The sequence below is a fragment of the Taudactylus pleione genome, unplaced genomic scaffold, assembly GCF_031769625.1.
Source record: "Taudactylus pleione unplaced genomic scaffold, aTauple2 ptg000274l, whole genome shotgun sequence".
NCBI classification, from domain to species: Eukaryota; Metazoa; Chordata; class Amphibia; order Anura; family Myobatrachidae; genus Taudactylus; species Taudactylus pleione.
This window is the reverse complement of record NW_028284676.1, coordinates 101,148-223,043: the sequence shown is the minus strand read 5'-3', so window position 1 is coordinate 223,043 and position 121,896 is coordinate 101,148. Positions and strand designations below refer to the sequence as shown.

At 46.4% G+C, this 121,896-nt stretch overlaps 2 protein-coding genes across 6 annotated transcripts; both read right to left on the bottom strand.

Annotated features, from left to right (window-relative positions):
* Positions 1–8,544: 8,544 nt before the first annotated feature.
* On the bottom strand, positions 8,545–24,589 carry CUNH6orf136 (chromosome unknown C6orf136 homolog). 2 transcript variants are annotated; one of them, XM_088481543.1, is made up of 6 exons: positions 24,260–24,589; positions 20,995–21,483; positions 14,315–14,403; positions 11,980–12,180; positions 10,708–10,777; positions 8,545–9,176 (listed from the first exon to the last, which is right to left on the bottom strand). In XM_088481543.1, exons 1-6 carry the CDS (start codon positions 24,359–24,361, stop codon positions 9,045–9,047), a joined length of 1,083 nt encoding a protein of 360 aa, XP_088337669.1. In that variant the 5' UTR covers positions 24,362–24,589; the 3' UTR covers positions 8,545–9,044. The 2 variants fall into 2 exon arrangements, with proteins under 2 accessions (XP_088337669.1, XP_088337668.1); XM_088481542.1 differs by having other exon boundaries at positions 8,551–9,176; positions 24,158–24,588.
* Positions 24,590–32,815: 8,226 nt separating this feature from the next.
* On the bottom strand, positions 32,816–80,910 carry ATAT1 (alpha tubulin acetyltransferase 1). 4 transcript variants are annotated; one of them, XM_088481474.1, is made up of 15 exons: positions 79,719–80,064; positions 79,477–79,503; positions 79,286–79,386; positions 72,882–72,942; positions 67,274–67,365; positions 66,998–67,058; positions 58,412–58,525; positions 58,120–58,221; positions 56,231–56,276; positions 52,034–52,105; positions 50,715–50,931; positions 40,684–40,781; positions 38,200–38,236; positions 33,606–33,893; positions 32,816–33,495 (listed from the first exon to the last, which is right to left on the bottom strand). In XM_088481474.1, exons 3-15 carry the CDS (start codon positions 79,378–79,380, stop codon positions 33,459–33,461), a joined length of 1,320 nt encoding a protein of 439 aa, XP_088337600.1. In that variant the 5' UTR covers positions 79,381–79,386; positions 79,477–79,503; positions 79,719–80,064; the 3' UTR covers positions 32,816–33,458. The 4 variants fall into 4 exon arrangements, with proteins under 4 accessions (XP_088337600.1, XP_088337599.1, XP_088337598.1 ...); XM_088481473.1 differs by lacking the exon at positions 79,719–80,064 and adding an exon at positions 80,860–80,910 and having other exon boundaries at positions 79,286–79,503; XM_088481472.1 differs by having other exon boundaries at positions 79,286–79,503.
* Positions 80,911–121,896: the final 40,986 nt, after the last annotated feature.

The window sequence follows — 121,896 nt, the reverse complement described above, 5'->3', positions numbered from 1 at the left end:
CGGATCTTTGAGGATTTAGTTGACTTGGAGTACAGCCATGGCCAAAAGTTTTGAGAATGATAAGTATTGGTTTTCACAAAGTTTGCTGCTTCAGTGTTTTTAGATCTTTTTGTCAGATGTTACTATGGTATACTGAAGTAAAATTACAAACATTTCATAAGTGTCACAGGCTGTTATTGACAAATTAAGTTTATGCAGAGTCAATATTTGCAGCGTTGACCCTTCTTTTTCAATGTGCCCTGATATGCTGTCAATCAACTTCTGGGCCACATACTGACTGATGGTCGCCTATTCTTGCCCAATCAATGATTGGAGTTTGTGGGTTTTTATTGCCCACCCACCGCTTGAGGATTGACCACAAGGTCTCAATGGGATTAATGTCTGGGGAGTTTCCTGGCCATGGACCCAAAATTTGTTTTGTTCCCCGAGCCACATAGTTATCACTTTTGCCTTATGGCGAGGTGCTCCATCATGCTAGAAAAGGCAGTGTTCGTCATCAAACTGTTCTTGGATGGTTGGGAGAAGTTGCTCTTGGAGGATGGTTTGGTACCATTCTTTATTCATGGCTGTGTTTTTAGGGAAAATTGTGAGTGAGCCCACTCTCTTGGCTGAGAAGCAACCCCACACATGAATGGTCGCAGGATGCTTTACTGTTGGCATGACTCAGGACTGATGGTAGTGTTCACCTTTCCTTCTCTGGACAAGTGTTTTTCCAGATGCCCTAAACAATTTGAAAGGGTATTCATCAGAGAAAATAACTTTACCCAGTCCTGAGCAGTCCAATCCCTGTACCTTTTGCAGAATATCAGTCTGTCCCTGATGTTTTTCCTGGAGCGAAGTGGCTTCTTTGCTGCCCTTCTTGACACCAGGCCATCCTCCAAAAGTCTTCGCCTCTCTGTGTGTGAAGATGCACTCACACCTGCCTGCTGCCATTCCTGAGCAAGCGCTGCACTGGTGGTGCCCCGATCCCGCAGCTGAATCAACTTTAGGAGATGGTCCTGGCGCTTGCTGGACTTTCTTGGGCGCCCTGAAGCCTTCTTCACAACTATTGAACCTGTCTACTTTGCAGTTCTTGATGATCCGATAAATGGTTGATTTAGGTGCAGTCTTACTAGCAGTAATATCCTTACCTAAGAAGCCCTTTTTTTGCAAAGCAATGATGACTGCATGTTTCCTTGCAGGTAACCATGATTCTCAGAGGAAGAACAATGATTTCAAGCTCCACCCTCCTTTTAAAGCTTCCAGTCTGTTATTCTAACTCAATAAGCATGACAGAGTGATCTCCAGCCTTGTCCTCGTCAACACTCACCTGTGTTAACGAGAGAATCACTGACATGATGACAGCTGGTCCTTTTGTGGCAGGGCTGAAATGCAGTGGAATGGTTTTTGGGATTATGTTCATTGTCATGGCAAAGAGGGACTTTGCAATTCATCTGATCACTCTTCATGACATTCTGGAGTATATGCAAATTGCCATCATGAAAACTGAAGCAGCAGACTTTGTGAAAACAAATACTTGTCTCATTCTCAAAACTTTTGGCCATGGCTGTATGTGAGGCTGATCCTACACTGAATTGTGTTATTTCTCATATTTCTTGTTAGGACTTTTTCAGTAACACTGTGTTTCACATTTCTCTTCTATTGTTCTTCCTGTAACCCCCACTGTATGCTATACTTCTATTGTTTGTACACCCTGCCAGCAGTAACCTACGCAGTGCACCCCAGATGGCTGTCTTAGATGGTTTCTACATGGGCATGATGTACTACACATTGATCTATTCATACAGGCTATATTATGCTACACACGTGTCAGCTGTTCCCGTATATGCCTTGGGTCCTTGTATGGCTGATCTCACACAGTGTAACCTTTGTAGTGTGCCCAACATGGTTGCCTGGTATGCTCATGGATGTCAAGAAAAATACACCTGACTTATGTTGGGACCCTACTCCTAGTATTACCTATTCCACCCTGGGTAATCCTACGTAGTGCACCCAAGATGGCTGCCTTGCCTGGTATCTTTCGTGGGTGGATTATGTAATCCCTGGAATTTCTTACTCAAAATTTCTGCTCCCACCCTGCAATATACTTGCGCCCGAGTTTTTGACATTTTTTATTTTTTTTTTGGGTGGTTTTTCTACTTGCTGTAATACTAAATCCTTTGTACCATATGCTTTTTTTGATATCTATAAAGCACCTTGAGTCCTATGGGAGAAAGCGAGCTATACAAATAAAATTATTAGTATAGGGCGAAGTGAATAATATCAGGTTCTGGAGGCTTATTTCTAGGGCAGCGTCTCTAAAGGATGGCCCAAATTGGTGGGCCTCAAGTCAATTTTTATCATTGCTGGCGCATGGGTCATTAAGGCTGTCGAAAAATGGCTGGTAGAGCTCTCTGATGGCTTACAGGTAATAGACCAAGAACAATATTTCTCACATTGGTGGAAAATTCTAGGAATGCCGTAGAATTTAGGTGAAGCAGCAATGGATACCAGTCATGTAGGGGCAAAATTTTTAGCTTTAATGGCATCACTACTCCAAGCTCTTCGGCTTAAGCAGATGTGGGATCTAAGTAGGATCTGAAATTGCTTGCTTTCACAAGTGTGTCTTATTCAGTCCAGAAATGGAGAACATCATTTTGACAAATAATGCTCCTAACCCTAGAGGTCCCAGGGATTTGTTCTATTTGCTTCGGGTACCAGAGTGGGATGAGTCAGACCGGGGGCAGGTAGGTAGGTTTGGACTGCCCATGGACCAGCTTCCAAAGAAGATAAGCATTTGCCATAATGGGCTCCTGTTCCGACTAGGGTCTCGTCTGGTGGGAGCCTGCCTGTTTCACGGCCGAGACCAGTGGTTCGTAGTCCTGTGGACACTTTATAAATAAGGTAATGACGGATGTATAGAATTACATGTTGGTCGTTGAGGACCTATGTTGATAGGACCTGTGATATGCGCAGAATGGATTACCTTTTTGTACTCTATAACGCTGATTAGAGGCTGGATGTGTTGAAGTAGACCATTGCTAAAAGGATTATATAGTTAGTAATCAGACTTACACTGGAGCTGGACAGCACATTCCACCAGGCGAATGCCTCTTTGGTGGTACATGGCTTTGGCTGGGTAGGGTTGTATGGAATGGGCTGAGCAATTTCAGAGTGTACCCTCCCATAGAGGCTGCTTTATATTCCCCATAAAGATAATAAGTTTTTTTTTTTTTTTTTTAAATAGGCTACATCCATTAAATCCTTTTCTCTGAGTCCATTGGGGAACACTGAACACCCACTCTTTATACTACTGTGTTCGTTATAGAATTTTGTTTCACTGAAACAGAGACTATATATCCCAGTAGGCCGAGAAATGAGGGGGAAGACTGACAGTTAAAGTGCCCAAACTCCAGCTAAGCCTCTATACCCCAGTGTTCTAGTGTCCCCCGCCAATAGATTCATCGAAAACATTACTAAAAAAAAAAATCCTGTTTTATTTTTAGCTAGGTACCCTAATGTCAGTGTGCCATAGAGATTATACCTATGACTAGTGGCAGGCAGATTGCGCACAGAGGATGGGCCACTAAATTGGTCACATCCAATTCCATTATGGACTGATCCTACTGGCTGACAGGGCGTATATTGAGAGATATGGTAAGAACTTACCCTAGTTATCTCTCTTTCTTCGAAGTCCACAAGGTTGACCTTGGGGTATAGGTTGGGAACCAAATCCGGGCACCACGCAGTTAAAGCTTTTAGCTCCCAGGATGCACTGGGTTCACTTTCCCTATAACCTCGCCCCCAAGCCAGAGGCACCTCAGTTTGTAAGTAGCCAAAGGCCGGAGGAGGAAGAAAGAGAGAGAAGACTGGAACACTCAATAACCATACTCACAGAGAAGGAGACGGGAAACCGGGGACCAGTAACACAGCCCATATGAAGCCAGGTGCATCAGGGCAGGTTCCCTGTGGACTTTGAAGAAAATTAGAGATATCGTAATAACTTACCCTTGTTATCTCTCTTTCTTCGGAGTCCATAGGGGGTCCACAGGGTTGACCTTGGGGATGTCCTAAAGCAGTTCTTATAAGGGTGGGGACACTCCTGTGACGAGAGAAGAATCCGTTGCCCAAAGAAGGCATCCTGAGAGGCAAAGGAATCCAAAGTATAGAACCTTAGAAAGATGTGGACAGAAGACCACGTGGCCAACTTGCAAGGCAGAGCAGCCAATGCGCCACAGCGAGGGGCCCACAGCCCGAGTAGAAGAAGCATCAACAGAAAGGCCTTTCTATGTGTAGGCCCCCGAGATAGACATACGAAGCCATCTAGCCAATGTCTGTTTATCGGCCAGCCCTTGTTTCGTGTGAAATTCATAGACTACAAATAAGGAGTCTGATTTCCTGAAGAAACTTGAACAGACCAGGAAAACTCGGAGAGGCCGGACCACAGTCAATGAGCCCACCCCTGCCGAGTGGACTGGAGCCTGAAATGTAGGTACAATAAGTTCCTGAATAATATGGAACTTAAAAAACACTTTAAGAAGAAGGAAACACAGGGCAAGTGCGACCCACAACCCTGTCTTGGTGAAATATCCAGATGAGGGAGCCAGATGAAAACTCTCCCAATTCCGACACTCTCCTGGCAGATGTAAACACCATAAAGACAGAGTCTAAGCCATAAACCATGTAAGGGCTGTTAAAACTAGTGGTTCAAATGGAAGCCACAGGACGACACGAAGAACCACTGCCAAATCCCAAGGAGCCCCTAGGGGGGATAAAGGGAGGCAGAATTTAGAAAACCCCTGGAAGGAGGGTATGGATACCCGATAGTGGAGCAATTCCACATCCAAACCAGACTGACAGTGCAGAGACCCGCACTGACAGGAAGGCCAGGCGGAGGGCAAGACCCAAGCCAGCTGGAAGGAATGCTAGAATTTCTGGAAATACTAAACACCTGAGGATCGTAACTACAGGTACGATACCATAAGAATTAAGTATGCCACATTTTGTGGTAGAGCCCAGCAAAAGCTGGCCTACACGCTCTAAGCATCCCAATGAAGGCAGAGCCAGCAAAGCCTTAGGACCACAGTAGGGACGCAGTCAAAGACTAACGATCCAGGTACAGGGAAAGGCAAAGACCCGTAGACAACACGTTCGGATATTGAAGCAGCAGGAACAGAGTGTCGATGGGGAGACTCCAAAAATCTAAGTACCAGTGACATCTGCGGCAATCTGGAGCCACCCGCAGGAAAGTACCTCCGTCTCGATTGAAACTTCCGAAGACCTCGAGAAAGAAGGGAGACCGGAGGAAACAGGTACCCAAAGTGGAAAGTCCCCTTTACGGACAACGCATCACTGAAGGTTGCTTCAGTACCTCTAGTTCCGGACCCTAACACCGGCAGTGTGCGATAGTCAGAAGGCCATGAGGACCACCTCTGGGAGGCCGCCTCTGGTCACTAGTTGAAACCTCACTTGGAGAGGAGACGAGTCCCACGGAATGCACGTCATGACGGTTGAGGAAGTTCGCTTACCACTGAGAACTCCCGGAATGAACAGTGCAGAGAAGGCCGGACGGAGACCCTTGGACTATGTCAGAATGTGTGACATTCCTGTCACTGCTGCCAAACTACGAGTGTCTACTAGATGTAACCCACCGTTGTGACGTTATCAGACTTAACCTTCACAGGTTTACTATGAAGTATGTGTTAGGCCAGAACAAGGGCCCAAGACAGCTTAACGTGCCAATAAACTCATTGGCAGGGCGGAATCGCCAGACATCCAACTGCCACGGAAAGGAGAGCGGACCGGTCACTGCACCCCAGAGACTGGCGTCCGTTGTAAGGATTACCCTAGTTGAGATGGCCATAGCCACCCAGACAGAGACAGACACACCTCCGGAGAGAGCATTATTGTCTGAACTGTGATCCGATGGAGAAACTCGTTCCATCTGGAGAGGATTAGTTTGTGCAAAGGCCTGGAATGGAATTGAGCATATTCCACCTTACTGAAGATAGACACCCTGGATTCCAGAAACCGCATTACAGACTGTAAAGACACTTTTCGATTGCGGAGACATCCGCGCACTCGTAGATGACGAGTGGAGATTTCGTCTGACATCAGAAGGATTCTCTCATTCTGAAAATCCAGCAGGGCTCCCCGATGAATCATACCCTGGGAGGGATTCAGGGTGACTTTTTCCCAATTGATTAACCATTTGTGCTTGTGAAGGAAAGTAATGGTTAATTTGAAATGGCTTCAAAGTACCTTGGTGATCCTGCTAAGAGCAGGAGGCCGTTCAGATACTGGAGCAGTCTGATACATTGAACAGGTGAGCTGTTCTGGTAAACCACGGTGGGGCTGTGAACAGTCCAAAGGGCAGAGCTCTAAAATTGTAAGTGTTGCTGTGGCACAGCAAACTTGAGCTAACGCTGATGAGAGGGCTCTATAGGTACGTGACCTGAATATTCAGCGATACCATAAAGGCCCCAGGTTCCAAATCTCGGAAGATGGAGCGTAGGGGTTTCCTCCTGAGCCCAGGCACCTTTAGGAACTGGTTCAGGGATTTGAGACAGAGGATAGGCCAATGAGGACCATTCGGCCACTGCACCAGAAAGAAAGTAGAATAACCAGTCCTTCGCTGAGCTAGTGGGGCTGGCATAAAGAGCTCTGCTTACCACAAGGACTGTATAGCTTTTTGGATTTGTAAGGCCCTGCTCGGGTCCGAAGAAGGGCCTGTGTAACAAAACACGAGGAGGCCATCCGAGCAATGAGAGTGCATACGCGTGAGAGACTACCACTCTTACCCAAGCATCCGTGGTGACTTGACACCAGCACTGGGCGAACTGAAAAAGTCAGTACCGCACTCTGGAATCCCCCAGATGAAGACCTGTCCCCTGAGGCTGAAGGTTTATCCTTAGGTTAAGAAGCAGGGTGTGTGGATGTATAGGTCTGCTCGGTACCAGGTATGGCGGCCCTTGTGGAGGCCGACAGCCTAGGGAAAAAACATGCCTTTAGGCTGACTGAGGACAAAAATACTGAACAGATTTAGTCCGAGGCCTCATATAACTGAAGGCGGAAATTTTGCCGTTAGTGATACTGCCAATGTTGCTACAATCTTGTCAAGGTCAGGACTAAATAAGATATTCCCAATATATGGTATCTACAGTGCAGTATCGCGCTCTATCTCCTGGTCAGACCTATCTGACTAACCATCTTCACGGAAATATTAAGCAGCGCTATACTGGCCCTGACTAATGCTAAGATTAGCTGCAGGGACCCATTTTCAGCATATGCAACACACAGTTCCACCTGAAATATGGAACGTGCAGCACGCAACAGTATGTGACATGCCTCAAAAATATTGACAAATATATATATGTGAGGTCTGAGAACCACCTTAAGTACACCTGTATTAGGGCAGATTGTAAAGAAAAGGGATAGATATACACTAAAGCACAGACAGTCAGCACTAGCATAAGTCACATACAATGCAGAAATATATATACATAAACATTCCATATAATATACTGCAAATGGCACTACATTCAACTGCCCAGATTCAGTTTCTGGGAAGGCTGTGTACACATACCGAAACTGTGCGGTACGCAGGAGAACTGGACCAGCTGCTGTCCTAGGAGTTCTTCTGCACCATAGCATTAAAATGGCCGCCTGGAGACCTCAGAGGAAGCGTGGCCCGCGGAGGAAGCAGCTCAGCGACCCCAGACTATAGCACTGAAAGGCACGCTGAGCTGAAGGGAGGACTGCCTCCCCTGGCCGGCTATTGACCCCCGGGAAGCCGGCTCCCTGCGCTGATCTTGAAGTCCCGGGTGGTCTAGTGGACACACAGGGTAGGGGGGGGGGGGTCCGCCGCCACTGCCAGCGCCTCCGGTCTGTCCCCAGAGACCGGAGGCATCGGACTGCATTGGGATAGCGCAGATCACCGCAAGCGGTGACCCGCGACCTTACCTGTTCCCTGTCGATCCGGCAACAGCCCTGGGCGCCCGCAGAGTCCGGCTAGTACAGACGCTGGGGTCTCGCTGGATCCCAGATCTGTACTGGCGTCTAATGCCGGCGGGGTGACGGAGCGGCAGCTTGGACATCCTACGGACAGTCCGACGCTGCCGCTCTGAAGAATCAGAGAGTAATTAAATAAACTTAAAACATAAAATAAAGCTTAGGGGCTGCTTATCAGCCCCCCTGCGATAACGGTGACCCGACTCCGGCCAGGCACCAACTTAAAACTGAGGTGCCTCTGGCTTGGGGGCGGGGTTATAGGGAGAGTGGACCCAGTGCATCCTGGGAGCTAAAAGCTTTAACTGCGTGGTGCCCGGATTTGGTTCCCAACCTATACCCCAAGGTCAACCCTTTGGACCTCCTATGGACTCTGAAGAAGAAAATACATTTCTTTACCCACCATCACTGTTAGATAATTGACACACAGATAATCCCTTTCATTCACTCCAGCAACATTAAGCAATCTATAAAGAGCTGAATTTAGACACCTGCACTGTTAGCTGATTATTCACTAGAACATGTATAGTACATCAGGAGATGAAAACGGATTTATAATGTAGGATTACAGCACCATGCTCTTGAGACTCTCGCACACCAGAAGCAGCAATTCTATGGACTGGACCAACAATTCGCCTAACTGGCAACAAAAACACTTTGTTATAATTTAATTATATACAGTATATGTTACACATCCACAGGCATGTTCCATGTTGCGCATGCAGACACATCAGTGCAAAGTATCTCAGGGTGGAAAAACCTAGCTCTTGTTGGGCTGAGATACAGTAGCAACAAGACTCCCTACAACTTGAGGATGGCATTAATAGACAGAGCACAGACTGGATCAATATAAAAGAATAGCTGGTGTTAACGTGCTATAACTCCTAATAGTGCAGGTAGCTCTAGTACTGGCCGCTGTTTGGTTAATGTAGAGGACTCCTCCAGTATAATCTCTCTGGGCAATAGGGAACCAGTTCCTGCCACAGTCTCTCTCATGTAGGACTTGGTATGGGGGCAGCAGCAGTGCGAGAGGAGCACAGACTCCTAATGAACAGAGACTACAGTTCATGGGGTATTTTAATGGAAGAAAGCATGGTTAGAATAGGCCGATCTTCCCCCATGCCCAAAGCGAGCAGTGCCGCAGCCAGAATCGTTCTCTTGGTTACGGTCAGTGGTTGTGATGGCATCACCTGAAACATACAGAATGTATATGAAACAAACTGGAGAAGCATTTATAGTAGAGATACAGGATTTAATTAGGGAAGCCAATCCCGGATGTTTTTGAGTCCCCAAACTACCTGTGATTATAATCATTAAATCCCAGGTATTACGGGATTCAAAACACAATGTAGATTGGGTCGGGCACAGTGGGACAATACTTACCTTCTCTGTCCCAGTTGCATCATTTAGTCCTCTCAGGCTCTCCCAGCTGCCAGTAGAATAGATGGAGTTCCATGATGCAGCTACTCTCGGTCACTGATAATCTGGGAGCGCACTGTGTGGTGACATCACTGTGTGGCGCGCTCCCAGCCAATCAGAGACTGAGAGCAGCCACATCACAGGTCTCCCAACATGATTGTGCAGAGCTGAGCAAGGCTTCCCTGTGAGCCTGCAGCCTTTTCTAGCACCTAGGAGGCCCGTGACCAGCAGAGCTTGCACTCTATCTACAACAAGCATGATGCAGTTGGATCTCTTTGTACAATTCAATCCCAGGATTGCAATTTATTTTTCAATCCCAAATTGCCGGATTACAAAAGTGGTGTGGGATTTGCTTCCCTACATTTATTTATGGTTACACAGAATAGAAATGTACACAGTTTGCAAATATGAATATAGAATAATACAGGAGGCTGGATTTCCTTCATTTAGTTCAGTGGTTCTCAACTCCAGCCCTCAAATACCCCCAACAGCTTAGGTTTGCTGGATATCTTTAATCAGACACAGGAGAGTAATCTATTTTGCAGGGTCTGTAATGATCCCACCTGCTTCCAGAGACAGAAATCCTCAAAATATGACCTGTTGGGAAAACTTGAAGGTTGAGGAACCACGGATTTAGCGCACTAAAGAGGGACAGATCTTGTGACACATAAATACATCATATTACTGAGCTAACTAAATACTGTACATGAAACATTGGAGATTTATTATTGGCATTAAATCCCTTTCATGTAGGTCTATATGGTCACTGCCAAATGGTGTTTTACCTCTAGGTGGCACCAGCTGGAGAAATGGAAGTTTAAAAATAAAGTTGGTCTCCTCCACTGTCTATATAATAAAAGCTTCTGCATTTAGTTTCCCATTGAACAGAGCTTTTAGCGGTGCTAAATGATAGAAATTAGCCAGAGAAACCAAGGAGCGGACAACGTGAAGGAGCGATGCCCTCCATGCCCGAGACTAGGCTGGAGCTAAGTGCACTGACCATCCAGGAAAGGGATATAGGGGCAGATGTATGACGCAGTGAAAAGAGTGGAGGAGTATGCCAGTAGAAAGTTACCCATGGCAACCAATCAGCTTCTACCTATCATTTTATAGAATGTACTTGAGAAATGCAACCTCAAAGCTGATTGGTTGCCAGGGGCAACCACTAGCACACTTCTCCACTTTTTTCACTGCTTCGTACATCTACCCCATAATCAGCAGAGTAATTGTATATTTCTCCATTGGTGTAATGGGTCTGGACACAGCACTGTGCGGTCAAATTTTATATTGTAATTAACTTACCCGTTCAACTTTATGAAGACATATTAAGCCATCAGGAGCCAGCTGGAAGGTGGAGAAAGCATCATAGGTGCTACAAAACAAAACAGTCAGTATTCAATAAGTGTGAATGTTTAGGATATGAAAGTGAAGTGCCCTGTATTGCAGAGGAAGCAGCCATATTGCTAGGAATGAGCTCAGCGAATTGATTGATTACTAGCTCACATTATAAAAGTAATATATATAGGACTGTCTCCACTGTGCTGGATCACAATGACCCCTTACAGGGATGCCAACTCCTGGATATTTCCCGCTATTGCAGTCAGCCCTCCTGCTTAGTATTACAGCAGGGTTCTCGCTTACCCGGCCAGGTTTGCCTCTATGCACACTGCTGCCAGAACACTGTGCATGAATGTACAAACCACACACGGAATTGGTATGAAATACCGCTGGCCGCATGGCCGGCGGTTCGATTCCCGTCAGCGGCAGCCCGACAGGAGCAGAGTGCGATGCAGCGGAAGGCCGACAGCGCTGGAAATCCCGATCGTGGATAGGTAAGTATCCACTAACCTAACCCCCCTAACCCTCCTTAGGGGTGCCTAACCCTAACCTCCCCCCTAAGTGCCTAACCCTAACCACCCCCTTCCCCGCTGCCTAGACCTAAGTCCCCCGGGGGGGTGCCTAACCCTAAGTCCCCCCCGGGGGTGCCTAACCCTAACCCTCCCTCCCCCTAGCCTAACCCAAACCCTAAGTCCCCCCCCGGGATGCCTAAACCTAACCCTCCCCCCCCCACAGCTGTCCGCTCGCGGCGCCCGGCATCCCTCCGATCGGGATGCCGGGCGCCGGTCTCCCGGCGTCGGGGAAATGCGGGCGTCTACATCTAGACGCCCGGCATTTCACCCTTGCCGGGATAAGACAGTCGGGAAGCCGGCTGCCGGTATATAGGCAGTTGGCTTCCCGATTGCCTCTCCCACACACAATATAAAAGACGAGTGATATCAAAATCAGACTTCCATATATGCAGATAAAAGGCGCAGCACTCTCAAGAGTAGTTGTGTTAGAATTATATCACAAAAGTTTATTCGTCACATACGTACTATGTAGTACTGAAACGCTGACCTACATGAATGAATGAAACGCTTTGACACTGTAGGTCCTTAGTGTACTGTAGAATAGATAAATTGGTATAAAGATACTATCATCATGAACTACCATTCAGATCTTTCAGTCATCTGTGACCAATGCAAACATACACAGGGCTTACCTGTACAGCTCACTAACATACGCAGGGCTTACCTGTACAGCTCACTCTTGTCACTACGGAAAGGGTACAGCAGGAGACAGTGTAATGGGATGCCAGAGAACGACCAGCGGGCCTGGATACTGTTGGTCTCGGGATGAGAGGTCAGTTTCAGTACCGTTAAACGTGTATTGGTGTAATAACACAATAGCAGCAGCCGGACGCACGTCAGAAAGAGCTGGTACTTTACCAGTCCACTGTGGGAGAGGAACAGGAGTCAGACCACAGAGCGCCACTCACAGACAGCACGTTTAATAAAGTACTATAATTAGAGCGTTAGAAAACACTACGGGGCACATTTAATAATCATGGTGTAGGTGGTATAATCCCTGCCAATCACACGCTGTCATTTGCCTAGTATTGCTCAGAACTGTAACTCAAACATCAGTTCCTGTCTGTTACAGCGAGGTTTGCCACTTAGTACTACCGGAAACTGGTGCAGAGGAAAGAGATGGTTTTCCCTATAGCATCAAGATTATGTCATATTTCACCAGCAGTTTATTTAGATAATGCAAACAAACATGTTACTAAGGGTAACCACCTCCCTCTCTCTGCACCAATTTCATAACTACGCTGCATTAAACTTCCGCAATGCACACAAGAAACCTCAATACAAATATTGTGTGACAGATGGAGTCAATAGTGTGATTAGTAATGACCCCCTCCCCCCATAAACTTAAGAACTTTAAATAACTGGGCTGATATTGGCTATAACAGCCCCAAAACAACCGAGAAGCCAGGTGATCATTGAAGAAAGTGTGGATGGAGGATGTTAGGAGTGTGCAGTCTATGGGCCACTCTAACAGGCTGTAATTAAGCTGGAGAAGATCTGGCTAATCGGCTCTAGAGAAAAACAATCAGATCTGGTCAGATTAATGCTGCATACACACGGTCACATTTTGTTAAAGATATGAACGATAACGATTGTAAAAATCGTTCAAATCGTTGACATGTTTGGCATGCATCGACCAACGATGTGCGTAGTGTTCACTCTAGCTTCGCTGCGCGCTCCTGAAAATGGGGCGTGGCCATTGAAAAGGGGACGTGTCTATAAGACACGTCCCCTTTTCGTCACTCTTGGGGGCGTGCACGGCACTTACGAACACGCCGGGCAGCCCCCAAGCGCTGCTGAAAGGAAGAACAGATGGCGTCTATTCACAGGTGGCGACCGGGTCACAGCACATTTAACCACCCGCTGGACACTGCGACCCGCGGGTCGAGACGGCTGTTTTCGCGGGGCGCTGCGCGGTAAGGGCAGGGCGCTTGGGTGCTCCAGAAGGAGGGCTTGGGCGCTCCTGAAGGAGGGCAGGGCGCCGTGCCCCGCTAAAACAGCCTAGCGGGACCGCTAATGCGCGTTCACGAAAGTCAGATAATGATATCTGTCATCGACTGTTTGCAGACAGATTTGGACGATTTCATTCATTTTTAATGCTGTCAAAAATCGTTCAAATCGTTGATGAAATTGTTATCGTTTAACGGTAACGATGATCTGACAAGTCGGACCGTGTGTATGCACCATAAGTCGCGCACGTGAGGCCAATTAACCCCTTCACTGCAGGTGACAAGCAGGGGCCCTTTTTCAAACTAGGTGCCCCATCAGAAGTTATTCTGTGGTTACCATTGTGTGCCCCCTCTTTCAAATGTGACCCCCTTAGTAGCTATTGTCTGGTGACCAGCAGACAATATTACCCTGCACTACGTTTCCCATAGATGGCGGAGGGCACTAAAGGTGCCCAATCTCCCTATACTGGCAAAAACACGTGGTGGGACACTCGTTAGATAGAATGAAGTCCTCTCTTCAAACCATATACCCTTTAGATTTTATACTGCGTGGTGATTGCATGTAATCATATGTTCCACAGGTCAGCCCCAACCTGGGTCAAACAAACAGGAAAAAAATACAGGTTAATCTCATTTAATACAGTAGGTTTTCTCTAGTTTTTTTTTTTTTTTTTAAAAGATAAATGTTAACTATTCGGTGCCCAGACTCTCAGCTCTCCAGACTAAACCCAGAGTGATCCCTGTGCCCCCTAGTGGATGAAGAAGAAATCTTGTTAGGCTACCATATTATCCATACACATTTGTTTGCATTTAGTTTTAAATGGCAAAAAAAATACAAAAAACAAATATGCCTTATTTTCCCGTGCAGAGTTTATTAGTAGCCTAGACTATAGAAGTGATGTTACAGCAGCCGTTTGTCCAATCAGAATGCTGCATTTTATTCGCATCACCTAACAGGTCGTACGCCCAAGTCAAACTTTGCATTTGCAACATTGCCAAATAATCAAGATGCTATTGTGATAGAATTTAATAATGGGCGAGAGCTCTTACCGTAGGTGCATGTGCAGCATATTACTGACAAACTCCATGTCCTTCCTGTATAACGTATAGTTTCCAGACTTCCACAAGAAATTTGGCAACTGCAATAGTAGCGGAAACGATTAGTGAGAGACTACAGTGCTGGGAGGCAACACAAAGTGGGAACCCTAAGCAGGGGAAGGGCAAGACCACTAGTAGGAAAACATCGGTACTTCATGGGGAGGATGGGAGTAACTGCTTATGTTTCCACAAAATAAACACAATCAGTATAAAGTCATAAAAATACATTTAATCTTAAGACGACTTAAAACTAAATTCCATTAAAACAAGTAGATTGTCCCTGTGCAGTTACCAGATTTGGAATATTCAGAACAAAGTCATTATGTTTATAAATATTCAGGGTACCAAGAAGGGCATGTGCTCTTTGCCTTCACACTTTGCATTTATAACAACGGGCACTCAATGTATTGACGTGACAGAAAATTTATTTCACAAACCTTAACATCAGTGCAGATGACTGGGGTAAATAGGTAGAAAACCGATGCCATTAGTAGACAAGGAGATGTTACCTTACAGCTGTTACATCCATTCAGGTCACTGTGATTCACCACAACAAGCAATATCAATTCTATAGGGTTTTCAGCAGTGTTTGGGACTGGGTAAGGTCAATAAAATAACCAAGTCTCAGCTGCCTGCTCTCCCGCAATCCAACGTGTCCTGCAATGTCTCCAACGATCTGAGCTCAGGGTCCTCGCCCCTGCTCGGGGTGGGCTTTGCTCTCACCCTGCTGAATTATAAATCTCTGAGACAGAGATGCAGCTTTTTAAAGGCCCTCCCTTAAGTAGGGGAAAGGATCTCATGCCTTGGAGACATTAAGGGACCAGCTAGGTCAGTGACAATAAGTAAGATTTCGGTCATTTCACTAATCTTGCCTATCTTCAACCGCAACTAAATATTTAGTTTTGGCTGCATTATCCTTTAATTAAACAGAACAGGCAAACAGATTGGGAACACCAGACTTGCAAGAGCACAATCCCTTGTAAAAAGCACAATTTATAAAAAGAAGAGGAGAATCGCTGGAAGGGTGACAAATGAACAGATACCTGGGACAAAGACCGTATTCTGAACCACGTACCAGAACTTCAATCCTGAAAACCTTTAAGGAGCATACACACTAGACGATATGCTCCCTGAGCGATATCGTCTAGTGTGTCCCTGGCAGGGTGTGCTCAATGTCGTTCATGACATTGAGCACACCTGCTGAACGATATCATTAACGATATCGTTCAGCGCCGGGCTCTCTCCCCCATTCCCCAACAATATCGTCAGGTTGACCTGCATGTTTACCCGATGAACAATAACGACCTGCGGGAACGCGCATCATACGTCGTTCATCATTTAGGTAAAAAAATGGACGATAAAGTGAACGACTGAACGATAACGAGATCGTTCAGTTGTCCACTTTAATTGCCCAGTGTGTGCACACCAGTAGACTATTTTCACACCACATAGCTGGCTGAATGTGCCCCATAATCACCCACTATACCTGCTCTGTATTACACGTACAAGAGACCTCGGAACCGAACGGGCTGTTTTGTCTTCATGTTAAATCTCAGCAGACTGTGGACTGACCATTCAGGTTACACCTATTACACAGTAACACTAAGGTCTGCAGTGTTCTCCCCAGGCTTTTTTTTTTGGCCGGTCCAACCAGCAAGAAACCCCCTGCCGTCTGGCAGCCCTCATCCGGCGCTCTCACCACCAATGTGCCCCTGCCGCCCTGCACCCTCACCAACGTGTCCTTGTTGCCGACGGACACTGTACGGATGCCAGACGAAGCCCCCGATGGGAAGATCGTGTGACTCTGACATCAGCGCAGCTCGACCGCGTCACAGTGCAGGGCGGTGTCAAGCTGGAGGGCAGAGATCCCTCCCCCACAATAAAAGAAAGGGCGCACTGTCCGGGTGGGAACAGTCCCCTGAGCACATTGAAGAGAGTGGTCCTTCTGCGTCCACTCTCTGTTCTGTGTATCTTCTGGGAGCTGTAAAAAAAAAAAAAATCTGTGGAGCCAGCAATTGGGGGACAGTATCTGGGAGCTGTTAAAATAAATATTAAATCAATATAAGGTCAGTATTTCAACATTTCATTATTGCGAAGGCCCCCACCCGACTACTTCTTGATGCCTCGCGGCTGGAACCATTTTCTGGGGAGAACACTGGTCTGTACTAAGCGGCACATATTCAGAGCAGGCCATTTTTTTCAGTTTTGTTTGCGGGATTAATATTGATGGCAGAACCATTGCATGTACCATTATTTAGGTCTTAAAGCTCCGCTGAAAAGACAAACCACAGTCATCTGAGACAGAGGCAGTTTAAGAAAGGGGCCTGTTTGCAGCCTCCGTGCTGTTACCCTCCTCTCCAGCAACGCAGTAGACTCTGGCTTAGTGCAAGAGTCTACTGCGCATGCGCAGGTATCCGGGAACATGGCACCCATGCTATGTTCCTGGAGACATCTCTACTGCGCATAAGCAAATCACTGGAAAAATGGCCGCTGCACCATTTTCCCGGAGATTACAGTCTGCAGCACCGGCCCATATGGGGCTCTGCAGAGGTCAGTTTAATTATATAGGTGCAGGGTGTGTGCTTCCCTGGATCCAGGGCCCATGTGCACAGCACACTCTGAACCCATTATAGATACCAGACACATGGAGGACGCTGCTCACTTTGAACACTTTCCAGGCTTAATGTAGTAGTAGACTCGTACGGGAATGTCAACCAAATAAGGGGGTCAAAGAGATACCAATTTCCCTTTGTAAAAGACCTGTGGTGCCATGCTGAGCTGGAAAAGACGTGTAGGCAGCACACCATCATGTAGTGGCAGAGTTGCCACTGCATGCTTCCTATAGACAAAAGTGGTAAACATGAAGCTTTGCTGTATATCAAAAATCCAAAAGGTAATACTAAGTTCAGTTAGGGGAGGCTGGGCACAGACGTACACAGGGAATTGGGTGTAATGAAGCCACTTCCAGTGAAAAACATGCAAGGAACTGGGGCCATAATTTAGACTGGGACAAATCCAAGGAGTTGATAAGCCTAAACAAATAATACTGGCATCTAAGTTTTGGGACTTGTCTTTGGTGCCAATGGATGCACCTCTACTCGGCAAGGTATCAGCCACAATCAAATCCTCATTCTTTCTTCTGAGGAACATAGCCAGAATCAAGCACTTAGTTCCCTCAGAAGATCTGCCTAAAGTCATACATGCATTTATATCATTACGCCTAGACTACTGCAATGCCCTCTACCTCGGTCTCCCAGCAAAAGAATTACACCGCTTGCAGATGGTACAAAATGCAGCTGCCAGGCTATTAACCAACCAGCCCCGTTCCAGCCACATAACACCCATTCTCTACTCCCTTCACTGGCTGCCTGTCAGATGGCGAATTGCTCTACATGACCATGGCCCACGGTACCTGAAGCAGCTTCTGATTCCCTACTGTCCCACTCGATTACTGCGATCCGTTGATGAAGGACTATTAACAGTACCTAGAATCTCAAGGAATTCGTCTGGGGGTCGAGCTTTCAGTTTTGTGGCTCCAGCCTTATGGAACTCACTTCCCCGCACAGTTCGAGAGGCCTCCACTGAAGAATCCTTCAAAAATAGACTCAAGACTCACCTTTTCACCCAAGCATCTCACTAATGTCCCTTGTTTAAGCTTATTTTGTACTGTAAATGTAAAGCACTTAGAGTCCTTTAGGAGAAAAGCGCTATATAACTAAAATTGTTATTATGATCATCATCATCATCTTAAAACATCCTGCTGAATCCTAGATTTGGCTGATTGGTTTGTGAAATCTACAATATTTTGTCCCCCACCTGCTATAAATGTATAACCTTAGTCACATATGACTAATTCGGGAATAGTTTTCTGAATTACAAACCCTTAATCAGGTTTGGATTTCCCCGAAAGAAAAGTACCTCTGAGGAAGTTGCCCAGGAGCCACGAAATGCGACAGGTTATTGCCACATTTGATGCCACTTGGATCTTTCAACACTAGGGTCACCATCTTACATTACAAGCTTTGCGGGTATGCAGTTCCCAGATAGGAGTCATCTCCCACATGCACTGAGGCATCCAGATCACGTTACATAAAAATGCGACTTGCCGGATAAGAACCATCACTGGCCGGTTAGGGAGCAGATACCATTAACCCTTGATGTTATCAGGACTTACGTTGCTTACAGCATTGAACTTCGTTGTCTCCCTGCTAATGCCGTTTCCCTTCAGATCTTTGTGGATAATGACCCAGTATAAATGACTTGACCAATTGCTGTATTGGAACTGTATGATATCCCTTTATATACATAAAGGGGGTGATTCAACTGTTAGCGCCGGTGGCTGTCAGTGCTGAGCGCCTGACGGAGCAATTCAATTGTTGCTCTGTTCGGGCACGATAGCCGCTGGCATTTCTGCTTTCTCCCTCCTGAGAAGCGACCAGATATGCGCGATAAGTCCTGCTTTTGGGCCTAACCAGGACTTTACACGGGTTTAGCTGGTTTACGCGTCTGAACCCGGTCTAATTAGGCGCGATACAAAATGGGCACCCAAAAACAATTGAAATGCAACTTTGGGCGCCCATGAATTGCCCCCTATGTGAGCCATTGTGACATCTATATTATGAATTCCAAGTGTTTGTCTTATTAATTTAGTATACATGAGCGACCATTTACATTTTATTTATTTCCATTCAAATAAATTTCATACTGTATTCTAATATATACACTTCATCCAGGTTTTTTTTATTTTTTTATTTATTAATTCTCCCTCTTTAGTGCTTCTATCCATTTTCCTTATCAATCCTCGCCCTTGTGGCCTTCATTGATTACATGCTAACAATACAGTGTATGAATCACCTGCACCTTAGATTATCTGCATATACTCTGGCTGATGTTTGGGTCATGTCCTGACGATAGAGCAGGTTCTCAGGACCCCACACAATTTACGTGTTCCAGACCACCCAGCAGGTGCACAGGTGTAGTTATTACTAAAGGAGCCTATCCATTTAACGACATGAAAGTCTGAACGTCCAGACTTTAATGTCGCTGAGGCGCAAGCACGGCACTGAAAGATGGCCACTCAACTCAGTGCAAGAGCCAAACCTCCCTGTCTATTAACATGCCGAACCTGACGACCGTCGTCAGGTTGACGGGCATGTTCGATAGATAGTCGGGGTCGGCAAGGACCCAGCGTGCACGCGCATCGCTGGTCCTTGCCGGCTATCCACTTGCAGACTTTCTGGACGTTATGACCAAAACCTCCTGGTTTTGGTCGCATTGTGCAGAAAGTCAGCAAATGAATAGGCTCCTTAAGTATCACATTTGAAAAGATCCACAGGTGGAGCCAATTATTTCACTTGTGATTCTGTGAGGAGACCTGGAAAACATGCACTGTTTGGGGTACTGAGGACCGAGTTTGAGAAGCTAGGTACACAATAGATGATTTTTTACACAATTTGTCATTTTCCAACGGATGAGAACAACAGATCGTTAAATTGTCCAGTGTGCGCACACTATGGGCTTGATTCAGACCAGCTCGCTAAATGCGTTCGCACGCAACAAAAGTTTGCATAACCCACGATCGCTCTTCAAGGCATTAGCACTCCCACTATGTCTTGGCGTGCGATCGCACTGTGTATGCAGACGCCCACCAGCCTGTTTTAAGACGCCCACTTATGCACGTCATCTCCAGGAAATGTATGCAACCATCATTAACATCGAGTACCATCGGAAGCGAGCGCAGCGCTTGTGGGTAACCATACCCTACCGCAAGCACTGCGGGTGCTTCAGTGTAAAATTCAGCCAAGCGACGTGTACTATGAAGCTGCATCATTATGCACGCCTCTGAAACGGTGTTGAGACGCTCGGGCACGCCTGCGTCCGCACCTCCACTCCCTCGTTTTCAAAGACTAACCAGTCACCACCCACAAACGGCTCGTCCTGTCACTCATTCTGCCGGGCTGTCTATGTGCAGCGAGTAAATGTTTCCCGATCGCCTGGACTAGTTCGCGCACGCGTATTGCGATGCATACACACAATGCAAACATCAGCAGTCTGAGTGCGAACGCTTCCACGCGTGCGGGCCTGAATCGGGCGTCTTCCGTCGCATCTTCAATCTGCCGTACATGCTGCTCAATCTGAGGATATAGTCATCGATTTTTCGCAAATCGGGCAGTGTGTACGCACTACCGGATGACCAGGCAATACGTTACGTTATAAAGTTAACAATTAAACGGCCGAACGACGCACAATCTATAGTTCGGAAGATTGCAGTGTGTATGCGCACTACATTGTTTGTCTGGGAGTTCAAGGGAAATCGGGATGACCATTGCATCGTTTGCACATTGTCCAATATGTACCCATCTTAGTGATAGAGGAATATACAGTAGCTCCAAAATGCTGAAGAACTGTGAACAGATTACAAGTAGAACACGTGACACCATGCAATTAGTCTGGCAGGAATCTGAGCTCCTGCACGCTGCTACTTTTGCCTAAAACCACCTCCCCCTTCTTCAGCACCATGGCCCAGATCACAAAGCACAACTCTAGGGGAGCCACAAAACAATATTTTTCCCCCTGATGCAAGAGATACATTAACATGTGTTATCATCACTGGAATTCTGTCCTTCACTCACCTCTTCCCTCAGTTTCTCATGCATCAACGCCAGGTGCTGTTCCATATCAGGTTTGTTATCTCCAGGAACTCGGCTCGCTCCAACCTTCTTCCCTGGAGTAAAGACTAATAAACCGTTGTGGGCTGTAGGTGTGGGAAAAGCTAGAGCCTGATAAGGAGTCCTGCAGACTCCCGGTTCAAACAGGCTTCTAAAACAGTCTAACTGAGTACTACTTAGATGCCAGCACTCCCTGTCGACAGGGTACACATTGCCGGGCTGGATGTTGGGTAGTAATCCTCTACATGGCTTTGGTGGTAACTTCTTCTGCATTAGAAAGTCCTGCAGCCTTTGCCGAGCTTTGCCCTGCTCGGTCGCTGGTAAACACATTCTAAGGCCCACGGGCCTGGCGTGTGGGGAGAGCGTGGTAGTTGTCGATGGTAGAGGTCTTCTATGAGGAGTGGTGATACGGGTACATGGCCTCACTTCTCGGTACAAGATGGCATCTCGAGCCTAGTACACAACAAGATATAACCAGACGTCACCAAACTAAAGTGTAAGACGGTACAAGCAAATATACAGCTCTCCTATTAAGGAGTCTAAAGTAGGAGCATTCTTAAAGCCTACGAAACCAAGCTTGAGGAAGAGATCTCCAAGTTTTTCACTTGTAAAAAGGACCATGATCCAGTGTCCAAGGTCCCTTTGAAGAATATAAATGGCATTTTGCCCAAGAACTTCTGTGAATATCAGTGACAACTTTATCCCCTCAACCCACCATAATAGCAATTAAAGAGTTATGACTGAGATACAGCCAGTGCAAACTATAGAAGCGGATAACCTTGTGTCTCCATTTATATTAGACGTTCAATAACATTTGCGACTTTATGCCCGTGCAGAGGTACTTCCGCTGGAATTGTTAGAGCCACATATTGCAATATAAGCTTCTATTCACCAATCATTACTATATATACCATGTAGGATTCATAGGTTTAGATTGATCAAACACCTCCAATATTTCAAATGGACGAAGGACACTTTAAATCACAATAAATGACATAGTTTGTAGCAATTGTTTCTGACATCAGATTTGTTATTGCATATTTTGGTTTTACCTACCTTGTGATGGGACTATACTAATTCCAAAACCTATATGAAGAATTTATAGAAATTTTATTTAACAAAAAAAAATAAAATAAAAAAAATAACATTAAAACTAAAGCCCACTAGTGTGCGCTCATACAAGCAACTTTTACCACGATCAGGAGAATTGAGATGCTAGCATCAGCTTTGCTACAGTAAAATAGTACATTTTTCATCTGGGTCAATACTTAATCAAATAGAAATATATACAGTAAATACAAATAAGCCTGCGAGAAATACTCTCAGCATACAGCTAGAAGTACTTCTACTAACAGTATACCTGTGCAATTTTATACAATACAATACAAGACTACCAAACCCCCTAATGAAATATATATATAACACACACACACAGAGTATAATAATGAAACATTCCATCAGAACAAGAGTTAGTGAGAACATGCATTTCTCTATGGCAGTGATTTTCAACTGGAGGCACATTACAAAAGATTTTAAAATTGCCAAGGTGTACTATATGGCGATGCTATGTGTGTTACCAGTGAAAAAATATATACACATTGCCTCCACCATTAAAAAAAAACAAAAAAAACAAAAAAAACACACACACACATAGGTCTCCACAGGAATAAAACACACTACGGTCCATATTCAATTAAACGCGAAAAGATGACGTCATTTCGCCAGGTGGAAAAGTATCGCCGTATTTAATTCCAAATACGTTTTGCGGACGCGAAAACGCAATCCAATGTAATAGGCGAAATGAATAGGTGGTGAAAAAAAAAAAGTGCAGAATTGCGGTTTTGGGGTGCAAACGTCAGGAAACCACTCAGCACCCTTGGGACAGACACCCAAAGCATAACGGAGTCAAAAAAATACTTAAAAAAAAAAAAAATGAAGAACAACCCAAAAAATAACTTTGCAAAAGGGGGCAAAAACTAAATAAATCAAAGTCAGGGTACAAACTTAGAAACTAGTGAAATAAGCTTTTGGGGGGCCTGCAAGTATGGGGAAGGTGTTTTTTGATTGCAGGTGCTTGCTGAAGGTGCGTTTTAAAAAACTTAATTTTTGCAAATTTTAACCATGCTAGCACCCATTTTCATGTACCCCAAATTTGCTGGGACTAGTTATTTTCTGCAAAAAACCCTGCAAAATGCTATTCTTCACCACTTGTGCAAATACGCTAATTAGCAGCTATTGAAAGCATTTAAGTACCCCAAATACCTTCAGCAGGGCTATTCGGGGGCATCTAGATTGAACCCCAATGTTAGTGCATCTTTTAGTGGGGGTGTCAGGCTGATTTCCCCAAATCTGACAGCACTTTTCGCCTGTTTGCGCTTCGTTGGGTCCCATTATCGTGTCCTTTGGAATTGAATAGGACGAAAAGCGGGGCCACGCACGAAAAGCTTTCGCCTCCAAAACACGCGAAAAGTACATTCTGCCGACGTCTGCGAAATTATCGCGGCTAATTGAATACAGCCCTACATTGGCATCCTCAGGACACACTGCAGTACAAGTCCGCTGAGCTGACCACCGCGGCACACTTGGCAACTGCTCGCAAAACCGCTGCTCTATGGGGGTCGATTAAATTGCGGGCGATGCCCGCTGAGTGATGTTTGGAACGCCAGTAACAGCACGCCAGATCGCCCCAATATCACATATTTTTGTTTGCAGCCCCATAGGGGGGGGGGGGGGGGCACAGTTTTGGGGGCTACATTAAATGTGGCATACGTGCGCACTATATCGCGGTCATCGGCCACAATTGATTCGCTCCATTTGTGTCCATCCATAGGATACATGAGATGAGATACTATACAGCTATGATTCCACCAATACAACAAATATAGGGAAACTTGTATATACTAGTATATCCAAACACACTAAGAACATGTACAGGGAAAGACCTAAAAAGCTGATGTGGCAGAACATGCAGTCACTAATACATACAGGAGAAAAGTGGCGGTCTCCATATATGTATGGCGGTGGAGATATGTATATATATATATATATACACACATACACACACAGAGAGAGATAGAATCACGCAGAAAGGGGGGTGACAGCTCCCTGTATAAGTCAGAGTAATTACCTGGAGCTGCCAGTCCTCTATATGACTGTATCTGTATGGCCCGGGCCGGCGGGAACAGGGTAACCTATAGGATATGGAGCTATAACTGTGTACTGCACTCACCCTGCCGCCCTCCCGTAGCCTCCCGGCCGCCCCACCCGCTCCGCTCTTCCACCGGCCACCCAGCCCGGGGGCCCCGCGGATCTTCCTCACACACAGCGCCATCTCCCCCCCCCACCGGCACAGCACCCCGCAACGATGACCGGTACCGAGCGTGACGTCAGAGCAGCACAGAGAGCGCTGACAGGGAGCCAATAGAGAGGGGAGAGACAGATCCTCCAGCGGCCACTCTGGTAACCGAACACCCGCCCGGAAAATCTCGACGGACCAATCACAGATCAGAGGTGTGAGTCTGCCGTCCAATCATGTGACCGGCAGCTGCCAGGGAGCCCGCCTTTCGGAGCTCTGGAGCAATGGAGAGCCAGGGCTCGCGTGCACTTCCTCGTTATGCGCTCCCTCTGTAACCAGAACGTTCATACTAATAGGCGCTTTCCTATTGGTTAATGTCACACCCTGTTGCCCAGCTAGAGATTTCATTGGTTCTGGAAGTATATAGGATGTGATGCAAAGGCAGCCATCTTGGAAGAGGAAACATACTCATGTCCTTCAATGACATGTAGGGGAGAGGACAATTGTGGACTGTAGTCAGTGACAGTGTGTAGAGAAGGAATAGGACTGCTAGCAGCGCTGTAGTATTATTAGTTACACGGGAAGGGTAATAAGGGCATATACTGCTGCTACACGTGTTTGCAGAAAAGCAAGTTATTGTGTGTGCATGTATAATATATATATATATATATATATATATATATATATGTCACATAACCGCTAACATTTTAGTATATGCTGCTAAAAGTTTGTAGCATATTGTATGAAAATTTATATATTTATCGTGTATTGATTTCCCATGTGTGTAAACATTGAACATTATTCACGTGGATTTTACTGGTTTCGTTTGCTTAATTTGTAGCAGAGCCCTTTAGGGACAGATATGTAACGTGAGTCACATGTCAAAATTGATTTTACGTATAGTTAGGTTAACATTCAGTTTTTAGTTTGTGTGTCAATCATAAGTTTAGGGTCTTATAAGTGTGTATAGTATAACAATCAATGTAAAAACTAATTAGGAGAGCAGGTTTAAATAAATGTACAAGTCCCCTCAGTTCCTCTGTCCATTCTTTTGTAACATGAGTCACGCATATAAACAAAATTTAATAAAGAGTGCACATTTTTTTCTGCCTCTTAGCATTAAATATGACTACCTACCCCATATATTATTGTCATAATTTTAAAATGTTGAATCACAGCTTCATTTTTGTGTGTGGTGCATTTAAACTTCTAAAAAATTAACATGAAATACAATGGGAGTCACGTGGAATGACACATTATATATATATATATATATAAAACCAACTGAATGGCGGCACTCACGGCGACTGTTCACAAACAACAAAAGACTCTCATGGATGGATCAACGTCACAAAATGAAGTAAAGCTTCATGACACGTTGATCCATCCATGAGAGTCTTTTGCCGTTTGTGAACAGTCGCCGTGAGTGCCGCCATTCAGTTGATTATATTGGTCCTGACAGTAGTTCCACGGAGGGCACCGGCGCATTACAGACATTTTAAATGAGAGTGCCAGCATGATTGTCTCATATATATAACCATTACCTCTGGTGTATTTATTTAGCAATGAAGTTGGGTTAGTGTTGATGTCACTTTCTCCTAGTTACTGGTGCAGGCTACATGCAGGCTACATGCACTGGTCCAGCCCACAAAATGGCGGTATCCAGTGGACATACACAATGGCTACACTTTAATCTGCCCCGTGTCATTGCTTGGAGCCACTGTTTTTAAACAACGTCATTCTGGGGCATTTCTATAATGGGTGCAGGGTGTGACTCCACTGTAATCAATCTTTTTTTTTTTGTGCAATATACAGTTGACCTTTAGAACGTTTCCGTAATATGATCTGTAAAGCACTCAGAGCCATTTCCACCTTCACCCCCTTTACAGGGGTGCAAGGGCCATGTGATCTTTGTGGCAGCTGTTTAGTAAACCTATTATTGCCTTGTATGATTTTATTAGCTAGGGAAGAGATTAGAAGCTACCCTCTGCCAATTATACAAGACCTTGAAAATTGGCCTAGAGACGGTCTGGAATGCAAGAATAAATCAACAGCCTTGTGTGGGAAATTACCAGGAATAGTAACAGATCATGAGAATGATCTTTAGACTTCAGTTCCATGTAACAGAAATACTGCTATACTTCACCGGAAGTTTTAAACAAAACGTGCTACTGAACAACATACATGCGATAATATATACTAATATTAGAAGAACGTTGCGTCCATCTGTTTGTTCCAAGTTGGTGCAAAAACTGCCCTCAAAATGTAAAAGGTTAATAAGAGAAGTAAAAAGAAAAACTGAAAAAGGTCCCCATCTTCACAGCTCACCAAAATTGTCATATATTCACCGTGACAATGAATTGAGAGCAAAGAACTGGAGAAAATATGAGATATGGTAAGAACTTACCCTTGTTATCTCTATTTCTACGAAGTCCATAGGGTTCCACAGGATACCTTGGGGTATAGGTGTGACGTCAGTCGCTGGGCACCATAGAGTTAAGCTTTTCAGCTTCCCAGGATGCACTAGGGTCCCCCTCCTATACCCCGCCCCCTAGCCAAGGCACCTCAGTTAGTTATCAAGCCATAGGCCGGAGGAGGAGAAGGAAGAGAGAGAAAAAAAGATCTGGACACATACAAGAATCACATTCTCACCAGAGGGAGACGGAAAACCGGTGACCAGAGCAAAGCCCATCTGCCCACGAAGGACCCACAGACCTAGTAGAATGAGCCTTCAGAGAAGGAGGGACCGGTAGGCCTTCATGAAGATAAGCTTCAGAAATAGCCATACGGATCCAGGCTGCCAAAGTTTGCTTTGAAGCAGGCCAACCCTTTTTATGGAAGCCATAGAGGACAAACAAAGCGTCCGACTTCCTAAACGAAGAAGTGCGGTCAACATAAGTCCTTAAGGCCCGCACAACATCCAAAGAGGCCTCACCCACGGAAAGACCCGGTGAGTTAAAGGCCGGAACAACTATTTCCTCGTTAACATGAAACTGGGAAACAACTTTGGGAAGAAACTCGGGCCGAGTGCGGAGCACTGCCCTGTTCCCATGAAAAACCAAGAAAGGGGGTCTACAACAAAGAGCCCCTAACTCAGAAACACGTCTGGCCGAAGCAATGGCCAGAAGGAAAACAGTCTTAGCTGTTAGCCATTTAAGATCCACTGAGCCCAGTGGTTCAAACGGCGGTCCTTGGAGAGCCCTCAGGACCACAGCCAAATCCCAAGGCGCCACAGGTGGAACAAAGGGCGGCTGAATGCGGAGAACACCTTGCATAAAGGTGCGCACATCCGGGATTGTAGCAATCCTACGGTGAAACCAGACAGATAGGGCTGAAACCTGTACCTTCAAAGAAGCAAGGCGAAGCCCATGATCTAGTCCCGCTTGCAGGAAGGCGAGAATCCGAGACAGACGAAACTCCCGCGGTGCATAACCTCTCGGTCGACACCACTGGAAGAACTTATGCCACACGCGATGGTATATCCTCGCGGAAGACGGTTTCCGAGCTTGTAACATGGTACGCACCACAGAGCTGGAAAACCCCCGGGACCTCAGCATGGCCGTCTCAACAGCCACGCCGTCAAAGACAGCCGAGTCAGATCCGGGTGAAGACAAGGACCCTGAGACAGAAGGTCCGGTCGTAGCGGCAACCGCAGAGGACTGTCCACGGACAGACCCTGAAGGTCTGAGAACCAGTGCCGTCTGGGCCACGCGGGAGCTATCAACAGGAGTGTCCCTCCTTCCTGTTTGAATTTCCGGATTACCCGTGGAAGAAGGGAGACCGGAGGGAACAGGTATGCGAGCCGGAACGTCCACCGGACGGACAGAGCATCCACCAGAGACGCCCCTTCGTCTCTTGTGCGAGACCCGTACACCGGCAACTTGTTGTTGTGCCGGGACGCCATGAGGTCGATTTCTGGAAGACCCCACCTGTCCACCAGTAGTTGAAAAACGTCCGGGTGCAGGGATCATTCCCCTGGATGAACGTCCTGGCGACTTAGAAAGTCCGCCTCCCAATTTAGCACTCCCGGGATGAAGACCGCTGATATGGCCGGAAGATTGCGCTCCGCCCAAACCAGGATCCGAGAGACCTCTACGAGAGCCGCCCGACTGCGAGTTCCTCCTTGCCTGTTTATGTAGGCCATGGTGGTAGCGTTGTCCGACTGGACCTGCACCGGGTGACCCTGGAGAAACCGCTGTGCCTGCTGGAGAGCATTGAAGACCGCACGGAGTTCCAAGATATTTATTGGAAGCTCCGCTTCTGTCGGCGTCCACCTTCCCTGGAACAAGTGTGGACCCGAAACTGCTCCCCAGCCCCGAAGACTGGCGTCCGTTGTCAACAGGACCCAAGTTGGAACCCAGAATGGACGTCCCTTGTTGAGGTGGGTCGTCTGTAACCACCACGCAAGGGACAGGCGAACCTCCGGGGTGAGCACAATCGTCTGGGACTTCAGAGACTGAGGCAGCCCGTTCCACTTGGACAGGATCAGGTGCTGCAGAGGTCTGGAGTGAAACTGGGCGTATTCCACCATGTCGAACACCGACACCATGGAGCCCAGTAACCTCATCGCCGAGTGTAAGGACACCCGGCGGCTGTGCAGACAACTGCGCACCCTTGACTGTAAAGCAGAGATCTTGTCCTCCGTCACGAAGATCCTTTGCTGTCCCGAGTCCAATAAGGCTCCAAGATGCAGAATCCTCCGAGACGGGATTAGAGTGGACTTCTGCCAGTTGATTAACCAGCCATGCCGTTGCAGCAGTGCAATGGTCAGGTCCAAGTGGCGTAACAGGAGCTCTGGAGATCCTGCCACCAATAACAGGTCGTCCAAGTACGGCAACATGCGGACTCCTTGCAGCCGCAGAGAAGCCGCCATGACCGCCATCACCTTGGTGAAAACACGTGGTGCTGTCGCCAGGCCAAAAGGTAACGCCCGAAACTGGAAGTGGTCGCTGCGGATTGCAAACCTGAGGAACTGGTGATGGCGCAAAAGAATAGGGACATGCAGGTAAGCGTCCTGTATGTCCAATGACACCATGTAGTCCCCAGGTTCCAGCGCCAGAATGATGGACCGTAGGGTCTCCATCCGAAACTTCGGGACCCGCAAAGACTTGTTGAGTGCTTTGAGGTTGAGAATCGGACGATATGACCCATTGGGTTTCTGTACCAAAAATAGATTTGAATAGAAACCATGGCCCCTCTGGGAGAATGGAACAGGCACTATAACTCCAGCCTGGAGCATAGTGTGCAATACCTTCCGCAGCTCCAAGAACCCAAGTGTCTGTCGTAGTGGTCGACCAACACTGGGCGAACTGTAGCAGGCGGCCTCCCACCCTGGGATCCCCCAAAGGGAGGCCCGGACCGTCAGGCCGCAGGCTTGTCATCTGGCTTGGGGGCCGGACGTCTGATACTCCATGCCTGCTTCTGGGGCTTGGCCGATTTCTTAGGACCAGCCTGTCGAGGAAACGACTGTGGTTTGGGCCTGCCCTGGGCCCTAGATGACCGAAAGGATGATGGTCCAGAACCAGAAGGAGCAGCGGCCGACGGGAGACAAGCCGATTTGGCTGCCGCCAGCGTGGCCACAATCTTATCCAGATCCGGACCGAAGAGAACTTCTCCGGTAAACGGCAACGCCTCCAGACCCTTTTTGGAATCTGCGTCCGCCTTCCAGGATCGCAGCCACAAGGTGCGACGAGCAGCTACCGCTGCTGAAGAAATCCTAGACACCAGAGTACTAATGTCTAGGGCTGCCTCGTTGATGTAGGTGGCCGAATCACGGAGATTGCCAATCAACTCCGCCTGTTCGGCCGGACAGTCGGAATCAAAAGAAGCCTCTAATGAATCCGCCCAGCGCTCCATCGCTCTGGCAACCCAGCAAATGGCCATAGCCGGCCGTGCTGCCCCCCCCACAAGGGAATAAGCGGACTTCAGGCAGATTTCCACCTTGCGGTCCGTAGCATCCTTAAGGGAGGACATGGATGGCATCGGCAATGTGGCACTACGGACAAGACGGGTCACGTGAGAATCCACCTGTGGAGGGGATTCCCACTTTGCAAAATAATTATCCGCGAACGGATAAGCCACCACCAGGCGTCTCTGCGGCTGGTATCTTTTGCCAGGCTGTTTGCACGTCTCCTCTAAATGGTCCACCAACTGACCCGAAAGAGGAAAGACTGTGGCATCGCCCTTCACATCCTTGAAAAAGGCATACTTAGATTTAGCCGCTGGGGGAACTTCGTCCTCAATCACCAAGGCTGCGCGGACCGCCCGAATAAGTCCAGGAATATATACTTTGGACTTAGCATCAGCGTCCTTAGTATGGAGAGGTTCCTGATCGTAAGGATCCAGAATCTCCCCATCATCAGACGTCCCCTCGTCATCCTCATAAGGAGCCGACAGAGACGCCACCGGCCGTTTATGCGGCCGCATCACAGACTCCCCTTGCAACACATCCGACAAGTGCTGTACAGAACTCGTCAGGGAGTTAACCCACGCTGGCTCCTGAGAAACCGGGAGCGGGGAAATAGGGAGACTGTGGGGCACCACCAATTGTCGTGGGAAACCCTGCATGGGTGACGACACCACTGACTGCTGGGATAAACCCATCGGTGTAAACGCGGGCTGCGGAGCTAACTGGCCCACTAAGGCTGTAAGCGCCTGAGCGAAACAAGCCCAGGGCGGCTCCTGTACCGGTGCTGTAACCGCAAGAGGCAGCGCCATGGACAAACACTGCCGGCAAAGGCCCTCCGCGCTACCCTCCCCCTCCGCTAACGGTACTTTACACGTAGTACACTGTAGCCGGAGGGGAAAATCACTTTCGGACATGATGGCACCACGTATGTGACCTCTCTCACCAATTATAACTTAAATAGGCGAGAGACCACCCTGCAGCACCGCACCGCAAGGGCTTAGCAGAAAGAACAGGGACAGTAATAAAGCTGACAGTTTAGAGAAAAGTTACAGGTCACATACAATGCAAAGAAAATCAATTCCTGCACTAACAGCGCTGATCACTCAACTACGCAGACACAGGGCCTGGTAGGACACAGCGCTGCATACACAGACCTGACCACAGCGGAGGAGAGGTATGCGGGGGGACCCAGACCACGATGCTTCCGTCCAGCGCTTCCAGCAGCGTTCACCATGCGTTCTGGAGAAGATGGCCGCCGAGGAGCAGAGAGGAGGCTGGCCTGGGGGAGGAGCGCTGCCACAGGACCAGTCGGCAGCATGCAGAGAGGGCTGTGTGCAGCGGGGGAGGCGCCGGCTGTGAGACAGGGAAGGCGCGCTCCCCTGGCATGCATTTAACCCCTGAGACGCCGCAGCGCTACCGCTCTGCTGCGGTCCGCTGTCCCAGGGGGTAGTGGAAAGCGCAGGTTGGTCGCCTGGCTCCACGCTGCAGCCAGTCCCCAGGGAGCCCCCTGCCTGGGGACTTAGGACCATGTGACCAGCGGGGACCCACCGCGGGACCCCGCTGCTTACCTTTGTCCCCCTTGGATCCGGCCATGGTCCGGAACATCTGGGGTCACCGCTAGCTGTGACCCCAGATGCTCACCAGCATCCCCGGATCGGTACCGGCGTTCTGGTACCGGCGGGGGTGTAGGGAAGACAGCATGGACGTCAGGACTGACTGTCCATGCTGTCCATCCAGATGTGCAGCCACAGCTGCACTGAAGAAAGCTTCAGGGGCTCTTCTAGCCCCCACTCCGACAGGTGCACCCGACGCCGGCCGGGCACCAAACTAAACTGAGGTGCCTTGGCTAGGGGGCGGGGTATAGGAGGGGGACCCTAGTGCATCCTGGGAGGCTGAAAAGCTTAACTCTATGGTGCCCAGCGACTGACGTCACACCTGTACCCCAAGGTATCCTGTGGATACCCTATGGACCCTGAAGTAGAAAATGTGTTTATAAAATTAGAATGCAATTGCATCAGTAATTGTACAATAGATAGTGGGTACCTCTATGCTTGGGAGATCTAGCCGGGTTTCATTTCAGGTACCGTATATTTCAGTACTTGAACAGTTTCTCAGAAAATAACTTTGGAAAGAATCATGGAAAAATTTATTTTTTATATTTTTCCCAAATGTATTAGGAATGTTCCCAATCTCCATACACACAAAAAATTATAAATAAAACAAAAATATACTTAAATAAGAGTTGGCTTGGATAATGTGAAGGTTAAAAAAAATGTTTCCACCCCTTTATGTTTCACGAATTGCATAAATTACTTAATAACTTGGGATGTTCTCTTCCTTCTTCTGATCTTCCTAAAATTTCTAACAATAATTTCAATGTGACTTTTCTTGTTTATATTACACAGAACATCGATTATATCGCTGTTTTAACTGCAATTTATTGAAATACTTTGATACCCTCCCTCCTTTTTTTTTCTTCTTTTTCTCTACCCTCTTTCTTCAGCTTATTTATTACTATAAAATTAATACAATTCTTGTTCAGAAAAAAAAAAAAATATTTCCAATAAAATAAATCTCCATAAAGTTGCAAAAACCCCCTCAAAAAATGCATAATGAAGGAGACCCGAATCCACCCTGCAGCTGCCTGGAAGATGGTCGTTCAGTGTATATGAACGACCATCACCTACAGATATATCTGCAGATCACTCGACCTGCAGATATATCTGCTAGGTGTGTACCCACCTTTAGATTTGAGAGGGGTGTGTCCAAACAACTCTTAATTGAGGTATAAAGTATGTACCTTGCATGCAGTGCAGCCTGGCTTGTTCCAGGTGCAGAGTTACCTGCTTTTTTCTGCTTTGATCCCAATTCAGAATTAGCTTAGTCCCCTGTGCTCGGCCCGGGGATTTTTTTTATGTTAACAGTCCCTTCAAATTGCTTTAAATTGTTTATGTAATTTATTTAAATAAACTATAAATCAGTGGTTCTCAACACATTTCTCAAGTACTCCCAAAAGGTCAGGTTTTGTGGATATCTTTACGCAGGCACGCGTGAGTTAATCTATGTTGTTGGGTCAGTAATTATCCCACCTTTTTCCATAGATAGAAATCCTGAAAACATGACTTGTTGGTAAAATTTGAGGTTTGCAGTTGGTCGTCCCTGGAATAAATATGATCCAGGCCATTGTTCTGTGTGTGAGCTGTGACCAATACCATTCATTGTGTGTCAGAAGTGGAAGAACTTCTGAAGCAAAAGATTCTCACTATAAAAAAAAACAAAAATAAATGGATGATTTATTTTTTTGTTGTACAAAGTGCTTCAAATAAGAAAGTGTCTGTGCCTCTGCCGCCTCCTGCAATGGCCTCTGCTCACCAGGGACGTGTTCCCCGCAGCTCCTGTTTCCGTTTCACCCATTGTGCATTCATCGCTGTGCCCAGTACCGTCCAAGATGGTTGTTCCAACCAAGGAGACGTGGAAACGTCTGGACTGAAGGTTTTATTATGTCCCTTGTCCCTTAGTGGGCCCTGAAATCCCTCCGGGGTCTGCTGTTTGGACAGTCTCATGGGTTGTTGATGATGCTGCTCCATAATGTCTATTTTATCAGTTCCGGGCTGACCATTCAAAGTAAGAGTTTCTTTGGCTGTTGGCTCTCTGCGCCCTCTGTGGAGACATAATGTATGGTGCAAATTCTGCCAATGACTGGTGAGACAGGAACAGAGGAGAGAGACAGAGAGAGAGACAGCAGCACTCCAAGGGACTTTACAACACAATTATTAAGCCTTAAGTTTATTCTTCCAACGTTTCAGATAACAATATCTTTCTTCAAGGAGAAATATATATATATATATATATTTTTTTTAGAGCCACGCATGAACAGCTATTTACGTCAGAATAATCAATTTCAGATAGATGTGAGGAGCTCGTAGGTAGACAGTAGACAGACAGAGTCAAATGGACGATAGGGTCAAAAAGTCGACTGTTAAATAGTCAACATGGACTAAGGCGACAGGGTCAGATGGTCAACATGGTGAAAAGGTCAACACATTTCATAATTGTAAGACCTCTGCAATTCGCCCTGGCATGCTGTCAATCAAATTCTGAGCCACATACTGACTGATGGCCGCCCATTTTTGCCTAATCAATGCTTGGGGTTTGTCAGAATTTGTGGGTTTTTGTTTGTCCACCCGCCTCTTGAGGATTGACCACAAGTTCTCAAAGGGATGAATGGGAGACCATTCATGTGTAGAGTTGCTTCTCAGCCAAGGGAGTGGGCTCACTCACGATTTTGCCTAAGAACACAGCCATGAATAAAGAATGGCACCAAAACATCCTCCAAGAGCAACTTCTCCCAACCATCCAAGAACAGTTTGGTGATGAACAATGCCTTTTCCAGCATGATGGAGCACCTTGCCATAAGGCAAAAGTTATAACCAAGCGACTCGGGGATCAAAACATCAACATTTTGGGTCCATGGCCAGGAAACTCCCCAGCCCTTAATTCCATTGAGTCCTTGTGGTCAATCCTCAAGAAGCGGGTGGACAAACAAAAACCCACAAATTCTTACAAACTCCAAGCATTGATTAGGGAAGAATGGGCAGCCATCAGTCAGCATGTTGCCCAGAAGTTGATTGACAGCATGCCAGGGGGCGAAACGCAGAGGTCTTGAAAAAGGAGGGTCAACACTGCAAATATTTACTCTTTGCATAAACTTAATGTAATTGTCAATAAAAGCATTTGACACTTATGAAATGCTGTAATGTTACATCAGTATATCATAGTAACATCTGACAAAAAGGTCTAAAAACACTGAAGCAGCAAACTTTGTGAAAACCAATACTTGTCATTCTCAAAACTTTTGGCCATGCATGTATGTATGTATATATATATATATATATATATATTTATTTTCGTAATATCATGATAACCCTTCAGTCTACCCTTCAGTGTGGCACAGAATGTAGCCATTATTTCTGTCCCTCCCCCTACAGGGAGGCACAGTGTGAAACTATACATCGGACCCTCCCCCTGCAGGGAGGCACAGAATGGAGAGATATATAATCGGACCCTTTTACAGACTACCTTAATAGTTTATTTATCTCCCCATGTATGCTCGCATATGGAATCCATATATATCTGTGAAAGGAGGTATAAAGAGACCTTTACAGGCTGGCTACAAAGCATATTTGATGTAAGCATCCAATCCCTAAGACTTGCCTGCACCATCTGTTTATTTCCTGGCTGGTTTGGGTGGCACTACTATTGATCACCTGGCATTAGAAGACTGCACCTCTTTCTCATTCCTCTATGCACTTAGGGTGCTCATGATCATCAGTACTACACTATTTTGCTCTGTTGTTTTGTATATACATATGTGAGAGTCCTTAAAAAGAAGAGGTTTCAAGAAATTATCCTTTGGACCATATGTTGGGGCAGTGTTTAGCAGCCTATTTGTCAAACAATTTTTTGTTCTGTTGGACCTAGAAATCTGACCCTCCCGCTGCAGGGTGACGCAGAATGTAGACATTACCTGACCATCCCCCTGCAGGGTAACACAAAATGGAGCTATACATTTTACCCTCCCCCTGTAGGGTGACATGGAGTGTAGCTATAAATCTGACCCTCCCCTTGGAGGGTGGCACAAAGTGTAGCTATTTATCGGACCCTCCCCCTGCAGGATGGCACAGAGTGGTGCTATATAGCAGACCATCCCCCTGCAGGATGGCACAGAGCGGTGCTATATAGCAGACCCTCCCCCTGCAGGATGGCTCAGAGTGGAGTTATATAGCAGACCCTCCCCCTGCAGGATGGCACAGAGTGGAGCTATATAGCAGACCCTCCCCCTGCAGGATGGCTCAGAGTGGAGCTATATAGCAGACTCTCCCCCTGCAGGATGGCACAGAGTGGAGCTATATAGCAGACCCTCCCCCTGCAGGATGGCTCAGAGTGGAGCTATATAGCAGATCCTCCCCCTGCAGCATGTCTCAGAGTGGAGCTATATAGCAGACCCTCCCGCTGCAGGATGGCTCAGAGTGGAGCTATATAGCAGACCCTCCCCCTGCAGGATAGCTCAGAGTGGAGCTATATAGCAGACCTTCCCCCTGCAGGATGGCACAGAGTGGAGCTATATAGCAGACCCTCCCCCTGCAGGATGGCTCAGAGTGGAGCTATATAGCAGACCCTCCCCCTGCAGGATGGCTCAGAGTGGAGCTATATAGCAGACCCTCCCCCTGCAGGATGGCTCAGAGTGGAGCTATATAGCAGATCCTCCCCCTGCAGGATGTCTCAGAGTGGAGCTATATAGCAGACCCTCCCCCTGCAGGGTGGCTCAGAGTGGAGTTATATAGCAGACCCTCCCCCTGCAGGATGGCACAGAGTGGAGCTATATAGCAGACCCTCCCCCTGCAGGATGGCTCAGAGTGGAGCTATATAGCAGACCCTCCCCCTGCAGGGTGGCTCAGAGTGGAGCTATATAGCAGACCCTCCCCCTGCAGGATGGCACAGAGTGGAGCTATATAGCAGACCCTCCCCCTGCAGGATGGCACAGAGTGGTGCTATATAGCAGACCCTCCCCCTGCAGGATGGCACAGAGTGGTGCTATATAGCAGACCCCCCCCTGCAGGGTGGCTCAGAGTGGAGCTATATAGCAGACCCTCCCCCTGCAGGGTGGCTCAGAGTGGAGCTATATAGCAGACCCTCCCCCTGCAGGATGGCACAGAGTGGAGCTATATAGCAGACCATCCCCCTGCAGGATGGCACAGAGTGGTGCTATATAGCAGACCCCCCCTGCAGGATGGCACAGAGTGGAGCTATATAGCAGACCATCCCCCTGCAGGATGGCACAGAGTGGAGCTATATATAGCAGACCCTCCCCCTGCAGGATGGCTCAGAGTGGAGCTATATAGCAGATCCTCCCCCTGCAGCATGTCTCAGAGTGGAGCTATATAGCAGACCCTCCCGCTGCAGGATGGCTCAGAGTGGAGCTATATAGCAGACCCTCCCCCTGCAGGATAGCTCAGAGTGGAGCTATATAGCAGACCTTCCCCCTGCAGGATGGCACAGAGTGGAGCTATATAGCAGACCCTCCCCCTGCAGGATGGCTCAGAGTGGAGCTATATAGCAGACCCTCCCCCTGCAGGATGGCTCAGAGTGGAGCTATATAGCAGACCCTCCCCCTGCAGGATGGCTCAGAGTGGAGCTATATAGCAGATCCTCCCCCTGCAGGATGTCTCAGAGTGGAGCTATATAGCAGACCCTCCCCCTGCAGGGTGGCTCAGAGTGGAGTTATATAGCAGACCCTCCCCCTGCAGGATGGCACAGAGTGGAGCTATATAGCAGACCCTCCCCCTGCAGGATGGCTCAGAGTGGAGCTATATAGCAGACCCTCCCCCTGCAGGGTGGCTCAGAGTGGAGCTATATAGCAGACCCTCCCCCTGCAGGATGGCACAGAGTGGAGCTATATAGCAGACCCTCCCCCTGCAGGATGGCACAGAGTGGTGCTATATAGCAGACCCTCCCCCTGCAGGATGGCACAGAGTGGTGCTATATAGCAGACCCCCCCTGCAGGGTGGCTCAGAGTGGAGCTATATAGCAGACCCTCCCCCTGCAGGGTGGCTCAGAGTGGAGCTATATAGCAGACCCTCCCCCTGCAGGATGGCACAGAGTGGAGCTATATAGCAGACCATCCCCCTGCAGGATGGCACAGAGTGGTGCTATATAGCAGACCCCCCCTGCAGGATGGCACAGAGTGGAGCTATATAGCAGACCATCCCCCTGCAGGATGGCACAGAGTGGAGCTATATATAGCAGACCCTCCCCCTGCAGGATGGCTCAGAGTGGAGCTATATATTGGACCCTCCCCCTGCAGGATGGCTCAGAGTGGTGCTATATGTTGGACCCTTTTTACAGCACAGACAGGAGGAACATATCGGTCTCTCTCTCTTTTCGGGCTCATAGAGATCATTCTTACCCTTTATTGGATTCATTTTGCTCTTCTGTAAAATCCACTAGAAATAAAATAAATATAAAAAGTGTAAAAAAAAAAAATCTATCATATAAAAAGACATTTGCAGTTATCTTGCACAATTTTATTTTTTTCATGTCATGCGTCAAATGTAACAAATAAAGAAGTGAATAAAAACATAAGCAGACAATAAATGCAATTTGTACACATATATACAAATATAAAATGCAGAAACACTGAATGAAGAGGCCGAGCATGGTGGCCCCTGATAAGTGTCCATTCTACAGCGGGGGAACCGACTACTGCCGGGACAGCAGAAAGACTTAGGGGCTGAACAGACTTGTCGGCGGCAATTGCTCCCGCAATGCGGATATTCACCCAAATGCACCCAAAGGACCGTCCCTCATTGCTCACTTGCTATCACTGCCATACAGGACTCTGGGCCTGATTCAGAGCCGCTCGTAAGCAGCCGTTCGTTCGCTCTGAGCGATGTTCGCACAACTGCGCATGCATATGGGTCATAATGCGCATGCGCAAACCAGTCATTGCGGTCGGAAATCGAGCGCTCGCAAAACAGCGATGGGCTGCTAATTTGATTGACAGAATGTACTGTTTGTGGGTCGTAACAGGGGAAGGTGCTTGAAAACGGGGGAGTGGAGATCCGAACGCAGGCGTGCCTAACGGTAAAAAGGGCGTTTAATGGGTGTGCATAATTAGTAAAGGAGCGCCATCGACCACGTCACTTGGTTGTCTTTTAGCCTGAACTGCTCGCAGTGATTGCGGTAGGATAAACCTACCACAAGCACTGCGAGCAGTTCAGATGCCTTTCGATGTACCCGATTAATCAAATAACTACCGGAGATGACGTGTGATGCGAACGGCAAAGGGGCGTCTTAACAAAATAGCGAGCGCATTTTTCGTTCGCTCGCTCAGACATAGAGGCGTCAACAAACCGCAATGAGCGAGTGCTCAATTTAAATAGCCGGGCCCTTTTTAGAAACGACCGTCCGCAAATAGCGTCCGGCTCTGAATCAGGCCCTCAGAGTGTTCTGGCACCAGCGCTGTCCTCTGGAAACAGCGCATAATTATGGGTATGCTGAACTCTGTACAGCCCAAACGTTCGTCACTGCGTCCTCTCTCAGCCTGCATGCAAATGCCCTGTTACCACCCAGTTACTACACTTCAGCCGCCACCGGACTGCATACGACTCAACATCGCCAGTACTCGCGTACGCTTGGCTCCCGAGGATGCGTCATTTGAAAACCAACTTGCGTTCAACTCTGCACCAGCCTTAGGGGCTCACTCTCAGGGCCGGCTTCAGAGGTGGATGTAGTTGCAGCTGTGAATGGATATTTTAATGCTGCGCGACTGCGTCTTTATGCTAAATGCGGCAGCTGATGGGATTACTACGGAGATGCCCACCAGCCGCAGCACCGATCCGTCGCTGTGCGTATTAAGACGCGACATCGACTGCGGCATCGAACATTGCACCTGCCCTATGGAGGAGCACAATCTGTCGCTATGGAATCAGTATGATTTACCGCCACCGCAAATCCCGACAGCGGCAGCCCGGCAAGGGTGAAAATCCTGATCGTTAATTAAGGTAAGTATCGCTAACCTTTCTCCCCCCCTAACCCTCCCCTTAGGGGTGCCTAAACCTAACCCCCCCCTTCCCCGCAGCCTAACCCTAAGTGTCCCCGGGGGGCGTTGCCAAACCCTAACTTCCCCCCTTCCCCTAGCCTAACCTTAAACCCCAAGTCCCCCCCGGGAGCCCCTAACCTAACCCTCCCCCCCGCGGCTGTCTGCGTACGGCTTACCTTCGATTGGGATGCCAGGCGTCAGGCTCCCGGCGTAGGTAAAATGACAGGCGTCGGGATTTCGACGCCTGTCATTAGACCCTTGCTGGGATTAGACAGTCGGGATGCTGGCGGTCGGCATTCAGACTGTCGGCATCCCGACTGAATACTATATCTACATTATATTTACCTACTATCATTAATGTTCATGTAGCGCTGTACAGAGAATGGTGAATAACTTGCCCGAGTCTCTGCCCCATTCTAGCTTTCAGTCCCGTCCACATTAAACACACACTAGGGTCCATTCTCGTCTGCTGCCAATTTATCTACTTTATTCCTTATAAGCTTCAAGTAAAACCTATAATTTATTTAATAAAAGAACTAGTAATAGCATTAATAAGTTTCAGGAACTCGTTAGCGCTAACAATGTTTGGGGTAAGGCAGTAACTGTGGGGGGAAACTTTTCTTCCTATGCACAGTAGACACATCCGCTTCACTCTCACTAAACTGAGGGCCGAGCTGCAGATGGGCAAGTACCCCTGGAGGAAGTGACCCCATAGGTTTATTACTCTGGGATTCTACTTTAATATTATAACAGTAACAGTTTGAATCAATAAATCACATTAAAATGTGTAATATTATATTTGATAATACATGCATAGGGTGAACAGATACACTGTAAATCTCCACATACCTGTAGGTGGCGCTCTGGAGAGAAGTGGGGGAGAGCGAGACATGTAGCGACTGTAGCAGCTTCTCTGGGCCAGGAGTCCGCGGGAGAGATTCATATCGCTGAGAGACAAAGTGACAGAGACAGGAGGGGAAGGAAGGGTCGGGAAGCAGAGACACATGAATGACACATGAATTCGGAAGAGATGGAGAATGGATGGGAGTTGAGGAAGTTAAAGTTGAGAGATGTGAAATGCGTAGGGCGCAGAAAGCAGGAGAATGAGGAGAGAAATGACAAATGGTGACGTCCACCCTCACAAGTGTCTGAAAGTAATTATTCTATAACAATTCTCTTTATTACAAGTCTTCCATCTGTCCCCCTATGACCGATGTCCTACCTATTATCACTATTTGAGGATTATCAGATCCACAATTACTGGAGCATATTACCATATTTCCAGGAGAGCCTGCCTCGCACGCCAACTCACTGACTTTAATAAATAAAAAAAAATGTCCCTGTGAGCAGCAATTCCATCATCTTTGCAGGTGCACATTACCTCCAGCTTAGATAGATCTCGTGATGACAGCTCCTTGTCAGAGATGGAAGTAATATATATATATATATATATATATATATATATATATATTTATTTATTTATATTAACCCATTTATCACTTTCATGTGAATAAGGAGGTTTCCTGTTATGGGATGTGAAAACTGCTCCCTGTCATTACGTCTCACATTTCTGGGACAGCTTCCTCACCGACCCATGGCTTGTTTTATGCGAATTAATATTGAATATATTTTATTTGATTTATTTTTACAAGAGCTACAAATTACATTTGGAATTGCTATTAAAATGCTGCTACAATATGTTAATGCTGTACTGTTGTATCACTTCGGTATTCCTGAAAACCGAACATACCCAAACTTTGGGGTTCTGAGATTACTAGAGTACTGGTTCAGATCACTTTCGGGGTTCCGAGGGAAAGAGTCTGCTGTAAGTTCGGAACTCGGATTTAAAAAGCGGATGTTGTGTTTTGGATTGCATGTAAACAGGTCCAAATTACATGATTCTAGCTATTTTTATCAATTTTAAAGAAAACCAAAACTGAATCTGAACCAAAACACTCAAGGCTGCAGACCATTATAAAAGGTCACTGAACTCCAAGGTGGCATCTCATGTCCTTGTATTTCACAGTATGGAGTACAATATTCTATAGAATGCAATGTATTCATATATACATTTTCACAAATACTTACAAGCTAATACAAATGAAGACATTCTTCCACTCAATCACATTCATAAGTACATATTGACTTGTGACAGGTGTCCTGTTAATGGCTGGATAGTAATAACTATGGGAACTCTGGAACTACAAACGTACGGGGATGTCTGTAAGAAACAAACAATCTATTGTGCTTGGCTGCTTCTCCCCAACATCACATCACAGGACTCAGCACTGAATACAGCCATTCAGTCTCTAACCTGAGACCGGTGAGGGAGGAGGGCAAGCACTAGTACGGACACTCTCTGTATATTTTGGCGTGTTCGGTAGGCGTGATTCAAGCTCATAAGGCCGCCGTTTAGAAGGCGGCAGTGTGATGTCGACCCCGGTATGCCGACATGCTACTAAAACGATGTGCAGCATTGTAACCCTGTTGGCTTTGCAACGTAAAACATGGTGCTTTACAATCATGGGGGGGTATCCAATTAGCCACGGTAACAATGACTTTTCACCGGAGAAAACTTTTCGGGCTCATTGCACAAATTTGCTGCTTATCGATTGTACGCGCGCTCCCGTTTATCGTGCAATCTTATTGCAAAACCAGCGATAACACATTTGCACGATAATTCTTGTAGGGATGACGGGTGAAATGTACAGGTGAAAATGGGGAAATCAATCTGTATCCCGAAAATTTGGAATATTAGACGTCTGTTCGTGGTCATAATCAAACAATTTGGGGTTCTTAAATTGTGTTTAATGACTGCTATATGCATTTTTCTATAACAATAAAAAAATTATAGAAAACTATTTTTTTTTTTTGGCCAAAGGTAATGCTCTAGTTAAATCAGGGGTACATAAAATGGGGGTATATTTTTGAGTCATTTTAGGGCACTTTTAAAAATACAACTGTCACTGACTCCTGCAATGTTTAAAAGACCTGCCCCATTCATACAGCCCCTCAAAATACCTAACCCACTGCTTTGAACCCATTTTCCTGCACTTTTTACTTTTTCAACCCAAAAATGACATCATTATTGGCCCAAATAAGCGAATTAAAAAAATCAAAAACACTTTTTGCCTAATTAGTCATTGAGGAGAATGTCCCAGGGGTTCTGCACCAAGTCCCGACATATTGAGCCAAAAATGGGGATTTAGCACAACTTTTCACCTACTCAGAGTTGGTGAAAACTAAGGCTTCGGACCTGCGAGAACCGCGGCTAATTGGATAGCCCGATAACCATATTTGGAGAAAAGTTTTTCACAAGTAAAAAGTCTATACTACACGGCTTTCCCTCTGTACGACACTAATGCTTCACGCTGGTGTTCTGGTCAGAGGCCAATGTCAACTCTAATAGTGATTAATTCAGAAATATATAATCAGATGCAGGTACAAATACTGACCAATACACAAAACTGCTTTATCATCCTGTCTTTATTGATTGCGTCAATTCAAATATAATATAAAACTGCACAAATCAGTTCCTTAAAACGTACTCGTCACCTACACACAGTGGACCCAACTTCTGAAGCTTAGTCTTGCACCAATGTAAAGTCCGGAACGGTGGAATTGCACTGTGGAAAATGTAAATGTCAAAGTCCAACCTCCTACTTCATAGTATCAGCCCTTTCACGCAAAAAAACAAAACTTGTCAGTTTAGCCTTTATGGTTTAAATAAATCATTAGAGTGTGGTGACATCGGGGCAGTCTATAATACACGTGCGGATTATGTGCATGTAAAACGGTCATTGCTGAGAGTGCTTCTCCATGATAGGACCATCCTGTTACTGGGATATAGACATGGAATAGAGAGAAGTAGATATACAATAGGGCGCTTGACAAAAATGGATAATTATAGCCTACAGTTAATACAATTGATACATTCCTTTTGTAGTCATAGAAATCTTGTGTTGTAGTTTAAGGGTTCACATATGTATCTTCTCCTCGTTATGGACGATATGGCATATGAAAAAAATGAGAAACCACTATATCAGTCACCAATACTCTTATATATAGAATTTGGAAAGTGGAAACAGGGTGTGTGGAACAGAGTGTGTAGAGCACCCCTCCACATAAACAGTGCGTACCCCACTCACAGAAAAGAGTGACTATTGATTCCTCAAAAGGTATCTTTAATATCTCCAATCACCCAAAAGCGTGGTTCACCAATAGTATAGTCTGCGTACCATGACTCACTTCTAGTGATAAGAACGGAAACTTCAAAAGGTATCTTTGCATGCAAAATTTTTCCAGCAGCAAGACTGTTTGGTTAAAAAAATTTTGGACATCCAATTTAAAAATACATACAAGACTTGAAGGATTCCTGTGACCGTATTTTTATGCATTCAACCTACTTTTGGTATGTGGATGACAGCTTGAACTGTACTTCCCACAAGGCTGAAATAATTTTTTCTTGTATGTATTTTTAAATTGGATGTCCAAAATTTTTTAACCAAACAGTCTTGCTGCTGGAAAAATAGACTGATGCATGTTTGTTCGTTTTTTTGTATTTCTTATGTGATTGGACGCCGTTTGTTCCTTCTTTGAATAAACATATCCTTTTTTGGATTTTTTTTATCCCTGATGTTGAGATATACATTTTTTGGAAACTACATTATGATCTGAGGACAGATAGTGCAAATATTCCACACTAGGAAAAGAAACCTTGATGTGAGGACTCTGCCTGTTGTTAGAGTGAGTTGGGGTACGCCATTGTTGCATGCAAAGATACCTTTTGAAGTTTCCGTTCTTATCACTAGAAGTGAGTCATGGTACGCAGATTATACTATTGGTGAACCACGCTTTTGGGTGATTGGAGAGCTAAAAGATACCTTTTGAGGAATCAATAGTCACTCTTTTCTGTGAGTGGGGTACGCACTGTTTATTTGGAGGGGTGCTCTACACACTCTGTTCCACACACCCTGTTTCCACTTTCCAAATTCTATATATAAGAGTATTGGTGACTGATATAGTGGTTTCTCAGTTTTTTCATATGCCATATCGTCCATAACGAGGAGAAGATACATATGTGAACCCTTCAACTACAACACAAGATTTCTATGACTACAAAAGGAATGTATCAATTGTATTAACTGTAGGCTATAATTATCCATTTTTGTGAAGCGCCCTATTGTATATCTACTTCTCTCTATTCCATGTCTATGTTTGTATTTTTTGAAGTGAGTGATCTTCATATGAGTGTGTAGAAACATTTGGGCAGCTGTGCGCAGTGGTCTGGACATTTTCCAACTTTATTTAAGATGTTACTGGGATATGTTCGTTAGAGAAGGGCATTACAGGAGCATTCGCCACCGGTGATGAAGGCGTACCAATGTACAAGCAAAGCTTAAGACATTGTTTGTTAAAATAATAATAATAATAATAATTAAAAAACGGATATCAGGTCCCCAAATCCTCACTGTGCCCCATTGCTAGATAACCACAAGCTTGTGCTGAGCATGATAACCTATGGGCTGGTAGCATAGATGGTAGAGCACATATGGGCTGGTTTGAGAAAGGTGTAAAAATCGTCAAAGTCCCCGTCCGATGGTTAGCAGCCCCCTGCCAGTTGCATATTTTGAATGAAGGGGACAGGGACAGTTATTTTATAGAACGAAACTCTGCCGCTGCTAACTTTGACATTTTGCAGAGGGGCAATGGCCAGGCCTAGTAGAGAGGGAGAAAGTGAGTTCTCCCTACTTCTTTATCTTAATACGATACTATTGTTTTGCAAAACTAAAGCTGTTCAAATGAGGTATACAAGTGCAGCTCTAATGTATTAGGAGCAACAGAACAGCGGCATTTGACCTGTGTGAGCACTTTGTAAATGACACCCAGCAAAGACAGCCATGTCTTTGTTGTAGTCTATAGATGCATACACACACAACGATTTTTTGGACGATTATCGTTAACGATATAGTTTATCGTTCAAAAAATCGTTCACTTTCTAAGTTAAAACGATGAACGATCATCGTTCATGTGCGTTCACGTTTGTAGTTCAGTCAGACTGACCAACTCAACAATTTTCAATAAGGGAATATGCAAAAATCGTTTGTAGTTCAAAAAACTCGTTCATTACATTCAGTAAATAAACGATTTTAGTAAACGATTTTCGTTCATTTTTCCCTTGAAAAAATTAACGAAAATAGTTTACTAAAATCGTTCATTTACAAAATCGTTGTGTGTGTATGCAGCTTATAAATTCATTAGGTACCATATGACTCAGTGATGTCATCAGCTACAGCCACTGTGTGTAGGTGACAAACCCCAGAGGTTCAAAGTGTGCAAGGGTTTCAGCTGAAATATGCATAAATTAGTACTATTAGAGTATAAAAACTGTTTAAACAGAGAATAAAATTAAAACAAAAGACAGTAAAACATTCTTACGGCTTAGAGGGCAGACGTCATTTGAGCTATTACTTGTCATTGGAAGTGATAGAATTGGCGTAACAAGCAGGCTCCATAATAAAACATACTTTACAGGGCCATTACACTTTGCTGATGAAAGTAAACAGCTGTATTAACAATTAAATGTGCAGTAAAAACAAAATAAATTTTAAGGGACAGCTCACAATTTTCCATGATGTGCTAGTTATATTATACTGCATTAGTGGACTGATTGTCTAGTTCACTTTAAAATCATTATTTTAGGTTTATTTTTGGCAAATGGAGCCAAATAGTAACTTTAGTTAACATTTAGGGGTGGGCAATAAGCAACCCTCCAGCTGATGTTCAACTAATCATCCCAGCATGCCTTGCAATAGTTTCAGCATGGCCAAATAGCAACACGGTGGCAGGGCATGCTGGGCTGTGTAGTTCCACAGCAGCTGGATGGCCGCTTTTTGCCCATCCCTAATTTAGATTCGTTATACAGACACTCTGTATAGCATGCAGCCATAATAGCTTGTGTGTGCCACTTTAACTGAAATATATGTTTTACTGAATTCAAGTGCAACATAGCGGAGCCACGCTGCATTTGGTAGCATGGCATCGTTAACGATATCCCCAGATTGAGCTGCATGTTCAGCCGGCTGGGGTATTGTTAACAACCCGCGGGAGCGCGCATTGTTCGTCGTTCAGTTCATACACACTGGACTATATGAACGATATCGTTATCTAGCCATTAGATGGATGAGATAAACTAGAATTTCTGTAAGGAAGTATTCCTAAAGTGCCAGGATCATGTATAAGTTACAATGAAAGCTGCAGTACCACCCAGTGGCAAAGTAAGTGCATTGCAGGCTATTCCCTTAGTCCTTCCATCTTTAGTGCCCATTAGCTGGCCGAGCATGTTGGGACCTGTAATTCCACAGCAGCTGGGAAGCCACAAACGGATTGCCTCTCCTTTCCCTTGCTATAGTGGTGAATAATCTCACAAAACTATTATAATCAGGCAAAGGGGGTGTAACTGTACCGGAGCTCTATCTGGCAGGTCGCAAACCAGCTCCGTTGGCTCCTACAACACATCACAGTGCCTGGAGACCAGCGGTGAGTAACTGCATTGGAGCTATATGGTGGGTCGCAAACCGGCTCCACTGCTACACTTTGGCTATAGAGTGCTGCTTTACTATATAATTTTCCATAGCTGCGGGGGCTTACGTCTCAGGAGGAGCGGTGAGTGACTTCACCAGGCTATAATAAAAGCTTTTGTACGGGCTCCGTTGGTCCCTGTTCCTATGTGTATATATACATTACAAAATAACAATAGATTATCTCTACAAGTGGCTCTAATTATACTAACTGGCTTGAACTCTTTTTGTGTATACGCATTTTTTATATATTTAAATAGTGATCACTACAGAATAGACCGGTATCCTTGATATCTATTTTACAAAGAGGGTTATCTAGTTATGAGTATGTTATATCAATAAGCTGCTATTAGGTATTTTAATTATTATCCTTTTTTTTTTCTATAAGGATGCTAACCATTATTCTGATGTTTGTGTGAATTGACAAAGGTGTCTTTATTCTCTGCTATATGCATTTTTAATAAATATAAATGTTATTGATTATAATGGTTTTGTTAAGATTATTCACCACTATAGCGCTGTGCATATTATTTCAGTTTTTTTGCTACTGGGCCGGCTACCCATTCACAGCTGCTCTTAGAGGTGATTAGGGAAACATCTACCTCCCAGTGCCGCGTTTTTCAACCACTGTGCTGTGGCACACTAGTTTACCGCGAGCGGTCGTCAAGTGTGCCGCGGCGGTCAGCTCAGCGCACTTGTACTGTAGTGTGTTTTATTCCTGAGGAAGCCAGTGTAGTGGGTTTTATCCGGGATACAGTCAATATACCGATGGATGGGAAGCCGTCCGTTGGAATCCCTCTGTCTAAATCCCGACACGAGACTAAAGACAGACGTCTAAATCCAGACGCCTAACTTTAGCCCGATGACGGAATCCCGACAGGACGGCTTACCGAATGAAGGTAAGCGGGGACACTTATTTGTTAGCCGCTGGTGTGGTACCCCCCACGCGGAGGGTTAGGCTAGGGGAAGGGTTAGGCACCACTGGGGTGAGGTTAGGGTTAGACACCCCCCCTGGGAGGGTTAGGTTTAGGGTGCGGAGGGGAGGGTTAGTTTTAGGCACCCCTGGGGGGGGGGACTTAGGGTTAAGGTGCCCACACACATACCGACTTTTCATCCAATTTGGCCGATTTCGACGAATCGTGACGACAGATCATGTAAAAAATGGCCAAATCGTGAGTTTCTACACTTGATCACGATGCCGATGCGCGTCCCCGCTCGTCGTACATCGCATCTTCAGATCTGCCGTGCTGTAGGGCAGATTAGCCAATCTGGGATACAATGCACTGGCTGCAAGATAGATCTTAAGTCAGATTGGACATTTTTAACTCCAAATCGTGACCAGGACTGCCTGGGGAGAGTTCAGGGGATATCGTGTACATCGGCTGATTGGAAGCAAGTCGGTATGTGTGTGGGCCCCTTTAGGCACCATCCTGGGAATTTTAGGGTTAGACACCCCTAAGGGAGGGTTAGGGTGGGGGAGAAGGATAGGGTTAGGGCCCTTGCCTCCTCGTTTGGGATTATGAAACTTCGGGCTTCCAGCGTCTTACCAGGCGGATATTCAGCCGCCAGGATTTCATACTCAACCCGTTTTATTCCTGTGGGAGCCAATGTGTATGTTTTTTCATTGGTCACGCATGCCGCATCGTGTACCTTGGCAATTTTAAAATCTTGTGTAGTGTGCCTTGAAAAAGGTTGAAAATCACTGGCCTAGTGTATATACTTAGTTGCAATTACATCTGCTTTCCTTTATCTGGCTGTACAGGAAGTTTCCACTGCAAAGAGTCTACCATTATATTACCCCATCAAAGCTCTCTGTAGGACAGAATAAAGAGGTGACAAAGTATTACTACTATTAAACAACAGTAACAGAGCAGAGATTATGGCTCCACTGACCTATAGGCCCGATTCAGAGCCGGACGCACTGACCTGAGCGCTCGCTCTGAATCAGGGCCCTCCTCCCTGAAAATGGAGCGGTCTCTTGGATGCTCGCATAGCTGTGGGTTACCACCCACAGCTTATGCGAGCGTCCATGATGATGGTCGCGAAGGTCTTGACCATTGCGACCATCGGGCTTGCGACGAGACCCTGCGGTAGGGTCTCCCTGCCACAAGCCCTGCAGTGATTTTGGCTCTATCAGAGCCAAAATCACTCCCACTGACATCACTAGTGATGTCAGTGGGGCCGGACCCAGACGGTAGGCGTTCCCATGGGAACGCCTCTGTCTGGCAGGCACGCCCACCAAAGGGGGCGTGCTGTCAATCAACATCGACAGCACGCCCCCTTTGGTGCGAGACCCGGAGCGATGAAGAGCCCGTCGCTCGCCGGGTCTCGCGCATGGCCACGACGGAGCTCCCTCCGTCGTGCGCATGCGCAGTGGGGGAACATCGACCCGCTTGCGAGCGTACTGCCGCTCACGAGCGGGTCTGAATGACCCCCTATGTTCTATCCATTAACTAGTAATAACTCCATGACCTGACCTCAAAACACCCTGGTAACAAACCATTTCTGATTTAGCGGCTCTAATACATATGACTAAGGCAAAAAGCCCAAGTGTCCGTCTGCCCCCTAGTTCCATAATTTACACAAAGTGAAGTAGTTTTCATTTTATTTTATTTTTTTAAATAAAAATAAATAAAAAAAAGTTACATGTGTTAAATAAAGAGAACAGGGGAATTTAGTGACAGAAACTGAGTAATTCTTCTTCCAGGACAGAACTATTGATATAATCCAGCCCCTTGCGATGTGCCGACGCATAGGGTTCTTACTGAAATGACGGTGGGGATACATACAGCTGCGATGACAGAGGGGCGGAGCGTATAAAAGATCGGGTTAATGGTGAATGCTCTGAGGGCGGTTGAGGGAACTGGTGGAGAGGGTAGGTGCGAGGGAGGAGAGGACAGACAGGGACAGAGAAGAGAGATATATGATGACAGACAGAAGGAAACCTGTCCATAATTGCTTAGCACAGAGAGACATTGTATATTTATTATTTCACGATAAACGTTTATCAATTGCCTCGAGAACCGAGAAGACATTCTGGTGGGTTATTGTGAGACAATGTCTGAAAAAATTGCCAAACTATCCAAGTGCATAATTAAGAAAATCCTTAAATCATGGACTGCTAATGGGGTTCTTCAGGAGGGGCTGAGAAACTCTGCTCAAGGTGATGTGGATGAATCTGACCAACCACCTAAGAGTGACACATGTGCCTTGTTTTACCATCTGAGTCAGACTAGAAGACAAAGGGTAGGAGCTAGCATTGTCCTTTGGCCTACCGTGGACGGCAGTAACCTTACTTACCTGGTCCTTCTTCTCTGGGAAGTATCCTCCTGTTCGCCGTTGGCCAATCTATGGAGTGAGTGAGGTCTACAGGCTCTAAGCGACTTCATAAATTCCTCTTCTCCATGAGTTGATCGGGAGCAAGCCCGTGTGGGAGAAGAACCAAGGCTGCCGGCACGATTAAGGGATGACTGTCCCTGGCATAAAGGCCAAGGAAGGCCTTCCTCTTGTTTCAGAACTAAAAGAAACAGGAAAAGAACACCAGTCCAATACTGTAACCAACCAACGTCTACGGTCATTTACCGGCTACTCTTTCTCAGTACACCTGCCAGTACAGTGGTGCCGTAGTCAGCATTGCTGCCTCAAAGCACTGGGGTCTTGAGATTGATTTCCATCTAGCCCCTATTAGTACAGAGTTTGTACGTTCTCCCCATGTTTGCATGGGTTTCCACTGGGTGTCCTGTTTTTCTTTTCCCACAATGTCCAAAAACATAAAGTGTACCCTAGCGTGTTGTATGGATGGTAGAGAACTTAGACTGTAATCTCCGACAGGGCAGAGACTTGTGTGAATGATTACTTAGGATTGTAACTGATAGCAGAGGATGAGGCAGTCATAATCGCACTAAGGCCCTGATTCAGACCCACTCGCGAGCGGCTGTCCGCTCGCAAGTGGGTCAATGTTCTGCACTGAGCATGCGCACGACGGAGGGAGCTCCGTCGTGCGCATGCGCCAGACGCGACGAGCGAAGGAAAGTCCTTCGCTCGTTGTGTCTGATCAAAGGGGGCGTGCTGTCGATGTTGATAGACAGCACGCCCCCTTTGGTGGGCGTGCCTCCCGTCAGAAGCCGGCCCACTGACATCACTAGTGATGTCAGTGGGAGTGATTTTGGCTCTGATAGAGCCAAAATCACTCCGGAGCTTGCGGTTGAAAACCTCAACTGCAGGCTCCGGCTCGCAGTTTCGATGGTCGCGATGGTCAAGACCATCGCGGCCATCAAACTGCACGCTCGTATAGCCTGTGGGTGGTGACCCACAGCTATACGAGCGTCCAGGAGGAAGCTCCATTTTCATGGAGGGCGGCCCTCATTCAGAGCGTGCGCTCTGCTCAGAGCGTACGGCTCTGAATGAGGGCCTAAGTGCTGAGAGTCCTACTGGGAGAAAGGTGCTATATAAACAATTATAATAATACCATCGTTCCCCACTATCCAGGCAATGTAATAGCTCATGTAGTTATCCTTCACATCCCCACTCTTGTTATTTGATCCATACTTTCCTTCTAAACCTCCCTCTGATGTTGCCCTGTACCCTCATACGCAATCACCCAGTTTACCAGCCCTTACAATCTCTCTCAGACAGGGAGTACGGCTTGATCTCTCCCTCTGCTCGCTTGGGTGGTAATTTCCTCCCTGGGGCTAAAAGGAAAAGAAGACAGTACCGTGAGATTCTGGAAATAATGTATTCCCACCTTGTCCATCCCAACATTTTCCCACTCACTACAAATCTTTAGCCCAGGGGTGGGGATCCTTTTATCTGCAGAGGGCCATATTGATATATATATATATATATATATATATATAAATAAAACATTATTCTCTGGCCCGGTTCAGGCCACGCCCCCTCCGTGTGATGTCACACAGGGCGAGGCCACAATCGCCGATGATTACAGCAATTCCCAAGAGCATCCTGAGGATGCTCAGAGGAGCTGTAAGGGCAGCGGTGTGACCGTCGGAAGCATCCTAAGGATGTTCCATGCGGCACTGCTGCATAGATTCTGGCTGCAGGGTGCCATTCTAGGCACCCTGCTAGCCAGATGAGGCTAGCAGAAAAAAGCTCAGAGGGCCAGACCAAATGATCCACGGGCCTTATACGCCCCCCGGGCCGGAGGTTCCCCATCCCTGCTCTAGCTCATCACTTACTTAGATTAAAGAAAAAGAGAGAGATATGCAGATGAGGGAATAAAAAGGAGGATATAGAACTAAATGAAAGGGATTCTGAGAAAAGAGAATAATATACAGACGAAAATGACACAGGGCCTGATTGTGCGACAAAGGCAAGGGCAAATGCGGACAGATCCCTTGGATATCAGCGAACGGCGCAGAAAGCAATAGCATGCTGCGCACGCCCCGTACCATGGACGCACAAAGGAAACTAAAAGTGTGGACGGATCGATCTATCCATTGACAGATCTCTCTTTGCGTGAAACGTGTCCCCCTGAACGGCTTGCCCACGGACGCACGGAGCAGATCCATCTTTCCTGGGAGTGTGATGCCGACTTCCGTGCTCGTTTGGAGACGCAGATGGCAGGCCTGTTTCTGATGGACCTTTTTGCACCCAGCATGGGGCTGGTGTAAGCCACAATACTAATGATTACGGCACCTGCGAACAGAAGAACAGTGGGCGGGGCAGCCTTCCGCAAGAAAGCTTACGGATAATCGGCATAGGCGGGCGGATACTCTCATTAGAATAAAGTAGTAAGCAGGCTGCCGCGGTTGTGCGCACAATTAGCCGCAGAAGCGTCTGGATAAGAATCAGGCGCAAGGTGCGCAGGTAAGGACGAGATTGAAAAGATTCAAAAATGAATAAGAACAGGGTATGAAATAAAAAGTACAAGGAACAGGTTAGGCCATCCTAAAATTTTAGGGATGAGCTTAATCCAGTCTTTAAGGATCCTAGTGAATACCAGAACGAATGAGACCCCTGATCTATATATGTTTTTGAAAAAATTGGATTGTATGAAGATCAGAGCTCTGATGCGGTTGTTTAGAGTAGGATCCTGGGTAATCTGACAGTCAGCAGTGAAACTGTATTAAAGACACTGGGCGAGGAGTCACAAGGGGGGACGCTACCCAAGGTGAGAAAAAGAGTCACTCAAATGACCCTAATGTTCATTGCCGAGGAGGAACAAAAACAAAAAAGTAAAAAGTGATCTTATTCTGTATTTTTACAATAAGGCGTTTTAAAGGCAAACCGATATTTTTCAAAAACAACAAATGCCAGAGGAATCAAAGCCTCTGCAACCTAACCAGGACTGAAAAATACATTTGTTTTAGAATAATAAATAAATGATAACTATAGTAGACATCTTGGTATGGTGCTGACTGCTCTGTCATTTTCCAGCATTGCAGGTCCAGAGTCTGTGATAAGATCCCTACAGACGGGGTACATCAGGGGGGTAAGGGGAAGCCCCAAGCTGACTGATTTGGTTTACTCTGCACCCATATAAAATTTTAAAAAGGTGCAAAAATACTACAACTGCAATTTTGACAACAAAGTATTTTGAACGCAGCGTCGATGTGGAACGTCAAACTACAGCTCGATAAAACAAAATAAGGAGCGAGGTTCAAAATAAAAATATATAAGGACAAAGCTGAACGGAACATTTCATAATTATAATCTACCCTTCACACAAAAAAATCAGCCAATATATCTAACATATACAACCTGAAGGAAAGATAAACCACACTAATGGTGCATACACACGGTCAGATTTTGTGTCAGATCTGAACGATAACGATTTCCAAATTCGTTCATATCTGATGTCAGATAACGATATCTGACATCTGATGTGTTTGTAGTCAGATTTGGATGATTTCATTCATTTTAATACTGTCTGAAATCATTCAAATCGTTTGTCTGACAGATCTGACCGAGTGTATGCACCATAACAGATCACTGGGTGCCGGGCAAATAGGGATAAACAGAATGCAATTAGCTGCATCTGGTAATGCAAGTGGGACACCAATAGGAACAGAGGGTGGGGTGAAAAAAATGCACAAGTTTGGGATATAAGGATTTTGGGGTCAGTGTGTCTCTTACTGTCTATTTAGTAGGACGATCTCCAACCTCTCTCTGCAATGTAACATCAGCTGCATGGGAGGAGGGTTGGGAGGATTATAAAGAGAATGGGTCATTGGGGCACCAGTGAGAAGGACCCTTTAATTAAACATCACATACTTATTCAGTGTCTCAGAGTGATACTACGGGAAAGGATTATACACATTAGAGATTGGATCACTGCCATTAGGAGAAGGAGTCCATTCGCTGTGTCATAAAGTCACTCTGCTGTCGCCTTGTATTAAGGAATGTCTGTATTGTGTACTTACGCTGGTGTTCGGTTTAAGAATTGTGTTCTGTGTTTCAAATTTTTTGGGTTTTTACAAATCAGTGTTATGGAGTGTACACACGATTAGACTTGGAGATGATCAGATAACAATAATGATCGTTATCTGATCGTCCTGCATGTGCTGGATGTTCGATATCGAACATCCAACACATGCATCAACCCCCCATCGTCTATAACGACCCTCGATTAACGATAGCGGGTCCCTATAGTAAACAGGCTAGCCTGGTCGATATTGACCAGGTTGGCCTGCATGCATGGGTGATGGTCGTTATCGACCATCCGTGCCCACACATTGACCATCGTTCGGTCATTTGAAGGGGCCAGAAACTGGTCGATTTGAACAATAACGATATATCGATATCGTTCAAATCGACCATGGAACTCTGACCGTGTGTATGCACCATTAAACTAGAACAGTTATTCTGTATATTATTCTGCAATTTAGTGAATGTCAGTGATCATTTTCATCAAATATTGTTGATATTCCTATGTTCTTCAATGTGACAATCATCCTGTGCCTCGCTATAAGTGATATTATCTCTGTATTATTGTGACAGATCTCTATAGAACCTGTGCCTCGCTATAAGTGATACTGTCTCTGTATTATTAATGTGACAAATCTCTATAGAACCTGTGCCTTGCTATAAGTGATATTATCTCTGTATTATTGTGACAGATCTCTATAGAACCTGTGCCTCGCTATAAGTGATACTGTCTCTGTATTATTAATGTGACAAATCTCTATAGAACCTGTGCCTTGCTATGAAGCATATCCATAAGCAGTGGGGTAACTCATTTTTTATCAGACCTATTTAATAAGATCCTGTATAATCCCCCACGTTAAGCCCCAAGGGTGCACTTTTCCTCGCAGCCTCAGGAGCTCTAAGGAAATGTCTACGTTTAAAAAGCACCCTCCTGGATAGCTTCAGGAGCGAAACCTGGAACTTTAACCCCGTCCCTAATTTCCCCCTATAAGTGATACTGTCTCTGTCTTATTAATGTGACAAATCTAAACAAAATCTGTGCCTCACTATTAGTGATACTGTCTCTGTATTGTTAATGTCACATAGATCAATATAGAACCTGTGCCTCGCTATAAGTGATACGGTCTCTGTATTGTTAATGTCACATAAATCACTATAGAACCTGTGCCTCGCTATTAGTGAGACGGTCTCTGTATTGTTAATGTCACATAAAACACCATAGAACCTGTGCATCAGATATATTATGCTAGAAGTGATTCTAGTCTCGGTACAATAAACATAACAAAAACAGAGTCACTGGGCTCTATATAGCCTGTACGACCAGTAGGTAACGATCATTGTAAAACTAACAATTACATGTATGTCAAGCTTTGTGTTGTAAAGAGGCCTAATGAAACGCGTGGGATGGTTGTAGATGGGACGTCATTTACCTTTCCTGTCCCTGAAGAAACCTTCAAAGATGACAAAATTATTAACCTGAGAAAAGGAAAAAACTAATGAGTCATTATGGTTTCCCAATTATTACACCGACCCTACCTACTTTTTGCTCTTCCAATAACATATTATCCACCACGTGCCATTTCAGAACGTGTCCTTCTCTTTCCCTCCATAACAGATCCCACAGTCTCTTTTTAAAGCTTCTCTACCTGTACTTCTCTAGGCCTAGACCTGCCATGCCCCTAATCATTCCTCTTATCATACATCTTCTCTATACTTGTACTTCTCTAGGGCTAGACCTGCCATGCCCCTAATCATTCCTCTCTTATCACTGCCTTCTCTAGACTTGTACTTCTCTAGGCCTAGACCTGCCATGCCCCTAATCATTCCAATCACACATCTTCTCTATACTTGTACTCCTCTAGGGCTAGACCTGCCATGCCCCTAATCATTCCAATCACACATCTTCTTAATACTTGTACTCCTCTAGGCCTAGACCTGCCATGCCCCTAATCATTCCAATCACACATCTTTTCTATACTTGTACTCCTCTAGGCTTAGATCTAACATGTAACCTGTCATTTCCTCTTGTATTACACATCTTCTCTAGGCCTAGAACTACCATGTAACCACTATTAATTCCTCTCCTTTTGCACGTCTTCTCTATACTTGCCATGCCCCTAATCATTCCTCTCTTATCACCGCCTAATCTAGTACTTCTCTAGGCCTAGACCTGCCATGCCCATAAACATTCTTCTTCTCACCTGCCTTATTTATATTTGTACTATATTTGTGACCTATCATTCCTCTCTTATTGTATGTTTTCTCTATACTTGTACTCCTCTAAGCCTAGAACTACAATGTAACCTGTAATTTCCTCTTGTATTACACATCTTCTCTAGGCCTAGACATGCCATGCCCCTAATTATTCCTCTCGTATCACACGCCTTATCTATACTTGTACTTCTCTAGGCATAGACCTGCCATGCCCCTAATCATTCCAATCACACATCTTCTCTATACTTGTACTCCTCTAGGCTTAGATCGAACATGTAACCTGTCATTTCCTCTTGTATTACACATCTTCTCTAGGCCTAGAACTACCATGTAACCACTATTAATTCCTCTCCTTTTGCACGTCTTCTCTATACTTGCCATGCCCCTAATCATTCCTCTCTTATCACCGCCTAATCTAGTACTTCTCTAGGCCTAGACCTGCCATGCCCATAAACATTCTTCTTCTCACCTGCCTTATTTATATTTGTACTTCTCTAGGGCTAGACCTGCCATGTGACCCATCATTCCTCTCTTATTGTATGTTTTCTCTATACTTGTACTCCTCTAAGCCTAGAACTACAATGTAACCTGTCATTTCCTCTTGTATTACACATCTTCTCTAGGCCTAGACATGCCATGCCCCTAATTATTCCTCTCGTATCACACGCCTTATCTATACTTGTACTTCTCTAGGCATAGACCTGCCATGCCCCTAATCATTCCAATCACACATCTTCTCTATACTTGTACTCCTCTAGGCTTAGATCGAACATGTAACCTGTCATTTCCTCTTGTATTACACATCTTCTCTAGGCATAGACCTGCCATGCCCCTAATCATTCCTCTCTTATCACCGCCTTATCTAGTACTTCTCAAGGCCTAGATCTGGCATGCCCTAATCATTCCTCTTATCACACGTCTTCTCTATACTTGTACTCCTCTAGGCCTAGAACTACCATGTAACCTGTCATTTCCTCTTGTATTACACGTCTTCTCTATACTTTTACTTCTCTAGGCCTAGACCTGCCACGCGACTTCTATGCTTTCCTCTATTATCACACGCCATCTGTGGAACAGTTATGTGACCTCTGTTTTTCACTCTTACCTGCGGGATAGTCGAACAAAGGTTGTAATGTTTCCTCAGGAAGGATAGAAACTTCTCAGAGGGTCGGTCAATGGCAAGATGCCGAGGCTCAACCTGCTCAGACTGGAACAAGACATGTTACATTTTAACAGGAGGACAGGATGTTGAGATAGAAGGGACAGGAATATGGACAGGAACAAAAGTAGAGTGAGAGTTGTGTCCAATGACTAAACCAGTGAGGAAGAGAAAAGTAATGTAACACGCAAAGCCACAAGTCAGGGACAAAACAGAAACACATGAAGACTGATCTTACTCGGAGCATGAAGTTGAAAAGTTCTTTCCCAAACCCGTGACGCTGAAGGGATTCATGAATATAGAAATCGAGAATACATAGAGGCTCAGCTTCTATATGGCATCCTGAGTGGTTCTAAACAAATGAAAACACAAAATAAATAGAACAATAAAAACACAACATACATAAATCAATAAAGGGCTACAATTATAGTTGGGATAAAGTCCAGTTAGAAGATGCCATTTTGAGATTCACCAAAACCATGTTGCACTGCAGGGGAATTTACAATATGCTGACAGATTTAGAGACGGGACAGATTCACATACTAGCTCAAATCTAAATTGCAGCATTGAAATAAAGCAGCATATTTGGGCTGCTGGTAATATTTCCCCTGCAGAACATACAAATAAATTCCCTTTCCCCCACTGCATTGTAGTATTGTTAGTTTGGAATTTAATTTTGCACCTACATCTAAAATCGGACTGGTATAAAAGAAATATGAAATAATGAAAAATACAAAACTGTGGAAAAATTCCCAACATACGAGTTATGGTAAAACTTATTCTTGTTAACTCTCTTTCTTCGAAGTTAATAGGGTCCACAGGGGATAAAACGGGATATAGGCAGGACTTGAGAGGACCGGGCACCAACAGCAGAGCTTTTTCAATCCCAGGATGCTCCGGTCCTTATACTCCGCCCACAGCCTGAGGGCAACTCAGTTTTGTTAACAAGCCCAAGGCAGGAGCAGAATAGGAGAGAAGGAAGACTGGTACACTGAAGAAACACACAGTCACACAGAGAAGGAAACAAGTGACCAAGAGAAGAAACCCAAGGAATCCAGGTGTATCAGGGCGGGGGCCCTGTGGAACCTATGGACTTCGAAGAAAGAGTCAACAAGGGTAAGTTTTACCATAACTCTCCTTTTCTTCTTCAGGGTCCATAGGGCTCCACAAGGGAGACAATGGGGATGTCCCAAAGCAGTTGTTCAAGGGCAGAGACGCTCCTGAGCTCAGAGGAGAACCTGGCGCCCGAAGGGAGCATCCTGAGAGTCATGATGTATCAAAGGCATAGAACCTAAGAAAGGTGTGGACAGAATATCACGTGGCCGCCTTGCATAGCTGTTCAGCAGAGGCGCCACGCCGGGCTGCCCACGAAGGACGCACAGAGCGAGTAGAATGAGCAGAAACTGTAGCCGGCACAGGAAGGCCCGTCTGAGTGTAAGCCTGTGAGATATTCATGCCAAGCCAGTCTGTTTGTTAGCTGGCCATCCCTTCTTATGGAATCCATATAAGATGAAAAGGGAGTCCGATTTCCTGATAGAACAAGTGCAGCCACGTAGATCTTCAGAGCACGGACCACATCCAAAGACGCCTCACCTGTCGAGAAGTCTGGTGATTGAAAGGCCGGAACCACAATTTCCTCATTTAGGTGGAAACGAGAAACCACTTTGGGAAGGAAGCCCGGGCGTGTTCTAAGAACAGCCCTGTCCTGATGAAAGATTAAAAAGGGGGGGAGCGACATGAAAGCACCCCTAAATCCGATACCCTACGGGCAGATGCTATAGCCAGTAGAAACAGAGTCTTTGCAGTGAGCCGCTTGACATCCACTGATTCCAGGAGTTCGAATGGAGGTCCCTGAAGTGCGTGGAAAACCACTGACAAATCCCACGGAGCCACAGGAGGGACAAAGGGAGGTTGTATAAGTAGAACACCTTTTAGGAAGGTGTGAACATCCTGTAGAGGAGCAATTCTGTGCTGGAACCAGATGGACATAGCAGAGACGTACACTTTCAGAGATGCTAGGCGGAGTCCAAGATCCAATCCAGCCTAAAGAAAGGTAAGTATTCTAGAAACCTTAACAACAGTTTCTAGGAGCAAACCACTAGAAAAATTTATGCCATACCCGGTTTACGTGCTCAGAGCATAGTCTGGACCACAGAGTTAGAAAAGCCCTTAGCCCTTTATTGGGATGTCTCAAGAGCCAAGCCGTTAAAGACAGGCGGGCCAGTTTCGGATTTAGACAGGGACCCTGAGACAACAGGTCTGGTCGTAGAGGAAGGTCTATGGAGAGACTTTGAAGATCGGAGTACCAATGACGTCTGGGCCAAGCCAAAGCTACTAAAAGGCCTGTGCCCCCTTACTGTTTGAACTTCCGAAGAATAGAGATTGGAAGGAAGAGGTAAGCCAAATGGAAGGTCTAGCTCACAGATAATGCATCCACGAAGGCCGCGTTGGGGTCCCTTGTTCTGGCTCCATACACTGGAAGTTTGTGGTTGTGTTGTGAGGCCACGAGGTCCACTTCTGGTAGACCCAATTTGTCCACCAGGAGCTGAAAGACTTCTGGATGTAGACACCAGTTCCAGGACACTGATAGGCAAGATCGCCTCGGCTGGAGTCCAGCATCCTTGGAAGGAGTGCTGGCCGGCCACTGCGCCCCACCCACGAAGCCTTGCATTAGGAGTTAGGTTAGGAGTGCCCAGTCCAGGATCCAAAAGGGGCACCCTTGTTTAAGTGGGACGTCTGTAGCCACAAGACTATTGACAGGCGAACCTTCGAGGAGAGGCCCATCGTCTGGGATCTGAGCAGATGGGGCAGCCCGTTCCACCTGGAGAGGATCTGGTGTTGTAGGGGCCTGGAGTGAAACTGAGCGAACTCCACCATGTCGAAGGTGGACAGCATGCATCCCAGGGTCTGCATTGCAAAGTGAATTGACACTCGGCGACTGTGTATGAGTCTGCGCACCTGGTGCTGTAATACCGAGATTTTGTATGCTTTTAGGAAGATTCTCTGAACAGCAATGGTTACCTGCAGATGGCGGTGAAGAATTTCTGGGGAGCTGGCGAACAGCAAGAGATCATCTTAAGTATGGGAGCCTCTTGACGACGAAGATAGGCCGCTATAACTGCCATGATCTTGGTAAAGACCCGAGGAGCCGTAGAAAGGCCAAAAGGCAGAGCCTGAAATTGGTAATGTTGCTATAGTATAGCAAACCGGAGATATTGGTGATGAGAAGGCGCTATAGGTGCATGTAGGTAAGCGTCCTGAATGTCCAGAGACACCATAAAGTCCCCAGGCTCCATAGCAAGGACAATAGAGCTTTAGAATTCCATCCGAAACCTGGGTACCCTGATAAACCTGTTCAGAGACTTGAGATTGAGGATAGGCCGATGATACCCGTTGGGCTTCTGAAGAAAAGGGTAGAATAATAGCCCTTCCCTCACTGTGAGGAGGGTACCGGAATTATAACTCTTGAGAGCATTAAGGACTGAATGGCCTTTTGGAGCAGCAGGGTCTTGCTTGGGTCCGATGGAGGTCCTGTGCAAAAGAACTGCTGAGAGGGTCGCCTCAGGAGAGAGGGCAATACCCGTGGGAGACCACTTGTCTTACCCAGGCGTCTGATGTGGTCTGACGCCAGAACTGGGTGAATTGAAGAAGTTGGCCTCCCACCCTGGGAGCCCCCAGGGAGAGGCCTGCCCTGTCAGGCTGAAGGCTTGTCCTCAGATTTGTTAAGTGGACGTCTAGTAGCCCAAGTCTGTTTGGTCCTAAGCTTGGAGGTCTTAGTTGATGCCGATGCCTTGGAAAGGACGGACCTTTAGCTTTTCTTTGAGGACGAAAGGACCGAAAGGATGATATCCGAGGCTTCGCATTATATGCAGAGGGCAAGAACGCCATTTGGAAGCTGCCAAGGTAGTCACAATTTTATTTACTTCTGGGCCAAACAGGATATCCCCAGAATAAGGCAGAGACTCTAAAGCCTTTTTAGAGTCTGAATATGCCTTCCATGAGCAGAGCCAAACAATACAGCTGGTTACTACAAAAGTGGAAGATGCCTTAGAAGCTAGGAGAGCTGTATCCATAGCTGCTTCACCCAAATAGGAGGCTGCATCTCTAATGTAAGATATGTAGGACAGCTGTTCCCTCCATGCCTCACTCATACGATCAGATAGCTGATCAGAGTGAGGAAATTCTGGTAAAATTATCCTTTGTCGCTTAAATACTGGCTCTTTTGCCTTAGGAGCAGGTTCTGTCTCTTCTATTTGAAGGATAGATTTTACAGCTCTCACAAGTGCAGACACATTCAATTTAGAAGGGGGCTCTTCCTCTCCCGAGGGGGAGTCAAAGTGAGAGAGGTCTGCGTCTTCGGCCTCCCCAGATGATAACTCAGAATCTGATAGCTGGGTGGACTGGGAAGATAACAGCATGCTTAGTATGTTTACAAGGTAAGGGGCTCTCTTTTTGCAGCATTTGCTGAAAGGCTGTGGAGGTATCTGCCAGACTCTGCACTGAGGTAGAAAGTATGTCTACCCATGGGGGAGGCAAAGGATTTGCAGGGACTACCTGTTGTGGCCATCCCGTAGGGGGAGCTACCACAGGGACCGTTATATGGTCCGCAATTTTTGCCCGCATCTGTGAAAAAGTAGCCCAGGGTGGGTCCTGAGGAGAGGACACCGGGGCTGATGGGCCCGGGGCAGTATAATAAGATGCACAAAGACCATCCTGAATTTGGTCCTCTGAAGTTAAGCCTGCTGAGGCAACAAGACACCAGAGTGGGAGCAGTAGGCTGCTTGTTATTCTTGCCTCTGCCAGACATGGCTGCAAGAATAATGTAACACACAATCTGGCACAGTGCAGTGAGCAACCCAGATGTATGTGAAGTATGGCACAGTGTAGTGCGCAACAGCGATATATAGTATGTGATAGCCCTCACAAATATTGGGAGATGTGAGGTACAATGAACCCCCTAAGCCAGGGGTGGCCAACCAGCGGCTCTCGAGCCGCATGAGGCTCTTTTGAGCTTCTAATGCGGCTCCTGGCTCGGCAGACCCCCATTGTTACTTGGAACGCTGGCCTCTAAAGTCATCAGAGGCTAGATTACCCTCTGATCGCTTCAGAGGCCAGCGTTCCCAGTAATGCAGTGCGCGGGTGACATCATGACGTCACCCGTGATGTGAGGAGCCCGCGCGTCTGCTGGATCCAGTTACATCCAGCAGGAGGCGGAAGCAGCAGCAGCAGCAGCGACGGCGCGGCGGGACTCGGGAGCCCTGACGTCGTGGAGAGGTTCCAGCACGAAGGTAAGTTTCTTCACAAGGGGGGGAAGCTAGCTGGGGGCACGACTACAGGGAGCATTGCAGAAGGGGAACAGCTACATGGGGCATTGCTTAATGGGCACAGCTACAGGGGGCATTGCATAAGGGCCACAACTAATGGGGGCATTGCTTAATGGGCACAGCTACAGGGGGCATTACAGAAGGGGCACAATTACTGGGGCATTGCGTAATGGACACAGCTACAGGGGGCATTGCATAAGGGCCACAACTACTCGGAGCATTGCTTGATGGGCACAACTACAGGAGGGCACAGCATAATGGGCACTGGCATTCTCAATGTATTTTATGTGGTTCTGGATTTCAATATGTATTTTATGTGAACGTGGCTATTTCAATGTTTTCTATGTTGCCCTGGGTTCTTCTTTCACTTCAACAGTGAAAAATGTATATTGGGAAGATTATTATTTTATTTATTAACAGTTTCTTATATAGCGCAGCATATTCCGTTGCGCTTTACAATTGTAAACATTAATAGAACAAAACTGGGTAATAACAGACAGATATATAGGTAGGAAGGCCCTGCTCGCAAGCTTACAATCTATTATGTAAAATGTTTATTTTCAATGTCCTGGGCTCGGCCCCAGCGTGACTAACGGGGGTGTGTGACACAAGGTCATGCTCCTGCTAATGTCATACCAAAGGCGTGCGCACAAAAATATGTGACAGCTAGGCCACGCCCTATTTTTGCCCGCGCGCCTATCGGCTCTTTCGATTGACTACATATATTTTTTGGCTCTTTGCCTCCAACTGGTTGGCCACCCCTGCCCTATACCTTAGTATGCCAGGGGGGTGTAGTAGGTATTACCAGTCTCCTTGTAATCCCGACAGCGGAAGCCCAGCAGAGGTGAAGATCCCGACTGCTAATTAGGTAAGTATCGCTAACCTAATTCCCTACCCTAACCCTCCCTTAGGGGTGCCTAACCCTAACCTCCCCTCCAAGTGTCTAACCCTAAACCCCCCTTCCCCGCAGCCTAAACCTAAGTCTCCCGGGGGGGTGCCTATCCCTAACCTTGCCCCGGGGGTGCCTAACCCTAACCCTCCCCTTCCACTAGCCTAACCCTAAGTCCCCCCGGGAGCCCTAAAACCTAACCCTCCCGCCCAGCCCCCCCCCCTTCCCCCGCGGCTATCCGCGCCCGGCTTACCTTTGTTCGGTATGCCGGGTGTCGGGCTCCCGGCGTAGGTCTAATGACAGGCGTCGGGATTTCGACGCCCGTCATTAGTACTTTGCCAGGATTAGACAGTCGGGAAGCCGGCGGTCGGCATTTAGACCGTCGGCTTCCTGACTACATCCCTGCCATGGTTATAGTGGAATAAAGAGAAAGGTATAAGCCGACAGTAATAGGAAAAAAGAAAAAACAGTGACATACAATGCAGAATATGCAATATAACTGCAATGGGCACTAAAATTAACTACACAGATCACAGTGGCTGGTAGGATATAGCGCTATATAAACCTGGCCCTTGGGAGAGGTATACAAGGAGACTGGACCCAGCCTTCCTGGAGACCTGAATGCAGAAAATGGCTGCTGTGAGTGTCAGAGGGGGTGGAGGGTGAGGGAGGAGCAGCAAGACCGCAGTGTAATAGCGGCCTGAGCTGGGAGAGGGGCCTCAGGGAGAGCGCCTTCTCCCCTATGCTGACATTAACCACCGGGTCCCCTGGCTTTTATATTGCCCTGCGCCATTGCTTGTAGTGCCCTGGTGGTCTAGTGGAGTCCCAGACGAACCGGTGTCCACATCAGCGCCTCCGGTCTGTCTTCTGAGACCGGAGGCAAGACTGTGTATAGACGTGGGTCCAAGCCTTACCTGTCCCCTTGAGTCCCGGCTGCAGTTTGGGGTCCGGGGAGCCTTTCTAGCTAGGTCCCCCTCGGAGCCCCGCTGGGAGTACCTAGCAGAGGGCTGGTGTCATGGCGCCGCGGAGAGGTGATAAAGCAGCAGTGCAGACGTCCAAAGGACAGTCTCGCTCTGCTGCTCAGTAGTAAAATGAATGAAAATAAAGGTCAATCATAAAAATAAGCTTGGTTTGCTTAATAGCAGCCACACTGTTAAAACTGTGATCCAGCTCCTGCCGGACACCAACGAAACTGAGGTGCCCTCAGGCTGTGGGCGGGGTTTAGGGGGAAGGACCGAAGCATCCTGGGATTGAAAAATCTTTGCTGCTGTTGTCCGGTCCTCCAAGTCCCACCTACACCTCATTGTTTCCCCTGTGGAGCCCTATGGACTCTGAAGAAGAAAATATATATTTCCAACAGATTAATGCCTATGTTTCATTATATATAATCCACTCTTTTTTGAGGCAGGATCTGGGTAGCTATATACACTTTCATGAGAATGCAGCCAACCAATTCACTAGCAATTAGTAACGTCAGTGAGACTAGTAGTAGAGGCTGCCATGTTGTGGCCTTTATTCTGGAGATTGCAGACTCACGAAGAATAAGAGCCTCTGGAGTACTGATCACCGCAAGACCACCAGAGTTTCCGAAGTACTGATCACCGCGAGATCACCAAAGCCTCCAAAGTACTCATGAACGCAAGATCACCAGAGCTTCCGGAGTACTGATCACGGTGAGATCACAAGAGCCTCCGGTGTACTGATCACCGCAAGATCACCAAAGCCCCCAGAGTACTCATGAACGCAAGATCACCAGATCCTCTGGAGTACTGATCACCGCAAGATCACTACAGCCTCCGGAGTACTGATCACTGCAAGATCACTACAGCCTCTGTAGTACTGATCACTGCAAGATCACTAGAGCCTCCAGAGTACTGATCACTGCAAGATCACCAGAGCCTCCGGACTACTGATCACTGCAAGATCACTACAGCCTCCGGACTACTGATCACTGCAAGATCACTACAGCCTCCGGACTACTGATCACTGCAAGATCACTACAGCCTCCGGACTACTGATCACTGCAAGGACACTACAGCCTCTGGACTACTGATCACTGCAAGGACACTACAGCCTCCGGACTACTGATCACTGCAAGGACACTACAGCCTCTGGAGTACTGATCAAAGTGATATTACTACAGCCTCCGGAGTACTGATCAAAGTGATATTACTACAGCCTCCAGAGTACTGATCAAAGTGATATTACTACAGCCTCCAGAGTACTGATCAAAGTGATATTACTACAGCCTCCGGAGTACTGATCAAAGTGATATTACTACAGCCTCCGGAGTACTGATCAAAGTGATATTACTAGAGACTCCGGAGTACTGATCAAAGTGATATTACTAGAGACTCCGGAGTACGGATCACAGCAAAATCACTATTACACGTTAGGCTGCATTATCATGACTATTGGTATAGGCCACAAAAGGGCTTAGTGTAGGTGACAGGTGTGATTTCACAAGCAATTATGTGAAAATGTAAGATCTATACAACTGCGCTTGTTCCCGTTTTGCTGCTGAGGGAAATAAATGTATATGCACATAAATAATATGCTACTTTTTTTTTGTTTAAATCAATTTTTTTCAGTCGAAAAGTTTATAGCTCACCAGCACGAATAGCTTCTTATATCCAACCTTGAGGAAGCCGATTATGATACCCCGACCGGCTCTGAAATACAGGACATTTGAGATTAAGCGAGGGAAGTGATAACCTGCAGACTGTCAGGAGAAGGCAAGTACATGACAGGTGCTCTCCAGGTGTTAAGAGGAGGCAAATGCATGAAATCGTGTCAGTGTGCTAACGGGCTAGGGTTTGTGCTGTTAGGTTCTTCACGACTGTATTAGACCTGCTATTGCGAAGTCAAACTGTGCACAGGCTCTCACGTTTTTGGGGTGCAGTCTTTTAAAATATAGAGATGATGCTGATTTGTCTGCATCCGAGAGGCGCTGGTTATTGGAGCTGGTAACCGCTGGGCCTGAAACAGATAACAATGTACACTCCTTACTTATCTCATAACTGTACAAGTATGCAAACCAGATATTTTATTTTAATTGCAAAATTAAATATGGCAAAAGGGCTAAACAATCTATGCTGTGCAGTACCATAAACTATACAACGGTCACTATATATGACTGGTGCTTCTCTCTTCCAGTCGTGTTTGTAGTGTAGTAGCAGTGACACCGTGTGGTCACTCTGTGTACTGCAGGAAAGCTCAGGGCCTGATTCATTAAGGGTCGCTATTGCGATCGCAGCTCCATAATCGCACCCAGATCTGCTGCGAAAATATGCTCATGATTGCTATCACAATGCCGTCGCACTGCCAGCATAGGGACGCCCACTGCCTCCCACTACCGCGATCTCTCATCCGTAACACCTTGCAAACCTCCAAAAACATCGGTAACAGAGTACTATCGGCCCCTCAGCCCTGACCTTACTTAGAAATTGCTAACCTCGTTGAACGCAGTGAGTACACAAGCTGCGTATGCAAGCTAATTTATGCACGCCCATGCGACGGCGTTTAAACGGACAGACATGCCTGCATTTCTCCGCCCACCCCCAAATGCTCACTGCCTGTCACTCACTCTGCGATGGCTCTCCATGGTCTCTGTAATTGCAATGGTGCCTTTGCACACACGCACTGCGATGCATAGGCATGTGCAGTACGCAATAATCATCCGTCTGCATATGCTTCAGCATAGCTACAGTACGTGCTGCCACAGAAACGACTTCCAGCAGCTTTGCAGAATATGTCTCAGAGCACCTATGAAGAGGCAAGCAGATTTCAGCCTACCGGATTGCGCTGAGGAGTGCAGTGCGAGATGCTTTTGGCAGCTTGCATCTAATTAAATCTTCCCCATACCGCGATACAGAATTAGCACCATCAAAAGATCACAGTCAAGCCTAGATTACCAGGTGTATGGAACCAATACTGAGAAAGCAGATTATTAATGTACTATGAACTAGTGACATCAGTGAGGTAAGAGACATTCATAAGAATGCAACCTACAAATTCACTAGGAACTAGAATTGGCCGGCTAGATAGTGCTGTTGCTACAGGACCACACATAATTAAATCCATAGATTGACACTTTTACTCCCCTCCCCTCATATTGGTATTGTTTTTTTGTAGATACTGTTAAATTCCATTCTTCAAGGCCAAGTGGAGACACGGATGCTCAGTTATACTTCACCCCTAGTAGTCAAAACACCTCTCCCTTATAGGCCTGCTGCAACTCCTCCTCTCCCTTATAGGCCTGCTGCAACTCCACCTCTCCCTTATAGGCCTGCTGCAACAGCAGAACTGCAGACAAGGTGTACAACAAGTTCAAAAAAATAAATTACTAAATCTATTTTTTTTATCTTCAGCAATAAGGAGGGACACATCCTCTGATGTTCCATGGCCACCATGAGACAGATGGGAGGAACAGCTGCCAGAAGTATCTTCCTACCAAAAGCAGCTTCCACCAAGATGGAAAAGCCAACCATGGAGAAATTAAACATGGAGGACCAAGAGTTTGCTCTGCAGATCTAGTCATACAGCTAAGAATGGACTAACCTCCCTGGTCTAGTGACCCATTTGCCAGGAGGTGAACAGGTACTTCAAAAGAATAATTCTACTGAATAGCCATCCACATCTAGCAGGAGATCAACCTAAGGAATCCTTAGGCAGGGCACTACAGCCACAAAGTGTATGGCACAAGGATTTTATCAACTCCTGGCTGATGCGAGAACCATAGACTACAGTCAGCAGAAAAGATGGCACCATATTAAGTACAGAAACTGGTGAGAAAGGTCTGCTAGCTTCAAAATAAGCCTAGCAAGGATGATGGAAGAGTAAGGAAGCGTCGTAAAACCAAAACTAAGAGGCTCAAGCAGCATGCTATTTAAAGCGCCTCAGAACAAGGTTAAAGTCAAGACTGGAGAATCAAAAGGCAGCCAAATGTGTCAAAGTTATTGTCAAGAGAGATAATCAGATGCCTGACGCAACACAAAGTACAAGGACCTGATGTGGATGGGAGATATGAAAAGCTACAGAAGAAAACCACCCTCAATAATGGAAGTACCATCTTCGGACTGTTATAAGGAAATGGCTGGCAGGCGGCTAGTTTCTGTCACTGAGTAGATGTGACACTTCTGCTTTATAACTCATTAAAGACAGCTCCATCAGCCCTTGAATAAAACAAAAAACAAAACAAAAAAAAAGAACTGCAGAAGCTCTTGGTGAGCTGTATGATTCAGTCACACAGAAATGTTGGCCTAGGGTCAGGAGGATGTGAAAGAGAAGAAAGTGAAAATATGTAAAAGTTATATGTGGACTGTTTAGTTGGGAAGTAATTGGGTAGGATAGATTATGAAGGTTATGTGGATAGTTCTGGGATTTGATAAGCTGCCTGAAGAGATGAGTTTTCAGGAAACACTTGAAGGTTTGGAGACTAGAGGAAAGTATTGATGTGCGTGGAAGGGCATTCCACAGAGTGGGTGCAGCACGAAAAAAGTCCTGTAACCGTGAATGGGAGCAGGGGATGTGTGAGGATGAGAGACACAGATCTTATGCATGGTCTAGAGATCAAAGACATTGATTAATAGAGCAGACTCTGGTGGTAGCGATGTCCTCCGGACAGAATAATGATGATAACCGGTCGTCAACAAAGGAGGAAACGATAATTAAGACTAGTCTACTCACCACCCAAGAGAGGCAGAACTCATAGACGGAGACAGGTGGGACTTGCAAGATTCCTGAGAGATCTGTTCTACGTGTGCAGGGGAAGAGAGTTGGATTGGATGTATAACTAAGCATAGTAAATACCATGGTTGTCACTACAGAGTTAATACCATGGTTGTCACTACATGCATACAGTACAAAATGATTGTGTTTGGGTAGGACAGATAGGGAGAAAATTAACCTTGGAGGTAGTAGTTCTTATCTAATGTAAAAAAAACACCAGGGCTGTGCTAAACAGGAATATCGTAGAGACAAATGGATCTAGGGGTGACTATGGGTAGATGACAATCCAGCCAAATTCCGCTAGAGATGATGAAGGGCCATTTCCATGAGACAGGCTTCCACTCAGATGTTGTCCATGTAAATGACAATCATGATCCACTGGCAACAGAGTGTTGGCCATGTACACAGTCACATTTAAAGCATAAAGAAATAGCAGGCAGATAATGCTCAACGAACCAACCCCAGTTGGCTGGATGGAGCTAGTGTATAACCTGACCTGAGGGGAGGTATATAGAGAGACAGGAGCCAACCTCTCCGGAGACCAACTGTAGGCAGCACAACTCAGCGCCTGTCTGAAGGAGGAGAGAGGAGTAACCAAATGGCGGGAAGCTTCCGTGAGGGATGACACCATGGGCCGGGGGAGGGGGCTACTGGGGAGAGCCTACTTTCCCCTGCTGACATAGAGCCCCAGGGCAATGGCCACCTACACTGTAAGCCCCCCCCGCTGCCTAAGTGCCCTGGTTGTCTAGTGGGGGTGCGGGTGACCCGGAAGTCTGCTGTGAGACCCACCGGTGGTCCCCAGCACTGGCGGTGAAAGCTGCGCTAATGCAGCTCCCTGCTGACTCCGGCGTCTGGCTGTGATCCTGTGCGAGGACCTGGCCGTGGTCGCCGACCTGCTCGCAGGTTGGTTGAGTGGCAGCGTAAGGTGTCCTATAGGATGCCTGGTGCTGCCTGCTCAAAATAGAAAAATTTAAGAAAAAACATGAGGCTGCTTCACAGGCCCCTCTGTAACGATGCCCGCTCCTGTGGCACCACACGCAGACTGGCCTGCCTGTGGCTGGGGTATAGAGGAGGAAGAGCCAGGGCTGCTAGCCTATACCCAACGTGGTCCCTGTGTCCCCCATGGAGGTGAAGAAGAATGCAATAGATTGTAAGGGTGTCCCATGGAAGTGGAACTGGATGAACCGAAGATGACCCTTCACGATGGGGGTTTGTAGACAGTGGCGTCTCCAGGTGCGATGCGCGGTGTAGCCGGTGACACCAAAATAGCAGAGCTGCTTTGCTGCTATTTTGGTGTCACCCCCTTGGATGGTGCTGCCAAACAGTGCTGCAGCGGTGATGGACGACACGCCCATGCGCGCGTCATCCACACTACATTGGGAAAGGCTGGGGGCTTCAGCGCGCACGATGGGATGGTAGCTCCATCAGTGACACCACCCATTGTGGCGGCTCTGTTTGTAGACTATTAATGTCCAGAGACACTGGACATGTATTGTATTGGCCAGGATCACCGACTGAAGCGGCTCCATCTTATATCACTCTCTCAATGAAGTTGTTTAGAGCTTTTAGATGCAGTATGATAAAGAAATAACTGTCCCTTTGGGCATCAGAAAAGATTTAACTAGATACCCCTTCTATTTTGGGGTTTGGAGCAGGACAGATGACCGCTGTGTAAAACAAAAGCTCCTGGGGCATGGAATGGAAGGTTTCCTATGGTCCCGCACTTCCTCCTCTTTAGTGTGGGCACCTGGGGTTATCTCCAATACAGTGGGACACAAGGCACAGAAAGGTTTCCAGACTACTGGACATATGTGGTTGGAAGCTGGGCTTCCCTTTAGCCTTGCCTACCCATGACAATGCAGTAGGGGAGGAGAGGGGGGGGGGGGGGGGGGGGTCAAATGTAAAATGTTCAGATAGGTTTAAGGTTGTGAGGGGGACCTTCCTAAAGACTAAATCACAGTGTAAAAATAAAGCTGAGCAGAGTGCTACATAGAAAAGCGACAGTATTTCCCGGCATGGAAAAACCCCTTACACTGCAACATAGGATGTCCATGTGCTGATCAGCAATCTATAGCTGGCTTTGTTCCGGACAAAGGTGGCCCATTATCTTTATACAATGCCCATATACTGTCACTAAGGTGTAATTTAGGTCTGTGCATTTCAGATTTAAACTACAAAGTAAAAGTTAACATTCAACAATATAACATCCTCTATCAGAGTCTGGGTTTTTGCTGGATCAACTTTCAAGTTTTGTAATAATAATTTAATTGCTTTTATTACACAGATTTGTGCGTTCGGTTAAATAAATAAATACAGGTCATTTATTGACGTACTTTTGTCACACGCTGTTGAAAAATTAACAAATAAACTAAGCAATAGTGAGACAAGTCACATAGGTGCCATCTAGTGGATGTAGCTGAATAGTACAACACAGCTCAGCAAGTGTATTCATTTAAGCAAAGGCCAGATTCCTACAGTACTAATTAGGGCTGAACATTGGAAGCCAATGATGAGCAACCACCCATGTTCCCAATCAAATGGAAGGACTTTTTCCATCAATTTGCGGGTTTTCTGAGGTTGCCACCATTGTATGGTGCTTTCTGATGACTGATAGTCTTGTATGCAGCTGCGGACACCCGGAAGTGGTGTCCACATGTCCATCCCTTCCAATGTCCATAGCACAAATGTATGTGTTAAACGGTGTCGTAGATTTCATGTGGACAAACCTTTGTGTAAGATGACATCAGTATATTATACTACATTACCTTGGCTGATGACCTTCCAATCTCATCTATGATCTGCATAATTTGTTTTTGAGCCTCAGAGCTGGAAAGAGAACACATTATTATTATTATTATTATTATTATTAGTTATGTATATGGCATTGGCATATTACACAGAGCTATCCATTGAGATGACACAAATTATACACAATGACCGAAAACAGAAGGTAAATACTGCCCTGCCCAAATGAGATAACAGAAAAGAGATGTGGGGCACATTTATTATTATTTTTTATTTCTCTAGCACCAAAACACTGTTCAATAAAACACCTTGCACCTATCACAACCTGTGCAGTTCTGCTTTCCTGCCTGGGGTGTCGCTCTCTGCTCTGGTGCTTCTAGCACTCTCAGCTGATGCAACAAACTGCTGATAGACAGACCAGAGTGTGCTAGAAGCACCAAGGCAGAGAGCGACACCCCAGGCAGGAAAGAGGAACTGCACGGGTTTTGACAGGTGCGTGGTACTAGAATGAACACTACAAAAAATTCTGTTGCGTTCTACAATTGTGACAATTGATATGTAAGTTACAGTGCAAGACAAGCCACAAGCGACAGGCACTAGAGACAGCTGCTTTGGTATAAAGGTCCAACATTAAACGCTGAAGGAGAAATGCGTTTTCAATGTGACGTTTTTACCTGACTAAGAAAATCACATCTACATAAGTATTCACAGCCTTTGCCATGAAGCTCAAAACTGAGCTCAGGTGCATCCTGTTTCCACTGATTATCCTTGAGATGTTCCTACAGCTTAATTGGATTCACCTGTGGTAAATTCAGTTGATTGGACATGATTTTGAAAGGCATACACCTGTCTATATAAAGGTCCCACACTTGACAGTGCATGTCAGAGCACAAACCAAGCACGAAGTCAAAGGAATTGTCTCGAGGCACAAAGCTGGGGAAGGGTACAGAAAAATATCTGCAGCTTTGAAGGTCCCAATGAGCACAGTGGTCTCCATCATCTGTAATCGGAACCACAAGGACTCTTCCTAGAGTTGGCCGGCCGTCTAAACTGAGCGATCGGGGGAGAAGGGCCCTAGTCAGGGATGTGACCAAGAACCCGATGGTCACTCTGTCAGAGCTACAGCATTCCTCTGTGGAGAGAGGAGAACCTTCCAGAAGGACAACCATCTCTGCAGCAATCCACCAATCAGGCCTGAATATTAGAGTGGCCAGACGGAAGCCACTCCTTAGTAAAAAGCACATGGCAGCCCATCTGGAGTTTGCCAAAATGCACCTGAAGGACTCTCTGATCTGATGAGACAAAGATTGAACTCTTTGGCGTGAATGCCAGGCATTATGTTTGGAGGAAACCAGGCACTGCTCATCACCAGGCCAATACCATCCCTACAGTAAAGCATGGTGGTGGCAGCATCATGCTGTGGGGATGTTTTTCAGCGGCAGTAACTGGGAGACTAGTCAGTGTCGAAGCTGGAATTTTGCGAATGGCCGCCTAAGCGCCATTTTAGATAAACTCACACTTTAGTACATGTGGCGATATTACTATTAGCATCATGCGATTGCATCTGTGACCATCGCCATAAGTTACGGTGACTCATCAAAAGCCCATTTCATGACTTTACGTAGTTTGGGTGCTCTGGATAAAGTGTATATTATTATAATTCCCCTAAAGGATATATTTCAGAAATGGCTGTACAGTATGTCAAAATTGGATTGCATTAGCTAAACAGAGCAAATGGCCACGTGACAACTAGTCTGTGTAGACAAGCTTCATGGACATAACGTCCGCTCTCACTCCAGGTGTCCCTGCTCGAATACAGCAAGAGGGTCGTTTGTAGCACCTTACATTAGCAGGCTTCCTACAATAAAATACCTTCAAAGCCAAGAGTGTAATCTGAGGTTTGGGTCTTGTAGCTGTGCTAATTTGCAACCACACAGGCCCTGGGAGAACAAAGACCAGTATTTTGGAGCCTGAAAAGGGTGGGGGCTGCTGGGGCATGAGCAAGTCATGGAACTATAACTCTCAGCATTCCACACTGCTAGGTGTTCACTTAGTTTAAGTGAGATTTAAGTGCACCATTTCTCATACACACATTAATACGCACAATTGCGCTGTTAACTAGTCGCATATTAGCGAATGCATAAGATCCTATGAAAACGCTGTTTATTAGCTTCATGCGCGCACGCATCTGCCCCAAGTTAACTAGCGTCTTTACATCACACCCCGCATACTTACACATTACATATTCACATAAAAGGTTTAATAAGCTTTAAATTATAAGATTTAAGTTTGTTCATTTAGCATAAATGCTGTGAAATAAAGATTATTTGGTAACTAAAGGTTTTATACATGATAAGTAAGGCGTGATTGGTATTGTACTGATGCATACTCTTTCAACAGTATTCCGGTACCATTGGTGTGGAGATCGCATCATGCATTCTCAACTTATGGACTGCAGAGACTTCAAGCAACAAAATGTACATTATATGAACAACTGTTAGGATGTTGCATGAGGCAGGAAACCAGAGACCACCAGTTGTTAGAGGCTGGGTTGTGTCTATTTGAATCAACCTGTTAAATGCCTTGTAACATATGCCCTCTCCTTTAGGACCAATGGTATTAGCAACAAACTTCTCTATTGTGTTGTTTATTTCTGGGGGGTATAAATATGTGTGCTCTGACCCTGGGTTCCTATTCTTTGTGCTGAATGCTGATTGAAGAGGGGTTTCTTGCTGATGCCTAACATCTGGACCAGAGAGCGCTGCGTATGTATAATTGTACTTGGGTCTGTATAATCTCTTTGCGCTAAGATTATATGAGGATCATAGCGTGTAACTGCTGTACTTTTACTTGAATAATACTTTGTGCTTTGGAACCACAGATTCTAGGTCTGGAGTCTTTATTTACTGTATGACTGCGTACGCAAATTAGCGTCATCCTTAGAGGTTTATAGGTAGGATATTAGAAGGTATAGGCAGGGGTATATAGAGGTTCAAAGGTAGAATCCTTATCAGGATGGAGGGAAAGATGAATGCAGCAATGTACAGAGACATCCTGGATGAAAACCTGTTCCAGAGTGCTCTTGACCTCAGACTGGGGCGACGGTTCATCTTTCAGCAGGACAATGACCCTAAGCACACAGCCAAGATATCAAAGGAGTGGCTTCAGGACAACTCTGTGAATGTCTTTGAGTGGCCCAGCCAGAGCCTAGACTTAAATCCAATTGAACATCTCTGGAGAGATCTGAAAATGGCTATGCACCGATGCTTCCCATCCAACCTGATGAAGCTTGAGAGGTGCTGCAAAGAAGAATGGGCGAAACTGCCCAAAGATAGGTGTGCCAAGCTTGTGGTATCATATTCAAAAAGAGTTGAGGCTGTAATTGCTGCCAAAGGTGCATCAACAAAGTATTGAGCAAAGGCTGTGAATACTTATGTACATGTGATCTCTTAGTTTTTGTTTTTTTATTAAATTTACAAAAATCACAAAAAAACTTTTTACAAGTTGTCATTATGGAGTATTGTGTGTAGAATTTTGAGGACAAAAATTTATTTATTCCATTTTGGAATAAGGCTGTAACATAACAAAATGTGGAAAAAGTGAAGCGTTGTGAATACTTCCCAGATGCACAGGAAGTACTGTAACAAGACAGAATACAACATAGGTAGCAACTCTCAGGGCAAACAATAATTATTGTAGTAAATAAGAAGAGAGAGACAGAATAATAAAGAAATAGAGCAGGGTGAGGGGAAAGAGGGTAGAGGGGGACAACTGAGAAGGAATTAGGGCAAGTATTGAGATTGGTAGGCGGATTATCGACCACCAAGGACTATGTCGAGGTAGGAGGGAGACTCTTTAAACAGGAGCCAAGGTCCCCCAAATGGCGCTGAACTCTCTACATTTAGTAGCTCCGGACAACATAAGGTTGTCCGTGGTCATATAACTTTTTAAGTCTGATTTATTTAAAGCTATGAGGATGTAAAGAAGGCAATATGTACCCCATAAAGCTTTACATTGACAGTGCAATGATGTCACGCTTTTAAGCATTGAGTCTATTATCTGATAGGCTTTTGATTTGCCTTTTTCCAAATAAAGTAATGAATAAACTTTTAAAAATAGTGATATAAGTTAAGGCACTGATGAGCAATCGGCAGCCCTGAGGCCGCATACAGCCCTCAGTGTCTTTTGAATGGCGGCCCCCGAAGTGCATCAGGTTGCCTATCACTGACTTAAGCCATTTAGGCAGATATGGCCACACGCTTAAGTGACAGAGCTGTCGTCAAATTGCACAGATGTTGCGGTTTGTTGCTCGGGTTGAGTGGATGGGCCCTATCAGCATATTCAGACTGGTCAGCCATTGCCAGGATCACATTTCAGTTATGGATAATATCAATGTCACACTTATCAAACCACTGAGCGACCAAACAGGTCTATGGATGGATGCACTGTCCTCCTGGTAGACACCCTTCCATCAACCACAGAAATAGTGCCACATGGGATGAAGATGATCACTCAGTATCATTAAGTAGTGATTATTATTGACCTGGTCTTGTAAGGCAATGACCGCACCCAAACCAGGCCAGGAACGTGTGCCCCACAACCTTAAGGGACCGCTAGAACATAGTGAAAGGATGATACATATGACCACGTCACCATCCTCTACTGGTAGGTGGCCCATTTGCTTGTGATTCTTGCACCAAGCTCACAAACATAATTTGTCTGATGTCATGGTGCAGCACAGTGGTGTAGTGGTTAGCATTACTGCCTCACAGCCCTGAGGTCATGAGTTTAATTCCTGACCAAGACACTGTGTAGAGTTTGCATGTGATCCCCATGTTTGCGTTTGTTTCCTCTGGGTGCACCGGGTTCCTCCCACACTCTAAAAAAAAAAAAACATACCGGTGGGTTAATTGGCTTCTGACAATAAAATGAACCCTATGTGATAGGGAATATAGAGTAAAGGGATCCACCGGGCCGGGACTGATGTGAATGAGTGAAATATGCTCTCAAAGCGATTGGTGGTTCATGCAGTACAACCAGCCTATGATATCCTGTTCTGCAGAGTTCTTGTTGGACCAGTTTTGATGAAGGAAGGTACTCATGTTACGGGGTGAGATTCGCAGTCACTCATCTGGTCTGACCTGCAACTTTAAATTAAAGTCTGGCTATAACAATCCTGGCAATTGTCTATAGCAATAAGGGCTAGTTATAGAACAGACTGATATTCAGACAACTTCCTGGAGTGGCCAGGAATATTCCAAAAGACCCTGAATTATTTCTTATTTAGTATTTCCATGTCCCCAGTAGCATTAATTGTTTCCACTTACCACAACTACAGAGACTTTATTTTTCCTAATAAGGTCAGTAATAAACTAACGTTACAAGCAGTAATAGGACTTACGCCACTGATGGGTAACATGCAGAGCCTGGGTCACCTGCGGACCTCTGTGCCTTCACTAGCGGTCCCAAGTTCCTTCCTGCTTTGTGTCATATTTGTTTTCTATATTTGTTATTACATAATTCATTTGGTAACACTATGCTGAATATGAATATCTTCCAATCATGCTACAATTGTATACAACGTAACCATAATAATAAAATAATAATATTTGCAGCTTTTATGGCTTTTTTTTTTCAACAAATTTTATACAACTTCTGATACATCACCATCTACTTGTTTTATTGTGCAGGCTGCAAGGTCCCTTATAACGAGACTCCCCTACTAACCTTTCTTATGTGAGGGGCATTTGCGGTCACTCAGCATATGTACTGTTTGCATCTATTACACTAACTCTTGTTCTGCCATGCTGCCTCAGTGTAGGAAGTTAGTATATTTGTATGATAATGTATGCAATATGTACAGCTGCCTACACACTTAGCGATATTTTACACGATTTGCCCGACTGCGATGCATCGTGGCGATAAATCGTGTAAAATGTGCCCAAATCGTGAGTGTCCACTCACGATCACGAAGCCGATGTGTGTCCCTGCAAGATGTACATCGCGTCTTCAGATCTGCAATGCTGCAGGGCAGATCTGACAATCTCAGTCACGATGCACTGGTATAGTCAGGAGGCACGATAGATCGTTTGTCACATTGGACAGTTTTTAACACCAAATCGAGCCCATGACTGCCGGGGAGCTGCTGGGGAGAGTTCAAGGGGAAATCAGACACAATGTCGGATCGTGAGCACATCACCAAGTGTGTAGGCACCTTAAGTTCCCAAAGCTTCATCTCTTATAACTGCAAATTCTGGAGAGAAGAGATTATTAATGTCATACTGGGGCAACTTATTATGACCCATAGAAGTTTGGCTGTATAGAATAATGAACTTCTGGCTTTTGCGCCTCCTGTTAACACTTTCCCCGACACCCTGAATTCTGTTCCTCTGTGTGAGAGCACAACATTGGTGTCTATACATACCTGGGGATCAGAGGCCGGCGGAGAGGGACCAGGCTGCTGTCCAGTTTGGTGATCGGCTCCAGGAAGATTTTGTGTACATCAAAGTCAAATTCCATTTTGGTCTAAGAGTGACAAGGGGGCGAGAGATGACGGGTGTACCAGCAGCGGGCGTCAGCGACTACAGCATCACTACCATTTGCAGTCTCTCTCACCTGTGTCTCCTCTGTGGCAATGCTCACCTGTACGTGACAGGAAGACATGACAGAATGGATAATATGTAACAGGAACGCTCACCTGTAGGTGACAGGAGGCCATGACAGTATGTATATTATATGCAAGAGTAACATATATGTGTGTGTGTATATTTATATATCTCCTAGTGTCAATACATAACCATTAGGCCATTAGCTATAAATGATCATATGCATGTGTGCCAGTGTTCCTAATTACTTACCCTTCCCTATATGTGTCTTCATACAAAACGGCAAATCACATGCACTTCACAAAGGGATACCTGCATGGAGATGTGGGTGAGCACAGGACATGGGATGTATGTAGCCTGCAGCAATGTCAGGGCCGAATGGAGCCTCCTATAAGGGTATATGAGAATCGCAGGGGGGAGCGCGCTCCCGACGCCGCCTCCAAAGTCTTCTCCGGTGCGCGCTCCCGAGACAATGGGTACCGGCGCGAGGAGGAGTAGCCACGTGATCCCCAGCTTCCCCCCAATCAACGCCGGGGCGACCCCTTCCACCTGGCAACCGCTTTCCTAGCAACAGAACAAGTCGCCTGCTGATTGGTGGCGGGTGTCAGTGTATTTAGCGCCTAGGCACGCCCCACCTGAAATCCCCGGCCAGCTCTGCTAGAGTCCTTCTATGTTCATCTATGCTACATTTCATCCGCACCTCTCTCACAGGAGACGGTCAGCCCAATACGAAGGTTGCGCTGCCCCCTAGCAACCGGCCAGGCCTTCCTTGGTAACATGGCAGATACTACTCATGCAGCAACTGCTCTGTATCCTTCTTTACTCAGGGGGCGCCTGCCAGGGGTGTATCTAGGGGTCTGTGCGCCCCTAGCAAAATATTAGCGCCCCCCTCCCTCCAAATTTTCTGAATAATTTTATTCTGTCTCCCCAGCCACCCCCCTTCATTCTACACAGCCTTTCCCCCTTCTCTCCCCAGTCATTAGCCTTCCACTTTCTGTGTCCTCAGCATTCTCTTTTCTCTGTCCCCTCCCAACGACTTCTGTGTCCCCAGGCATCCCCCTTTATTCTCCACAGCCTTCCCCCCTTCTCTCTCCCCAGCTATCTTTTCTGTGTCCCCAGGCATCCCCCTTCATTTTCCACAGCCTTTCTCCCTTCTCTCTCCCCAGCCTTCCCCCTTCAGTGTCCCCAGTCATTAGCCTTCCACTTTCTGTGTCCCCAGCATTCTCTTTTCTCTGTCCCCTGCCAACCACTTCTGTGTCCCCAGGCATCACCCTTCATTCTCCACAGCTTTTCCCCCTTCTCTCTCCCCAGCCATCTCTTTTTTGTGTCCAAAGGCATCCCCCTTCTGCTTCTCCACCCACATCCAGCCCCCGCATACCACACAGATACTTACCATATCTTTCGAAGTGGTATGGCGGCAGGCTCCTCAGTGAGAGCAGCAATGCGGCGCGCGTGACATAACGTCACGCGCGCCTTGTGTAAAAAAACTTTATTAATCATCTGCTCTGTGCTCACTGCTCAGCTCCTCCACACAGGACGAGGCCACGCAATGGTGGAGCTCCAGCCGCTGGCACACAATGGGCTCTGTCAGAGTCATGCCGCTGCCCTCCTCCCAAAACTCCCTCCCCGGGCATCCGATCTCCGGCTCCTGCAGCATACCGACCCAGGCTCCCACTTTAGAGAACACCTTCGTCTCCACTCTGTCCTCCTTGGAGGCAGCCGCAGCATCGTGGGCCTGGCCTAGCAACTTCAGTGCCCCAGACGAGCCTCCCCCCGGCCGTGTATGCGGGTGGCTACAAGGGCGTATCTACCCCGTAGCTGCAGGTGACACCACTGGGCGGCACCCCACCTTTGGCTGCCGCCCCTGGCGAGTGCCATCCTGGCCAATGGGTAGATACGCCCCTGGCACCTGCCATATATTATTGACACTTACACAGGGGCCCTGGGTCCAGGGTGGCCCACACCGCTCACCCTGCACTCATAATTTTAATCTTACCTCTCCGGAGTCCCACATCGGTGATATCAGCGCTGTAAAAATCGCCTGTAAAATCATGGCCATTTTCCTGGCGTTTTGCGCATGCGCAGTAGAGACATCACTGGGAAAATGGCTGCCGCACCATTTTCCCGATGACCTGCGCATGCGCAGTAGACTCTGGGCACAGACTAGTGCCCAGAGCCTACTGATGTGGCGCTGCCAGCTGCAGGACAGAAGAGGGGACGCCGGACGGTGACTGCACATGGGCCCCCTCCTACCTTAAAACGCCCCTGCACTGACAGATGCAGTTGGTAATTGTGAAAGGGCTGCCATAAGCATAGTAGGGATGGATTTCAGAAGCCTGGCATCGAATGGTTGCCAAGCTTCCGACGTCAAATCAAGTGATGCGATGGTTATTAGCCATTATATCAAAAACATTCAATGGTGTAACCATAGATGGTTACTATGTGCACATAAGCTGCGTTGCGGACCCCACTTCCTGTGTCCGCAGCTGTATACCAGCCATTTAGCCATCGGATGGGCATCGCAAAGCTGCATCTGATGGCTGGCAACCATCAAAACCCACAATTTGATGAAAAAAGTTCCCATCAAATCGTGAACATCAATGGTTGCTAACCATCGGACTCTGATGTCCATCCCTAGGGATGGCCATCGGAACGATGGCATGGTATGTAGACATTGTGCCGCCATCATTATGTGCCTTGCGATGGCATGTTTCAATTGTTTCTAAACCATTTGATGGTACAGTTTTGGGCATTCTCAGCAGGCAAAGATGGTTTGTGCAAAGGATCACAGGGCCTGATTCAGACCCGCTCCCGAGCGCACAGAGCTTGCAAGCGGGTCGATGGTCCCTCACTGTTCATGCGCACGGCGCGAGACCTGGCCAGCGACAGGCGCTCCGTCGCTACGGGTCTCGCACCAAAACAGGGCGGCTGTTGATTTTGATTGACAGCTTGCCCCGTTTTGGAGGCGGGCAGGGGGGTGGCTGGCCAAATGGAGGCGTTCCCGAAGGAACGCCTGCCGTTTGGGGGTGGCCTCAGTAGTAAGCCGGAAGCTCACTGGGGCTTGCGATGGACGAGACCCTACCACAAGGGTCTCGTCGCAAGCCCGATGGTCGCGACCATCACCTGGCTGCTCGCAAAAGCTGTGGGTGGTCACCCACAGCTTAGCAAGCGGCCAGGAGGCCAGCTCACAAAAAAAAAAAAATGCCGCCCTGGTTCAAAGCGAGCGGTCTGAAAGAGCGTCCGGCTCTGAATCAGGCCCACAGTCCTTTGAGTTGGCGGTTCTCTCTGCGGTGTATTACATTACCACACATCGGGAGAACACATTTATGCAAAATGTGGGATTGCCTGGACAAAAAACACCACCTGACCTCCCATTTAAGAGGGGAGCACTTACCTTGAAGCAACAACTCTGTTGCTGGTTCCTGCTGGCCAATGGGCTGGACCTCAGTGACCAAGCCTGGAGGTAGTCCCATGGTAACAGCAGAGGTCCCCTACATGCTGCAGGCATCCAACAGGAGTCTGATCTTATGGAGGTAAATTTGAAAGGGCCTAAGCTCCTGTCACCACACTTGATGCCCCAGAGTATTACAATATGCTCCATGGATGAGAGAGAACTATAATTAAATACAAGCTATGGTCAACGAAAATAAAACAAATTCATATTACTGCAATTAATATATATTATACAAATTAGCTTATTTGAATACTCTATGTGACAGAATATGCTAATTCTTTAGGAATATATATTTTTTTACTGAAATACAGATATTTTTGATCGCTTGGAAAGAGGACTCAATGTTTTCATTATTTATTTTTATTATCTATCACATAATTCTATTCTTTACACATAATTACTTTTGATATTTCACAGTGGGTTCCGTAAATTCAAGAGCAGGATTTCTGAGTCTTTAGGGGCCTATCCATTAGCAGATAAATTTGAACGATGCACGATATATCGTTCAGTCGTTCAATTTATCTGTCATGGATAGGCCCTGAACGATGACAGATGCGCACTCCCGTAGCCGACAAATTGTGTCTTTCGTCTCTCCAACATGTTGGTCAATTATCGCTTATCGCTGACAGATATTAGAAATATCTGGCAGTTTATAAGCTGTAAACGACGAACAATATTTTTAATGAAAATTAATAGAAACATAAAAAAATCCACTCCCTGAATGATGTCATGCAATATTGTTCGTCGTTCGTCATTTGCAAAAATCGGTCATGTACATGACAAATATCTGTCACCGCAGCCCCACGAATTTTCAAGGGATAAATCTTTTGTCTTTCATCGTAGAGAAAGATCTGCTAATGGATAGGCTCCTATATTCTTTAACGGAGATTAAGAACATTTTAAAATGTTACTTGATATTTAATAATTAGAAGAATTTGAAAGCTATAAACTAAGAGTCTTTTGTGTGTAAATGTTTGACAGACTTATTCTCATAAACACATATTGCATTTAACCAATTAATATATTACAGTTTTAATGTATGCTCTCGTTTTGGGGCAATTAAATATACAAAAATAAGAGCTTGTTTAACAATCCTTTCCATGAGATATCACTCTCCTACTCTTATAATGATTGGTTATGCAGTTGGTCTGATATTGCTGCTAGTATGGCATTAAATGATGATGCCCAAATCAGGGCCAAAACTAGGATATCTGTCACCCGGTGCAAGGCAGCAATTTTGTGCCCCCTCCCTTCCCGTACCTGGATTTTGTCCTTGCTCCTCCATAAGGCAGTGCACTAGTCAGATGTCTCTGGTTTAGTGACTTACATTATTCCACACACCAGAATGCCCATTACACATTATGCCACACACGGTAATGCCTATTACCAAAGTGCCACTTACATATTTGCCCGACACCATTTTATGCCCCGCAGTAAGGCCTCTAAAATTACCTGCTCATTGCCAGGGGGTTGCACGCTCGTTGCCATGGGGTTTATGCTCGTTGCCAGGGGGTTTATGCTCATTGCCAGGGGGTTTCACGGGAGAAGATGCAGCTTTCAGCATCTTCTCCCGACACTTGCGCTGGCCTAACACACTAGAGGTCCAGTAGGACCTATAGTGTCTGTCTCCTCCTTGGCGGCAGCCATTTTTGGATGGCCGTTTTAAGCAGAGTCCATGCGGACGGTTAGTCCGCATGGAATCTGTGGAAAATGGCCATCCAAAAATGGCCGCCGCCAAGGAGGAGACAGACACTAGAGGTCCAGTAAGGACCTCTAGCATCTGTTTCCTCCTAGGCAACGGCCATTTTTGGATGGCCGTTATCTGAATCTGCAGCCAAGCCACTGTGAGTCAGCCTTTTTTCACCCCCTGCATTCTGGCACCCGGTGCACGTGCACCTCTAGCCCCCCCCTAGTTGCGGCCCTGCCCAAATTTAATCCTATAAATCTCTTTAGGCCTTAGATATACTTATCTCCCCTCTGAGATATCCCTGGAGGGGTGGTCCAGGAAATGTGCAGTTGTAATGGTGGAACAATTCGCAGGGAAATAGGAGTGTGGCATGCTTTTCCAGGGGATTACCCAAAATTCAGTAGTTTTCAGAACATCATGGAGAGAAAGCCAGTATGGCTCAGAATCATTATATGACATGATAGTAAAATCGTTTAGAAGATGATCACTGGCCTGTATGTGCAGATATGTTCGAACACACTGCTAGGGGTAAATGTACTTGATGGGAGTTCTGTTAAGAAGTGATGTTGCCCATAGCAACCAATCAGATTCTATTTCTCATTTATCTAGCACCTTCTAGAAGATAATACCTGGAATCTGATTGGTTGCTATGGGCAACTTCACTTCTTAATAGAACTCCCATCTTAGTAAATTTACCCCTTAGGCTCAATCATGGCTACCAGCTTGTCATGTGGGCCCCAGGATAACATTGGGGGCGCACTTGACATATTGTGCTGTGAACACCATTTGGGTGTGTGGGAGGAGGGGGGGTGTTCTCTGCCTTATCAGCTGACTCAGAACTACAGATGGCCCATGCAGTTTGTACCCAATCCACATTCCTCGGTGCCCCCTGGGCCCCACTAGTGCCGAAAGTGGTCTGCAGGCTTGGGTTTAGGACTTCCACAATTACTTCCCTGGTACGCTAAGTTCGTGTTAAGGTTTCTACAATTCAGGTCCCTTTTTCCCAGGTTTTACTTGTGCGGTAACATTTTTAAGGTTTATATTGCCATAATGGTTTTGAGAGTTTGCTAGGACGTCTTGTTCAATGACCCTTATGGGGCACCATAGAAAGATAGATTGGGTAACGCCTTAATGGCTGGGGGTGTCTCTTACATGCTGGTTAAAAGTAACTTTTTTTTCTTCCCCTATTTGCTAGCATATCACAGTGATTTTATATTGGTTTTATTCCATTTTCCAAATCTTCAACAGTAAAGACACAGTGCTATAACCGGTCCGAGAAGGCAAGGACTGATGATCATTTAAAAACCAGTCGGATCTGCTCATCTGATCTGGCCTGCTGTACAACATTTACCCAGAATGAAGTGCACATTTTGTAGTGAGAACATGATCTGTCTGACATTTCAGTCAGATAATTCACTTAAACAGGTTGAGTATGGGATCCCGTGGGGTCGGATGCCGATGCTCAGAACACCGACAGAATCCCAACACTACAAGGGAGTGCCTAATCTTAACCTCCCCCCTAGTGCCTAAACCTAACCTCGCGCACCCTAAACCTAACCCTCCCCCCTTAGTGCCTAACCCTAATCCCTGATACTTCCCTTCGGGATGCCGGTGGTCGTGATACTGCTGTGGGGATTCCGGCACTGGTATTTTGACAGTCGTCATCCCGCACGCTGGGATGCTGACTACTTCCCAATTTAAACATCATCTTTGACAATCTTTAGAACATATAATCATTCAGATCAGAATGATAGTTCAGTAGTGTGTTCACTGGAAATCGTATGTTATCAAGATCGTCTCATCTGCCATAAACTTGGAGAGACTTGTGAGTACAATCTTTCAGGAGTATACCTAGCTTACTATCTGAAAGTGGCAGATCATGCCCCAACCCAACTGTCACAAATGTTAGAACAGGTGTATTTTCTGTGTATTTTGGTGGCCGATTCTGGCAGATCTGGATCTCATGGCTGCTCTGGTTTTCAACCCAAAAAATTTTTTTCCATGGAGACTTCATTTTTACTGTGAACTACTCACAAGTTGTAAATCTCTGCATAGTCCCGCTGGAATTTAGCTGATGCAAAGTAGCATCCTTCACATTCAATATACTTTTTGCAGCGTTTCAACGACTCAAAGACGTGCAGTAGACTGTTTTGTAATATCATTTTTAATGTTGTAGCTGTGAAATTTTTCACTTCATCTGTTGAGAACTTCTTTTCGCGCAGTTGTTTTTTCACGGTTGGCAATGCCCAGAAATCACAGTGCGTAAAGTCCGGGCTATATGGAGGGTGTTCCAGTGCTGTCCCATTAATTTCAGTCAGTGCTGCCAATGCATCAACAGCAACATGTGGTCGGGCATTGTGTTGGAGCAAAAACCACTGTTTCTTCAGCAAATGTGGTATTTTTTTTCCTCATGGCTCCACACAAATTGGTTTTCAGGATGTTTGCATAGTAGTCACCATTAATTGTCTACGAGGAACCCAGTGCTGTAGGATAATATTGTGCGCATGAAAGAACAGCAGAAGTATGACTTTACACGCCGAAGAAATCACACAGAATTTTTGGGGCGGAGGCGAATTTGTGTGTTTCCATACATTGGACTGTTGTTTGGATTCCGGCTCATAATGACGAATCCACGAGTCGTCACATGTCGCAATCAATGTCATGAAATCGGGTAGTCTCTCCGACATTCGAACAGTGGCCCTGATTCAGAGCTGCTCGTAAGCGGCCGCTCCGAGCGATGTTCGCACATCTGCGCATGCGTATGGGTCGTAATGCGCATGCGCCAACCAGTCATTGCGGTCGGAAATCGTGCGCTCGCAAAACAGCGAGGGCCTGCTAATTTGAGTGACAGAATGAGGCGTTTGTGGGTGGTAACAGGGGAAGGTGCTTGAAAACGGGGGAGTGGAGATCAGAACGCAGGCGTCCCCAACGGTCAAAACGGGCATTTAATGGGTGTGGATAATTAACAAAGCAGCGTCATCGACCACGTCACTTGGTCTTTTAGCCTGAACTGCTCGCAGTGATTGCGGGAAGTAGAACCTACCACAAGCACTGCGAGCAGTTCAGACACCTTTCGATGTACTCGATTAATCTAATAAATAGCGGAGATGACGTATGATGCGAACGGCCAGGGGGCGTCTTTACAAAATAGCCAGCGCATGTTTCGTTCGCTCGCTGAGACATAGAGGCGTCAACAGACCGCAAAGAGCGAGCGCTCAATTTAAATAGCCGGCCCCTTTTTCTGAACGACCGTTCGCAAATAGCGTCCGGCTCTGAATCAGGCCCAGTGTTCTTACACGATTCAACTCGTCATCGCATCTGCTCTTCTGTGAGATTTCTGGGTACCCACCTGGGACACACGCAATGCATTTTTAGTTTCTTTGTCACAATATGCTGAATTTGTTCGTTTGAGATGCCAAGTGAAGCCGAAAGTTTGCATAAAGTTAACCTTGTGTCATTTTGCAACATCTCCGCAGCTTTGGCAATGTTGACATCTGTAACGGTGGTGGATGGTCTCCCAAAACACGCTTCATCAGTCACTCGTGTATTACCCTCTTTGAAGTGCTTCCACTACCGAAATACTGCAGCGTGGCTAATTGTTTCTCCACTGTATGCTTGCCGTAAAATTTCATGAGTTTCATTTCCACATATTCAAAGTTTAACACAAAATTCAATCACACATCTCTGACGTAATCTCACAGACACATCTTCCTCATCTGCCATGACAAACGTACAAAGATCTTCCACTCGCTGTGACCAAACAAAGACGACTACGGCAGTCCAACCGCAGGTTCAGACACATCGATGTATGAGCTTCACAATAACCAGCATAGCGTTGCCAAGTCTACATATAGGACAAAATAAACGAGGCACTCTCATTACTTTTCAATCAGCCCTTGTAGTTATACAGCAAAGATGCAGAGTTGTAGCCATGTGTTTCAGCCAGGTCAATCAATCATAGAAACAGTAGCAGAGGTTCAATTCAAATAAAATGCTTAGATCACAGCCAAAATACACATTTCTCAGGAATAAAGACAGGTAATTAACATGTTTGGGAATAGTTCCAATTTTTTTTTGTATGCAGAATTTTAGGGTTTAGAGGGAAATCCAGCTGCCCATGAAGGAAAACTATTAGAGAGAGTAGTCCCTTGGTGAAGAAGTGTTGGGAATAGTGCACATTGTATTTGTAATTAGGTATATTACACACCTTATAGCAGAGATTTCCAGGCATATAAATCAGATCTTTCTCTACAGCATAAATCCAGTGATGTATAAAACAATGGTAATATCAAATCATAAACGTGTAGCCCTGTAAGGCTTTATTATTTCTCAAATAGAATCATGCTCACCTTCTTGCAATGATAAATCAGCATTATAAAAAAATATCTTTCCAGCACTTATCCTTTTTGTCTCTCGATTTATTTCTAAAATCAAACTAAAAATAGTGTAATACTTAATAAAGCAATGATGATGCAAAACATGATGAAGCAGTTGCAGTGTTTCAGAAATGGCAGGCATCGTTAATAGAAAAGGTTACATTCGCATGAATAATTAGTCCCTGGTGTAGTCACTCTGGATTGATAAAGTAGTAACAACAGAATAAGACGCGCGTTTCGCAGGTATGCTGCCCACTTTTTTTTTCTTTTTTTTTTAGAAGAATAACAGTGAAGGCTATATTTAGCAAGAATAATGTAATGTAAAAAAACAGCACCCGAAAGCACGTTCAAAACTAAGCGATCTGAGATTTATTCTCTCTTGCTCCTTTATTTCATGTTTTATGATTATATTTGTCCACTGAATTCATATTGTTAATTGACTTTATTTGCTGTTTCTGTGGGCCATTGTAGGCCATATATGTACTGTGCTGTTTTCATTTTCAATAAAAACAGATTACATAAAAAATAAAAAAAACAGCACCCCAGACACGCAATCCTAGCATAAGGACAGGATTGGATGATGGGTGTACATGAGGGAGGGTAGAAGCACCGACCTGAGCATGGGATCAAGGGGAGAACTGACATCCAAGTTGGTGAAACTGCAGCTCATACATAGCAGCTGTCCACCTGCAGGCCAGCACTGCAGCTCTTTCATATGCAGTTATTCTTTACAGTGACAGATTTCGGTTGTCCTTGTTAGAGATAGGACTAGACCAAAGGCAACCAAGCGCGGCCTGCCACTTCCTGAAATCCAGCCCTCGTCAAGGATTCCTCTTGACAACTGTCCTGCGTCCGGAGGTGGTGTATGCCTGGGAGTGCTACTGGGCGCAGCCACTGCCAGGTCCGCCCTCTCTGTTACTTGGAGGCATTACTGTGGTGTCATGAATTTGGAGCACGTGGCATATTAAGTTTTAGAAACTTTTTGTGGCCTTCTGTCCAAAATCATTTTAATATGGAAAAAGTTTAGACTCCCCTGTACTAGACATGGGGCCAAATGTAATAGTGTGAGAGTTTAGAGAATTTAGAAAATTAAAGTTTAGCAGTAAACTCTCACATTGGTCGAGTTTTATCTTCAAAATGGGAAAACATCTGGATGAGAGTTTAAATCGTGAGAGTTTTTTTGAATCTAAAAACGTGAGTTTGGCAGAGTTTAAAAAGTGTGAGTTTACCGCTAAACACTCATATTTTCTAAACTCTCACCCTATTACATTTGGCCCACGGTCTTGCAGCTGTATTAGTACCAACCTTCAGGCATGAGTAACAAATAGTAAGCTCTATGATGTAACATAGTCTGGTACATACTTCCTGCAAGTACCCAATTTTTTTCCCATCATTTATATATGTACTATATATTAAACTGCACGCTGATTGCCAGACTGCACCAATGTGGTTTTTTTTTTAGTACCAGTTCTCAAGCAACTCGGCAGTGGAGTCTAGATTTGTGTTTGAGGACTTTACAATTATTTGCCTGCAGCTCACAGCACAACATTTTCATGCCTGATAGCTGTGAAGCTGGCAAGAAACTGGTAGCAGAGGAGCAGGTGGTGCTGAGGGAAGAAGCTGGCATTATGGAAAACTGGCACGATACCAAGCCAGAAAGATGAGGATTAGAGATACGGCATTAAGGACGGTCTCCACAGACATGAGAGGTGCATTGTGGGAAACGCCAACGTAAAGCCCCTAAAGTAGTGTTATGCTCAGTTACAAGCTGCAATGCAGTTGTGGTCTGAAACAATCCCCCTAGCTTTGGAACATAGATATGCCTGATTATTCTGCCTAATAATACAGGCATACACCAATAAAAAAAAAACAGTCTGTGGGGGAGAAAGCCCAGCATGTGCCACTATTCTCTAGTAGACTACCCACAAAAAGCAGAAGGAGAAGGTAAAAAAAAAAATTGGAGAAAAGGGCAATTGGGCAAAGAACAAAGAGCAGCTGAGCCAGCACCAATCGATATATAAAACATCCAGGTGACCTAGATTTTGCCTCTCCTAGTGGTCATGGACAATCTCCTACTTGAAAAGCTGTGATAGCAACCCTGGCTCAGTCTCTCAGGGTTGTAGGGAGTCCACCGTGATACTTTTGCACCTCCGAGTTCTAGTTCAAGGGCAAGTGCTTGTTTTTTTTCTTTATTTACGTCATGGGCCAAGGACACTGCTAATACAGTATACATCATGCCTGACAGATCAAGTATCTGGAATAGGTTTAGCCCTGAAGACTAATAGAATCACTCAAAGTTAAAAATAAATAAATAATTAAAAACTAAATCTACTCTAATTTCTGAGTTTTCAAGACAGACCAATCCTAATATTGGTAGAAGGTTTGAAACCTGTACTTTTCACGTTCTACAAAGTCACACATAGGCTACACTGGATTTAGACTGAGCAGCAAGCTGTAGTTCATGGATCTCAAACCCAAGTCAATAGTCTAATCATACAGCAAGCTTGTCCAGTCATTCATGTAGAGTGAGCCAAATTGTCATTAGCTGGGCTGTACAAAAAAAGAAAGTAGACCAAATTGTCATGAATCGGCAAGGTTTGTCCATCTCGTAAATCATTTGCTCATACTTTATTACACTTATTGCCCAAAACTACCTTTAAATCTTACATATATAATATATATATATATCTTACATATATAATATATATTCTCTTGCATAGAAATAATAATTTGATAGTCTAACTTACATTCTGTGTATCACTGTTCTGAGAGGCATCTATGGAATCAGTAGCTGATCCTTGTAGTGTCATATTGGAGGATCTCGCCTCCAAGCCAGTTAGCTCTCAATTTAGAAATACATACAGTCAGGTGCATAAATATTGGGACATTGACAGAATTTTCATATTTTGGCCTCTATTCACCACCACAATGGCTTTGAAATCCAAAGATTCCTCACCTGCCGAGAGGTCTAGTGAATTAAAGGCCCGGATCCACAATTTCTGCATTCAGGTGGAAGCGAGAAACCACCTTGGGAAGAAAGCCTGGGCATGTTTGAAGAACAGCCCTATCCTGATGAAATATCAAAAAGGAGGAGCCGCATGAAAGCGCCCAAAAATCGGATACCCTGCGGGCAGATGCTATAGCCAGAAGAAACAGAGTCTTCGCAGTGACCCATTTGATATCCACTGATTCCAGAGGTTCAAATGGAGGTTCCTGAAGTGCTTTGAGCACCACTGACAAATCCCATGGAGCCACAGATGGGACAAAGGGAGGTATCCGTAGAACACCTTGCATGAAGGTGTAGACATCCGGTATAGAAGCAATCTTATGCTGAAACCAGATAGACAAAGCAGAAACTTCCACCTTGAGAGATGCTAGGCGGAGGCCTAGATCCATGACTAAGAAGAAATGGAAAATGTCTCTTCGCACTGTATGAACTGCACGCTAGACTGGGTTAAATGTAGACCAACCATACACATAAACAATAGCAAAACAACACAATAAGAAACACAGTCAATGCATGCACTCAAACAGAATTAAAGAAACAACCAATAGGGGTACTAGGTGAAATACCGAAAGTGGAGAGGAAAAAATATACCAAAATGATATTAAGTGTGTAAAAGTCCCAGATTTCCTCTCCTTTTCTTATTGATGATGTTCGTCCACTCTCTCGATGTACATAAAAAAGGAAACAGTATAGAGAGAGGATACAATAGTGTGATACGTTCTGTTCCAAAAGTCTTGTATTTATTTCTATGGTTTCCTTTCAATCTCTAGGTATCAAAATGATTGCGGACCGTACTCACATCACAATGGTGTGTGTTCCACCCATAATGGTTTCTTTTCTTCTTTCTCTCTCTCTTTCCCTGGCTGGATGTCAGATATTACTCCCGATGGATCCAGTCAAAAAAGGTCAAAAGAGAACGAAAAAGACAAGGATGTGTAGTATGTTTTTTAGAGTCATCTGGTAAATTTTCTAGGGGGGTCTCAAAATTTAATACACCTAATATATTTATCCAAATGACGCCGTACTCCACTCACGTGGTTGTGATGTTTAAACGACTCCTATAAGGGTTTCTTTATCCCACCCCACTACCGTGGTTGGCGGTCTATCTTCACCCAGGTGGTATATCAGTGGCGGCGTACCCCACTCATGTGGTACCACAATATAATCCTCATATAAAGGTATCTTTAGATTCTGGTGTTCAGTGACTCGGGTTAACTGATCTCCCACCCTTAGCCCAGTGCTCAGAAATAAAGACGGGGGGACGTACCCCACTTACAGCATCCTGTGTGTAGTAATTCCAATAGAGGTTTTTTTGTGTGTCGGTGGTTCCGATGTCTCATCCCTTCTCAATCTGCAACCAGCTTGGGTAAACGCAAATTCAATAGGGAAGGAGAGATCCCATCAGATAGCCTCCAGATGCCAGAATTTGGCACAAAAAAATTTAACTAGCCCAAATGGAAGGAGTGGTAAAAAAATGGGCTATTTATTAATATAAAAAGTAAGTATATAAAACAATGAACTACCAATGTAGTGGTATAATCAAAAGCAAAATAACAATAAAAGAACCATATGGCTGGAGATATCAAACATCAGGACAAGTGATAGATGTAAACAAATGACTGTACATGACCTGAGATCGGAGTTGCTCCAGATCAACCCCTTCCTAAATCATGTATTCACTGGTTCCTGGAATTGATATCCAGCTTGGTCCACAGCCTCACAGCAGGCCGTAATTCCCTGTTTGGGGTTGCCAAAACAGGTTCAGGCGATACAAGTACCTCCTGTGCCCCACCATGGGTAGATGTACTCTCTTAACTCTGTGCAGAATCTAATGCCTTTCAAACAATGTTGCAAGGTGAGAAGCCCTTACCCAGTAAGCCCTCTAAGCGTCCTGTGTTATTGTCACAGTCCACACAACTCTCCGATTCTGAATTATCATCTGAGGAGGCAGTAGATGCTGATCTCTCTAACCCTGACTCCACTCTGGAGGAGGATGAGAGTCGGTCAAAAATTAATATTCCTGCCTTGGTACGAGCTGTCAGATCCATCTTATTATTAGAAGATGAAGAGCCAGCCCCTAAATCCAAGCACCCTCTGTTTAAACGACAGAAAGTGGCTTCAGCAGAATTCCCTCTATCGGATCAACTAGCTGCAGCCTGGCAATCACCTGGTAAGAGGTTTCAACACAAAAAACATCTGACCTCATGTTAATAGGGAGATCTTGTTTGGCCCAGGCCTTGACAAGTTTGTAACCACGTTGGCAGGATCAAACACTGCATTTCTGCCTGAAGCAACTACTTCTACTAGGCCTCAGACTACATAATTTAAGTCCTTTCATCCTCAGGGAAAGCCTAAAGGCTAGTCTTTCCTAGGCAGTTAGCTTCCACTAGGGCCGCCAAACCCGGGACCAAGCAGACCTGGAACGCCACACGCCCTGCTTCAAAACTCGAGAATAAATCCTCAGCCTGACGAGACAGGCCTCCCTCTGGGATATCCCAGAGTGGGAGGCCAATTTCTTCAGTTTGCCCAGTGCTGGTGTCAAACCACCATGGATGCTTGGGTAAGAGATGTGGTCTCTCATGGGTACACCCTCTCATTTCTCAGACGGCCTCCCCACCAGTTTTTCTACATAGGCCCTCCTTCAGACCTGAACAAGGCCTTACAATACAGTCCTTGCTGCAAGCAGGGGGAATTGTGCCAGTCCCACTATCTCAGCGAAGGATTGGTTATTATTCTACTCTCTTTCTAGTTCAGAAGCCGAATGGGTCTCATTGGCCTATCCTCAACCTCAAATCCTTTAACAAATTCCTCAGGGTACCCAAGTTCCCCAGGTTCAGGTTGGAAACGTTACGCTCCATCATCATACCTATCATGATATAGCTATCATGGTATCTTCATGGTATCTCTGGATATTCAGGACGTGTACCTACAGGTACCTATAGCGCCCTCACATCAGCGATATCTCCGGTTTGCTATACAGCAACACTTCCAATTTTAGGCTCTGCCCTTTGGACTATCCACAGCTCCACGGGTGTTTACCAAAATTATGGCTATCATGGCGGCCCACCTACGTGGTCAGGGTGTCCGACTGCTACCATATCTGGACAACCTCCTGCTCCTAGAAGGATCGCCAGAAGTACTTCACCGCCATCTGCAGTTAACCATTGCTTTCCTACACAAGCACGGATGGTTAATCAACTGGAAAAAGTCCTTCCTAAATCCCTCACAGAGAAAGATTCATCTGGGAGCCCTGCTGGATTCTCAGGATCAGAGAATCTTTCTGACATCAGACAAGATCTCCACACTTCAACTACGAGTGCGCAGATGTTTCCACAGCCGCTGAGTGCCGATCCACTCAGCAATGCACCTTTGACATGGTGGAATATGCTCAGTTCCATTCCAGGACTTTGCAAAGGCTAATCCTCTCCAGGTTGAACGGGTTACCCAATCGGATCAAAGCTCAGATGATCGTGCTCTCTCCAGAGGTGCATCTGTCTCCATCTTGGTGGCTACAGACATCTCATCTAACCAAGGGTCGCGCCTTTTGAATCCCAGACTGGGTAATCCTAACAACGGACGGCAGTCTCCGGACCTGGGGTGCAGAGACCGGTCCGCACTCCTTTTAGGATTGTTGGAAATCGGTCGAATCGACTCTGCCAATCAACATATTGGAACTTCGAGCTGTCTACAGGGCCCTCAACCTGGCCCTGCACATACTTCACGGAAAACCTGTACAGGTTCAGTCCGACAATGCCACACTAGTGGCTTACATCAACCATCAAGGAGGTACTCGAAGTCAGATAGCAATGATAGAGGTGTCCCGCATTCTGACATGGACCGAGGGTCACATCCCGGCCATTTTGGCAGTATTAATTTCCGGGAGTTCTCAATTGGGAAGCAGACTTTCCCAGCTGTCATGACATGCATCCCATCGAATGGTCGCTTCACCAAGAGGTGTTTCAACTCCCAGTGAATAGAGGGGGTCTCCAAGAGCCTACCCCCTCATGGCCTACCGACAAAATCACAAACTGCCTGTGTACAGGTCCAGAACAAGAGATGCCGAGGCAACCTTTGTAGACGCATTGTCAGTGAAGTGGACCTTCCAGTTTGCGTACCTCTACCCTCCAGTCTCCCTTCTTCCTCGAGTTCTTTGGAAGTTCAAACAAGACAGAGGCACTGTCCTGCTGGTGGCTCCAGCTTGGCCCAGATATCATTGGTCATTGGTCTCTCCATCGACACTCCATTCCTGCTGCCTCATCTTCTGGACCCGTTGTCTCAGGGTCCTTGCCTTTACTCAGATCTGGGTCGTCTGTCTTTGACAGCGTGGCTCTTGAGACATCCCTCCTGAGGTCCAAGGGTTTCTCTAGCGCTGTAGTCAAAATTATGCTCAGAGCGCATAAGCCAGCTTCTGCTCGGATCTACCAGAGTGTGGCATACATTTTTCCAATGGTGTAGTACCAGATGCTACGACCACCAGGTGTTTAGGATTTCCAGAGTCCTAGCCTTCCTTCAAGCTGGATTGGACCTAGGACTCCACTTGGCCTCACTGAAAGTGCATGTTTCTGTTCTGTCCATTTGGTTACAGCGTAGACTTGCTCCACTAACGCATATCCACAGCTTCCTCCAGGGTGTCTTCCGGATTCAACCTCCCTTTGTCCCTTCAGTGGCTCCTTGGGATTGGTCTGTAGTTCTTCACGCCCTCCAGGGCCCTCCATTTGAACCCCTGGATTCTATGGAATTCAAGTGGTTAACAGGGAAGACTCTTTCTACTGGCTATACGTCAGCCAGAAGAGTGTAAAGGTGCGTACACACTGGGCGATTAAAGTGGACGACAACGATATCGTTATCGTTCAGTTGTCCACTTTATCGTCCATTTTTAACATCCAAACGATGAACGATAACGACGATGCGCATTCCCGCGGGTCGTTCATCATTATCGTTCATCGAGTAAACATGCAGGCCAACCTGACGATGTCGTCAGTTTGCTGCATTTTGGGGAATGGGGGAGAGAGCACGGCGCTGAGTGATATGCCGGGGACACACTAGCCGATATCGCTCAGGGAGCATATCGTCTAGTGTGTACGCTCTTTAAGATTTAGGGGTGCTCTCCTGTCGCTGCCCATTTCTACTTTTCCACCAGGACAGGGCAGTACTTAGGACTCGCCTTGGTTTCCTTCCAATAGTTATTTGTTTCCACATTAATTAGGAAATTGTAGTTCCGGCCTTTCAATCACCAGACCTCTCAGCAGGTCAGGCCTCCTTGGATGTGGTCCGTGTCCTCAGGACATATGTGGAACGTACCAGTTCCCTTCGGATATAAGATTCCTTATTTGTGCTCTATCGATTTCACAAGAAGGGATGGCCAGCTAACAAACAAACATTGGCTAGATGGCTTTGCATGACTATCTCAAGGCTTACATGCAGGCAGGCCTTCCTGTACCGGCTACTGTTACTGCTCATTCTACTCGTTCTGTGGGTCCTTCGTGGGCAGGTCACTGTGGTGCCTCAGCTAAGCAGCTTTGTAAGGCGGCCACGTGGTCCTCTGTCCATGAGGTTCTATGTCTTTGATACCTTCGCCTCTGAGGATGCTTCCTTTGGGCGCCGGATTCTCCTCTCATCGCAGGAGCGTCCCCATCCTTAAAGGACTGCTTTGGGACATCCCCAAGGTCTCCCTGTGGAGCCTATGGACCCTGAAGAAGAAAATTAGAGTTATGGTAAGAACTTACCTTTGTTAAGTCCATAGGGTCCACAGGGCACTCGCCCTGATGCACCTGGCTTCATATGGGCTGTTTCTGGTCACCGGTTTCCCGTCTCCTTCTCTGTGAGAGTGTGTACCAGTCTTTTTTCTCTCTTTTATCTTCCTCCGGCCTTTGGCTTGTCACAAACTGAGGTGCCTTTGGCTCGGAGCGGGGTATAGGGAAAGTGAACCAGTGCATCCTGGGAGCTGAAAAGCTTTAACTGCGTGGTGCCCGGATTCCTGATCCACCACCTACACCCCAAGGTCTCCCCGTGGACCTTATGGACTTCGAAAAAAGAGAGTTAAGAAAGGTAAGCAGTGCTCTTCCCAGGCTGTTTTTGCGGGTGCACCACCCGGCAAGAAGCAGTCTACCACCCGGCACTTTGAGAGCCTGCAAGTGGGGACAGTATCTGGGAGCTGTATAAATAGGACCAGATCCTACAGACTTTGCATCTTCTTCATAATCAGACAACTGGCCCTCTAATAAGAAGAGGAGAATCAATATATAAAATGTTATTTCAAGTTTAAATCATCATAAGGTCAGGGTTTAAAACATTTTATTATTGCAAAAGCCCACACCCGACTACTTCTTGATGTCACCCCGAGCCAGAGGCACTTCAGTTCGTGACAAGCCTAAGGCCGCAGGAGGAGAGGAGAGAAGGAAGATTGGTGCACACAAGAATCACATTCTCACACAGAAGGATACGGGAAACAGATGACCAGGAAACATAGCCCATAGATGCCAGGTGCGTCTATGGTTTTCGAAGAAAGAGTTAACGAAGGTAAGTTTTACCATAACTAATTTTCTTCTTCAAGATCCATAGGAAGACATTGGGGATGTCCCAAAGCAGTTATTCAAGGGTGGGGACGCTCCTGAGCTGAAAGGAGAATCCAGTGTCCAAATGAAGCATCCTGAGAGGCAAATGTATCGAAAGCATAGAACCTAAGAAAGGTGTGAACAGAAGACCACGTGGCCACCTTACAAAGCTGTTCAGCTGAGGCGCCACAGCGAGCTGCCCACGAGGGACCCACAGAGTGAGTAGAATGAGCAGTGACAGTAGCTGGTACAGGAAGGCCTACCTGCGTGTAAGCCTGTGAGATAGTCATGCAAAGCCATCTAGCCAATGGCTGGCCAACCCTTCTTGTGAAATCCACAGAGCACAAATAGGGAGTCTGTTTTCCTCAGAGAACTGGTACGGTCCACGTAGATCCTGAGAGCACAGACCACATCCAAGGAGGCCTCACCTACCGAGAGGTCTGGCGATTGGAATTCCGGGACTACGGTTTCCTCATTAATATGGAAACAAGTAACCACTTTGGGAAGGAAACCAGGGCGAGTCCGAAGAACAGCCCTGTGCTGATGGTAGATTAGAAATGAGGAGCGACATGAGAGCACCCCTAAATCCAATACCCTTCCAAAGGTTCAAAAGGAGTGCCTTGTAAGGCCTGAAGAACCACTGACAAATCCCACTGAGCCACAGGAGGGACAAAGGGAGGTTGTATGTGGAGGACACCTTGAAGGAAGGTGTGGACATCCAGCAGTGAAGCAATTCTATGCTGGAACCAAATGGACAGAGCAGAGAAGTGCACCTTCAGCGAAGTAAGATCCAAGATCCAATCCAGCTTGAAGGAAGGCCAGGACTCTAGAGACCCGAAACACATGAGGGTCATAGCTTTTGGCATTACACCATTGGAAGTAGGTATGCCACACTCTATGGTAAATCCTGGTAGAGGCCACCTTACGCGCTCTGAACATAGTCTGGACCACAGAGCGAGAAAACCCTTTAGACCTCAGGAGGGATGTCTCAAAAGCCACGTCGTCAAAGACAGATTCCGGGTGAAGACAGGGACCCTGAGACAACAGGTCCAGCTGCTGAGGTAGCAGGAATGGTGCGTCTATGGAGAGGCTCCGAAGATCTGAGTACCAATGCCGTCTGGGCCATGCTGGGGCCTCCAGCAGGACAGTGCCTCCATCCTGTTTGAACTTCCGAAGGACTCGAGGAAGAAGGGAGACTGGAGGGAATAGGTAAGCTAGATGGAAGGTCCACTTCACTGATAAGGCATCTACGAAGGCTGCCTCGGTGTGGCTTATTCTGGACCTGTACACTGGCAGTTTGTGATTGTGTCTGGACGCCATGAGGTCCACCTTTGGTAGGCCCCATTTGTCCACTAGGAGTTGAAAGACTTCTGGGTGGAGAGACTATTCCCTGGCATGCATGTCGTGACGGCTGAGGAAGTCTGCTTCCCAGTTTAGAACTCCCGGAATGAACTCTGCGGAGATGGCCAGGAGGTGACCTTCGGCCTATGTGAGAATGCGTGACACTTCCATCATTGCTGACCGACTTCGAGTGCCTCCTTGGCAATTGATGTAGGCCACTGCTGTGGCGTTGTCGGACTGCACTTGTACAGGCTTGTCCTGGAGAATGTCATGAGACAGAGTGAGGGGTTTGTAGATGGCTCAGAGTTCCAATACATTGTTTGGCAAGGTCGACTCAGTTGACGTCCAACGCCCCTGGAAGGAGTGTTGACTGGTCACTGCGCCCCAGCCCCAGAGACTGGTGTCCGTTGTAAGGTGTACCCAATCCGGGATCCAAAAGGGGTGACCTTTGGTTAAATGGGATGTCTGTAGTCACCAGGAGAGGGACAGACGAACCTCTGGAGAGAGAACCATCATTTGAGCCTTGATCCGATGGGGCAACCCATTCCACCTGGACAGGATAAGCTGTGGCAGGGGCCTGGAGTGTAACTGACCGTACTCCACCATGTCGAAGGTGGATACCGTGGATCCTAGAACTTGCATTGCTGAGTGGACAGACACTCTGTGACTGCGTAGGAATCTGCGCACACGCATTTGCAGTGTGGAGATCTTGTCAGCTATCAGTAAGATTTTCTGATCCTGAGAATCCAAAACAGCTCCCAGATGAACCATCCTTTGTGAAGGATTCAGGGAGGATTTCTTCCAGCTGATTAACCAGCCATGCTTTTGTAGGAAGGCAATGGTTACCTAAAGATGGCGTTGAAGCACCTATGGGGAGCTTGCTAAGAGCAAGAGGTCGTCCAGGTATGGTAGCAGCCAGACCCCCTGACCACACAGGTGAGCCGCCATGATAGCCATAATCTTGGTAAACACCCGTGGAGCTGTAGATAGTCCAAAGGGTATAGCCTGAAATTGGAAGTGTTGCTGTAGTATAGCAAACCAGAGATATTGCGGTACATGTAGGTAAGCGTCCTGAATATGCAGAGATACATTAAAGTCCCCAGGCTCCATAGCTAGGATAATAGAGCGTAGGGAACCTGGGTATCCTGATGAACTTGTTCAGGGATTTGAGGTTGAAGATAGGCCGATGAGACCCATTTGGCTTCTGAACCAGAAAGAGTAGAAAATAACCGTTCCCTTGCTGTGATAGCGGGACTGGAACTATAACCCCTGCTTTCCGCAAGGACTGAATGACTTTCTGGATGAGCAGGGCCTTGTTCGGGTCTGATGGAGGGCCTGGCCATCTTAGAAATGAGAGGGCATACCCGTGGGAGACCACTTCTCTTACCCAAGCATCTGTGGTGGTTTGACGCTAGCACTGGGCAAACGGAAGAAGTCGGCCTCCTATCCCAAGGGGAAGCCCGTCCCGTAAGGCTGAAGGCTTAAAGCAGGACGTCTGGTGGTCCAGGTCTGCTTGGTCCTGGGCTTAGTGGCCCTAGTGGAAGCCGACTGCCTAGGAAAGGACTGACTCTTAGGCTTTCCTTGGGGATGAAAGGGCCTAAAGGATGTTCTCCTAGGCTTTGCAGTAGCTGCTGAAGGCAGAAAGGCAGTCTTTGATGCTGCTAATGTGGCTACAATCTTGTTTAAGTCTGGGCCAAACAAGATCTCCGCATTGTAAGGTAATGCTTCTAAGGCTTTCTTAGAATTTGCATCCGCCTTCCATGACCGCAGCTCTAGAAGCTTGGAGTCTGGCATCTAAGGACATTTCTCCAATATATGAAGCTACATCTCTTATGTGAGCTACATAAGACATCTGATCCCGAGAGGCGTCTGAGGGAAAACAGATTCTTCAAGGGCGTCTGCCCAGCTCTCAATTGCTTAAGCCACCCATGCAATAGCCATGGTCGGGCGAGCAATGGTACCTGAAAGAGAGTACACAGATTAAAGGCCAGTTTCAATCTTTCTATCCGTAGGGTCCTTTAGTGAGGAAACTGTAGGGATAGGTAATGTAGCACTTTTAATCAAACACATAACATGGGAATCCACCGCTAGGGTAGTCTCCCATCTTGCGAAATGAGCTGCAGGAAAACTATAACAAGAGGTCAGGCTTTTTTGGGGGCTGAAACCTCTTACTAGGCATCTGCCAAGCCGCTGCCATGTGCTCAACTAGTTTATTCGAGAGGGGAAACTGCTGAAGCCAATTTTTGTTGTTTAAATAGTGGGTGCTTTGATTGGGAGGCGGGCTCATCATCTTCTATTTGTAAGATAGATCTAACTGCTCGCACCAAAGCAGGTATATTACTTTTAGACTGAATCGCTGCTTCTTCCCCTGAAGGGGACTCAGTATTAGAGAGATCAGCATCTTCAGCCTCCTCAGATGACAAATAAGAATCTGAGAGCTGCGGAGACGCTTAGTAGTCTTACTGAGTAGGGGCTTCTTACCTTGCAACAAATTTTGAAAGGCTGTAGAGGTAGCAGCCAGACTTTGTACTGAGTTAGATAGTATGTCTACCCATGGAGAGGGCATAGGAGGTACCTGTATTGCTTGTACTTGTACAGGGGGGCTCCTGAGCCGGGGCTGGGGGGTTTGATGGGCCTGGTGGGGTATAACACTTAGCACATAGCCCATCCTGTATTAAATCCTCCTCATTTAAGCCTGCATCACATAATTTGTATGACAGCAGTATGGGTGCAGCTGCTTGCTTGCTACTCTTGCCTTTGCTAGAAATAGCTGCAGAGTAGTATAGCACACAATATGGCACTGAGTAATATGCAACCACTAGGTATGTAATATACAAGTGGAAATGCAATATACTGATCCTATCTTTTGCTTGGGCAAGCTGCAGGAGCGCACAGCACAAAATATGGCACAGTGCAGTAACTAACTATGTGACAACCTTCACAAATACAAGAAATGTGAGGTACAGAAAACCCTGCATACACCTGTATGTTAGGGCAAAGATGAGGAAAAAAGGGAAATATATGCTGACAGTATAGAGAGAATATATAGACAGACAGCGCTAGCATAAGTCATATACAATGCAGAAATACATATAACTGCAAAATGGCACTACAATCAACTACTTAAAGGCTGGTAGGCTATAGTGCTACATAACCTGTCTCCAGGTAGAGGTATGTAGGGGGACCGGACCCTGCGTTTCCCTGAGAGAGCTGCGGCTGAGTTGGTAGATGATGGCCGCTGGAGACCTCTGCTGAGGGGGCGTGGTCGGAGGAGAGCAGCTCAGAGAAGCTAGACCTCAGAGGAATGGCACCCTGAGCTGAGGGGAGGGGCCACTGTAATAGGGAAAGCTGACCTGCCTATGCTGATTGTTAACCACTGGGATGCTGGATTCCCGCTCCATATGTACCCTGGTGGTCTAGTGGATCACATGGTCGGAGCCAGTGTTCACCCTCAGCACCTCCGGTCTGTCCCCTGAGACCGGAGGTAAGACTGCCCATCTGCGGGCCACCGCAAGAAGTGGCCCGCCTTACCTGTCCCCATAGAAACCGGGCTGCAGGCTCGGTCTCTCCATGGGGCTGGCTAGCAAGGTCCCTGGTATGCCCGCCGCTGACGTTGCGACGCCCGGAGGAGTGATGGAGCGGCAGCTCAGACGTCCAGCGGACAGTCTTCTGCTGCCTGCTAAGGAGAATAAATGAAAAATAAAGAAAATCATAAAGCAACCCACTGTTATAATGGTGACCTGACTCCGGCCGGGCACCAACGAAACTGAAGTGCCTCTGGCTCTGGGGCGGGGTATAGGGGGAAGGACCGTTGCATCCTGGGAGCAAAGCTTTAACTGTTCGGTCCTCAACCACCACCTACACCCCCCAATGTCTCCCTGTGGAGCCCTATGCACCATGAAGAAGAAAACAGATTAGCGCTAGCACAAGTCACATACAAATCAGAAAAGAACATTACATGTTTGCAATGGGCACTATTATCAACTACACAGAACGCAGTGGCTGGTAGGATATAGCGCTGTATAACCTGGCCCTTGGGAGAATACAAAGAGAGACTGTACCCAGCAATTCCTGGAGGCTGCTTGCCTAAAACGGATGCCATGCGTCTCTGAGGGGGCAGAGGGTGAAGGAGGAGCAGCCCAGGGAATACCAGGACCGCAGTGGAATGGCGCCCTGCGCTGGGGGAGGGGCTGAAGGGAGAGCGCCTTATCCCTTGGCTGATCTTAACCACTGGGTCCCCTTGCCTTAATAATATGCCTCTGCGCCAGTATGTTAATGCCCCGGTGGTCTAGTAGAGTAGTGGGCGAGCCAGTGTCCACATCAGTGCCTCTGGTCTGTCTCCCAAGACCGAAGGCAAGACTGCACTGATTTGCGGGTCCCCACTGCAATCTGGGGGTCCGGGAAGCCTGCTAGCTAGTCCCCCTCGGATCCCCACCTGGAGTACCTAGCGCAGGCTTGGTGTCACGGCACCGCGGAAGGGTGATAGGGTGGCAGCACAGATGTCCGGAGGACAGTCTGGTGCTGCTCACCATTCTGGTAGAAATAAAAATTAAATAAAATAAAAAAATAAAAAGCTTGGGCAGCACCTGTTATAATGGTGGTCCAGCTCCTTGCCGGACACCAACGAAACTGAAGTGCCCTCAGGCTGTGGGTGGAGTAAAGTACAGAAGCATCCTGGGATTGAAAAGCTTTGCTGTTGGTGTCCGGTCCTCCAGGTTCCACCTACTCCCCAATGTCTCCCTGTGGAGCCCTATAGTTCCTGAAGAAGAAATATGACCCAAAGTAGGTGCTATTATAATGTAGAGTAAGGCCACTATAGCAGATCCCTGCTTTTCTATCATCATGTAGAATGCAAGTCTCTATTGCTGGTCCATTGCAATGTGTTTGGTTAATTAGTTGTTTCTTCTTCAGGGTCCATAGGGATAGACAGGGATACCATGGGGTGTAGGTGGTGGATAAGGACCGGACACCAACAGTTAAGCTTTCAACTGCCAGAATGCAATGGTCCCTTCCCCCCCTATACCCCTCCCCTGAAGCAAATCAGTTTTGCTTGGTGACCGGCAGGAGCTCGGATCACCTTTATAACAGTTGGCTGCCTAACGTATCCTAAAGCTTTATTTTTAGGATTTCTAATTTTATTTATCTTTATTACTCAGTGCGCATCATCAGACTGTCCTTAGGACGTCTGTGCTGCCACTCCATCACCCCTCCGGGCGTCGCAACTCCATTGCATCGCTTGGTATTTTCGGCAGGGCTCCCGGGGACCTTGCTACCCAGCCCCGTGGAGACCCCAGACTGCAACTTGGACGCAGGGGACAGGTAAGGTGGCTGGGCAGTCTTACCTCTGGTCTCAGGGGACAGACCGGAGGTACTGAGAGTGAACACCGGCCTCGACAGCGTGATCCACTAGACCACCAGGGTACATATGGTGTGGGAATCCAGCGTTCCGGTGGTCAAAATCAGCCAGGGGAGGTCAGCTTTCCCTATTACAGCAGTCCCTCCCCCAGCCCAAGGTGCCATTCCACTGTGGTCTGGACACTCTGAGCTGCTCTCCTCCTCAGACCCCGCCACCTCAGAGGTCTCTGGCGCCTATTTTCTGCATGTTCAGCCACAGGTCTCCCTGGAAAACGCTGGGTTCTGTCTCGCTACATACCTCTCCCAGGAGTCAAATTGTGTAGCGCTATAACCTACCAAACACTGCATCTGAAAAGTTGAATTTAGTGCCCTTTTGCAGTGTGTTTTTCTGCATAGTATGTGACTTTTGCTAGCGCTGCCTATCTGTATGATATTTCTAATCTGTCAGCCTATGCCTTTCCCTTTCCTCTCACTATAACCCTATCATACCGGTGTATTCAGGGTCTACTAGACTTCACTTTTACTTATACTGTAAATGTTAAGGCTGTCACATACTGTTTGGTTACACTCTACACAGTACCATATCCTGTGCTGTGCTCTCCTGCAGCTTATTTAAGCATAGGCAGGATCACTATAATGCATATCCATTTGTATACACTGTCACATAATAGTATCTGCATACTCATTTGTATTTTGTGTATTCTGTCGCATATTAGTGTGTACTCTGCGACTATGTCTAACAAAGGCCAAAGGAGTAAGCAAGCGATTGCACCTACATTGCCCTCATGCAAATCCTGTGCAGCAAGCTTGAATGAGGAGGATGTTGTCCAGGACTATGGACAACGCCTCCTTGGGCGTCCCTGACTCAGGTGCTAGCTACTAATGCAGACCGCCTGACAGTTCCGGCAGTAACTCTATGTGTAGATGTCCTCTCTACTTCAGTACAGAGTCTAGCAGCTTCCGTCACAGCCTTTCAAAATATGTTACAAGGTGAGAAGCCCCTACCTAGTAAACCTACCAAGGGTACTGTGTTGTCTTTTTTTTTTTAATCCAATATTTTTTATTATTTTTGGTACACAGATAAATTTACAAAAATAAAACAATTGTAAACATTACATTACTGCATTTTAATCAATAATATATCAATAAAAAAACATTTAGATACATGTGTGGTTTCTCTTCTTTCTGTTCAAATATCACTGTGCAACACACTTTTCTCCGCATTTGGATCTCTTAGTAAATATATTATACTGTCACAAATACTCATAGAAATGACAATGAAAGTTCCTTAAGGCCCTTGGCATGAGCTAGCGGAGTATCTGGATCTATGCCTTCTGCCTGCATTATACGCGAAACAAGTCTCCAAATAGTGATGGCCTGCTTAATTTTGGGCATATTAACTATGTGTATATTATCACTCAAGAGTAGACGTAATGGCGTTAAACCTGTCTTGGACTGAGCCAGTATAAGGGCAGGTAGGGATTCAGTAGTTTTATCATTTATCCATTCCCATATGTGTTAATTGTGCAGCATAATAATATAATTTAAAAAGGAGTAACGCCAGACCACCATAATCACGAGGTCTGGTCAGAGTGTCTAATTTTACCCTAACTCTATTATTAACCCAGAGTAGTGAGGACAATAGACCATCAATCTGTTTGAAAAATTTCTGAGGGATATATACTGGAGAGTGATTCAAAATGTATAGGATTTTAGGTTGGAGGACCACTTTGACTAAATTTACTCTGCCCGTTAAAGTTAATGGCAATTTACTCCATATCGGGACACGGAGGTATTCAATCTGTGGTTGTACGTTCAATGATAAATACTTTTGCGGTGTATTAGAGATCCAGATTCCCAAGTATTTAAACGAGTCCACCCATTTTAGGGGAAGATTTATGATAGGGTCATTGGGGCAAGTTCCCCTGAAAGGGAGGATACAGGATCTGTCCCAGTTAATTAATAATCCTGAGTATTTCCCAAATAAATCAATAATTTCAAGGACCTTAGGCATAGAGATCTCATATCGCATGATAAAGAGTAGTGCAATTTTATCTACCTTTGGACCTAGCTGAAACCCATAAATGTTTGATTGACCTCTAATCATACAAGCCAAAGGCTCAATAGCCATAGTAAATAAAATGGGTGACAGGGGGCACCCCTGCCTTGTTCCCCTAAAAAGTGAAAATGCTGTAGAAACTAAACCATTTACCGACACTCTCGCTACAGGATCCATATATAAAAGTTTTACCCACTTAATATAACCCGGGCCAATACCAAAGCGTTCCATAGTTTCCCAAAGAAACAACCACTCGACCGAATCGAACGCCTTGGCGGCATCCAATGAGACAATAACAGAGGTTTGTGCATCTGCCCGTTTTATCTGTAAGTGTGTGAATAATCGGCGTAGATTGACAGCCATGGACTTACCAGGCATAAAGCCTGTCTGATCAGGATGAATCAACTGAGTTATGACTTGATTAATCCTGGAGGCCTATACTTTTGCTAGGATTTTTACATCTGTTGGGAGGAGGGATATAGGTCTATATGAATCAGGCCGAGTAGTGTCTTTGTCTGGTTTAGGTAAGACAATTATTAATGCCTCGGACATTGATTTAGGTAATGTATTATTTATATACATTTGATTAAAGAGCTAAAATAATTGGGGTACAAGTATTTTATTATGTTTTTTGTATAGCTTGAGGGGGATCCCATCTAATCCTGGGGCTTTACCATTGGGAAACAAGTTTAAGGCCACCTCAATTTCCTCTAACGTCAAATGAGAGTCTAGAAAGTCCCTTCCCTCTGGGGAGAGTGTTGGCAATGGAATAGTAGACAAGAATTCTCGCACTTCTGGTTGAGTATATACCAACCTAGATTTGTATAATTGTTGATTGAACCTTACCTTAGTACCTCCGCTATTTCTGGGGTATGCACATATGTAACGGTAACGGTATCTGAACCAACTAATTCAACCACAGTATTAGATGACTTCTGTTCTATTCGAGCCATTTTAGCTAAATATGATCCAGGCCTATCACCTGTTGCATAATGTAAATGCAAATTAAATAGAATCTTATATTGGGCCTTGTCCATTATGCAATCCTTCCATAATTTTTGGGCATTACACCATGCTCTTTTATTTGTTTCTGATCCGTCAGAAATATAGGCTAACTCTAAAGATTTGCAGGAAGCTTCCAGATCCAATTCTGCTTTTTTATAGGAAGACTTTAAATTAGCAACTCTCTGAATTAAAGAACCCCTTAAAAATTACTTAAATGTATCCCAGAGAACAGCAACGGATGCAGTGCCACTATTTAATACAAAAAATTATTTCCAAGCGGCCTCCAACTCTGCTCCAGTGCCCATGCGTGACAACCAGAACTGGTTAAATTTCCAGAATTGTTGACCCCGTAGTCCCTCCATGTCCAAACTGACTGTCAATGGAGAATGGTCAGATATACCCCTAGTTTCATATACAATCTTATGAACCCTTGGCAGTAAACCTGTTGTAGCTAATGCCATATCTATCCTGAAAAACAATGAATGTGTATAAGAGTAGCAAGAATATTATTTCACATTAGGATATCTCATCCTCCAGGCATCGACCAAGCCCATTCCCCGGACCATTTTTGAAAATCCGGTTCCCCTCCCCTGTGTACCTGGAGCAGACACTCTATGCCTATCTAACAATGGGTCTAGTATATTATTAAAATCCCCCAGGCACAGAGCAGGCGTGTCTGGGAATATGGCCAGAAATTCAGCCAACTTTTTGAGAACCTCATTCGAGTACGGTGGAGGAATATATACCGCCAACAGTAATAAAGATAGAGTTAATTTTGCATTTTAGGAACACATATCTACCCCAGGCATCACATTGCACCTACTCCATTGAAAACTGGACAGTTTTATGCACTAATATGGACACGCCCCTGGATGCAGAGGTATGTGTAGAATGATATGTCCAGCCAATCCACGGTTTTTTTAAAGACATCAATTTCCCTCCAATTAAATGAGTTTCCAGCAAACAAATTATATCTGAAGCATACCGTTTCACCTGTCAAAACACTAATGATCTCTTGACTTTGTCATTTAAACCCCTCACGTTCCAAGTGAGAATATTAACCTTTTCCAATGCAGTCATTCGCCGTGCTCTTTAAAGCATTTAAACAGCCTTGGAAACATACAAAGGAAATGTATACAGTACCACACATAGCAGAAGGAAACCAATACACACAAAAACATAGTAGAATCTCCCATACCAACTAATATGGGCCTATCCCCTAAAACACCCCCCACCCTGTATACCAGACCCAACTTAGGCATACCTTATACCTGAACGCACCTTCCTCACATTATTAAACTAAACTAGGCAATACAATAAAAATATATCTTACCTTAATATTAACAAAATGTAATAAGCAAGAAGGAAAATATATAATGGCAATAGAACAAAGCACATGGAGGCCTCCATGCACGGAGTCGTCCCCCGGGAATAAACACACATCTTTGAAAATTGCAATACAAAATTATTCGGTACCGAACCAGCTGAATCACATAAATTACTCTACCTATAAGAGATTATAAATCCCAGCACATAAATGGTCAGAATAATTATAGTACCCAGACATTATGGAATATCAGAATAAATATGACCGTAAATATATGGTGCCAGCAGCAATGGGCCCCTATTTATATGCATATTTCGTCTCTACATGTAAAAGGGAGCATTGAACCACGAACTGTATATACTATATCGTAGATAGACATTGGCCGTGTAATAACAAAGGACTAATGTATCACAAGCTATCATGAAATCAGTCATTAGCCATCGCTTCCCTGGCAGGTCTGCGGCGGTCCAGCCATAGCGCTGTCTCCCTCGGCGTCATGAAGAATTTGGTTACACCATCTGCAACTACACGGAGTTTAGATGGGTATATCATGGTGTATGAAATATTGAGGTCTCGTAGACGCCTTTTAATTGGGAGAAATTGGGCCCTGTCAGTTTGTATTTCCTTTCCATAGCGAAATCCGGGAACACTGAGACACGAGTCCCATTCCATTGTAAAGGACCACTAGTGCGGGCCAATCTAAGGACAGAATCACGGTCACGATAGTACAAGAACTTTGCTATTAGAGAACGCGGTGGCGCCCCTGACGGCAAGGGTCTAGAAGGTACCCTGTGAGCGCTCTCAATTGTGAAATATGATGAGAAAGAGGCAGAGCCAAACGTGCCAGACAGCCATTTTTCCAGGAAATTTTCAGGGTGGGGACCCTCCTCCTTCTCTGGTAACCCTACGAAACGGATATTATTTCGCCTTAGGCAACCTTCCATATCAGACATTTTCCTCTGTATAGAAAGAAGCTGTGAATCCATAGAATTAACTCGGACATTTAAAGGTGTTATCTTATCTTCCAGGGTAGAAGTGCGGGTTTCCACCTCGCCAACTCTCTCACGCACGCACTGCAGGTCATGGTGTATAATTGAGAGATCCGACTGCACTTTTCCAAGATTTTCTGACAGCCTAGTCTCACAGGCTGTCACTGCCTCGAGAACACATTGAAGCGCAGCGTCTGATGGCTCAACCGAGGCCGTCGACTCTGCTGGAGATGTAGGTGGAGAGTTATCACCCCGTGCAGTAGAAGTGGATTGAGCAGGGGGTACCCTGGAGAATTTCTCCAGCTTCGCCGTAGCAACAGAATTCTTCCCCATCATGAGAGTATATACACAGGAGAGGGTCTGGACGTATATTACTGTATAGAGCAGAAAATAGTTATGTAGAGGAGAATATATAGACAGCCCCTCTTTTTAAGTATAGGACACAGAAGAGAGTTATACTAATAACAGCAGTTGTCAGGGGATATGATGGAGAAAAGGCTATTTCCGCCTTTATAATACTGTGGACTGAGCCCGCTTTCAAGGACAAGGGGAGCCACTCTCACCATCAGCCACTGCAGTATGAGTATGAAGCGCCTCCAGGAAGTCACAGGCAGCCGCTGGAACTCCGCACTCGCGGGGAAGATGGCGCCGGCGGGACACGTGAACAGGCCCTGCCACACTCGATCTCCGTTTGCCGGGTAACTCAGCCCCCGCAGCCGCAAACAAACTGCTCACCACGGCCACTGTATCTTCCGCCAGCTAAGTATCGGAGAGGTATCCCAGGGGAGCAGACAGGATTATATATCCGGATAGATGGGTCCGGCGAGCGCACCAAGATGTGTGCTATTACATGCTCTCCGTGGTCACACCACGTACTGTGTTGTCTTCACAGTCTACGCAACTTTCAGAATCTGAGAAATCATCTGAGGTAGAAGACACAATCTCTCTGATACTGAATCTCTCTCAGGGGAAGGAGAGCATCAATCTAAAATTAATATACCTGCTTTGGTGCGAGCTGTCAGATCTATCCTCCAAATAGAAGCCGATGAGCCTGCCCTCAAATCAAAGCAAAACAAAAAGTGGCTTCAGCAGTTTCCTCTCTCTGATCAGCTAGTCGAACACATGGCAGCAGCTTGGCAGATGCCTGGTAATGGGTTTCAGCTTCAAAAACACCTGACCTATTGTTACCCTTTTCCTGCAGCTCATTGTACAAAATGGGAGGCTCCCCCAACAGTAGATTCCCATGTTACACGATTGATTAAAAGCTCCACATTACCTATCCCTACAGCTTCCTCATTAAAGGACCCTATGGATAGAAAGATTTAAACAGGCCTTAAATCTCTGTATTCCCTTTCAGGAGGTATTGCTCGCCCAACCATGGCTATTGCCTGGGTGGCTAAAACAATTGAGAGCTGGGCAGATGCTCTCGAGTTGTCTTTCTTCCTAGAGGCCTCTAGGGATCAGATGTCTTATATAGCTCACATAAGAGATGCAGCTTCCTATATAACAGTGATGCTAGTCTCCCGACCCCTAGAGCATCGGCTACATCTGTATCTGCTCGCCGCACTCTTTGGCTACGGTCATGGAAGGCAGATTCAGACTCTAAGAAGGCCTTAGAATCATTACCTTACACTGGCGAGATCCTGTTTGGCCCAGATCAAGACAAGATTGAAGCCACTTTGGCAGCATCAAAAACTACTTTTCTGCCCTCAGCAACTACTGCAAAGCCTCGGACAACGTCTTTCAGGTCCTTTTGTCCCCATGGAAAGCCTAAGGGCCATTCCTTTCCTCGGCAATAGGCTTCCACAAGGGCCGCTAAGCCCAGGACCAAGCAGACCTGGGCCACCCGACGTCCTGCTTCCACATCTGAGGACAAACCTTCAGCCTGATGGGGCGGGCCTCCCCTGGGAGACACCAGAAGGCCGACTTCTTCAATTTACCCAGTGCTGGCGTCAAACCACCACAGACGCTTGGGTAAAAGAAGTGGTCTCTCAGGGGTGTGCCCTCTCATTCCTAAGATGGCCACCCGACCAGTTTTTCTACACAGGCCCTCCATCAAACCTGAGCAGGGCCCTGCGTATCCAGAAAGCGATTCAGTCCTTCCTGCAAGCGGGGGTAATAGTTCCAGTTCCACTATCGCAGCAAGGGAACGGTTATTATTCTACCATTTCTGGTGCAGAAACCAAATGGGGCTTATCGGCCCATCCGAATCCTCAAATCCCTGAACAAATTCATCAGGGTGCCCAGATTGCGGATGGAAACCCTGTGCTCTATTGTACTAGCTATGGCCGGGGGACTTGATGGTATCTCTGGATATTCAGGACGCTTACCTACATGTACCTATAACGCCCTATCATCAGCATGATCTCCGGTTTGCTGTACCACAGCAACATTTCCAATTTCAGGCTCTGCCTTTTGGACTGTCTACAGCACCACGGGTCTATACCAAAAGTATGGTAGTCATGGCAGCCCACCTGCATTGTCAGGGAGTCAGGCTGCTACCATACCTGGACGACCTCTTGCTCTTAGCACGCTCCCCAGAGGTTCTTCAATGCCATCTTCAGATAACCATTGCCTTCCTACAAAGACACGGCTGGTTAATCAACTGGAAAAAGTTCTCCCTGAACCCTTCACAAAGGATGGTCCATATGGGGGCTCTTTTGAATTCTCAAGCTCAGAGAATCTTCCTGACAATGGACAAGATCTCCACACTTCAACAACAAGTGTGCAGATTACTCTGCAGTCGCCAATTCTGTTCACTCAGCAATGCAGATTCTGGGATCCATGATATCCACCTTCGACATGGTGGAGTACGCTCAGTTCCATTCCAGGCCTCTGCAACACCTAATGCTCTCCAGATGAAATGGGCTACCCCATCGGATCAGATCCCAGACAATGATCCTCTCTCCAGAGGTTAGTCTGTCCCTGTCCTGTTGGTTACAGATGTCCAACCTAGCCAAGGGTCGCCCCTTTTGGATCCCGGAGTGGGTACTCCTTACAACGGACGCAAGCCTCCAGGGCTGGGGTGCAGTGACTGGCCAACACTCCGTCCAGGGTCGCTGGACATCGGTCGAGTCGACCCTGACAATGTATTGGAACTCTGAGCCATCTACAGACCCCTCACTCTGACTCAGGACATTTTTCAGTGCAAGCCTGCAGAAGGGCAATCCAACAATGCCACAGTAGTGGCCTACATCAATCACCATGGAGGCATTCAAAGTTGGTCAGCAATGGCAGAAGTGTCACGCATTCTCACATGGGCCGACGGTCACCTCCCCGCCATCTCCGCGGTGTTCATTCTGGGAGTTCTCAACTGGGAAGCGGACTTCTTCAGCCGTCATGACGTGCATGCTGGGAAATGGTCTCTCCACCCAGAGATCTTTCAACTCCTAGTGGACAAGTAGGGCCTGCCAGAGGTGGACCTCATGGCCTCCCGACACAATCGCAAGCAGCCTTCGTAGATGCCTTGTCGGTGAAGTGGACCTTCCCTCTGGTGCACTGTACCTATTCCCTCCAGCCTCCCTTCTTCCTCGAGTCCTTCGGAAGTTCAAGCAAGACGGAGGAACTGTCCTGCTGGTGCCTCCGGCCTGGCCCAGACGACATTGGTACGCTGATCTTCACAGCCTCTCCATAGATGCTCCTCTCCTACTTCCTCAACATCCAGACCTGTTGTCTCGAGGTCCATGTCTACATCCGGACCTGGCCCCTCTGTCCTTGACGGCGTGGCTCTTGAGGCATCCCTCCTAAGGTCCAAAGGATTTTCTAGATCAGTGGCCAAGACTATGCTCAGAGCGCATAATCCAACCTCTGCCCTGATCTATGACAGAGTGTGGCAAACATACTTCCAGTTTTGACCCTCAAGTTTTTAGGGTCTCTAGAGTCCTGGCTCTCCTTCAAGCAGGATTGGACCTTGGACTCCGCCTGGCCTCACTGAAAGTGCATGTCTCTGCTCTGTCCATTTGGTTCCAGCGCAGAATTGCTCCAATGCCGGATGTTCACACCTTCCTTCCTCCCTTCATCACTCCAGTGGTGCTGTGGGATTTGCCAGTGGTTCTCCAGGCCCTTCAGGGCCCTCCGTTTGAACCCCTGGAATCTGTGGAACTCAAGTGGCTCACAGCAAAGACTCTTTCTTCTGGCTCTTGCGTCCACCAATGGGATGTCAGATTTAGGGGCGCTTTCCTGTCGCTGCCCATTTCTAATCTTTCATCAGGACAGGGCTGTTCTTCAAACTCGTTCGGACTTCCTTTCCAAGGTTGTTCCTCACTTCTATATTAATGAGGAAACCATAGTCCTGGCCTTCCAATCACTACACCTCTCGGCAGATGAGGCCTCTTTGATTGTGGTTCGTGCTCTCAGAATCTACGTGGACCGTATAAGTTCTCTTTGGAAAACATTCCCTATTTGTCCTCTCATAGATTCCATAAGAAGGGATGGCCAGCTAACAGACAGAGTCTGGCCAGATAACTTTGCATGACCATCTCACAGGCTTACACACAGACGGGCCTTCCTGCACTGGCTACCATCTCTGCTCATTCAACTCGCTCTGTGGGACCCTCATGGGCAGCTCACTGTGGTGCCTCAGCTGAACAGCTTTGTAAGGCGGCCACGTGGTCTTCTGTCCACACCTTTCTTAGGTTTGATGCCTTCGATATCTTTGCCTCTCAGGATGCTTCATTTGGATGCAGGATACTCCTCAGCTCAGGAGCATCCCCACCCTTGAATACTGCTATGGGACATCCCCATGGTATCCCTGTGGATCCCTATGGACCCTGAAGAAAATGAGAGTTATGGTAAAACTTACCTTTGTTAACTCTTTCTTCACAGTCCATAGGGTCCACAGAGCGCCAGCCCTGACTTCTCTGGGTTGGGTTTCCTGTCACCGGTTTCCTGTCTCTGATGTGAGATTCTTCTGTGTACCAGTCTTCCTTCTCTCCTCCTCCTGCCTTGGGCTTGTTAAACGGATTTGACTCATAGGCGGGGTCTAGGGCAGTTGGAAGCTTAACTGTTAGGTGTCCGGTCGTTATCCACCACCCAGAGCCCATGGTATCCCTGTGGACTTCAAAGAGAGTTAACAAAGATAAGTTTTACCATAACAAGAGATATGGTAAGAACTTACCTTTGTTATCTCTGTTTCTACGAAGTCCTTAGGGTCCACAGGGATACTTTGGGGTATAGGCTTGGCTCAGACATGGGCACCACACAGTTAATTCTTTCATCCCAGGATGCACCGGGCCCCCTCCTATACCCCGGTCCCAGGCCAAGACACCTCAGTTTTAGTATCAAGCCATAGGCTGGAGGTGAGGAAAAGGAAGAAGAAAGTCTGGAACACATAAGATTCACATTCTCGCAGAAAAAGGAGACAGAAACTGGGGACCAGAACACCACCCTACAGAAGCACAGGGCGTCAGGACGGGCGCCCTGTGGACCCTAAGGACTTTGTAGAAACAGAGATAACAACGGTAAGTTCTTAACATATCTCTTGTTTTCTACTCCAGGATCCTTAGGGATCCACAGGGATACCTTGGAGATGTCCCAAAGCAGTATCCTTCAAAAGGAGGGGACGCTCCTGTGCCGAGAGGAGAACCCGCCGCCCGAAGGAAGTATCCTGAGAAGCAAGAGTGTCAAATGCGTAATGCCTGACAAAAGAATGGACAGAGGACCACGTAGCCGCCTTGCAAAGCTGAACAGTCGAGGCGCCACGGCGAGCTACCCACGGACCTCGTAGAATGAGCCTTCACAGAGGGTGGCACTGGAAGACCCTCATGAGCGTAAAGCCTCAGTGATCGCCATGCAAATCCACCGTGCCAAAGTCTGCTTATTGGCAGGTCAACCCCTCTTATGAAATCCATATAAAACAAAGAGTCAGAGTTTCTTAAAGAACTGGTACGGTCCACAAATTCGCAGAACACGTACCACATCCAAAGAAGCCTCACCAGCCAAGAGATCCGATGAATTAATGGCTGGAACCACAATTTCCTCATTAATGTGGAAACTAGACACCACTTTAGGAAGGAAGTCGGGACTTGTACGAAGTAACGCCCTGTCCGAATGAAAAATCAGAAATGGGGGATGACAGGAGAGAGCCACCAAATCAGACACCCTTCTGGCCGAAGCAATAGCCATTTCAACTCCACAGAACCCAAAGGTTCAAATGGAGGACCTTAGAGCGCCCTCAGGACCACAGCCAGATCCCAAGGAGCCACCGGAGGGACAAAGGGAGGCTGCATGTGAAGGACACCCTGCATAAAGGTGCGGATATCAGACAGCGTAGCAATCCTATGTTGAAACCACACCAACAGGGCAGAAACATGCACCTTCAGTGAAGCGAGGTGTAGACCTAGATCCAAGCCCGCCTGTAGGAAAGCCAACATTCTTGATATCCGAAACTCGTGAGGATCATACCCTCTAGGGCGACACCACTCAAAATAAGTATGCCACACCGGGTGGTAAATTCTAGCTGAAGCATGTTTCCGAGCTCGTAGCATGGTATTCACCACTGCTCTGGAGAAACCCTTAGACCTCAAGAGGGAAGTCTCAAGAGCCACGCCATCAAAGACAGACGACCCAGGTCCGGGTAGAGGAAAGGACCCTGAGACAACAGGTCCGGACGTTGAGGTAACAGCACTGGAGTGTCGATGGACAGACAGAAGATCCGAGTACCAATTCCATCTGGGCCACGCAGGAGCCACCAGCAGGATCTGGCCTCCTTCCTGCCTGAACTTTCAAAGTACTCGAGGCAGAAGGGAGAACGGAGGAAACAGGTACGCGAACTGGAAGTTCCACCGTACTGACAGGGCGTCCACCAGGAGAGCCCTTGCGTCTCTTGTTCGGGATCCATACGCCCACAGCTTGCAGTTGTGCCTGGAGTCCATGAGGTCTATTTCGGGATGGCCCCACTTGTCCACCAGGAGTTGGAACACCTCCTGGTGAAGAGACCATTCCCCCGGGTGTACATCGTGGTGCCTGAGGAAGTCCACTTCCCAGTTGAGCACACCGGGAATGAACACGGCCGAAATGGCTGGGAATTTGCCTTCTGCCCAGGTCAGAATGCAGGACACCTCCCTTAGAGCCGACTGACTTAGAGTTCCTCCTTGACGGTTTAGGTAAGCCACCGTGGTGGCGTTGTCTGACTGAACCTGCACAGGTTTCCCCTGCAGGAAAGGTCTTGCTTGCTGCAGAGCCCTGAACACTGCCCGAAGCTCCAATATATTGATTGGCAGGTCAGATTCCTCTGACGTCCACCAGCCCTGGAAGACGTGTGGGCCTGACACAGCGCCCCAGAAAGAAGGCAGGCATCTGTTGTTAGGAGGACCCAATCCGAAATCCAAAACAGACGTCCCCTGCTGAGATGGGACTTCTGTAACCACCAAGCCAGGGACAGGCGCACCTCCGAAGTGAGCATGATCATCTGCGTCTTTATTCGACGGGGAATTCTGTCCCATCTGGAGAGGATCAACATCTGCAGAGGCCTGGAATGGAACTGGGCATACTCACCATGTCAAACATTGACACCATGGAACCCAGTAACTTCATTGCCTAGAGAAGAGACACTCGGCGACTCTTTAGAACATTGTGTATCTTGGACTGCAACAGGGCTATCTTTTCTTCCTTCAAGAAAATCCTCTGCTGCTGAGAGTCCAACAATGCTCCGAGATGGACCATTCTCTGAGAAAGAATTAGAGAGGACTTCTTCCAGTTCACTAGCCAGCCGTGAGCCTGCAATACTGATATTGTCAGTTGCAGATGGTTGCAAAGGACCTGTGGCGACCCTGCCAACAACAGGAGGTCGTCCAAGTAAGGCAACAGGCGAACCCCCTGCAACCACAGGTGTGCCGCCATTACTTTTGTGAACCCCCGAGGAGCCGTGGAAAGGCTAAACGGTAGAGCCTGAACTGGTAATGGTGGTCCGACACCGCAAATCTGAGGTAACGCTGAACCCTGGCAATAGGGATATGCAGGTAAGCATCCTGAATATCCAGGGACACCATAAAATCCCCAGGCTGCATAGCTAAAACAATAGAGTGCAGAGTCTCCATTCAGAACAGAAGGACCCTTAAAAACTTGTTCAGGAACTTGAGGTTGAGGATAGGTCGGAATGATCCATTTGGTTTTTAGACCAGAAAGAGGTTGAAGTAATATACTGTCCCCCTTAGGGATAACGGAACAGGCTCTACTACTCCCATCTGTAGCATAGAGCGCACCACCTCCTGGATTGCTAGAGCCTTCGCTGGATCTGAAGGAAGGCCTACTGCGAAGAACTGATGAGGAGGCCTTCTGCGGAAGGAGAGGGCATATCCCTGAGATACCACTTCCCTTACCCAAGTGTCTGTGATGGTCTGGAACCAACACTGGGTGTATCGCAGAAGTCGGCCTCCCACCTTGGGGAGGCCCAGCCCGTCAGGCTGAGGGTTTGTCATCCGGCTTGGCGGCTGGACGTCTGGTACTCCAAGCTTGTTTCTTGGGCTTAGTAGTCTTTTTGGGGCCTGAAGGTCTCGGAAAAGACTGCACCTTAGGTTTGCCCAGAGGGCGATCGGGCCGTAAGGACGGGTTTTTAGAGCCAGACGGAGTCGGGGCTGAAGGTAGACATGCAGATTTGGCAGCCGCCAGCATGTCCACTATCTTGTCCAAAGCTGGGCCGAACAGGACCTGCCCATTATAAGGTAAGCATTCCAAGCCCTTCTTGGATTCAGCGTCCGCCCTCCAAGAACGTAACCACAAGGAGCAACGAGTGGCTAGAGGTAAGAAGGCTCAAATCCAAGGCCGCTTCGTTAATGTACATAGTGGAATCCCGGATGTTACCTACTAACACAACCTTTTCACTGGTACCCTCCGAAGTGAACGATGCTTCCAATGCGTCCGCCCATCTTTCCATAACCTGGGCCGCCAAGCAAACTGCCATAGCTGGTCTGGATGCTCCTCCGGCGAGGTAATAGATAGACTTAAGGCACACCTCCACCTTCCGGTCTCTAGAATCCGTCAGAGAAGATATAGACGGCATCGGTAAATTCGCACTTTTTACTAAGCGCATCACATGAGAGTCCACCTGAGGCGGAGACTCCCATTTAGTGAAATAAATGCCCGGGCCAGGCGCTTGTGAGGCTGAAATCTTTTTCCCGGAGAATTCCACACCTCCTCCAGGTGATCTACTAGCTGGCCAGAGAGGAAAAACTGCTGCAGCACTCTTAACCTCTTTAAAATAAGCATGGGAAGGCGCTGCAGGTAGGTTGTCGTCTAATCACCATGGCCGCACGTATGAGACCTGGAATATAAATATATATCTATATACACACACACACACTAGATTTAACCTCTGCTCGTTTGAGAAGTGTCAGACAAATCTAGAATTTCATCCTCAGACGACCCGTCATCATCATCATATTGTGTGTATTGATATGACAATAATGGCCTCTTAGCAGGTCTAGATGAATCCTGTTCAGTATTCTGTACCGTAGCTGACAGAAAATTAGACCAAACACAGCGCCATTACCATCAGTCCCGGGAGCCCCTAGTACTGGAGAAGGGACTACCGCCTGTTGTGTGAAGCCCAATTGGGGAAACGCAGGAGGGACTGTCAACCTATTAACAAGTACAGATTGAGTCTCCCATATCCAAAATGCTTAGGACCAGGGGTATTTTGGATATCGGAATATTCCGTATTTTGGAATAATTGCATACCATATTGAAATGTCTTAGGAATAGGGCCCAAATCTAAACAGAATGCATTTATGATTTATATACACCAAGCCTTGAGGTAATTTTATACAAATATTTCCAATAATTTTGTGGCTCAAACAAAGTTTGTGTACATACATGAAATTCATTTATGTGTCATATAGACCTTATATACACACAGCCTATAGGTCATTTTATACTTTATTTTTAATAATTTTGTGCCTTAAAAAAAAAAAAGTGTGTGTACATTGAACCATCAAAAATCAAAGTTTTCACTATCTTAGTCATGCCAAAAATATTCCATATTTCGGAATATTTGGATATGGGAGTCTCAACCTGCACATTCAAAGCCTGCGCAAAACAAGCCCAAGATGGTTCCTGGGAGGTGCTGGGTACAGCAGAGGTACCAGGAATGGCCAAACATGCAGCACATAACCCATCCTGAAGTACCGCCCCCTCCCCCACACCTGCTTTACATCTGGAGCAGGAAAATAGGAGAGGTGCTCCCAAAGGAGATTCCTCACTGGACATATTGGTATGCGACTCTCCCACAGTAATAACACTTTATACTGTGAGGCAGATTCCCACCCGGACAGCACTGGCACGGAGAGGGCTGATCAGGAATAATAAGAAATAGGGATAGTTAAAATGGCTGACAGGAAAGTATCAGACAGACACACAGTGCTAGCATAAAGTCACATACAATGCAGAAATTCCTGCACTAATTGCACTATCACTTACACAGACCTACAGCTAATGCCAACGCAATTGAATCAATTACAAGCCAATTAGCAGTGTTATTAGCTTCAACAATCGATTATTAGCTGCTAGCATTGTGTGGCACAAAATAGAAACATCAAACATAACATCAGTCACATTCGTTAGTAACGATTGTACTCTGGGGCTTGAGAGAGCACATACCCAACCTCAAGCTGTACGATCAGCCAGGCCTCTAACCTGCTCGCAGAGTCACGTTTTACTACTTCCAGCCTTCTATGTCGGTCGTAGCAGGAAATTTATGTACCGCCCTGAAAACGGTGAGGAATGCCTGCGTTTTTAGACCACCACCCCCGTCAACACCCACAAACGGCCTTTCATGTCAATCAACTCTCGGAAGCCATTTCCTGCTCGTAAGCCGTACGATCGAGAGCATTTTGGATTGCAAGGTCTCGTACGCACATGTGCACAACTAACCGTACGCATGCGTGGTTTGGAAAACAAGAGATATGGTAAGAACTTACCTTTGTTATCTCTGTTTCTACGAAGTCCATAGGGTCCACAAAGTGACCTTGGGGTATAGCTGGATCCTGGATCCTCGGGCACCACGGAGTTAAAGCTTTTAGCTGCTCCCAGGATGCACTTGGGTCCAACCTCCCCTATACCCCGCCCCCGAGCCACAGGCACCTCAGTTGGTAAGCAGCCCAGGCCGGAGGAGGAGACGAAACAGAGAGAAGGAAGACTGGAACACACAAGAACCATACTCACAGAAATGGGAGACGGAAAACCGGTGACCAGTCACAGAGCCCATATGAAGCCAGGTGCGTCAGGGCGGGTGCCCTGTGGACCCTATGGACTTCGTAGAAACAGAGATAACAAAGGTAAGT

What these genes read in the sequence shown, in the direction of transcription:
- ATAT1 (XM_088481473.1), bottom strand. Translation starts at nt 79,380, where the DNA reads ATGGAATTTGACTTTGATGTACACAAAATCTTCCTGGAGCCGATCACC. An exon ending in TTGGAAGGTCATCAGCCAAG is followed by an intron (nt 67,366 to 72,881) that starts GTAATGTAGTAT and finishes TATCTGTTTCAG; the next exon opens with GCCCAGCGGTTACCAGCTCC. An exon ending in CTGCGGGGAACACGTCCCTG is followed by an intron (nt 33,496 to 33,605) that starts GTGAGCAGAGGC and finishes TTTTTTTTATAG; the next exon opens with TGAGAATCTTTTGCTTCAGA.
- CUNH6orf136 (XM_088481542.1), bottom strand. Translation starts at nt 24,361, where the DNA reads ATGGCGCTGTGTGTGAGGAAGATCCGCGGGGCCCCCGGGCTGGGTGGC. An exon ending in TAGAGGACTGGCAGCTCCAG is followed by an intron (nt 21,484 to 24,157) that starts GTAATTACTCTG and finishes GTTGTGTACTAG; the next exon opens with GCTCGAGATGCCATCTTGTA. An exon ending in GACAAGAGTGAGCTGTACAG is followed by an intron (nt 10,778 to 11,979) that starts GTAAGCCCTGCG and finishes TTTGTTTTGTAG; the next exon opens with CACCTATGATGCTTTCTCCA.